Below are 126,686 nucleotides of genomic sequence, written 5' to 3' on the forward strand. Positions count from 1 at the left end.
TTCAAACTTGTTGGCGTATAGTTGTTTATAGTAGTCTCAAATGATTCCTTGTATTTCAGATGAATCAGTTGTAATATCACCTTTTTCATTTCTAATTTTTTTATTTGAATCTTCTCTCTTCTTTTTTTTGTTAGCCATGCTAATGGTTTGTCAATTTTATTTATCTTTTCAAAAAACCAACTTTTTGATTCATTGATCTTTTGTATTGTTTTTTGGGTTTCAATTTCATTCAGTTCTGCTCTGATCTTAATGATTTCTTTCCGTCTGCTAACTTTAGGTTTGGATTGTTCTTGTTTTTCTAGATCTTTAAGGTGAAGTGTTAGGTTGTTCACTTGCCATCTTTCCATTCTTCTGAGGTGAGCATTTAATGCTATATATTTCCCCCTTAGTACTGCTTTTGCAGTATCCCACAGGTTTTGGTATGATGTATCATTATTTTCATTAGTTTCAATAAATTTTTTGATTTCCTGCTTGATTTCTTCTTGGACCCATATGTCATTAAGTAGAATGCTGTTTAATTTCCATGTGTTTCTATAGTTTCCAGAATTTCGTTTGTTATTGATTTCTAGTTTTAATCCATTATGGTCTGAGAAAATACATGGGATAATTCCAATTTTTTTGAATTTGTTGAGACTTGATTTGTGACCTAATATGTGATCTATCCTGGAGAATGATCCATGTGCTGATGAGAAGAATGAATATTCTGAGGTTGTTGGATGGAATGTTCTGTAGATATCTGCCAAGTCCAATTGGTCTAGAGTATTGTTTAGATCTTGTGTTTCTCTGCTGATTCTTTGCCTAGATGATCTGTCCAATATTGACAGTGGGGTGTTCAGGTCCCCTGCTATTATGGTATTAGTGTCTATTTCCTTCTTTAGGTCTAATAGAGTTTGTTTTATAAATCTGGCTGCTCCAACATTGGGCGCGTACATATTTATGATTGTTATGTCTTCTTGATGGAGCAGTCCTTTTATCATTATGTAGTGTCCCTCGTTGTCTCTTTTTATGGTTTTTAGTTTAAAGTCTACTTTGTCAGATATAAGAATAGCTACTCCTGCTCATTTTCCTTTTTTGTTTGCATGGTAAATCTTTTTTCCATGCTTTCACTCTTAGTCTATGTGAGTCTTTATGGGTGAGGTGGGTCTCTTGAAGGCAGCATATAGTTGGGTCCTCCTTTTTAATCCAGTCAGCCAGTCTGTGTCTTTTGATTGGGGAATTTAAGCCTTTTACATTAAGAGTTGTTATTGAAAAGTGTTGATTTATTCCTAGCATTTTTTTGATTGTTGTTTGGTTGTCTTAGGTGTCTTTTGTTCCTTGCTTTCTGATTTACTGTTTGTTTTCTGTGTTTGTTGGTTCCTTAGGTTGTAGATAGCCTTTTTGTTTGTTTGTTTTCTCTTCATGAATGACATTTTTATTATACTAGTGGGTTTAGATTTTTCTTGGGTTTTTATGGCAGTGGTAGTTATTTTTCAGGAACCAAACCCAGTACTCCCTTGTCTAGCTCCCTACTTTTTGGCAAAGATGGTAAGGAGTCTAGAAGCCATGTGATATGTTAAAGAAGAGACTATAAAGAACTTGGGAGGGATTTTCTTCAAAAGGTTGGGATTAGAGCAGAACTCAAACCACTGAGAAGATGGGTAGATTTCAGTTCGATACAATGAGAATTTTAAAAACATCATCAGTGCTACCCCTAAATGGAATCAGCTGTCTGAACACAACATGGGTAAAGAAAAGCTGAACAAAAACCTGTAAGAAATGTTAAGGGAATTCCACATTGGATAGACGACTGGATTATATATTTGAGCTGTTTCCAACTCTAAAGATTCTATTACTTCATTATGTATTAGCATTTTTTGAGGATGGCAATAGGTATAAAGGTGACTTTTGTAATGAAAATAAGTGTGAAAATCTGAAGAAATTCCACGTTAATTTTTTTTTTTTTTTTAATTTGGGGGGTAAGAAGATAGAAATTTGCCTAGTTCCTTGCACACAGCATATGTAACTTAGGGGGGAAAAAAGGTTCCCTGGGGACTGGTGTGAGGGTCATGAATATGTAACATCCTTTATTAGGGGAGCTGAAGGAAGGGAGTCTACTATGAGAGCTCCACGCTTAGGAAGGTACAAACCCTCCTGGAAAGAGCTGGAGGTAAAGAGCCAAGGCAGAGGAGCCAGACTACAGAAGGACCTGAGTGGGTAGATAAGAAGATGATGGTCATGCGGAAGATAATGAATTTTAGGGGAAATAATTGACAAAATTAGGAGCTCTGAGCACTCAAACTCAAAAAGAGAACTTTCGAGTCATTAGTTATAGTTCTCTGGAAACAGTGGTCCACTGTACTGATGTGGGCCAAAATGACCGACCAAATCAAATGTTAGGTATCACTGAGAGGGTACAGAAACCTGGAACAAGACAAATAATTCAGAGGATGTTAGATAAGATGCTCAGGAGCAGAAAGAGTTATTGCTACATATGGAGAGAATAAAAGGGCAAACTGAAAAAGGGGCTATGACCAAAATCTATAGGTCCTCGAATAGCATAGACACGGACCTCTCACTGTAGGCCAAAAGCTAGGTATAATTATATTTCTGAGAAATACAAAGAAAACAAATTTAGGATCACAGAAATTACTCCGAAGACATTAGCCTGGGAGGTGATTGACCAGTACAGGAATCTGAACCTGTGACCTTGGTGCTATAAGGCTGCACTCCAACCAGTTGAGTTAACCAGCCAGCCCTGGGCCTTTTCTTAAGGCTGCGATTTGCACATAGTTGGGAGTTGCTCTCTATCCTGCTAGGATTCAGGATGGCTCACAGTTGGCTGATTGGAGCTAGCATTGAGCAGGATCACACAATTTTAGATATGGTACTTTTTTTTCCCCTAGAATTCACTCTCCATAAGCAAAACCAGGTATTTTTTTTCCTCTCTTTTTTAGGAAAGCTGAGTAGAGATAACGGTGGTGCCAGGCAGTGTAGGGGGAAAAATATTGGTATTGATAGATCATGGGATTGTAATCAGTCAGCTTAATTTAGCATGTAAGAGGGAAATGAAATGTTCAAAGGAATAAGGTATTCAAAGGGTTGAAAGGAGATTTTTCTTTGGTTCACGGGGACTTGTCCCTAGGCTCTCACTGTAAGGTTGCGTTCCAAAGCTATTCTTTTACACTTTCTGTGACACACAAGGAATCGCAAAAATTTAGACTCTGGTGCCAGCTGTGCACTCAGAGTGACTGGGTAACAATGTTGGAGTGAGCAGGATTGAAGCCATGTTGGGGCCTAAAACTGCATGGGTTAAAACCACATCTTTTAAAAAGATTTTAAAAGGACACAGTTTTTTTCTTGGCATGCATTTCTCTGAGTTCCCTCTTTTCCCATTGTTATTGCTATTTTGAACCTTTGTTATGGAGGAAGATATTATGTACATGAATGTAAAGTTTGTTCTCCAGCCAGCCTGAAGCTGCAGACTTGCAGATTCGCACTTAATATCCAGATCCTGGGAAACCAAAGAAGACCTCAATAAATCTATGCTGATTCCACCCCTCCAGGAGGACCCTGTGGTAACAGCAAGGATGGGAGCAGAAGCCAGATGGAGTCTTGGCGAGACCTTGCACCTGGCTCCTTGCACGGAGCCGCTGCAGCTCATGTCCTCCTCCCTCCTGCTTTTCATTTCCCATGTTCCATTCTCTTAATCCCCACTTTAAAAACCTCCCAGTAAATCTGAGTCTTGGAGATGGCTTCAGTCTGGCCACTCTCCTTCAGGTTTACCAGAGTGATGGGGGAGCCTAACATCTCTCCTCAGGTCACCAGTATTTCTGAATAAAAGCTGACTTCCATTTTCACCACAATTTGGCTTCTAAGTGGTTTGATTTTTGAAAGGGGACAGGCAACTGGACCTGCGCCCAGTAACAACAGTTCACATTAGATGTGTAAAGTTAATTAAGCCCAAATTTCTAGGCTTAAGGGCAAAACCCATCTAAAAGCCCCTTCCTCCTGTGGAAGCCAGCTGCTGGGCTTCAGTCCATAGTGTCCCCAGACTAGCTTGGAACTAAGTCCTCTCTCCTTCTCCCTTTAAAAAGATTGTTGGGGAACGCAGGCCTCAGAGGAAGTGCTCAGTCTCAGTGAGAGATGCCCAGAAACTGCAACAGGTAAAAGGTGGCCCCCAGGCCCAGCCCATCTCCACAGTGTGCACTTTCTTGACAGTGCTGTCTGCAAAGCCAAAGCCAAAGCTATCCTTTAACAAGGTTGTGATGTGCCTTTGAGGTGCATACTTCTTTGGTTTTTCTTTCAAAATCTTCAACTTTTGGCTTCCAGTCAAGATGGCAGTATAGGCGGTCTCCAGTGTCACTCTCTCCCACAAATCAACAAATTTACAACTACTAAAAAGTAATGACAGCCAAGCTGGGGCCGCTAAAGCTCAGGGGAAGAGGGGAGAGACTTACGGAGTGCATGAAGGTGGGAGAAGCCAACATGAGAGAAAGAAAGAACCGCTCCCATCATTTCGAGCCCCAGCCACTTCAAGGCTGGAGCTGGTGAGCACACGGAGCAAGAGCTGGCAAAAGCTGCAGCTGTGCCCTTTGGATGAAGTTGCTTGGAGACTGCAGGGGAGAAGAGGGCCTTGGTGGCCCTCGGGACAGCAGGACCACTAACAGGGTTCCTGTGTACCCACATAGGTGTGAGGGGCCACAGACAACTGAAAAAAGGAGCCACTCAGAAGCCGGTGAGTCACTTGCAAAGGACTGGCTCATGGACTATCCCATGGGAAGTGTTTGGAGTGTGGGGTTTGGGGGAGATGGGCCCACTGGGGGAACACTGGGGCACAGCATCGATGGCTCATCTGCCCTACTGTCAGTGCAGGACCACTCAGTAGAGACTAGTCAGGAATATAGAACAGCAGGGTGTGCAGTTTGCTGAAAAGACTCAGATCCAGACCAGAGTTTCCATACAACCCAGGTGTATCAGACCTCACAAGACCTGAAGTGCTTACAAGGTCAACAGTTAAAACCTGAGCTGCGCAAAAAAACCTTCCCCAGGGAATCAGCAGCAAAGCAGCAATTTAGCTCAACTACAGAGCTCAAATGCTGATCCCCCCAGGGAGTTCCACCACTTTAGAAGTTAGCAAAGGACAACAAATTAGTTCCAGTGCAGAGTTTAAGTGGTGGGAAAAGTGAATAATCCAAAACAGAACTGAAAAAAAAATCCCAAATACCCACAGATCAGAGACAAAGTTTGATATTAACCAGTAAAGGTCTGCCACCACCAAAGAACACCTGTAAAACCTAGAAGGACTGGAAGCCCCCTGGGCTCCCAAGCCAGGGAGCAGGAAGTGCCGTGGGCCTCAGTCATGCCCTCCGATGACCACACCCAGCCCATCAACAACCACCAGGCCACCACTGGAAGTGCCCCAGCCTCCCTAGCTGGGGCAGTGGGGTGCTGGGGGCTTCAGCCACACACCCTTGACATCTACATCCAGCCCAGCAATGACCCAGCGGCTGCTGGAAGCCTCCTGGTCTCCCCTGCTGGAACGAGGTGGGTGCCATGGGCCTCCACTACACCCTCCCCCCTTCATCCTCCTCCTCCCCTATTTCCCTCCCCTTTCCCTTTCTCCCACCCCCTCAACTGCTCCGCAACATCTTAGAATGTTAAAAAAAAATAATATCAGGGCTGGCCAGTTAGCTCAGTTGGTTAGAGCACAGCCTCGTGACACCAAGGTCACAGGTTAGGATCCCTGAACCAGCCAGCTGCCAAAAAAATTAATAATAATAATTATATTAATAAATGAATTTTTAAAAAATTCTTCAACTTTTAAAATACTCCTTCTCCCTTTTCATAATCAATCATGCCTGTGTCAGCAGCACAATCATAATAGTAAGGGAAAGCATAGGAGGAACTTCTCTGGACCTCATCTAGCTGGTGAAGTTTTCCTTGTACCACTCGGAACTTCAGTGTAGTAGGGCTCAAATCCATCTCCCCTTCTTCTTTCTTTTCTTTCTTTTTTTTGGCAGCTGGCCAGTAGAGGGATTTGAACCCTTGACCTTGGTTCATCTTCCCTCCTTGATTGCCACCATATTGCTATTCCACATCCCTAAGATCCACTCTGCTTCCAAGCATGTCAGTAGACAGGCACTTCAGAAAGTGTGTCCATCAATTCCTTCTGTCTCCAGGGCTCCTGGGATTGCTAGTCTTGCAGCTTTCAATCCAAATCCAAAGTAACTACTATATGTGTATACAGTTTATACGTGCTGTTAAACATCTCAAAGGAACTGCGGCAACCTCTACGGGTTTGTTTAAGAGTTTTCTCAAACAGAGGCAGGAATGTGATTTGGGTAGAGGTCTCCCCCCGACCAGGTCCAGGGTCCCCACAGTTTCTTGTCTGGGGCCATGCAGTCAACACATATAATGAAATATTATTCAGTCATAAAAAAGAATGAAGCAGTGATACATGGTATAACATAGATAAAGCTTTAAAATGTGCTAAGTGAAATAAGCCCAATGTTGGGGCCAGCCCGTGGCTCACTCGGGAGAGTGCGGTGCTGATAACACCAAGACCATGGGTTCAGAACCCATATAGGGATGGCTGGTTCACTCACTGGGTGAGCGTGGTGCTGACACCAAGTCAAGGGTTAAGATCCCCTTACCAGTCATCTTTAAAAACAAAGAAGAAAAAAAAAAATCCTAGTTTATAAAAATCTAGTTCCAGTTAATAACAACTTAATTTTAGTAAGATTGAAAAAACTTCCCCCATATGGTTCTGCCCCGCATATGCTGTTATTGTCACAAATTACATCTTTATACACTTCGCAGATCAGCATAGATTTATAATGATTGCTTTATGCTATTGTTTTTAAAATCAGATAGGAAAAAAGAGGAGTTACAAACAAAAAATACATTAATACTGTCTTTTACATTTACATTTACTTTACATTTTCTTTACTTCTTTGTGTGGACTTGAATTACTGTCTGGTATCTTTATGTTTTGGCTTGAAGCATTTCTTTAGCATTTCTTATAGGTCAGATCTGCTAGCAATACATTTTCAGTTTTTGTTCTTTTTTTAAAAAAGATTACTGGTAAGGGGATCTTAACCCTTGACTTGGTGTTGTCAGCACCACGCTCCCCCAGTGAGCAAACCGGCCATCCCTATATGGGATCCAAACCCGTGGCCTTGGTGTTATCAGCACCACAGTCTCCCGAGTGAGCCATGGGCCGGCCCCAAAGTTTTTGTTCATTTTGCAATGTCTTAATTTCTCCATTTTTGAAGGATGTTTTTTGCTGGTTATGGAACTCTTAGAGGTTGACAGTTTAAATTTTTCTTTTGGGCACTTTGAATATGTCACCACACTGCCATCTGACCACCATGGTTTGTGATGAGAAATCAGCACATAATGTTATTGAGGCTCCCTTGTGCTTGACAGATGCTTCTCTCTTGTTGCTTTCAAGGTCTTCTCTCTGTCTTTGGCTATATATACCAAAGATACATCTGTCTTGCAATCTTGTGATAGCTAATATCCAAAATGCCTGCCAGGATTTTGTAAATTAGGTTATCTTTCTGATAATGTGTGATTTTGACCATTTCTGATGCTTTTCCAAAAGAATGTTACTGTTTCCTAAAGGCAGGTGTTCCATTTTTAACTTATGTATTCAGAACAGAGAATGTAAACTTGGTTTCCTTCAGCTTTTTCTTTTTTCTCTTACTCTGTATTTTGAAAATATATGCAATGTATTTAATTTTGCAGTAGCATCTGTGAACATATAAATTAAATTTGAGACATATTTTTCATGTTTACTTCCCTTGAGATGTATTTTTCATGTTTGCTTCCAAAGGCTATTTTAAAAATAATATATCATTTTGTCATCTCTTACTAATGAAATAATTACTCATTAAGAATAACTTCCTGAAAATTTGTCCAACCAAATCTCCTTCAACCTTGGCCAGTATATTAGTTTTCTATGGCTGCTGTAACAAGTTACCATAAACTTAGTGTCTTAAAACAATATAAATTTATTCTCCTGCAGTTCTGGTGATTAAAATCCAAAATCGGTTTTACTGGTCTAAAGATGTTGCAGGCAAATTCCTTGTGGAGGTTCCTGGAGAGAATTCATTTCCTTGTCTTTTCCAGCTTCTAGAGGCTTCCTGCATTCCTTGGCTTGTGACCCCTTCTCCGAATCACTCCAATCTTGCTTCCATCATCACATCTCCTGATAGTCACTCTGATCCTTGCCTGTTTTTTATAAGGATGCTTGTGATTCCATCAGGCCCACTCAGATAACCCAGGATAATCTCCCCATCTCAAGATAAATCACATCTGTGAAGTCCCTTTTGCTATCTAAGATCTTGGAAATTAGTATGTGGTCATCTTTTTTTGGGGGGGGGGCATTATTCAGCCTACCACAGCCAGTTACTTTGGTATGGTGCTGTTGGTGACCCTGTCATTGAGTGTGACTGAAAACAGAGGCTCAACACAGGGCCTGTTGGTAAGCCCTCAAATCATATTAAAAGGTCCTGAGGTGTGTGTTGGGTTTTAAACAACTTCATTTAAAATAACTTTTCCCTCTAGAGGGTTAAAAATTTAATTCTCATTTGATTTTTATTTTATTTTTTATTTTTTTACTTTTTAATAGATGACTGGTAAGGGGATCTTAACCCTTGACTTGGTGTTGTCAGCACCACACTCAGCCAGTGAGCAAACCAGCCATCCCTATATGGGATCCGAACCCGGGGCCTTGGTGTTATCAGCACCACACTCTCCCGAGTGAGCCACGGGCCGGCATTTGATTTTTAGAATACGGTTTTTAGGTAATGCATGTATGGGACTAAAGTCCTCAGTTAAGGGACAAAAATCCACAGCTAGCAAGCAAAAGCCTATCTAATCAATTCTAATCACCGTTTAGGTGTGGTATTGTACATTTTAATGATTTTAGAGCTAACAGGTGGTTGCCATAAGAGATTTTAAAGAATGGCTGTAGGGAAAAATGTGAAAGAGTGTTTGCTATGGGCAAGCTGTTTATTGATGGAAACTTTAGAGATAATTATACTTAGATTTAAATGATGTTACTAGTTTCCATTGTTTAAGCTATACTTAGCCACAGATAACTTTTTGTCACACTGCCGGTGTCTTTGTGTCCTTTTGAAATGATTGAATCAACTGATTTTTCTTGTGAAACTTCCTTATCTTTACAATAAAAACAGAAGCTAACTTTGAATCGGGGCTGTACCCAGTTTTCTCCTTCTAACAGAGGAGTTGCTGAGGTGCAGTCCTTTCGGGCTTCTCATTGCATTCGTGTTGCTTTGTGTAATCTTTTTTCCATCTCCGTTACACAGCGAGAAGTGTAACATTTTCCATTGCCTGTTAATATTGTGGCTTTTTCTTTCTGTCTGTCTGAGATAGCTTATGTTTGTGCCTGGGCTCCCTGATAAGCCAACATAAGTACAGACCCTAGCTCGATGATTGCTTAGCTTTAACCACCTCCCCCGTTTGCTTCTTCTTTTGTGAAATGGGAACGTTTCTAGGTGGCACCAAGCAGTGTGTGTGAGAGGGGGAGAGGGCGCTGATCCCCAACCGGTGTGAGTGCAAGGGGGAAGGGCTGCAGAAGGACTGCGTGCTTGTCTGAGAGAGAAGGCTGATTCCCCAGATTTGGGGGGACCATGGTCAGGTGAGTCTGGGAGCCTCCTCCCTATCCTTCCCCAGCTAGAACATCTCAGGACACTGTCCTCAAGAGGGAGTCCGGGCCAGGGGGTGCCCTCTGGACTTCAACGGCTCTGTCTTCGGAAAGAAGTCATCCATGTTCCCTGAGGGTAATGTGTTTGTTGCCAAGCCTGGGGCATCTTTCTTTCCAGCTCATACCAGGACCCTGGACATCTAATGGAGGATAAAAGGCTGCCCGGAAAAATCTGTCTTGCCTGGTACTATTTCCCCTTTCCTCAGTCTCTTTCCTTCAGGTTCTTATTTTGGCAAATTCAATTAAGCCAGCTATGTTTTTAAACTGCCAGAACTGCTTTTATTTCTACTGCAGTAGGAAGATGACAAAGTAAACAGACATAAAATCATATCCTATCTTAGGACATTTACTACTGGATCTGAATGCACGGGACATTATGTGAATAATGTTTCAAAAAAGTTTGGTGACTAAAAGGGACTCTAATAGTCCTTTATTTTCTAAAGTAATCTATTATGTTTACTAACATTAAATTAGTTCTTATTTTTCCATTGGGTGTCTGAAGCTGAAAGAACAATTGTTGCCCTGTACTTTGATGTTCAGTTATTTTTGTGGTTGCAAAGCATCCTTCTCTCTCTCGTTTCAGATAGGATCACAGAGAGACCTTGTCCTTCTCTCACTTCATCCCATCACAAGAAATGATGTGCCAGGAGGGTGAGCTGCAAGTGGTTTTGGTAGTTCTAGAAGGAGGGCTAAGAGCTGGAACTTCTGAGCTAAGCAGGGTATAGATCCCAGGTTAAAGGTGAGGGGAGGCTCAATGCTAGGCTGGGGAGGTTGGCCTCTGTTCCTGAAGCGAGGGAAGACTATCGACGTGACATGCTTATGACTGGGTTTTAGACCCAGTTCTGTGCTAACAAGCAAGAGATGTGAGGGCTGAATTAAGGGAATAGTAAGAATCACAAATATGATAAAAAATAATGGTTGATTATACTACATAATAATTAGCACTTAGCAATTATATATAGTAATATGTTAATAATAAATTAATGAGACATTTATAAATTATTAATAAAATAATTATTAAATAACTTGGTAATGATGAATAATAAATACTACTAATAACCATAATTGCAATCTCCCCTCACATTCCCTATCTCCTTTACCCTGCCCTTTTCCACCTTAGTGCATACTGTGGACCTGAACCCCTTCCCCCACCCTTGAATATTAACTGACTAGCTTTTCTGCTTCTGTAATTAGCTTGCGCAAGGTTTTACAAGCCCCTGCGGGTGGGACTTTCCCAAACCGCCCAAAGTTCACCCAGTTCCGGGAAGGGCCTAACCACACAAGGGGTGGGCTATTGGGCAATTCCCCAGTTCGTCGTCTGTATACCACCCCACTGAAAGCCACCAGTGAATTTAAAAGTCACCTCAGGTGACCAATAAGCTGTGTACAACTCATCCTGTTGTCAAAGTCTGCCTACCAAACTGTATAAAGGGTGCTCGTGGTAAGAGCTCGGGGCCATTTCTGTCCTGAAGATGGAGTGACCCCAGCATGCTGGAAATAAAAAACCTCTTGCTTGATTGCAGCGATCTCTGTCTCCTGGTCTTTGTGAGATGAGCCTTCCCAACAAGTAAGATTTGCGCTTTCGGGCCAGTCTTACACATACCACCTTCTAACATACTACAAAATTTACTTACTGTGTTTGCTTCTCCTCCCTCATTGGAATATAGCCTCCATGAAGGTGGAGCTTTTTGTCTGTTTTGTTCATTGCTATATCCCAGCCCCTAGAACAGTGCCTCACATACAGTATGTACTCAAGAAATATCGTTGAACTCAATTTTTTTCTTTTTAGTTAATTATTATTATTATTTTACATTCTAAGATGCTGTTGCAGAGCAGGTGGTGGGGAGGGGGAGAGGGGAAAGGGAAGGAGGTAAGGTGGGAGGAGGAGGAAGGGGGGAGGGTGGGGCGTGGTCGAGGCTGGGGCACCCTGCTCATTCCCGCACAGGAGCCCAGGGGGCTTCCAGCAGCAGCCTGGTGGTTGTCACTGGGCGATCGGTTTTCATCAGACACTTCAGAAAGAAGCCAGTGCTGCTGAGGATGAACTCTGAATTATGTTTCTTCATTCCACTTTGGATTCAAAGTCTTTTTAATGGTTTTTATTTGTATACTAGTAAAAGCACCATTCATTGGGTCATACAATGTCACTCTCACATAAGGATCACTAGCTCCTAAGATATCCTTCTCGGCAAGGCCTGTTCCAGCTATAACTTTCACCCTCACAATTCGTGAATTTTCCTCCTCCTCTTCCTCCTGGAGCCTGCACCCCTCCTCCACACAAGTTGCCATTTCCGAATGGTTCCTGTAAACTGGGCGCCCCGGCCCAGGGCTGAGAACTGTAGTGAGGAGCAGGAGGAACAGGAGCAGTGGGAGGAGGCCTTGCTGAGCTAAACTGAAATAAAAGTAAATGTACTCACCTTTTACTGTGTTCCAGGCAGGTTCTCAGCATTTTGCATGTATTATTTATGTCCTTGCTACAATACTAGTGGGTAGATACAAGTTATGAAACTTATTCAGGGTCACACAGTAAGTAAAGTAATAACTTTGAACTCAGGAATTCTGGTTTCAGTGCCTACGACTCTAAAGTACTTCTCTTTGTGGTACTCAGGAAAGGGGCGTGTGTGTCTCAGAAATGTCCCAGCGGTAGAAACAAACTAGATTTCAAAATTATCAGGGAGAGAGAGGCCAAGGATGGCTCCTGGGTGTCTGGCTTGGGGATCAAGTGGGCAAGAGAACCGTTTGCTGAGAGGGAGGGGAGAATTGGAGGAATTTATCTGTGAGACTAGGAATGGCTCACTTAGGCATGCCTGCAATTGTTTAAATAACTTTGAATTGTTATGAAATGTCAAACTTTCCTTTCTGATCTTAAGCTTACTCTATGCTGGAAATTCTGCTAGGTATTTCACACTTAAGTTTTCATGATAACTTTGTGAGGTGACTACAATCAGCCCCAAACTGAAGCTTAGGGAGGCTGGGTTATTATTTAGCTATTGGTCGAGTCCAGACCAGATGCTAAAGCTAATACTCTAAATGTGAAAGATAGGGAATATAAGAAGTCTTAGCTAAGAGCCCGTTTATTTCTTGCTTGGGAGACCAGGCATACTGTGATATCATTAAATAAGACGCATTAGAAACATGGAAGGAAAAGAGGATTTTGGAGCTGTAAGGTAGGGAAAGTGGAATTCTTATTATTATTGAATCATAATTAATTGTACATATTTTTGGGATTCAATGTTGACATATGTTGATCACATCAATATTACTAGTATGTATATTGTTACAAATTGTACTTATTCTTTATGCCCCTCGTCCAATCTCTCCCCATCCCCCCCACCTCCCACCACTGATACCCCTAGATTTCTTCTCTCCCTCTGAAAGGGGAAAGTGGAATTATAAATCTGGTTTCAGTTATCACATTTGAGACGCATAAAGGATTTCTAGGTGGAATAGTATGGCAAGCTGTTGCATCATTCATCTAACAAACATGAAATGTCAAACTTTATTTCCAAAATTAACAAGTAAATTCTTTGGACTGATTTGTGAAATTCTCTTTTGCTAGAATTTAAGGCAGGGTAAATTCTAAGTGTGGAATTTATTCATGTATAATTTTTTTTTTCTTTCTTTCTTTTTTTTTTTTTTTTTTTTGTAAAAGGAAGTTTCCCCACCGACATCTTTTCCCCTTGAAGATATTCTCTCATTTGCTAAATTCATTAACTTAATCATTCAACAAATATCCAACTGCCTTCTAGGAGCAAAGAAGCAGATACAATTCTCAATAAATCAAGGATTTAGAATTATAGTAAGAATATTACCAATTCAGGGCCGAGCCCGTGGCGCACTTGGTAGAGTGCTGCGCTGGGAGCGCGGCAACGCTCCCGCCGCAGGTTCGGATCCTATATAGGACTCACCAGTGCACTCACTGGCTGAGTGCCGGTCACGAAAAAACGACAAAAAAAAAAAAAAAAAAAAAAAGAATATTACCAATTCAGTCCATTTCTTTTAACACAACAAAAAATTGTTCACTTTTCAAAATTACACATGAAAAATGTTGTTTTGAAAAGAGAGGACTTTGAGAAAGATAACAAAAAATGGTATTGCCAGGAAAGCCTTCTCCTAAATTCCTAATTCTCCTAATACATATGAAACAACTTTCTCCGCAATCACAATGAGAATCACGGTATCAGCTTAAACAAGATTTTGGTAGAAAACTTTTCTGTCCTCCCTGCTAATGATTTAGGGTTATACATTTTTTTACCGATATATTTTTTAAAGTCTCTGTCTTTTAGACATAATATCTGAAATATTTACATATGTTATCATATGACATCTGAGTTCTGCTTTCAAAAGAATCCAGTTACAGAGGAAGTGGGTGTGAGTATAGAAGAAACAAGACTGGCCATGGGTTGACAATTTTTGTAGCTGGGTGATGGGAATACGAGGGTTCATTGTACTGTACTTTTTACTTTTGTGCATGTTTTCCAAAATAAAGGTAAAGTATGAATTTTTAAAAACGTGGAAGCTAAAAGGAAATATGCAAAGACATTAACATTTATGTTTGAGTGAAGATACTTGTGATATAATGGGAAATTCATGAGGAGTCTTCAAAAAATTTATGCAAAGATTCATGTTACCATTAAATTCTATTTTTCCATGAACTTTTTGAAGTGCCTTCGTATATTTGGCCTTCGTCTCCAGTTCCTGGCACACAACCCCTAAAATCCTTTGAATCTCTGGAGTGGTGAATGTTTTTTATATCCTAGTGAGATGACGTGGCTGGGGGCCCCTAGATAGTTTCAGTACGGGGCTCGTCACCCAAAAGACCAAAGTATGATTAAAGGGTTGGAACTTTCAGCCCCATCTCCAGACTTCTGGAAAGGGAGAAGGGCTGGAGATCGAGTTAATCACCAATGGCCAATGATTTAATCAATTACGCCTGCATAATAAAATCTCCATAAGAACCCTAAAACAACAGGCTTTAGAGAGCTTCTGGGTTGGTGGACATTCGAGGTGGTGCTGGGAGGGTGCTGTGCTGACGGGGAGTGGAAGCTCCATCCCCTCAGTCCCCGCCCCCGCCCGCCGTGCTCCCATACTTTGCCCTATGCATCTCTTCTGTTTGGCTGTTCCTGAGTCGTATCCCTTGCAATAAACCAGTAAATGTAAGTGCCTTCCTGAGTTCTACGAGCCATTCTGGAAGATTATCAAACCTGAGGAAGGAGTCATGGGAGGCTGTGACTTACAGCTGTTTGGTCGGAAGTAAGGGTTGCTGAGGACGTGTGATTGGTGTTTGAAACAGGGGCGGTCTTGTGGAGCTGAGCTCTTTCACTTGTGGGATCTGAGGCCAGCTCCAGTTAGATACCGTCATCATAGAGCTGAATTGTCGGACACCCACCTGGTGTCAGAGTTGGAGAGATGGTGTTGGAAAAGACAACGTATTTGGTGTCAGGAGGCAAAAACTTCTCAGTACTAAAAATGTTTTTCCTTCCCATTTTTCTATATTTTCTGTATTTTTCTACTTGAACATTTTTACTTAAAAAAAATTTTTTTTAAACAAATTATAATTGTATATAACTATGGGGTACACAGTGACATTATGATATAGGTATACAGTGTGGAATGACCAAATCAAGCTGATTAACATACCCATCACCTTAAATACATATTATTTATTCCTCCTAACTGCAACTTTGTGTCCTCTGACCAATATTTCCCCATTCCCCTCAACCCCTAGGCTCTGGTACCCACCACTCTACTCTCTCCTTTTATGAGTTTGATTGTTTTAGATTCCACCTATGAGCGTGAACATGCAGTATTTATCTTTCTGTGCCTGGCTTATTTCACTTTGCGTAATATCCTCCAGGTTTATCCATGTTGTTGCAAATGACAGAATTTCCTTCTTTTTTAAAGGCTGAATAGTATTCCATCGTGTAAATACACATTTTTTTATCCATTCATCTGTTGATGGACACTCAGGTTGTTTCCACATCTTGGCTACTGTGAATAATGCTACAGTGAATATGGGACTGTAAATATCTTTTTGACATACAGTGGTTCCCCCCTTATCCACAGTTTCACTTTCTGTGGTTTCAGTTACCTGCTGTTAACCACAGTCCAAAAATAGATGAATGCAGTACAAAAAGACATTTTGGGTGAGGGACTACATTCATATAACCTTTATTATAATATATTGTTATAACTGTCCTATTTTATTAGTTATTGTTGGTAATCTTACTGTATCTAATTTATAAATTAAAATTTATCATAAGTATGCATGTATAGGAAAAAACATTATTATGGTACTATCCACAGTGTCAGGAATCCACTGGAGGTCTTGGAACGTATGCCCTGTGGATAAGGGGGCTATTGTACTGATTTCAAGTACTTAGGATATATACCCAAAAGTGGAATTGCTGGATGATATGGTTATTCTATTTTTAGTTTTTTGATGAACCTCCATACAGTTTTCCACATTGGCTATACCAATTTACTATTTTTATAAGGACAAAACAAACAAAAAATTTTTAAAGGATTCTTTTTAAGATCTTTCATATCTTTGTTCCTAGCATTGCCACTTTCTGGGTCAGGACCACAAATGAACTGCGTTTTATAGATCATCTATCTACTGAAAAACATCATTGGTTTTTTTCCTTTTCATAGTCACATATTCTGAAAGCTGTATACATGAAAACATGTATACAGCTTTCTCTACTATCTTTTGCTTAAATCAGGATTCTCCACTTGAGGTCTTGGACAAGCTATTTAATCTCTTGGAGTCTCAATTTCCTCATCCTTATCTCTTAAAGTAGAAAAAAACCACCCATCAGAGACATAAATGACAATATATGTAAATAACAAGCAAGGGAACTAACATTTGTTGGGTGTCAGGCATTGTGCTAGGAACTTTATACACATTTAACCCTCTCAAAGACTGCTCTTTTAAATTAGGAAAATATGACCACTCCAATATTAAATAAACACAGAATAAGGGCCGACCCTGTGGCGCACTCAGGAGAGTGCGGAGCTGGGAGCGCTGCAGCGCTCCTACCGCGGGTTCGGATCCTATACAGGGATGGCCGGTATGCTCAGTGTGGCCGGTCACAAAAAAAATTAAAAAATAAATAAATAAATAAAAAATAAACACAGAATATGAATGTAAAATTTATTCAATTATCAAATATTTATTGAGCACCTACTATGTTTTAAGCACCGTGCTAAAAGCAATACCAATGGCCAACAAATATTTGAACAAATGGTCATCTAGATTAATCATAATCAAAGGAATGCAAGTGCAAATGGAAGTGACTTTCCCATTTTTCACTTATTAAACCATCTGTGTTTAAAACAAATGTGTTCCCCAGGATTGGATGAGTGTGGTGCTTTGGGATCTCTCCTACTGTAGGTAGATGCATAGATGCATAATCTCCCTAAAGGCACTTGAGTAATGTCTGGCTAAAATGGCTTAAAATGTATATACATTTAAACATGGCCAACCAGGAGCATGAAGCACTCCTCCCAATCCGATTGTGATTTCCAAATACCACTTCGGAAAGTTCCAAAATACCAAAAGGAAAGAGGGCTCCTTAGAAAATGGCTACTTCAAGTGGGAGTAAGGAAATGAAGAAGATGAGCTGAGAACATCTTGTTCTGGCAGAGAGCGAGCAAAGGACCAAAGACTACTGGGGTCTTATCAAAAGAACACGGGAGCCAGCTGGAAGAGGCTCACCAAACATGGAACAATTTGAGCATCACGAGGGTGCAACTTAAATGGATTTAAACACATTAAATATGCAACACACACCCCTATGCCTACATTCATTGGCTACCATGGCTAAATCTTAGGGAAACAACACAATTTTGTGAAAACCAATGAAGAAGAAAGAAACATTTATCCTGCCTTTCCTTACTGTAACACTCGGTGACCAAATAGTAGCTGAAGGGAAGCTTTTCCTCATAAAGATATTTGTTTTAATAAGGGAAGAAAAAATAGGGTATCACCATTTTGCAACTTCTAATGAATTAACAGATTTATCAACTGAACATCAATGGCTGCTAACATCATAAAAAGAAAGACACCTAAATATTATGTCTCTGAAACACCTGTAAGTAATCTTAACCAAAAAATGAACCTTAACCTGATCCAGCTTCTAAATCTCAACTACCAACTTACATGAAATACCAGGGATAGAGGAGCATTTGAACTATGGCATGGGGCTGCAGCCAGCAAAAATCAGGTTCTGAGGAACTCTACAGGGCAAATAACCTAGTTTCTTCAAAAAACAAGAAATAGCAAGGGAAAAAAAAAAAAAAAAGGATGCAGGAAAATGCATTGATTGAGACCTAAGAGAGATAATAATGAGCTGCAATTTGTGAACATTATTTGAATCCTGATAACTTTTTAAAAATTGGCATTTATGAAACAAATAGAAATTTGAACACTATCGTATATGTGATGGCATTAAGGCAGTATTGTCAATTTTTTTAAGGAGTTAAATTCTTTTCTAAAGTGATATACTTTGGAGACACATACTAAAATATTTATGGATGAAATAATATATCTGGTATTTACTTCAAAAATAACATGGAAGTGAGGAAAATGGGTGAGAATACAGACAAACCAAGATTGGCCATGAACTGATAATTACTGAAGCTGGTGATGGGGCCCTTGGGATTCATTATAAAATACTGTGTATTTTTGTATATGTTTAAATTTTTTCATAATAGAAAGTAAAAGTATATACATTTTGATCTAGCATTTCCACTTCTAGGAATTCATTTAAACATACATCACACGTATACAAAATACTTATGTGCAAGGGAGATATTTATTATAGGATTGTTTGAAAAAGCAAAACATAACAAAACTAAATTGATAGAGTTAAATAAATTATGAAACACATATAATGAAATACTAAGCAGTTGTTAAAAAAGAATGAGACAGCTATTCATGTACAGATATGGTATGATCTTCAAAATGTACGGAAAAATGAAAATAGCCATGTACAGAAATTTGCTACCATTTGTGCAAAAATCTTTATGTGTATGTCTATGCTTATGCAAATTAAAAATCAGGAAGTATATACAAGAACTTGATATCACTGTTCCATAAAGGGTAGCTGGGTGGGAAAGGGGCAGAGATAATGTGAAGATTCACTCACATCTGTGTAACAGCGTAACTTTAAAATTTTTATCCTGTGCAAGGGCCAGCCCGTTGGCTCACTTGGGTGAGCGTGGTGCTGACAACACCAAGTCAAGGGTTAAGATCCCTTTACTGGTCATCTTTTAAAAAAATAAATAAGTAAAATAAAATAAAATTTTTATACTGTGCATGTGCTTTAACTATTCAAAGTGGCAATTTTTAATGTCATAGCTTTGAGCCCCTCCAATGGCACATATTAATCATTAAACCACTTAAAGAAAAATTACTACAGAACACTGCTTTCTAATCCTTTGTAGGCAATGGCACGTGCAGAAAATGCAGGTGTTTCTACCAAACACTCACGATGACTGATAAGATGGCTGGCATCAAAGGGCAACTAGTGCCTGGCCCCAGACACTGCCTGGCTATGCCAAGGGCTAGTGGGTATAATCTCTTGAGATTCCTAAGATTTATTCACAAACTCTGATCCAGATGTCACTGGGGTTGGATCAAAAAATGCTCATTTCTTCATCACTGTGATCTCCTGGAGATACAATATCAAAATTCTGAAAACATAATTAATCCAGAATAGGTGAAATTCCAGACATTCCATTTAAAATTCACTTCTTAATTTCAATAGATATTGGAATAAATAAGCAGGAATTACATTTACATTTGTCTTCATAAATGGCAATGATTTACAATTAGTTTTTTGGGGAGGTATTCTTGTATCGTTTGTTTTTAATCAGAATTTCATTTAGTCTTGAAAATGAACTGGTAAGCTTCCCTTAGGGATTATCTGTTCTTTACAGTCTTTGTAGGTTAAAATGTTTTCTTAAAGGGAAAGACCTTTGATGACTTTTTACATCTTTCTTTAATCACTGATTTATTCAGGCTTCCACATCTTCTTGAACCAATTTTGATATTTTTGTAAAAATCCATTCTCTCTAGAGTTTCAAATATATTAGAATAACATCATGCATAGTAGGCTATTTAAAAAAATCTTTTAACACCTTCCTTATTCATAATTTTTTTTTTCTAGATCACACTTGTAAATAGTCTATTGTATTGTTAATTAAACCACCTTCAAAGTCTACTGTTTTGTTTTCTATTTTACTTTTTTCTTTTATTTTTAATAATAATTCTTACTGCTGACTTGAGTTTATGTTGTAATTTTTTCCTAACTTTTAGAGTTGAGTATTCATTCACTATTCAATGTATTTAGTATGTGACTGGCAATGACAAGGTACTGGAGAGCTACATTTGGAGAACAAAGTCCCTACATTCAAATCCTAGCTTCTAACAGGAATACAGCTTTAGCTACACTGAACTGGTTGTGATAAGTAGAATTTACTGTCATTCATTTCTGGTTTGTAATTTTAATTATTTCTCTTTAAACTAAGTTATACTCGGATGTGGTTTTAGACTTTGAAATGGGCAGATTTCTTTTGGTTACTCTTCTGTTAATTTCTCATCTTCCAAATTTCTAACCTCTTGAATAAAGATTTCCTAATAATTATGCTTTACTACTGCTTTTCAAAACAAAATTATCATAACAAGTGGTTATGGAGTTTTTGATACTTGACACATTCATAAGGCCCTCCTCTCGCATAACTCCTTATCAGTGATACTGATGATAAAATTAATGACAATAGCTAATATTTACTGAGCACATGTATGTGCCAGATAGCCCTTTCAAGGCTTTATATAAAGTATCAGATTTAGTCCTCACAAAAACTGTATTAGGCAGGTATAATTTGTCACCACTTAAAAATAAGTAAAGTGAGGGAGAGAGACTGCATAATGTGCCCAGTGGTGGTATACAGTCAGTAATCGGTGGAAGTGGGACATTAAATAAGATATACACCATGGTGAAAGGCACATTCACAAAATAATAGGGTCACTTTTTATTTGGAATTCTCAGATATTTAACACATTTTGAGTGGTAACCAAAGGCTTTTCTACATTCACATTAATTTTTTTTTAGCACAGGTTCTCTGATGCATAGTGAACAGTGAGTGAGGCAAGAATTCCCACATTTATTGAATTTTCTTCTGGTATGAGTTCTCTGATGTTCCATAATGGAAGTGACAAATGAAGGTTTTCTAATATTAATTACATTAAATACGATCTAATATCGAACCAGGTGTGAACTCCACATAAAGGCTTTTCTATATCCCTAATACTGATGCTTCCTAACCAGTATGAATTCTGTAGTGTTCAATGAGCTGTGAGCCAAGAATAAAGGCCTGCCCACATTCTCTACATTCATAAGGTTTGATACCAGGATGAATTCTCTGATGTTCAGTAAGTTGTGAACTACGAATAAAGGCCATTCCACACTCCCTGCATTCATAGGGCTTCTCACAAGTATGAATTCGCTGATGATGAGTCAGTTGTGACACACGAATAAAGGCTTTTCCACATTCCTTACATTCGTAGGGTTTGTCTCCTGTATGAATTCTTTGATGCTGAATAAGGTATGAACTACGACTAAAGGCCTTCCCACAGTCCTTACATTCATAGGGTCTGTCACCAGTATGAACTCTCTGATGTCGAGTGAGCTGTGCATGCTGTCTAAAGGCCTTCCCGCATTCCTTACATTCATAGGGTTTCTCCCCAGAATGAATTCTTTGATGTCGAGTAACTTCTGAGCTATGAATAAAGCCCTTTCCACATTCTTTACATTCATAGGGTTTCTCACCTGTATGAATTCGCTGATGCACAGTAAGTTGTGAATGCTGTCTAAAAGCTTTCCCACATTCTTTACACTGATAGGGTCTAGCACCCGTATGAATTCTCCGATGAACAGTAAGTTGTGAGCCGCGAATAAAAGCCTTCCCACAGTCTTTACATACATAGGGTTTCTCACCTGTATGAGTTCTTTGATGCAGAATAAGTTGTGAATGTTGCCTAAAGGTCTTTCCACATTCTTTACATTCATAGGGTTTGATACCAGTATGAAGTCTTTGATGCAGAATAAGTTCCGAAGTACGACCAAAGGCCTTCCCACATTCCTTACAGTCATAAGGTCTCTCACCTGTATGAATTCTCTGATGTTGAACAAGGTGTGAGGCACGACTAAAGGCCTTCCCACATTCCTTACATTCAAAGGGTTTTTCACCAGTATGAATTTTCTGATGTTGAATAAGGTGTGAGCCACGGCTAAATGCTTTCCCACATTCATTACATTCAATCAGTTTCTCACTAGTCTCAATGCTCTGATGTAGAGTGAGAGATGTATGACGCTCAAAAATAGGCATATTTTCATAAGGGATTTTCACTTGCTTAAAACAGCACTCCTGATTTACTTGTCTCTCAAACTGTCCTCTGCATTCCCAGTCATCTCTAAAATTGGAGCCCTCAAGATCACAGCATTTAAGGCTTTCCATTATCTCCCAATTGAATGACTCTATTTCAAAGAAATTTTTTTGTAGAAATTTCTCACACCTGGATTCCAAGTCTGAAAAACAAGAAGAAAGTAAATACAAGCTGTTCCTCTTCTATGAGAAATAAAAAATTCTATAGCAGAATAGGGCAAAATGAAAATAACCATAAAAAGTGAATGGCTTAACTAGGTCTGAAATACTATGTAATTTCTAAAAAGCACATGAAAGCACAAATATAAGCTCATATGGTGCCAGAAGGAAGCAAGAAAACACATTAAGCCAGGAGTTCTCAATTTTGATATGGATCAGAATTATTAAGGAAGCCTGTTAACAATACAAATGTCCAAGCATTGCCCCAAACCGAATCAAAATCTATAGGAGTAGGGCAAAGGTGTGCGTGTGTGTGTATCTGTCTATATTTAAAGTACTTAAATATGTGTGCATATATTTAAATTGAGGTAAAATTAATATAACATAAAATTCCCACTTAGACCATTTTAAAATGCATAATTCAGTAGTCCGTAGTACATTCCCAATGTCGTGTAACCATTACCACTATCGTGTAACCATTACCACTATCTAGTTTGAGAATACTTTCATCACCCAAATAGAAACCCCATGCCTATTAAGCAGTCACTCCCCACCCCTATTGCCTCTAGCCCCTGGTAATTCCTAATGGTAGAGAACCACTAATTCTGTCTCTATGAATTTGCCTATTCTGGGCATCTCATATAAATGAAGAATCTATATTTTTAACACTTCCTACCACATGATGTTGATGCCAATCAAAATAAAAATCTCTGCTTAAACTTTTCATGCCTTCCCAGTGCACTTAGAATAAATTCCAAACTCATCGCCATGGCTCTCAAGGGTCTTGGCAAAGCAGGTCTCTGCTTGTCTTTGTTGCCACTCTGTGTCAACCAAGGGCAAAGTGCTTTCACATTGAGCACTCTCCCCTTTCCTCCCTATGTACCAAACTAGAGCATCTAAAATAAACCTAGGGCCTTTTTCCATCTTAGACCTCTCATCAGGTCCTTCCACCTGTCAGGAATCCTGTCCTGGGCTCTTTGGATGCTGCTTTTCTCATCCTTCAGGACTCAGGTGAAAACTCACACTTTCAAAAAAGCTCTCAGCCCGGTAACACTAATCATACACCTTTATTCTCTCTCCCACACCTTGTACGCCGTCTTCACAACACTTTTATCAGCTGTAATTAGATTTTCATTTACATACTCATTTATTGATCTGTTTGTTTTCTTGTTCCTGAATCTCCCCAAAGGCAGAAATAATGCCTTTCTCACTAACCACTGAAACCAACCTCTAGCATAAAGTTAGCTTTTGGTAATGGACTGTTAGATTAATAAATATTGGATTCTAGAGAAACAAACCAAAACGGAACACAATAGATAAGACAGAAATAGAATGAAGTTTACATGAAATTACTATAAGTTTACATGGACTATACTATACAGGTGGTATCTCAAAGGGTAAAAGGATAATTTTTGTAATAAATAATATTGGGGCAGTTGGACAGTCACTGGGAAAAGGTAAAACTGGATTCAATTATGCTACCATATACCAGAATAAACTCCAACTGAAGTTTTAATGTTAAAAGAAAATAGAATGGTCAAGTGCTAGAAGGAAACGTGGTGGATTATGATCTAGGTATGAGGAAAGCTTTCTAACTATGAAACAGTGAGCCAAAATCCAAAACAACAAAAGGCCCATAAATTCTACTAAGTGAAGGTGAAAAGAAACCACCTTCGAAAAACAAAACCACGCACGAGCAACAAAAAACAAAAGCAAAGTCAAAAGACAGAGGACAGAGAAATATGTGAAACTTTTTTTTTTTTTTTTTTTTTTTTTTTTTTTTTTGGTCTTTTTTGTGACCGGCACTCAGCCAGTGAGTGCACCGGCCATTCCTATATAGGATCCGAACCCGTGGCGGGAGCGTCGCTGCGCTCCCAAGCGCTGCACTCTCCCGAGTGCGCCACGGGCTCGGCCCAAAATATGTGAAACTTATAGCCAATAAGAATAATCTTCCTGACTTATAAGAAGTTCTTAAAATTTGAGAAATATCTTCAAAAAGTTAAACAGAATTACCACGTGATAAAAACAATTCCACTCCCGGGTATATACCCAAAAGAACTGAAAGCAGGGACTCAAACAGATATTGTACACCAATGCTCACAGCAACATTATTCACAATAGCAAAAGGAGGAAACAACTCAAATGTCCATCAACAGATGAATGGACAAACAAAATGTGGTAGTTACATACAGTGGAATGTTATTCAGCCCTAAAAAAGAAAGAATTCTGATATATGCTATGACTTGGATAAACCTTAAAAACATTATGCTAAGTGAAATAAGCCAGATCCCGAAGACCAAATATTGTATGATTCCACTTATATGAGGTACCTAGAACATAAAAATTCATAGCAACAGAGAGTAGAATAGAGGTTACCAAGGCTAGAGGGAGGGAGGAATTGGGAATTAATGTGTAATGGTTAACAGAGTTTCTGCTCGGGATGATGAATAAGTTCTGGAAATGAATAGTGGTAACAGTTGTACAACACTGTGAATGTACTTAATGCCAATGAATAAAATAAAATAAAAAGTCATTTTTCAGCTATCAAAAAACCTGCCAAGACAATTCATTAGTAAGACTGTGGGAAACTATCACATACTGCTGGTACAAAATGGTCTAACCATTTTGTTACAGTGCTCAGGAGATCAGGTTTTTTTTTCTCTTTTTTTTAAAGTATGTGTATGGTATTACTGGATAGAGGATATAGAAGATGCTGGGAAAGAACACAAAGACACAAAACAACTGTCATCAGTAGGTTGGATAAGTAACAATACAGACTCAAGTGAAAATAAAAGCACTTCAGTACAGCAGTTGAAAGAAGAAAACAAAGAAATATGAGGAAGAATGAATGGTTTTAGCAGCCCCCACTCCCATAAATAATTTTCCTGTCTTACTCAGACTTTCATGTCAGTATTTTAAAAATTCTGTATTTCCCTAGAAAAACCTCCCTAGACTCCAGTTACCAACTCAATAGTCTGCGTCCTGCATGATAAACTGTTCCAGAGTTGTCTACACTCACTGTTATCAGGACTTCACCTACCACTTTTCCATTAAGACTCTCTCATGTTCATAGTAGCTAAAGGTGGAAGCACCCAAGTTATCTATCAATGGATGAATGGATAAACAAATTGTGGTGTGTGTCTACGTGTGTATGTATATGAAGTCAGCCCTCCAGTATCTGTGGGTTCCACGTCTGTGGATTAAACCAACCTCAGATTGTAAAAACTGCATTGGTATTGAACATGAATATTTCGTTTTCTTGTCATTTTCTAAACAATACAGTATAACAACTATTTACATAGCACTTACATTGTATTAGGTACTATAAGTAATCTAGAGATGACTTAACATATATGGGAGGATGTGCATAAATTATATGCAAAGACTATGCCATTTTATATCAGGGACTTGAGCATCTGAAGATTTTGGTATCCATGGGAAGTCCTGGAACCAATCCCCCATGGATGCTCAGAGACAACTGTATATACATATATAAGTGTGTGTATATATATATACACACACACACGTGCATATATACATACAGTAATATGGCACTTAACTACAGGGATATTTTCTGAGAAATGTGTCATTAGGCGATTTCGTTGTGCAAACATCATAGAGTGTACTTAAACAAACCTAGATGGTATAGCCTACAACACACCTAGGCTACATGGTATTCTATGACCACCATAGTATATGCAGTCCATTATTCACCAAAACATCATTATGTAGCACATGACTGTATGTATGTATGTGCGTGTATGTATACACATACACACAACATGCAATGGAATATTATTCAATCATAAAAAGAAATAAAATTCTAATACATTCTACAACATGAATGAACCTTACAAACATTATGCTTAGTGAAATAAGCCAGACACAAATGTCCACATATTGTATGACTTACACGAGGGACCTAGAATAGACAAATTCATAGAGACATAAAGAGGTTATCAGGGGCTGAGGGAGGGGAAAATGGAGAGCTACTGTTTAATGGATACAGAGTTTCTGTTTGGGATGATGAATAAATTCTGGAACTGAACAGTGGTGATGGTTGCACAATGCTGTGAATGTACTTAATCCCACTGAACTGTATATTTAAAGTGACTAAAATAATAAATTTTATGTAATGTATATTTTATCACAATTAAAAAAAATCTAATTGAAAAAAGATTTTTGTTTTTCAGAACTGCAAAAACCAAATATTCCATGAAACATAAGAATACTTTTATAGAGTAAATAACAATGGGCTTACCATTTTATTTTATTTTATTTATTCTTATTTTTTATTTTTTTAAAAGATGGCCAATAAGGGGATCTTAACCCCTGATCTGGTGTTGTCAGCACCACACTCTCCGAAGTGAGCTAACCGGCCATCCCTACATAGGGATCCAAACCCTTGGCCTTGGTGCTATCAGCACCACACTCTCCCAAGTGAGACACGGGCCTGCCCTGGGCTTACCATTTTAATATAGAATTACAGTGAATACATACCATGTACACTCTTAATTTAGGCGCATTCAATGATCTGTGGTCCAGAAAAAATACACAGAGTGTAATAGGTGGAATAATGGCCCCCCAGAGACATCCATGTCATGTCCTAATCCCTGAATGTTATGTTACATAGCAAAGGGGAGTTGGAATTAAGGTTACTCATTTGACCAGGATGAGATGGATTTACCCTGATTTTTCTGGGTGGGCATGATATATTCACAAGGGTCCTTATAAGAAAAAGAGGGAGACAGGAGAGTCAGAGTGAAAGAGTGATTTGAAGATGCTACACTGCTGGCTTTGAAGAGGGAAGGAAGCTAGAAGCCAAGGAGAGCATGTGGCCTCTAGGAGCAGGAAAAGGCATGAAAACTTATTTTCCCCTAAAGTCTCCAGAAAGGGACTCAGCCCTGCAGACAACTTGATTTTAGCCCAGTGAGATGCACTTTGGACTTCTAACCTCCATAACTGTCAGTTAATAAATTTGCATTGTTTTAAATCACTAAGTTTGTGGTAATCTGTCACAGCAACCATAGGAAATTAACATATCCTGAGAGAAAACTGAGGAATTCATCAATGTATCAACCTGTTCAATCTTAACCTAGGTGTCCACTCTCCCAAGGAAATGTAAGTCAGAGCCCAAATGCTAAGAGATATCAGGAAATTGTTTTTTTGGTTTTTGAGCTTTGAAGTACAGATATCTTGGTGATTTAAGGATGGTTTAGGTACGTGGCAAGTATAATTTCGATTATATACAATATTCTCCTCAAACATTGGCTTGCAACTGTATGTCGAAATCAGGGGTTGGCAAACTTTTTCTTTAAAGGGCTAGATAGTAATATGTTAGGCTTTGTAGTCCAAGTGGCAAAAATGAGGATCTTATGTAGGTACTTAAATAAGAGAGAAACAAACTGCAACTTTCTTATTGATGAAATTCAAACTATAATAATTGAGTATAATTATTTTGTAATACAGATCTACAAATGAGAAGAATGGAATTATTTTCAGGGTAGAAGTTGAAAGCTCACTTAATTGGGGTTCAGAGTTAATGTCTTCTAGCATCAAAATAGTTTATAAATGTCTGTGTTAGTGCTAATTTGTAATATGATTTTATATATTTTATCTTTGAAAATGTTGTTTCAGGGCCAGCCCGTGGCTCACTTGGGAGAGTGTGGTGCTGATAACACCAAGGCCAAGGGTTCGGATCCCTATATAGGGATGGCTGTTTAGCTCCCTGAGAGCATGGTGCTGACAGCACCAAGTCAAGGGTTAAGATCCCCTTACCGGTCATCTTTAAAAAAAAAAAAAAAGAAAATGTTGTTTCAGTTATAAACCTAGGTCAAGGGTTCAGCTCCTTATACTGGCCAGCCGCCCCCTACCCCCAAAAAAGACAATGTTTCACATACATATAGTACTGCCATAAACTATATCAAACCATGAGCATATGGTTTTAACTAAGAATATGCAACCTTAGAAGGCATTTGTAGAATTCATTAGTTTTCATGTCATATAAAAAAAGGCGGTAGGTTGGATTTGGCCCACAGGTCACAGTGTGCAGATAACTGATTTAAATCATTACTGTTGGTGAAGGATATCACAAATAAGATTTTTGATGTATTATAAAAATATGAAATACCACATCCTCACTCATAAGTTGGAGCTAAAAAAATAAACAAAAAAAAAAAAAGAAAGAAAGAAAGAAAGATATAACAATCACAATAATTCATTGAACTTTCAAAAGGAGAGAACAGAACTGAGGCCACCCAAGGTGGAAAAGGGGGAGGGGGAGGGGATTTAGCAAGAAATTGGTAAAGGGCCACAAAAGAAATTACATTGTGTAATGATAAATATAGTCATTATCCTGATTTGAGGATCACATATTGCACACAGGTATTAATATTCAATGCTGTACCCCACAGACATGTACAATCAATTATGTTTCAATTATAAATAAATAAATAAAAATACAACTTAATACAAAAACAATAAACAAGATTTTTTTAAAAATATAAAAAATAAAAAATGATAGTATGAAATTAAAATTCCAGACCATTAAAACAAAATTGGAGTGGAGTGAGAGTGGAGGCGAATCTCGGCAGGGGTCAACAAACTTTTTTTGTGAAGGGCCAGATAGTAAGTGTTTTAGGCTTTGTGGTTACATAAGGTCTCCACAGCATATTCTTTTTATAAAAAAAATCCTTCCAAATGTAAAAACTGTTCTTATCTTGAGGACTATACAAAAAACTGGTTATAGACTAAATCTGACCCATAGATATTAGTTTGCCAACCTCTGGTCTAGGGCACAGGTAAGTAAAAGATGGGTAAAGGTCTTAAGGTCTTACCTTTCTCAGAAAAAGAAATTCAAAGATACTATTTCATACCACTCTCCAGTAAAAGGAACCAGGCGCCCTTTGAAAAATGGCTAATTTCAGGGATGAGGTAGGAAAAATACAAGATAAGCCTGGAACATCTTATGGTACCACAAAATATGAAACTACTCAACAAAGAATGAGGGATGTAGCCTTACAACACTGAGGTCACAGGTGCGGATCCCCATACCAGCCAGCCACCAAAAAAAAAGAATGAGGGCCACTGAGAGTCAATCTGAAGGAGTCAACCAGAAGCAGTTCCCAATGGCCAATGTTTGAACAATTTGAGCAATGAAATAAACAATGCAAGTACTGAGTATAGTCCATACAATGAAATACCTGAGTCCACAGTGATACAAAGCACTGAATAAATAAATGAATGGGAGGAAGACAGAGACAGCTCTTCCTGACAGAAGAATTTCAGTTATTGATGTAGAAGAAATAAGGGACACAGAAAATAAGGGAGCATCCATCAGTGGATCTTGTCTGTAACAGTTATTATTGTGGTGTTTACCTAGTGTTGATTTGGTGTGTGAGAAATGAGGAAAAACAGCACATTTGCATAGTGTCAAAGTATCTCCCCCTAAGATATTTTTCAATTACAGAGGGAAAAATAGTAACTTTACAGAGGAGAAACCTGAGAGGCAATACCTTAACCAAATTATCAAAGTTAACATCACCAGTAGTAGTAAGCCATATCAACATCTGGTATGATGCAGAGAAGGACACAACATTGCTTCTGTGCTACTCTTGCCAAAAATGCATAATCTCAATCTAATTGTGAGAAAATCAGACAAACACAAAGTGAGAGACATTCTACAAAATAGTACTCATCAAAAGTGTCAAGGTCATGAAAGACAAGGAAACATTAAGGAACAGTTTGGCAGAGGCCAAGGAGACACAAAAACTAAATGTAATGTGGGATCTTAGATTGGATCCTGGAACAGAAAAAGGATATTAGGGGAAAACCTGACAAAATTCAAATTAAGATCTATGGGTTAGTTAGTATTGTACTAATGTTAATTTTCTGGTTTTGATAACTGTATCATGGTTATGCAAAATGTTAACTTAGTGGAAGCTGAGTGTAGGGTATATATGGGAATTCTCTATAATAATTTTGCAAATTTTCTCTAAGTTTAAAATTACTTCAAAATAAAAAAGTTGGGCTCGCCAGTTAGCTCAATTGGTTAGAGCACAGTGTTATAACACTAAGGTCAAGGGTTCAAATCCCTCTACTGGCCAGCCACAAAAATAAATAAATAAATAAATAAATAAATAAAATAAAATTAAAAAGTTAACGAACAAGGCTTTACCAAAAAGAAAAAAAAGTTCTACTTTTCAGTCTTGAGGTGGGTAGAAAAAGCACATTTTTAAATTAAAATTTCAAATTAAAGACCATCTTATTACAAAGCAACAGAAAATACAACTTCGAAATTATTTGAGGGAAGAAAGAGTGGTAATAAAATATAGTCGGAAATGAGAACAAGGAATAGAAAATATAAAATTAAACAGCAAGAATAAGAACAGACACATTAAGTATAACAAGTGAGAATGAATTCCCTTGTTCAAGTAAAAAAAAAAATCTCAGATTGATTAAAAAAGTGAACTCTAACAGAATCCTGGTTACAATGGACATATTTAAAGTGGCAATAATTATTTTTTAAAAAAAGGATAAACAAAAATAGGACATGATTTTTCAAGCCAACAAAAAGAGGACATTTGATATTAATATCAGAAAAATAAAATTCAAGGTTAAAAGCAATAAGTGGGAAAATAAAGGATAGGTTGTACTGATAAAGATATAATTTGCAATGAAGTATATTTCATCTTTACAAAAATATGAACTGTAGTAGCAAAATATGTATATAAATAAGAAACAGCTCTCAGAATTTGATAGCACAAGTACAGAGAAAGTTAAAAGGATATGCAGATTTATAGTTAAACAAAGAGGCACTAGTTTCAAATATGTGTGGAATATTTTCCAAAATTGGAACAATCTGATTTATTGACAACAATAGGAAAGAGAAGGCAGTGGAATGATTTCTTCTTTGGGCTGAGAGAAAATATCTGTCAATATAGAATTCTGTACCCAGTGAAAATATCCTACTCTGTAAGAAAGAAGTTCATGAAATAAGACATTTTCAGGTGGCCAAAAACTGAGAGAATTTGTCAAGAGCAGATGTGCACAAAAAGGAAATTTTAAGGGTATTCTTCAGATAGAGAGAAAATGACCCCATATGAAAATAAATATGATAACAATAGCAGAGAAGTCAGGAGAGGGGTAAATGATGATTAAGTATTCAAAGGTTCCAATATAGTCCAGCAAGTGCCAATTAATAATACTCACTAATATTTAGTGGTCACTATTGTCTGGCATTGTTCTGGGCACTTTCACATTATGAATTCATATAACAGCCATGATAACCACATGGCATTTGCAGAGGAGAAAACTGAAGCACAGAGAACTGTAATTTACCTAAATTCACAGAGCTAATAAGTGGCAAAGCCAGGATTTGAACTAAGTTAGGCAGACTGACCCCAGAAGTCTGTGCCCTCAACCATGACACAACCCTACTTCTCCAAAGTTAAGAGAATAAATGAATAAATTAACTTCTGAGTTAGATAAAATGAGAAGCCATTTCAAGAAAATACGTTTTCTTATGGTATGAAGATATCTGCAGGTAAAAAGGCGGCCATTGGGAAGGAAAGGGACACATCTCTTTTTGAAATGGGAGGAAAATATGAAAGAAGAAAGAACAGAGAGGAATTAATGCAGGTAGGGAAACGTTCTCCTGGGAGCTGATGCTGACAAGGTCTTTCCTCTTCACATATTCATGTGTCAGGCCTTTATCCCACAGTAGGGCTGTCGGGGAGCTTCGTGACAATAACTTGATACTGGTATCAGTTGACTCAGTCACTGGGCTATTATCCCCAATGACCTTCCCCATCAGATCAGCCCTCACTCACCTGGGCACCACGGTCCTGTCATATCATTTGCAATCATCCAGGGCTCTTTTCCTTGCTCCAATAAGGAAATGACATCAGGCTTAGAAATGGAAAGCCCTGTTTACAGGAAGAGAAATGGGGCACGATCGTACTGTTTCAAAATTCAAACCCAGTCCCTTGGCCATCAAGGAAGAGAGGCAATTATAAGGAAGAATGTGTGAGGTTTTCCAAAGGATGGGAAAATGGAGGTGCCCAATGGAACTACTCATTTCTAATTCCACAAAGCACAAAATAATTCTCTTGCGAACAGAGAGCAGATACACAGTCAGACACTTGTAAGTTGCCTGAGAAAGTCATAATGAAAAAACCAGGAATTTCAGAAGGCTAGTCCTGAATCATTTGGAGTAGGTAAGTATGGTGATTATTCTCCATTAACCCTCTCCTTCCCCTCCAGTCCATTCCTCAATGTTGCTGGCCCTGCTCTGTGCCCCACTCTGCTCCAGACAGCTTACTTGTAAGGATATATTTACCCCTGCCCTATGCTTTCCCATTGAGTTTGGCAGATGGAAACCATCAGCAGAAAGTCAGTGAGAAGGAGGAAGGAGAGTGCAGGACATTTCTTAACCCTCTCCCTCTCTCCGTCCTTAGACCCAGAAGTTCTTGAGGTAGGTACAGTTGCTGCTAGCTGGGCCCTTTTCTGTGGCTCTAGTTCTCAGTGTCTCTGGTGGCACTGTTTCCTCTCTTCATCCCTTCAGGCCAGAGGTGGAAACAGCCTCCCACTGTTGTAGTCTCTGGGTGCCTTGTTTCCTGTCTGGCCCCTTGTGATACAGTATCCTTACCTACTGAGACCAAGTTACCAAAGTTCTCTAAAGTCACATCCCTGTACAAGTCCCTCTGGGCAGGTTCCAGGCACTTCCATTCTTCCTGAGAGAACTCTATGGCCACATCCCTGAATGTCAGCAATCTCTGAAACAATAAACCCATGCATTAGTAGTAATTAAATGACTTTTGTATTTTTTCACCTTTAATTATGAAAATTTTCAAAATACACAAAAGTACAAAGAATAGCACAAGGGGTCTTCAAAAAGTTCATGGAAAGATTCATATTATCTTTCAATGCTATTTTTCCACTATCTTTTGAAGTACCCTTTTGTAATGACCCCTATGAATCCATCACTCTGCTTCAATAATTAACAAAATTTTGTATATCTCTTTTTATCCCTTTCCTTCCATCTTTTATACCTGGTGTATTTTGAGGCAAATCCCACATATCAAATATCATAATACCTCATTCATAAATACTTTGGTATCTAACAGATTACAGACTTTTTTAAAAAAGCACATAAGCAGAATGTCATTATCATACTTAATATAACAATAATTTCCTAATAACTAGATAAGTTCAAATTGCCCCAATTTTCTCAAAAGTGATTTTTTTAACAGCTGATTTATTCAAATCAGGATTCAAACAAGATCCACACATTGCATTTAGTTGATAGGTTTGCTAAAGTCTCTCAAATCTCTAACGGCCCTTAAAAATTTTATTGCCATTTATTTATTAAAGAAACACTTGAATCAGTAGAATTTCCCCATACTCTAGATTTGGCTGAGTGCATCTTCACAGTATAGTTTAACATGTTGCTCTACTTCCATATTTTCTGTGAAATGATAGATCTGGAGGCCTGATTTCCATTTTTTTTTTTTTGGAGCGGCATGAATATGTCAGAGGTGCGCTGTGTACTTCCCATAGCATCCCATTAGGAGGCACAAGATGACTGGTTGTCCCATTTTTAATGAAGTTAAAATTGATGACTAGACTTCCGGTCAAGATGGCAGAATAGATGAACCCCAGTGTCACTCTCCCCGACAAATCAACTAATTTACAACTATTAAAAAGGAACGACAGCCAAGCTGGGGCCGCTAAGCTCAGGGGAAGAGCAGGAGAGACCTACAGAGTGCATGAAGGTGGGAGAAGCCATGATGAGAGAAAGAAACTGCTCCAATTGTTTCGAACCCCAGCTGCTTCCAGGCTGGAGCTGCTGAATGCATGGAGCAGAAACCGGCAAAAAGCCACAGCTGTGCCCTTTGGATGGTGTTGCTTGGAGGCGGCAGGGGAGAAGACGGCCTTGGTGGCCCCCAGGCCAGCAAGACCACTAACAGGGTTCCTGTGGACCCACATAGGACCAAGGAGCCACAATAGCTGAAAAAAAGGAGCCACTCAGAGACTGGTGAGTCATCGCAAGGGACTGGAGCATGGCCCATCCCACGGGAAGTGTCTGGAGCATGGGCAGTGGGAGAGACGGGCCCACCGGGGTAACACTGGGGCACAGCAAGGACAGCTGATCTGACCCCCAATCAGCGTAGGACCACTCAGAGGAGATATAGAATCGCATGGGGTGCGATTTGATGAAAAGATTCAGGCCCAGATCAGTGTTTCTACAACCCAAGTGCACCAGATTTCACTAGACCCGGAAGACCTATAAAATCAACCATTAAAACCTGAGCTGCCAAAAAGCCTTCCCTAGGGAATCAGCAGCAAAGCAGCAATTTAGCTCAACCACAGAGCTCAAGTACTGGTCCCCACAGGAAATTCCCCCACTTTAGAAGTAAGTAAAGGACAACAAATTAGTTCCAGTGCAGAGTTTAAATGGTGGGAATAGCAAATAATCCAACACAGAACTAAAAAAAAAAAAAAGTACCCACAACCAGAGACAAAGTTTGATATTAACTAGTAAAGGTCTCATTTCACCAAAGAAAACCTATAACACCTAGGACTGGAAGTCCCCTGGGGTACCAATCCAGAAAGGGGGGAGGGCTGGGGACCTCAGTCATGCCACCTGACACTTGCAACCACCCCGAGAGAGTGGGGGCCTTGGGCCTCAGTCACGCCCCCCAACACGAGCAACCAGCCCAGCAATGACCACTGAGCCACTGCAGGAAGTGCTCTGGGCTCCCTGAGCCAGGGTGGTTGCGACTGAGGGCCTTGGCCATGCCCCCCCCCCCACCTGCAACCAGCCCAATGATGACCACCAAGCTGCACAGAAAGCGCCCTGGGCTCTCCCGAGCCAGAGCGGTGGGGGGCCAAGGGTCTCAGCCATGCCCCCCTGACACACACAACCAGCCCAGCAATGACCACCAAGCCATGGCAAGAAGGGCCCCAGGTTCTCATGCAGGGGTGGTGGGAAGCGAGGGCTTTTGCCACACCTCCTGACATCTACACCCAACTCACCAATGACCAAGTCACTGCTGGAAGCCCCCTGGTCTCCCCTGTGGGTATGTGGGGGGTGCCACAGGCCTCAATCTCACCCCTCTTCCTTCCTCCTTCTTCCATCACATTTCCTTCCCCTTTCCCCTCTCCCTCTCCCTCCCAACTGCTCTGCAACATCATAGAATGTAAAATAATAATATCAATAAAACAAAATAAATTGATGACTAGGTTCAGGTTTTGACAAATTGATCCATCCAGGAAAATATCTTTAAAATGAGGAGATGAAGAAGGGCATTGTAGGAAGGAGGTGACAAGGCAAGCAAGCAAATTAGGACCGATTCCAATGTCAGGAAGGAAGATACTTCAAAAAGTTTGTAGAAAAATAGACTTAAAAAATAATATGAATCTTTCCATGAACTTTTAAAAGTACCCTCGTATAATAAGCACATTTATGTGACTAAATGCCTATATGTTCTTGAACATTCTGTGGCTATAGATAAAACATTTACACAGCAGGTATTGTATTTCCCACACAGGTCTGGGACTGAGCACAATCTAGCTAAGAGGGATCTCATAAATAATCAAAACAGCACACACAAAACTCACAGCAAACATGGGCCTGGTAAATAATGTCTTAAAAACGAGTCCCTTTTGCCCCTTCTTCCTTGAGATAATAAAAAAGGTAGAATCCAAAATATCCGTATCTTAAAATATAGGATTTGTAGAAGTTTTAAAACTATCCTGAAGAGTCAGAGTTATAATTAGTTTATGGATCTCAACTCAGGTTAAACTTTCCCCTTTAGGACACATTTAGGATCATGCAGGGGATGGTCTAGTTGTCACAATGTTGGGGAGATGGGCAGGCTGTGGGGGAGCAGTATGCTACTGGCATGTAGTGCCTGGCATCAAGAACACTAAATATCCTGAATTATCTGGACCGTTATCAGGGCAGTTCCATACAACAAAAACTGTACTGCTGAAAATGACAACAGTGCCTCCACTGAGAAACAGTCTGTTAGGTATCAAGAGCATATTTTTTGTTATGGCAAATTTTATAATAAACAGGGATTTTTCTTGGCTAATATTTCACCTTATGTCTTGTAAGATATAATCATTCCATTATTTTAGAGCATTTAGCTTAAGATGTATAAAGTCTTCACAGCTTATTATATACTTGTTAATATTCACATTCCTTCACTGTCCACTTCTCCTTGTTCCTAAAATAAGAAAGCTGATGGAGGGTATAACTGTGTCACATGAATGTGGTCCACAACCAACACATATTGTTCACCCTCAAAAGGAACCATTTTATGGTTATTCATCTCTCATAAATTCCCTTGCAAGACCAAAGAACTTTCTGAAACTAAAGTTCCCAATCACAGTCCTCATCCTAAAGACCTCACAAAACAGGAGATATTATCATATGTTGAGACCAAGGCCAACCAATACAGCTCCTACCACATCTATGTGAAAGAGATAAGACTGAGGCTTCTAACGTAAACACCCTGATGTTGGTGAATGAAAAAATGAATGACATACTGACACATGGTACAACATGGATAAAGCTTGAAAAAATTACGCTAAGTGAAAGAAGCCAGACGCAAAAGTCCAAATGTTGTAAAATCCCATTTTTATGAAAAATCCAGAATAGACAAATCTATAGAGATAGAATGTAAATTACTGGCTGCCAGTATATGAGAAGGAGGGATTGAGAATGACCAGTAATTCAATTGGGATTTCTTTTTGGGGGTGATGAAAATGTTCTAAAATCCATTGTGCTGATGGTTTTACAACTCTACAAATCTACTAAAAACCACTGAACTGTACACTTATATGGGTGAATTTCATTGCATATGAATTACATATACAGTAAATAAAGCTGTTAAAAATGTTATTGAGTACCCCAGAGAACTTATTAATGCTGGTTCTATCTATCAATATTCACCACATCAGAAATTAAAACTGAGAGGGGCCAGCCCATGGCTCACTTGGGAGAGTGTGGTGCTGATAACACCAAGGCCACAGTTCGGATCCCTACATAGGGATGGCCGGTTAGCTCACTTGGGAGAGCGTGGTGCTGACAACACCCAAGTCAAGGATTAAGATCCCCTTACCAGTTATCTTTAAAAAAAAAAAAAAATTAAAACTGAGAAATCTAAAAAATATTTATTTAAAGAAATAGTAAACCTGTTACATGCTAACATATATAACATATTTTTTATAAGAAATAACTCTACTGTCAAAATCCAAAAATTTAGCGGCATTGTTTTACATTTTTGTAAATCTCTTTAATTACTGGCTAAATAAAATACAGTTAAATTTTCATATCTGCTTTTGCATTCAATCTGTTGGGATAACACAGATCATGTATCCTCTGGGAAACTCCACTGTATACCCATTAGAGAATGTGAGTGAAAAAGGCAAATAATGTGTTAGTATTATAATAAAAATAATTTTTACCCTGCAGACCTCCTGAAAGGGTCTCAAGGTCTTCCTGGACCACACTTTGAGAACTGCTGATCTAGTGCTACATAATTTAATATGAATGATTTAAAAATATATTGTAGAGAGCACTAACATTAATAAAGCAAATGTATTTCACAGGGCCTAGCCTCCAAAGCCCTGTGGTTTCAGGTTTAACCTAACTTTTTAAAATTACATATAGAAATGTTAAGCTTGCAAAAGACAGGAAACTTTCCCCAGGCTACAGTCTCTGTTGTAGATAAAGAATTGTCACACAGCAAAATTGCTGGCTCAAGGACAGATGCCCTTGGTACAAGTTAACCTACTGATAGATATGTTAAGAAAGTTACTTGATTGTTATGTAAACATACTAAAGAAATTGCTGTAGGGAAAGAAAGTGTTTGCTAAGAACAAGCTTTTGTTGGTGGACTGACTTAACTTTTTACTAATTGCATTACGGAATGTCACTTTGTTATTTCACTGATGTTAGCATCTTCTATTGTTAAACTATACTTAGCCATAATTCCACCTATGTTCCTTTTCTGTAACTTTCTGGCCTGGAGAATAAATACCAAGAAAGAACCCCAGTTCGGTGTTAATTTCCAGAGGAGGAATGCCTCTCTCTTGAGGGTTCCTGGAAATTAACCCTTTCAGGGTTTCTCACCGTTCAGAAGAAATGGGCTTTGAGTAATCCTTTGCATCTCCATCACCCAGGAGGAGAGAGGTGACAAAGGAGAGGTAACAATATATTATGTTGAGGGCCGGCCCATGGCTCAGTTGAGAGAGTGTGGTGCTGATAACACTAAGGCCATGGGTTCGGTTTCCTATATAGGGATAGCCGGTTAGCTCACTTGGGAGAGTGTGGTGCTGACAACACCAAGTCAAGGGATAAGATCCCCTTACCCGTCATCTTTTAAAAAACATATGTATATATATTATGTTGAGTAAAAAAATCTAGTCACAAACATAGAGTGTGGCAACTTCACATCAAATTTAAAAACAGAAAACCCAACAGTATATTGCTTAGTATACAGTCATACATGGTAATATTATTATAAAAATAAAAGGACTGATAAGCACAAAATTAAAAATAGTCACTACCATTGATGGGAATGGTAATGGGATATAGGAAGGGATATGATCAGGGAAAGGAATGCAGCATGCTAGATGGTATATTAATCTGGGTGATGAATATATCAGTACTCATTTTATTATTCTTTATGTCACACATATGTTATAGATACGTTTTTGCATATAATTCTTTGATAGTATAAAATGTTTAATGATTTTCTAAAAGAGAGTAAAATTTAAAAATAGAAGAAAGAAAGGAAACCACCCCAGTTAACGGAAAACATTAAACTGTCTCTCCTTTGGCCCTATTAACCATGATTATGATAAGGGAGGCTCCTGTACTTCTCTCAAGAGAATATATTTCTGCTCCACTGGTGCTCTGGTGAGAGCATTACACACATATGTGAACAATGTTGGAGAAGAAAGGGCCATTAAGGGAAGTGGGCACCACCACTCACTCCCTGGGATGGAGAAACTGTGAGCAGGCTACAGAGAAGTTTCTGGATAAAAAACACAAATATTCATATGATCTAGAAGAAAGAAAGATTATTCCAAGAATATAAGAAGTTTCAATTTACCTGGGCCATGGCTTTTATAACTACCTGACCTGCTCTGATTTCTTGATTCTTCTCTTGGACAAGTGCAGAGTCCTGAAAAAGCAGAATAGGGGGAGAAGGAGTAAATCTCTGATAAACCAAGCTTGCCTCAGCACTCCCAAATACACAAGCTTAAAACAATGGTACTTCCATTGACCCTGCTCTGCTTCCCCCACCCTCCCTTTGTCCCATCACACAAACATTAATATTAAGAACTATACAGTTAACAAAACCCAGTCCCTTCCTAAACACTAGGGAATCCAAAAGCAGCAAGATGATTTCAAGGCAGATGTACTCTAGCACTGACATTCCGAGCACCTCAGTGGAAGGGATTCCAGCTGAGACAATCCTCCATCTTGCTGATGCTAATCTAAAACCTAGATGGCTCCCACTTGCTCTAAATAGCAATAAGGAAGATCATTAACTCAAACTCACCCACTTTACCTCTAAAGATGAGGACAGCACCATCAGGCTAGGAGCATAGAACACCTGTTCAGGCCAAATCTTGAGTAAAAACATGCCTAAACAAAGTCTTCTAGCTGCTCTGGGCTCAACAGGCAAAACTTCTACAGTGCCAGTATGTCACTGGCTCTATTTCCTCCTTCCAATTCCAAAGTGGGGCTATACCACCCCTACCACATGCTCTGTCAAAGCCTCCAGCCCCAGCTGGACTAACCAGACAGGAAAACCACAGTAAAAACAGGCATCTTACATGCATACCTGCACATCTAGAGTTTTGACCTCAGTGTGAACTTAATTTCTAGAAAATTCCTGGCCCACCACTCCTTATTTCCCATCTAAGCCCTCCCTATAGCTTTCTTGCACAACACCAGTTTCTCACTGTGAGGGCTGGAAGTTGCTGAGTCTGGAGTCCTGTGAATGTTTTGTATCTCAAGATAATGAGAATTCAGGGTTTTAAGGAGGGTATTAAGGCTAAATCTACTTAGAGGTGCAAGGAGCTTCCCATGGTGGGGAGTGGTCACAAGAAAGACTAATTTATTCTTCTATCAGATCTTGGAAAAATGAAAGGAGGGGACAAAAAGGCTAATCAGTGGATGGTGGTGTCAAGGAAAATCTCCTGTAAGATGTAGAATATGAACTGAGTTTCAAAAAATCAGAAACATTTAATAGGCAGAAGAGGTACAGAGAACATTGTGAGCAGAATGAAGTGCAGTAGCAAAAACAGTGGACCAAAAGTATATGGTGTGTTTGGGGAGCAGAGAATAATTCGGATGACTTTTGTAGTCTGGGAAAAGGTCTAGACCAGTGCTGTCCAACAGAACTGAAACTGAAAACAGAACTGAAAGCTACTGAAACTTTTTAAGCCAAGGGAATGGCATAATTTGATTTACATTTAAGAGGATCACTCATGAAAAATGGATTTCAGGGGATAAGGGGTGGGAAAGCATGGAGACCAATGAGGTTAATGCAGTAATACAGGCAAGGGGTGAGGGTGGTCTGCATTAGGTAGTGGTGGAGGAGGTGACGAGAACTCATCAGCTTCTAAGTATACTGTAAAGTCATTCCTTGGCTTTAAAAGTTTTAGTGGCTTCCTGTCTTACTCAAGAATATGTACAGTACATATACACAGATATATTCTTAACACAGTAGGGAGGACAATTACAATCCTTGTTTCTGTAACTGGTCACATGGTCGAAGCCGGTATTTATAACCACTTTCTTCTACTACCCATTCTGTATTCCCTTTGCCTTCAGCAAGTACCTCAGCTGGTTGTGCTTCTTCATCTGGTGGAGTAATCCAATCCTTCATCCCTAAAGAGTCTAGGCCATTCGTAGTCTTGCTGGATTTGGTTGTTGTAATTTTCCATTGACCTTAATCACAGGGCATGGTAGTACTAAGAGACACCCTAAGGGATCTCCTGCATTCTAACATCATCTTCCTTACCTCCATCGTGAAGTAGTAGTCCAACTCCCCCTTGGTAGTCTGGGTCAATCTCCCCAGCCAACAACATAGCTTCTTTCTTATCCTGTTAACTCAGAGGCATGAAGAGCCCAAAGTGGTGGGGTGGCAGCCTTAATGTCCAGTTCAAAGGGACCATTTTTGTGTCTCCTAATGGAAGCATTCCTCCCTCTGCAACCAAGACTTCTAGCCCAGAAGAGCATAAAGTTGCGGGCATGGAAAGCAAAAATTTTGCCAGTGGGTCACCAGGGGTAATAGTGAGTGGTGCCACTTTCATTTCCACCCCTTGATTCCTGGACCGGTGAATCCTGGCTATGCGAGAAACAGTATCATATCTTGGGTGCTGATTTACAGCATATGCAGACTTCTGGAGAACATTGCCCCAGCCCTGCAGGGTACTGTCACCTAGCTGGTGCTATAACTGTGACTTCAAAAGGCCATTCCACCACTGTTCTATCAGACTGGCTGTGTTCTATCGGGATGATGGGGAACATGGTAAAACAAGTGAATTCCAAGAGCATGAGCCCACTGCTGCACTACTTTGGCTGTGAAGAATTCTTTGGTCCAAGCAATGCTTTGTGGAATACCATTATGGTGAACAAGGCATTCCATGAGTCCACAGATGGTAGTTTTGGCAGAAGCATTTTGTGCCAGAAGACAAATCCATATCAAGAGTCTATTCCAGTAAGAGCAGAATGCTGCCCCTTACATGATGATCTGATGTAATCAGCTTGTCACCATGCAGCTGGCTGATCACCCTGAGGAATGGTGCCATATCGAGGGCTCAGTGTTGGTCTCTGATGCTGGCAAATTGGGCACTCAGCTGTTGCCATAGCCAGATCAGCCTTGGTGAGTGGAAGTCCATGTTGCTGAGCCCATGCATAACCTCCATCCCTCCACTATGGCCACTTTGCTCATGGCCCCACTGTGCAATGACAGGGGTGGCTGGAGAAAGAGGCTAACAAGTGTCCACAGAACGGGTCATCCTATCCACCTGATTATTAAAGTCCTCTGCTGAGGTCACCTTTTGACGGGCATTCACATGGGAAACAAATATATTCACATCCTTTACCCACTCAGAGAGGTCTATACACATACCTCTTCCCTAAATTTGCTTCTCACCAATTTTCCAATTATGTTCCTTCCAAATCCCTGACCATCCAGCCAAACCATTGGCTACAACCCATGAATTGATATATAATCGCATTTCTGGCCATTTCTCCTTCCAAGCAAAGTACACAACCAGGTGCAGTGCCCGAAGTTCGGCCCATTGAGATTTCCCCTCATCACTGTCCTTCAGGGATGTCCCAGAAAGGGGCTGTAGTGCCACAGCTGTTCACTTTCAGATGGTGCCTGTATATCGTGCAGAACCATCTGTAAACCATGCCCTAGTCTTCTCTTCCTCTATCAACTGATCATAGGGGACTCCCCAGGAGGCCATAGGTGCAGCCTGGGGGAGAGAAGGCAGTGTAGCAGGAGTAGGAACCACGGGCATTTGGGCTACGTCTCCATGTAACTTACTTGTGCCTTCAAAGTCTTTTTTCCATTCTCTTGATAATTCCTTTCTTCTGTACTAATCTCCTTAGCAAATGGTCTCTGGGCTACACCCTTGCTTTCATAGCCAGGCTGAAAGATTTCCAATTTTTTGACCTCTGTTTTCTTTTGAATTCTAAATTTTGGCTTTATGTTATGTCTTTTCTGCCATAACTCAGTGTAGGCTGTTGCAAGTAGCCATGTGGCTTCCTGAATGCTTTGCTGTTTAGAAATTTCTTCTGCCAAACACCCTGGTTCAGCATCTTTAAGTTCCACATCCCATAAAACTTTGGGGCATAAAAAGAACATGGCTAGTTCACAGCAAGGGTGATCTTTGCCACAGGTTCCAATGTCCCTTCTCATTTACATCTGAGTTCTTCTCAGAATGGACTTTTTTTTTTTTTGTCTTTTTCGTGACCGGCACTCAGCCAGTGAGTGCACCGGCCATTCCTATATAGGATCCGAACCCGCGGCGGGAGCGTCGCCGCGCTCCCAGCGCCGCACTCTCCCGAGTGCGCCACGGGCTCGGTCCTCAGAATGGCCTTTATTGTCCATATTTCTATTAGCATTTTTCTCACCACCATTTAACCAGTCTCTAAGAAGTTTCAAACTTTCCCTCGCCTTTTTGTCTTCTTCTGAGTCCTCCAAACACTTTCAACCTTTTTCCAACACCCAGTTCCAAAGCAGCTTCCAAAACATTTTCAAGTATTTGTTATAAGCAACACCCCACTTCTCTGTACTAATTCTTTTATTAGTACATATCTGTTGTTTATAACAAAATACCCAGAACTTGGTAACTTTTTTTTTTTTTTTAAAGGTGACTGGTAAGGGGATCTTAACCCTTGGCTTAGCGTTGTCAGCACCACGTTCTCCCAAGTGAGCTAACCGGCCATCCCTAAATAGGATCCGAACCCATGGCTTTGGTGTTATCAGCACCGCATTCTCCCGAGTGAGCCACGGGCTGGCCCCAGAACTTGATAACATATAAAACAACAATATTTATTGCTTACAGTTTCAGAGGCTGGGAAGTCCAAAGTACTGGGAATACATCTGGTGAGGGCTCTGTCCTGGTGGTGACTACAGTGACTCAGGGTATCATGTGAATATGGCAAAGCAGAGAGAGAGACATTTGCCTTTTTTTCTGTACTTTTTTTTCTCTCTGGGTCCCCAGTAGATTGGATGGTTCCTGCCCATATTGAGGGTGGATCTTTCCCACCCAGTACAATCAGGCTCTCATGCTAATCTCTTCTGGAAACACCCTCATGGACACACCTAAAAAGACAGCTTTACTAGGTTTCTTCATATTCCTTAATCGATCAAGTTGACACCTAAAATTAACCTTCACAATTTGGTTCAAGAGAATGAAAGGAAAGGTGGAAATAGAAGAGCCAACTCTTTCAAGGAGTTTTGCTGAAAAGAACTGAAAAATGGAGCTGGGGTGGATACTGGGTGAAGGTAGCGTTGTTAGTTTGTTTTGAATGTGGGAGAAATTGCAGCATGACAGGAATAAATCAGTAAAGAAAAATTTTAAAGGCAGGGACACAAGGGACAAGTGCTAGAGCAATGAATGATGTTGAGTAGAAGAGGGATAAGAAGCAGCACCCAAATGTTGGGGGAAGAATTACAGAGACTCACAGATAGTTCATCCCTAGGGAAGGCAGAGTACATGGGTACAGGAATAACCCCAAGGATTCTAGGGTGAGGTGATGTGGTGCCACTCACACACACTTTTCATTTAATTTTATCTTTACAACTACCCTTTGGGTTAAATAAAGTTATGAGATTCACCCAAGGCCACACTGCTGGTAAAATCAGAGATAGGATAAGAACACAGATATTCTGTTCCCCTGCTCATGAAAGTTTCCATCAAAGTAAACTGCCTCCCTGTGGTTACTACCATTAATGAGGGAATGAACAATAAATCAATTCCAGGGTAAAAAGGGGACAAACTGAAGAGAGTCAGGGGTTAACGGGAGAAGGAAACTGGAGTCTTTTGCAAGTACTTTGTCATTAGAGACAGTTCAGATAAGTAATAGTTTCTTCTAAAAGTTATTAACCAAGAAGGTACCAGATGTGTTGGAAGTCAGGGGGAAAAAGCCTGAGAGACACTTCAGAATTCTGAGGAAAAAGACAGAAGAAATGAATTCTGAAAATAAAGATCAGAGAAATGGAAGAGAGATCCATATAACACAATATATATACAAAAGTGGAGAATAAAACAGAGTAGTTGGAGGAAAATAAATGAATAGAAGAACATTAACTGGATGAAAGGAAATACTTAAATCTTTAAGTTTAAAAGAATCCTTGAGAGTTTACAAAAAGTCACAAAGAGCCACACCTGGATGCATCCTGATAACAATTCTAAAATTTTTACTTACAAGTAGGATAATCATTATTTTTAAATGAATATGGACTATTTAAAACTCACCATATAATACAAGGCATATTCCTATCTGGAAACTTTACATGACATACCTGGAATATTCCTCCCCAGATAGTCATAGAGCTCGCTTTCTCCCTTTGTTAAGGTTTCTGCTTAAACTTCACCTCAGTGACCAAACTATCTAAAATATCACCCTTTGTATATACAATTATTGTCAATTAAATTTTTAAAAAATTTAAAAATTAGATTTCACCCCTTGCCACTCTCTCTACCCTTCCCTGCTTTATTTTTCTTTATAGCTCACCGCTATTAAACATTATATTACAAGGGCTGGCCTGTGGCTCACTTGGGAGAGAGCAGTGCTGATAACACCAAGGCCACAGGTTCAGATCCTATATAGGGATGGCTGGTTTGCTCACTGGCTGAGCGTGGTGCTGACAACACCAAGCCAAGGGTTAAGATCCCCTTACCAGTCATCTTTAAAAAAAATAAAAATAAAAATAAAACATTATATTATACATTCTTGTCAAGTTATTGACTCTTCACACTAAACTCAAAAGCAGGGACCTTGTTGGTTTTATTAATTCTTCAGGACATGAAATACTACATGGGAGGCACTGAAATACTTATTGAATAAATCAATAAATGTATAAGATCACAATGGAAACCTTATGAATTTATCAAAGTAGAAATTCCTCAGCCTATTTTTTTGTGGTCATATAAGCCAAAAAGAAATACCAACTGGAAAAAAGGTTATTATAAAATATTAAATAACTGCAAAAGTATTTCTATTTTGTAGACACATGACATAAAAGGCAGAAAAATACAAAGAAAAAACATATATTTGAGATTAAAAAATTCTACCCCAAACTACCAAAATCAAAATGAAAAGGCAAATGATAAAATAGAAAAAAATACCTTTAATTCATAAGTCAGACAAACAACAAAAATCCTTAATGAATAGTACTTTTAAAAATAAATTTTCAGAAAAAAGCAATAATTTTAAATAAATGAGCAAAGGATATACATGGGCAATTCACTAAATAATATGACCCCGCTAACCTATCAAAAGTTTTAAAACCTCACTAGTAATGAAGGGGATGAATGTTAAAGCAGTAAGGAAATACCATTTCACAGATACTAATTTGGTAAAGATTTTAAAGATTGATGAGATTCCACAATAGCATGATGTGAAGAAATGCACACACACAGCTGTAGCTGGTGTAAATTTCCAACAAGGCAATGTTAGCAGAAATTCCATATCTGAGACTCTATCCAAAAGATGTGTGTGGGGTATATGAGGGAGACACTGTTAACAATGGAAACAATTTAGAGAAAACTTCAATATCCTATAAAAGAGGATTGATTGAATAAACTACAGTGTATCCATACAATGGAAACATTCACCATAAAAAGAATGATACATATCTTTATTTGTTGATGTAAAGATGTTGAATAATGTTGGGTCCCTTACAAGGTAGCTTACAAAACAACATGTATAGTGTAATCTTATTCTTATGGGACAAATATACATATGTACACATATATGCATGTGTGAATGTACAGAAGATGGACTAAAAGGATTTTCAATTAAATTTTTACCTTTGTCTCTAAGTGGTATAATTATGGGGGAATTTGTTTTTCCTGTGTTTTCAAGTTTTCCCCTTAAACATATATTTCATTATAATAAATAATACAATCAATCTCTTCTTCCTTGATGGGGGTAAATTATAAAATATATGAATGGAATGATTCAATAGTGATAGTGAGGTCCATTTGCGAATTTGTGTAATGAAGGAACTTGATGTGGTCTTAAAGCCTTCAAGGGGCATGTCCTGACTTCCCAAGGAGTAGGTGATCTTTCATATGAAGGGCTTCTTGCTTCCTTAGTCCCCTCACTCACCTGTGCACTGGCTTCTTGTCAACCCTCTCTCCAAAGTTCAGAGATGTCCTTCTTGTTCCAAAAAGCATTTACAGAAGTAACTTTCTACACACAGAAAAAAAAAATGGGTCTTAGCCATTGTGGTTGACATTACAATTTCATTATCCAGTTTTCATCTCCTTTTAGACAGATAACAGATGACATTTTCCAGCCACTTGCAGTTAGGGAGGGCCGTGAACTGGTTTTGGCCAATGAAATACAAGGTGACGTGTCACTTCAGTCTGAGGGACTGGAAAGACTTGGACAATTCTACAATCTTTCTATTCCCAGATGTTGTGGCCAGGGAGGCTGTGTGTTTCAGATGGTACAGCTATAGGATGGTGGAGTTCCTCTGGTCCAGAACCCCGCCTATGCTGACCCACAGAGACATGTAGCATGAGCAGAAATAAAAAGTTATTTTGTAAGCCATTGAGATTCAGGGGTCCTTTGTTACCACACCGTAACTTAGCCTGTCCTAACTAAAATACTAATTCAGCTATACTTGACTATCTAAAAATTCAGACTCAGGGACTTGGTCAACATGTGTAGTGGGTTAGAAATCTTGATTCTCCTTTGATCTTAGAATAGGATCTTTAGGTAAATACATGCATGGGGCTAAAGCCCTCGAATAGGGGACAATACTCCACAGATAAGTTTGGCAAAAGCCGTCTAATAAATTCTAATCACTGATTAGGGATGGGATTGTATACTTTGACTATTTTAGGTCGCTGATTTGATTCCAGCTCGAAGGACTATTAACTATCTAACCTACTGATTGTTCTTAAGATATGTTAAGAAACCTGCTAATTGTTGTTAAGATATGCTAAGGAAATTTCTGTAGGGAGGTATGTGGAAAAGAAAATGTTTACTACGGGCAAGCTGTTTGTTGGTGGATTGACTTTGCTTTTTGCAAATTGCATTCTGGAATGTCACATTGTTAATTTGCTGCTGTTACTAGTTTTACACTGCCTGTTTTTCTGTCCTTCTTTGATGATTAACTCAACTGACTTTTCTTGTAAAACTTCCTTGTCTTGTCAATAAAAAGAGAGGCTAATTTTAAATCGCAACGGCTGCTCTCCTGATGGGCTGCAGTTCCTCCAAGCCTCATTCATGGTACTCTGAGTGATTCCTTCTTTTTTCATCTCGGTTACACAGAGGAAAGTGTAACAAACATGAGAAAGAACAACCAAAACAAAAAAATCAGAAGCAGCTTCAGAAAAAACAAGCAGAGCTGTCCATTTCCAACTCTGTATGTCTCAAAGGGATATTTTACAAATCTACAATGTGAAGCAAAAGGCAGATTATAAGTTATAGGACAAGTTGATCTAGGCCCAGCAAAGCCATGCTCTTTTAAATCTCCAACATCAAAATTCTGTACAAATCCTTCTGAGCAAAGTTTAGCCACCTATACACCACCTAGGAAAACCTGAAGCTACATCCCTAAATTTTCCCTACCTCTGAATTCACAACCATTCTTTACAGGCCATGGATCCTACATCACACAGGGCCCAAGCTGGGGGGCTGGGAGAAGTTGGCCAAGAGCATTTTTCCCAGTATTTAAAATGTGATAAATATAACGCACCATATTTCAACACAAGGCCTCCAAATAATTTCCTAACACATAATTAGACACAACAAAAATCCCTCATAGAAGTAATAAACTATCCTATTAGAATAAAGATTTTTTAAAATATCACTTACTGATCAACAAAGAATTATTATGGTTATTAACAAATAGTTGCTTTGTGTGCAGTAACATGGCCTCTTTTAGAGTCATCAACGTCTGTACATCCCTTTTGTTACACTCCAATCTGTGCACTTGTCAAAATATTTACATTATTCTGATATTCAACTAATTGTATTTAGGATGTAACTTGAAACTTTTCCTATACATTACTTTTTTTTTTTTGGCAGCTGGCCAGTATGAGGATCTGAACGCTTGACCTTGGTGTTATAATATCAAACTCTAACCAACTAAGTTAACCAGCCAGCCTTGCCATTTTTAATGTTGTGTTGAATTTTGTGGATGTTAAATTTTTCCTGTATAAACATCAGCAAAAAATCAATACATTGAGAAATATGTACATTCTCAGGCAATGTTCAACATTCTGAGTCAGAGAACAGCAGATTAGTATAATAAACTAAATATTTCTATATAACAGCAATATTGACTACTCACAAAGTAGTAATGTAAAAGTTAATAACGTAGAAAATGTTCAAAATATGGTTAATGAAAACAGAGCAGGTTACAAAACAGCTGGGTATCATGTGGTCCTATTTCTAAAATACATGTATATTATCATACAGACAATACAGACAGATAAAATCAGATGGAAAATGTCTGGGAGGTTTCACCCTTAAAGATTACTTTGATTATTTATGAGTTGTGATCTTAAATTTTCTTATTTTTACTTATGTACTTTTTTTCAATAACCATGCATTGATTTTTAGTATATTTCTAAATTCTGTTAATTGTTAAGGCTCTCCCAAATAGCAGAAAATAGTAGAAAAACTAAATACTTGCTTTTTTAAAAAAAATCTTCCTTTGAACATGAAATAATAGCTCAGGATATTCTAAAAGCAGTTGTATTTTCACAGAATGGGTTTTGTTTTTGTTCCTTCGGCTCCCAATAGCTGCAAACTACCTGAATTGATAACTATATTCATATGTGCTGTAATCCTGCCTGGAAAAAAACTAAGAGTCATTTGAGTGACATCATGTGTACAGGTGATGCTTTAATCTCTTCTTGCCAAATGGGTTTATGATGTTTCTGCACCTGCCCTATTTGCCCCACTGTTCTCCACACAGCTACAGAATGATCTTGCTCCACTGGTCATACTTTGGGATTCTGATGATTAGAATAAAACTGCAGGGGATATAAGTAGCCCAAGGAAACTAATTTACCTCCACAGAGTTCTTATAGGACCAGACACGACATGACACTGACTGCTCTGGTCATATAAACATTTCTCTTTTATGAATTCTTATGGCATACCATCAAGGTAACTAATGCCCTTTATTACTCTTTATATTGGAGCTTTGTATACAGTAGTCCCCTTATCCATAGTTTTTCTTTCTGCAGGTTCACTTATCCACAGGTCAACCGCAGTCTGAAGATATTAAATGGCAAATTCCATAAATAAACAATTCATAAGTTTTAGATTGTGCACAGTTCTTACTGGTGTGATGAAATCTCACACAGTCATGCTCTGTTCTGCCCAGGATATGAATCATCCCTTTGTCCAGCATATACACACTGTATACACTACCCATCTGTTAGTCACTTAGTATAGGTTATCAGACTGAAAAAACAGTATATATAAGGGCCAGCCCGTGGCTCACTTGGGAGAGTGTGGTGCTGATAACACCAAGGCCGCGGGTTCGGATCCTATATAGGGATGGCTGGTTAGCTCATTGGCTGAGCGTGGTGCTGACAACACCAAGTCAAGGGTTAAGATCCCCTTACCGGTCATCTTTAAAAAAAACAAAACAAAACAGTATATATAGGGTTCAGTACTATCTGCAGTTTCAGGCATCCAATGGAGGTTTTGGAACATATTCCCTGCAGATAAGGGGAGACTACTGTACAAGTTTTATCTCCCTTATAACACTATTTGTAATTAAAAATAGCGACTAACTTTTTAAAAGTATGTTGTTCTTCCCAGTTCTAGGTTAGGATTTTACACATTTGCAAATTCTGAATAAATGTCTAACAACTGAGTCAAAGATTCATTTTCTGGATATTTATCCTAAGGACTTCATTATAAAAATACACAAAGTTGTATGCATAAGAATACTTTGGGGACAATTTCACAACTAAAATACAGAAATATAAAATAAAATATAGATACTCTTTACTAGGCAATAAAATGAATAAATTACGATACATCATGATGATGGAATACTATACAGTGATTCAAAAATATAATAGTATCATAGTCAATGCATTATTGAATGAGGTTACAGAATTTTTATAAATGTGATACCACTCTATAAAATCCTACAGAAAAATATATGAAATAAATCCATCAAAATTTATTTCAAATATTTGAAATAAATCCATCAAAATATTAAGAATATTTACCTCTGGATGGAGGAGTTACATTTTTAGCAAGTTTTTAAGATTTTTGCATTAAGCATAAATACTTCATAATAAAATTCATAACAGAACTGTCCATTTAAACAAAAATAAATAAGCAGAGTTGTAGCTGGTATTTATTTTCCTGTCAGTAGAGAAATTATGAGCAAGTGAGCCAATGTCTATGACATGAATGGGGGCAAAAAAGGAAATTAGTGTGGTTGAAATAAACAACACTAAAAGTTCTTAAGCCATCCTTTAAATGTTGACTCACATTCTCTGGTACATTGAGATAGCTTCATTTTCAAAAACATTCTGTGAATGACTAATTTTCAAGTATGTGAGATTTCCAGATGAAATAAGATAGTGTATGCAATGCAGAAAGTATAATGTCAGATACACAGTGGGTGTCTTTTCCATTTAATCACTAATTAAAAAAATTTTAGATGGGATCTTTGCAAAATTATAAGCTATTTTTGTTCATCATTTTTTTTTTTTTTTTTTTTTAAAAAGATGACCGGTAAGGGGATCTCAACCCTTGGCTTGGTGTTGTCAGCACCACGCTCAGCCAGTGAGCAAACCGGCCATCCCTATATAGGATCCGAACCCGTGGCCTTGGTGTTATCAGCACCGCACTCTACCGAGTGAGCCACGGGCCGGCCTATGGTCAGCAATTCTTAAACTATTTTCTAAATAGGACTGAGCAAATAAATTAAAATAAACATACTGTGGTTAACGACAGCCAAGTTTTTCACTGTCAGAGAAAGGAGTTACAAAAAAGGAAATGGAGAAGTCTAGAATGAACACTGTGGTGTTGAACTGAAACAAGATATTGTATGAACTCAAGGTGCTCTGGACTGATTGAATTGTGTCCTCAAAGTTCATAATAAGTAGCTTTATTCCCACTGTAACTCTTGAGGGTAGGAAATCCTATTATGATAACTGAAAGGCAGGGCCTTGAAGAGCTGATTAGTTTGTAGAACCATTCCATAGTGAATGGATTAATAATGGTGGTCAGGGGCATGGTTCTGAGGGCTTTAATAGAGTATTTGAGAGGTTAGTCTTTCTCTCTGCTCCACCATTTCTGCCATGTGAGACCTCTGGGTCACTGTCGCCACCACCAAGACCCTCATCAGATGTGTTCCCTGCACTGTGGACTTCCCATCCCCTGAAACTGTAAGCAATAAATTTCGTTTTCTTATAAATTACCCAGTTCCAGGCATTTTGTTACAAGCAACAGAAACGGACTGATACACAAAGATTATCTGTATATGCACACATACAGATAAAGGTATGTATATATACACATACATATTTCATAGCTGAAAGGACCCAGAAGCAATGAAATCTCAGAAGCAATAAGCATACCTAATCTTGGTTTCAAAATATAATTTTCTAATAAAAGGAATCAGCGCTTCCTGGAAAATGGGTTGATTCCAGGACTGGGGCAGGGAAAGTACAGTATCACCCTGGAAAATCTTGTGGTACCAGAAAATAAGGAAGTACTAAAAATAATAAAGGGGCCACATTAAAAAGACACAGTAATCAACTTGAAGGGGCTCCCAATGGCCAAATATGTGACAATTTGAGCAACAAAATAATGATGGTAATGGATTATAATCTACAGAATAAAAAAAATTCCAGTCCATATGTATATAAATAACTGAGTAAATAAATGGGGAAGGAAGGAAATCTGTTGTCTCTAACAGTAAGATTCTAATTAATTAATGTATAAGGAATGATGGAAACAAACAAAAAAACCACCATTTGGAAAATACCTGGTAACTTTTTCAGGCAAGTGTCATCAATGGATATAGGTGAACGAAGGAAGGAAAAACAGTATATTTACATAGGCTTAGAGTATTTCTCCACAAGATATATTAATTATGATGGGGAAAATAGTGACTTTGCAGTGGAGAAACCTGGCAGACATCACCTTAACTAAGAAATTAAAGTTAACACTACTCATAATGAGACAAATTGACTGCATGGGTCCCCTGATATGATGCACTGAGAAGGGCATATCACTTTTAGTGTATTCGTGCCCTAAATGCATAACCTGAATTTAATCATGAGGAAGCATCAGACATCTCCAAATTGACCATTCTGCATTGCAGAATCCACAAAGTAAATGATCAGTACTTTTCAAAAGTGCCAGATCAAAGAAGAAGAAGGAGACTTACCAACTAACTGCAACATGTAATCCTGGATTGGATCCTACTCCAGAAGAACATTAAGGGACACTGATGAAATTTGAATGAGATTTAAAGTTTAGTTAATAGTAGTGTATCAATGTTAATCTCCTGGTTTTGATTATTGTATTGTGATTGTAAAAAATTGTAACATATGGAGAAGTTAGGTTAAGAATATATGAGAATTCTATTTTTGTAACATTTTAAAGACTAAAAGTAATTCAAAATAAAAAGTTAACATTTTTTTAATGAACATTAGGTGTGTAGGGAGCAGGAAAGATATATGTCTTCCAGGGCACCTAGTAAATTATCCCTATGGCAAATACTGAAGACCAGGTCACTTTGGCAGAAGGGGGGATGGGGTGGAGAAGGGAGTTCTGATACAAGAAGTTCCAGAAGGAAAGAAAAGCACGACCTGAAAAACAAGGTTTCAGAGAAAGAAGAATAAAACTTGATGCACCTTGAACTCGGCATTTGGATGTTCAACAGCAATTCTTTCCTTCTCCCAGCACCTTTCTTGGAGAAAGAGTTAGGACTAAAATATCATGAGCGACCCGTACATTTTTGAAGGGCCATCCTCACCCTACCACACAGGGGAAGGTCAGAGAAAATTGGGCACACTGGGTAATCCCAGCGTCACCGGAAAAGCTAAAGCCACTGCTGTCCAGAGCCAGAATCTGTCCTAACCTCACAGGTTCTGCAGGGGTACTGGAGTCAAAGACACCTCAAGCTGGCACACTTGATGCTGCACAAATGGCCAGAGTGTAACAAAAATATAACCACACATCCATTCTTGAAACACACAAAGACACAAGCACACAATCAGACACCTCCACACCCTTATACACGTCAAAATAACACACCCACTAAGACACAAGCAGTCACACAATCTACTCACCACTATGACACACAAAGTTATGTAGTCACAGGCTCTCTACACCAACACCCACAAATGCTCCACACAGTCACACTCACACTCATTCGGGGGACACACCCAACCATTGGCACTCTATCTCATCCAGTCATAATTGAACATTCACTCTGGAGACACACACCGTTACACTCACACAAGCAAAGACACCTCACACCCACATACATAGCACCGCATGCTGTCACACAGTCACCATTTCTAACACACACACACACACACACACACACACACACACACACACACACCAAGGGACACCACTGGGATGCATATGCAGTGGCACTGCACAGTAGTAGGCGCAAAGCAATTGCACACAGTACCACCACAGCCAGTGTCACACAACCAAAACCATACACCCCCCTAATAGACATTCAATTGTAACCATAAAGACACTGCACCGGTCACAGATTAACAACTATACTCACACCCTCGGGAACAAGGCGTACAGGCACACAGAAACAACAGGGACACACGCAGTATCATTCCCACAGTCACAAGGACCGCACACCCCAATATACAGCATCACACAACATGCACAAAAACAACCTGACACACACCCTGGAGACAGGCGGTCACAACTACACACTCCCAGGCACACACACAGCCACAAAGACATTCTGGATCGCGCATCCTCGGCCTGCTCCCGCCTGCGCGCACAGACCCAAGCTCCGGACACGCCCCGTCCCCGCCCCAGACTCCCAGACCCCTCACCTTCTGCCTCCCCTGGTCGCGTCCGGGTCCTTGCGGAGCTAAAGATCTCTACACTACGTTGAGAGATGTAACGTCGGGTCGCTGGGGACTCTGGGACACGTAGTCCACAGCCACACCAGCCACGGACAAGATGGCGTCTTCTTACCTCTGAGTCTGCGCTCGGCTCGTTTTGACACGCACTCGGGAGGCTTAAAAGGCTGTCAGACCTCCCAGCAGGCTCGAGCTCATGTGACTCCAAGGAAGGTCTACTCAGAACAGCCCTGTAATCAGAGGAGGAGAAAGCCAAGTTCAGCGTGAGGGAGACAGATACAGAGAGACAGAGACAGACAGAGTCGACCAGCAAAGCCTTAAGGGAAATGTAGTTCAAGGCCAGGACAGCGAAGTTGCTGGTAATAGAAGGTAATCACGTACCAGCCGGGGCCTGGCTGCAGTGGCCACGCCGGGCTGCGCCGCGGAGACTTCTGGGAGCGCTCGCCCGCCCTCGGAGTGCGCAGGCGCAGTGTACCGAGTGGACATTTTGGTCTTTGTCCGCGGGTCAGTACTGCCCAAGGGTCCACGTGGCGCGAAAGTAGGAGGTGGGATTTGGGCATTTTGGGTCGGTCGGGCCGGGGAGGTTGAAGGGAAGGATTCCTGATCTCTAGGGGTGCGGCGCAGGGGTGGGGAGTGGGTTTAGGAGTTTCTGGCCTACGTGTGAGGCGGAGGTGGGGGCCTCTGAAGAGGGTTTGAGCGTGCGTGACCCTGACTTTGACTGCAGAGTTTGACCCGATGTTTGGAATTGTTGAGTGAATATGAAACTGTGCAGGATTGTGTGTGGTTGCGCCTAAGGAGATGTCAGAGATCAGCATAGAGGTATAACGTTTGAGCCGCACTTCCCTTGTCGAAAGTGCTGATAATGTTAACGGTGCCATCTTCCTGTAGCATCTACCGTATTTGAAAATTTGAAGAAGGGAAAAAAAAAGCTCGGTAGTGAATAATGTAAAGACGGATTTTTCTATAAAAACGCATTTCTTTTAAATTGGGATAGAATGCAAATAATCGTGACTTCTTTCTTTCTTTTTAATACAAAAATATTTCTAAGGTACTTTTTGTTATGGGGTGTCTGCTTCAGACTGTCTCAGATACCCTCATCTTTGAGGTACTTTAATAGGGCCGTTAGGCGAAGCCCTAGACTATATAGCGTTACGCTTTGGAAAGCAGCGTTATACAACGCAGAAAACCCAGGATTAGGGAATCAAGGGTTATAGGTTAGGCACAGATAAACCTCATTTTTTGAAGAAAACTTAATTGTTGCAATGTTTATCCATGAAACTGGACGAAATCCTAGGTGTCCTAATTCCTTAACGAGTCAAGGAATTCTCGGTTGTAAGAATTTTGTGAAGTAACGGAGAAAACTACTTCTGTTTGCTAAAATGCTATTTCTAAGGAAATCACCCTCAGTTGTCTTTCACATTGTTTAAAATAATAAAAAGAGTTAAATAAAGCGATTGAATACCAAAGTATGGACAGGTTTGGGAATTAGGTAAGCTGATTCTACACTAAATAGGGAAAAATGGACAAGCTACAATAGCCAGTAAAAGTCTGAAAGAGAAAATCGGTGGGGACCCAGCTGTAACACATTTTAAAATATAAAGCCTCCGATATTAAGATAGTATTGGTATTGGCAATATCTATAATAACTACAAACTTATTTTCTTTTTGACCTAACTATTTCATATCTGGAAATTAATCCCAGAAATGTATCTTCATTTGCATGAAACAATACAGGTATGCCGTTGTTCATTGCAGAAATGTTTGACCTAGAAAAAGAAACAGTTCATACCCAGCAGTAGGAGATTGGTTTAATAAAACTATGGTACATTTGTACAACAGAATAATATGCAACTCTACAAAAGTATGAGGAGGAAGCTTTCTGTATACGACACTGAAGTAACTCCAGAATGTATTGTTAAGTAAAACAAAGCAAGGTGTGGAATGTAGAGTTTTTTTCATTTGGAGTAAGAAAGAAGGTAATAAGAATATATATTTGTAATTGTATTTCCATTAAAAAACTCAAAAGATACGTAAGAAACTGATAAAAGTGGCTATCTGTGTTGGGGATGGGGGAGGCACCTGGGATAGGGCGAAGGCAAATAACTTTTTTCTAACTCTGTGAATGTAGTTTATATTCTAAAATTATTATTATTTTTTAAAAGGAGAACATAGGCTGTGGAGCCAGACATCCTGTGTTAACTCCTTACTCTGCCACTTTGTAGCTTGGTGACCTTAGGCAGGTACCTAAATCTTGTGCCTCATTTGGTCATCTAGTAAGACAGAGATAATAATATTATTTGGTTCACAGGGTGGTTGTGCAGATCAAGAAGTTAATACATGTAAAGTTCTAAGAATGGTGCCTGGTATGTAGTAAGTACTTGATAAATGTTAAGTAGTAGAAGTATTACTATCTGCAAAAAAAATACTTCCTCAGAAATAATACAGCCATTTGTACTATTTCTGATAGAAATTTCTGAAGGAGTGGACTGTGTAGACGCACTTTTCTTATTTCCATATGTTAAAACTTATTTTTTAAATTCTTTTGGACACTTTTTTAACTGGAATGAGCAAGTTAGATCTATTGTGCTCAAGTTATATTCATCTTTAGACTAAAAACTCATTGCTACATCCACCATCAGACTTGTCCTTTGATTTCTATGATGGTTACTTCCACATGGTTCTAATTGAGAATCTCATAATATATATATATTTTTTTTCAATTTCAGTTGTGACTCATTTTTGGCCAGCATGCATCTTATCGAATATACTTCAAATTACATCACAACAGGAGAGACATACTATGTGGCTGGCCTACCATTAGTGATTTCTCTTTAGACCAAAATGTAATCTGTGTGGTTTTACTTTGGTCCATTGCTTATCCATCACTTAATGGATTGTTTTAACAACAATAAATAATTCTTGGCTGAATCAATAATATTTATGAAGCTTGTAAAGTTATGCTTTTCCAGTCTTTTCATTCCTTTTACATTTATTTGATTATTATCTCAAATTGTATCAAATTTTTCTTTGCTTTTTCTTTTTTAAGCATCATTTTAAAGTTGTAGATTTAGGGCTGGCCAGTGGCTCACTTGGGAGAGTGTGGTGCTGATAACGCCAAGGCCACGGGCTCGGATCCCTATATAGGAATGGCCGGTTAGCTCACTTCAGAGAGCGTGGTGCTGACAAGCTGACAAAACCAAGTCAAGGGTTAAGATCCCTTACTGGTCATCTTTAAAAAAAAAAAAGAAAAGTTGTATAGATTTAGTGTGTTATAATTAACCACTCTAGTTTTCTCTCTGATGGCAGAGGATGCTTTTTCAAGCCAACTCTTGTCTCATTTTGACTTGACATCATTTATCTTTGAAAGCTTTTTTGTATTCAAGGCTCACCTCATACCTTCCCTCCCAGATCTGGAATTGACCATTTATCCAAGGAGCTCTGGTTCCTTTTATTGGTGAATGGTATTGGAGAACAAGATTTAGGGTATGTTCATTGCCTAGGGATAACATTGTTTCAAGGCCATTTTAAATGGCAGAGCTAGAAATTCATATTTTAAAAAAGCATGAATCTATATTAGCATTCCTAATTTAGTTTAAATGGTATAATATTTTTGCCTAATTTCTTATCTCCTAATTGTATTTTATAGTAAAAAATTTGAAACAAAGTAGCATAAGTACTTTTTCTTCGCTTTATCTCGCAATATAAAGAAAATGGTCTCAAAATAACAATACTGATAGTAGTAACCATAAACGTGGTGTAACATTAAAATTTTCTTCAGTATATTTAATATGTGTAGCTATTTTTATTCTTAGAATGCATCTCACTAAGGATGAGTACTCAAAGTTTTCTGTTCTAAAGTCATTTGAAATCCTTTCTCTGAGGAATTACTAAGTTAATATACAGTTGGGTTCATTTGTTCCAATTTGTTTTCAGGGTAAGGGACTACTTTTTAAAAAATGAATTTGATTACTTCAAAAAAGTTAGTGATGCATTTCTGTGATTCAACAAAAATACATCTCACAGAGATGTCTCATCTCATTCTTCTCCCCTCCCCAATTACAATCTTCTTCCAGTGTAGGTATAGTTCCTTGTTTCTTTGTTTCTTGTTTATCCTTTAAGTGGGCTATTTTTGTTTGGTCACTAGTGTATATTTCTTCTTCAGTTCTATTCCTCATCTTTCTTATATAAAAGATAGCATACTGTGTACACTTTCTATACCTCACTTTCTTCATTAACAGTATGTCCTGGAGATGGCCCTTCTTAATTCTTTTTTTTTTTTTCTTTTTAACTGCTGTATTAATAAGATCCATTGTGTAGATGTACCATAATTGATTCAGTTAATCCCCTGTTGTTGGATATTTGGATTATTTCCAATCTTTTGCTGTTACTAACAGTGCGATTGTGATATTGTGAAAATATGTATTTGGTCTTTATCCCTGTCTTCTGGCATACAACTCCTTAAAATCTCCAGAGTGCTATCTTTTCATATGCTAATGAGTTAACTCATTCGGCTGTTCACCTGAAAGACTAAGGCATAACTTTCAACCCCATCCCCCTACCTCCAACCAGGGGACGTGGGGCAAAGGTTAAGTTGATCTCCAGTGGCCAGTGACTTAATCAATCATGCCTATAGTGAAACCTCCATAAAAACTAAAGAGGCCTGGGTTCAAAAAGCTTCAAGGTTGGGCCGAGCCCGTGGCGCCCTTGGTAGAGTGCGGCGTTGGGAGCGCTGCAACGCTCCCGCCGCGGGTTCGGATCCTATATAGGACTGGCTGGTGCACTCACTGGCTGAGTGCCCGTCACGAAAAGGACAAAAAAAAACAAAACAAAAAAAACCAAAAAAGCTTCAAGGTAACTGAACACCTGGAGGTTCCTGGAGGGTGGTGCGACCCTTTTCCCATACCTCACCCTTTGCATCTCTTCATCTGTATCTGTTATAATATTCTTTATAATAAATGGGTAAATGTAAGTAAGTCTTTCCCTATTCTCTGAGCTGCTCAGCAAATTAATCGAGCCCAAGGAGTGGGTGGTGAGAACCCTAGTTGATAGCCAGTAGGTCAGAAACCCAAGTACAACAACCTGGAGCTTGCGATTGACATCAGAAGTGGGGGCAGTCTTGTGGGACTGAGCCCTACTGTGGAAGCTGACACTATTTCCAGGAAGATAGTGTTGAAATTGAGTCAGAGGACACTCAGATGCCGTCTGCCGCAGAATCGCTTGCTGGTGGGGAGAAATCACACATTTGGTCACAGAAGCCTGTCTTGTGCATTGATTGTCACAGAGTAAGAGTAGAGGAAAAACGCGCTTTGGCTGTTTGTTTTTTTTCCCATTCACAGCAGTAATGAGTAATTTTTAATCTGTGTCATTTTGTATTTACACAGGAGAATCTACAAAGTAGATTGCTACAAGTGGAATTGCCCAGTGGGTAAGTACTTACACTCCCACTAACAATGTGCTAGGTACCTTTCTCCTTTGAATCTCACCATCAGAGTGTAGTATTGAATATTTGATTTTTTGCCAAAGGCATAAGTGAGAATTGGCGTCTCATTGTAGGGTGTTTTTTTTGTTTTTTTAAAAGATGACCAGTAAGGGGATCTTAATCCTTGACTTGGTGTTGTCAGCACCACACTCTCCCAAGTGAGCTAACCAGCCATTCCTATATAGGGATCCAAACTCCTGGCCTTGGTGTTATCAGCACCACACTCTCCCTAATGAGCCACGGGCCTGGCCGTACTGTAGGTTTAATTTACATTCCTTGTTATGAGTGATGGTGAGTATCTTTTTACATGTTTATTTATTTATTTTTTTTGTCTTTTTCGTGACCGGCACTCAGCCAGTGAGTGCACCGGCCATTCCTATATAGGATCCGAACCCGCGGCAGGAGCGTCGCTGCGCTCCCAGCGCCGCAGAGCTCGGCCCTCTTTTTACATGTTTAAAGGGCCATATGTATTAATCTAGGAACTGTTCATATTCTTTTCCCCATTTTTCTATGGGGTGTCTTTTCCTTCTAGGAGCTAATGATACATTAGAAAGGTTAATGTTCAGGTCACGGGTTCAAGCCCCTATATAGGAATGGCTGGTTGGCTCACATGGGAGAGCATGGTGCTGACAACACCAAGTCGGGGGTTAGGATCCCCTTACTGGTCATCTTTTTTAAAAAAGAAAAAATAAATAAATAAAAATAAAACCATGCAGAATCAGGGTTTTTGAAATTTTTATTAAAATGAAATTATATAGTTAATTTTAATACAAATTAAAAAATTATATAGTTAGAGTCATTGATCTTTTCATTTATGGTCATAGTCAGAAAGCCTTTTCCACTCCTAAGTTTCCACTCATGTTTTCAGATTCTTACAAGGTTGTAGTTTTTATATGGTCTCATTTTTATAATTATATTTTTAATCCATTTAGAGCATATCCTGGTGTATGCTATCAGGTATATCTTTTTCCAGTTGGCTATCCAGTTCTTCCAACACCATTTATTAAAAGGTCTTATCATTAGTATTTTGAGATGCCACTTTGACCATATGCTAAGTTCTCACATATATTTGGTGTGTTTCTGGATTTTATATTCTCATCCATCTTCCAGTCTGCATTTACATACCAATATTCATCTTTTTATTATTGAGGCTTTATAATTGTGTTTTAATGTCTGGTATAGCTTGTCTCCTCTTATCATCCTTTTTAGTTTTCTGACTATTTTTGCTTGTTTATTTTTCTGTGTAAACTTTAAGATCAGCTTGTCTAGTTCCAGAGGGGAAAAAAAGAACTTGTTATTTTGGGGGGACTGCATTAAAATTTAAATTTATAACTTAGAGGATAGGGACTTTTTTTGTTGTTAAATATTCCTACCTGTGTACATGATATGTGTTTTATTTGTTCTGATTTCTTTTTGGGTCGTCTGGGGGTGCTTTAAAATTTTCTTCATGTAGGTTTTAATTACTTCTTACTAAATATATTTCTAGATATTTTCTTTTACGTTGCTATTATGAATAGAGTCATTGTTGGTATATGTGAAGCTTATTGATTTCTCTATATTAATTTTATTCCCTGCTTAACTTACTGAATTATTTATAATTATATTAACTAATAATTGTGGGCTGGCCAATTATCTCAGTTGGTTAGAGCATGGTGTTATAACACCAAGGTCAAGGGTTTGGATCTCCATACAGGTCAGCCATCAAAACAAAAATAATAATTGAGGCAAGGGCATTCTTATCTATTTAGACTTTAATAGAAATTTCTCCAGTGTTTTTATATTAGATAAGATACGGGTTTTTGTAGTCAAATACAGATTATTATTACCTATATATTAGCCATGCTGCCTGGGTCTCTGGGGAAGTGAGTAGAAACAAAAAGTTTTAAGGCTGTGGCCACTACTATACCCCGGATATAACAACCAGTAAAGACCATTTTAATTAAGGAAGTAAAAATCCCCCAAACTGTGTGTTACTGCAGTCCTAAACAAAAAAATCAAATGGAACAAAAAATAAGATGTCCATTTCTATTCTGTTTTTTTGTCCATTTCCTCTTTTTGGGTGACCCTTTCTTTACTCATTTTCTCTTTTTATCTTTTGCGTTCTTTTTATATCTTTGCTTGCTTCTTAAAGTTTTTATGTCTTAAGTTCATTTTATGTTGTGTTTCAATTTTCATCTACTTTGTGACAATAATAGTCTTCAGATGAATTTATTTAACTATTGGAAAATTATGCTGTTCATTTTCACCATTTCTCTTATAGTATCCTTATGTAGACAGAGAAATTATTTTGTGTTATTCATGTTTGTGTGAGATAGATTTTCCTAGACAAGTACCAGGTAAAAGCAGACAATCTGTGACTAAAAAAAAAATGTACTCTGTGTCTCAGAGCTCACTCACGTGCCTGTTCTGCTCTTTCTCTAGCTCATTGGCCCTAACTTTGTTGACACTGACTTCTATCTCCAGCCCTGTTTCTCATAATTCTTCACAGTACTTGTCTTTCAGGATGATGCAATCTCTGAAAATTGCTAAATCTGGCATTTCTGGACACCCCACTCCCAAGTACTTTTCAAGCCCACTCTTTTTGTTTTCCCTGTAGTCCTTTTTTGTTTAATCTAGGTCCTACTTTCATCAGTTTCCTCTTAGAAATGAGGGCGCCTCATTCTGTAAGAAAATATTAGCTACATATTTCTGGACTTTTCAAGTCCTTACAGTCCCCTTAGCGTTCTTCCTGAAGCTTCTTTGCAACTTCCTGTTTAGACCTCTTCTTTGGATCTGGACTAGATTTTTGTCTCTCCCTAGTTTTATTGTTCATTAGTAGGCTCGGTTACGACAGTTCCCTGAGAATGGATATTTGCTTGTTATTTAGTGAGTTCTGTTACTTCAAGGACTTCTCCTTCTTGTTAAACTTACCACACTATTGTGGTTCCAACACTGCTTCTGCTATTTTGGAAGTTTAGGGCGACACTTACACATAATTTAGAATTAATATTATTTTCTCTCTACTACGTTCTAAGGGTGTTGTGTATGGATTCACTGGTTTCCCCTCACTCCCCTGGTCATTTTTGATGTTGTGTTGTATGGTTTTCAGTAGAAATACTTGAAAAATTCAAAACCAAGCAGCCGTCATGCTCCTTTGAAACCTTTCCTTGCATCTTTGACTGTTGGCGTTCCTTGACCATCTTCACATACTTTATATATATTCTCTATAATCAGTCACAGTAGTATTCTACCTGTATCTTCATCAGCAATGATATTCTGACAACTAGCAAATTCCTATTTCCATTCTAGGCCTATTCCGAGCTCCTGATATATATATCCAACTACCTAATGGATATATATATCTGTCTGCATGTTACTCAGAAACCTGACACTCTGAATGTACAGAATATTGATCTTGATTTTCCTTCTTCAGATTGCTTCCAGCCAACTCACCCTGTCATGTTTCTCTCTGTAAGTCTTCTATCTCTGCTATGCCTCATTACTGATTGATGACCAAGCTTTTTAAACACACAGAGTAGAAGGGTGTGTATGTGTGTGTGTGTGTGTGTGTGTGTGTGTGTGTGTGTGTGTGTGTGTCCGTGTGTGTGTGTGTCCGTGTGTGTCCCGTAAGGGGGACCGGCCATCCCTACATAGGATCCAAACCTGCGGCCTCTGCGCTCTCAGCGCCACTGCGCTCCCAGCGCCGCACTTTCCCGAGTGAGCCACAGGGCTGGCCCTGCATTCCTCTCTTCCTTCCTCCCTCCTTCCCTCCCTTGCCAGTACAAGGATTGAACCCTGGACCTTGGTGTTATCAGCATTATCCCAAACCAAGCTAACCAGTGAGCCCTCCTAGTAATGTTCTTTATTGATTTTTTCAGAAATGTTTTTCGAATGAATGGATGAACCTACATTTACGGGACATTTCTAATGTGACATAGTTTCACTCAGAGTGAAACAAGGTAAATATTAGGACTCCAGAAAACTTTTGAGTTTTTAATTCCTGAATGCTGTCAGAACAACTTCCTACACGTTAGTCCCATGTGGTTTAGTTCCGATAGGCATATGTTGCTATAATCTAAGATAAGAATATTGAATTCATCCAGGAATAAGGGCCATAGTTAAAATCCTCTCAAGAACTTGTGTAGGAGTGTGGTGCTAGAGAACAATAGCAATTAGTCATGCAAGGCATGAACAGCTTCCTACGTAAGTCAGGTTCTGAAAGTTAATTCTCCCTTTCTTCCTCCATTTCTGGTTGTGTGGAGACTTGAAATGGTTTAATGAGTATGGCTTTGAAATTCAGTTTGAGATTCAAGTAGTCCTTGTTCCTTTGCCCACTCGATTGTGTGTGCTTTCATCCCTAAGGCAAAGGGGTCACTATTTTGTTCTATTTCACAGGGCTGCTTCCATGTGCGTCCTTGGAAACTGTGTCTTCCTCATCCTTCAGAAGGTCTGAAGGCCCCAGGGCTCAGTCCGGGTTCTAGAACAGCACTTTAGCCCCAACATTAACATTGTAGTGCGTGTCATTTCCCCAGTAGCAGGTTACAAAGTGACCAAACTGTATATGATTCTCCATTGAAGCAAGAAGACAAACTGGGTGGTGGAGAAAGAAGTGGAAAAGGAAGTCTGTCCAGGTGAGTGAATGACAGGCAGGTCACAGTTGGTCAGTCAACATTGACACCTCTAAAATGCTTTTAAGGATGTTTGCTTACAGGCCCTAATCTTAGAGAATCACTTGGCGTGAATGTCTTAAGATACCTGAATGACATTTCCAATCATCATTTTTTTCTGTTTCAGTACTCCTTTCATCAGATTCTATAGTGGCAGTTGCCCCTCCTATCTTTGTTCTGATGTCAGCACTCGGTACTTCATTTGTATGCCTCTGGTGTGATCTCCTTCAGTCTCGTATCGTTTCATATCCCCCTATGTGTACAGATTCCTTTCCTCATGTATTGTCCTTTATAAGTCTTAGTCTTTACATATCATTTGATAATTAGGTTCCTTTTTATTACTTATCATTTTCTCTCATTCTTTCAGTGATTAAATGCCTTAGAATTATATTTTACTTCTGTGGTCATACTTCCCTTATTACCCACCTCCCCCATCACGGATCAACAAACCCCTCTGCCCCCATATACCTCTTTTATCATAAGTTGCTGCCTTTCTGCTACTTTTGTGTGTGTATGTATGTATGTATGAGTATATATTTGTTTTTTAATATAGCATGTGAACTTGTAAAAAAATTTTGAACATCAAAATGAACAAAAAGTCTCTTCTCACCTCTGACCCTTAGATCTACAGTTTCTTTTCAAAGATGCAGTCACTTTTAAGAGTTTCACAAGTATCCTTCTCGAGGTAGTCTGTGAACAAACCAGCGTATGTTATGTATCTATGCTGCAGATATGTGTACATAAGCCCTCATTTTTCCTTTTCATATAAATTGTTGTATATTATATATTCTCTTGTGTACATAGTTTTTTTCTTAGTGTGAATTTTTTGTCAACACATAATTTATTTAACCTGTCTCCTACTAATGGACATTTAGGTTTCCAGACTTGTGCTATTGAAGACACAAGTATGTATACTTGTTTATATTTGCTTTGCAAAGATGTGCAGATACAACCATATAATAATTTACTCTTAAGTGGAAATGCTGGGTCAAAGTTAGGTTTATAAATTTGATTGAAATAGGCACATTACCTTTAGAAGAAGTAAACCAATTTACTCTTCCACCAACATGTATATTCATATATTCAACAAGTACTTATTGAACAATATGTATTAGGTACCATTTCAGGTACTAGGGAAATGTCAACCATCAAAATGGTCAAAAATTCCTCCCTCTGAGGGATTATGTTGTAATTGGGAAAGACAGACTATGTGTAACAAGTAAAAAAATATATTCCATCACATGGTGATAAGTGTTATGGAGAAAATAAAGCAAGGAAAACTTTTCTAGGTAGGGCCAGCTGGGAGTTGTAATTTTAAATAAGTTGGTTAGGGAAAAGTCTCACTGAGTGACATTTGAAAAAAGATCTGAAGAGTTGTGAGAGTGGGACATGCAGTATGTGGTGGCAGAACATTCAACCAGAAGTAACAAAATGTGTTAAAAGCCCTAAGGCAGTGGTTGGCTGGTTGCTCAGATGGTTAGAGCATGGTGTTGGTAACACCAAGGTCAAGGGTTCAGATCCCCTGCTGCCAAAAAAAAAAAAAAAAAACCTAAGGCGGGAACTTGCAGTCCTGTTCAAGGAATAGTGATTAGGGCAGTAGGCTGGAACAAAATGAGCCAAAGGGAATAAGAGTTTGGTTAGGTAACAGGTTAAATCACAGGTGTTGGCCTTTATCGTGAGTGACTTGGGAGACCATCAGAGGGTTTTGAGCTAAGTATTGATAAGATCAGAATTAAATTTGGAAAGGAATAATTGGTCTGCTGTAGAGAAAAAAAGGAATAAGGGCCTAAGACTTGGACATTAATTGGAGGCTATTGCAGTAATTCAGGTGAGAAAGTTATGGTGCTTTAGTGACAAGTAGTCAGATTCTTAAGGAATAGCTGATAGATTGAATGTGGGTTATGAGAGAAAAATGAGTCATTGATGACTCCAAGGTTTAGAATAACTGGAATAAAATGGGTTACCATTTACTGAGATAGGATGACTAAAGGTATTTTGGGAGATTAAGAGTTTTCTTTGGGGCCGGCCCGTGGCTCACTCGGGAGAGTGCGGTGCTGAGAACACCAAGGCCCCGGGTTCGGATCCCATATACGGATGGCCGGTGTGCTCACTGGCTGAGCGTGGTGCTCACAACACCAAGTCAAGGGTTAAGATCCCCTTACCGGTCATCTTTAAAAAAAAAAAAAAAAAAAAAAAAAGAGTTTTCTTTGGGGCTTGTTCATTATGACATGTCTGTTGATTATGTGAGTGCATATTCAAGTGGATGGTTAGATATACAAGTCAGGAATTTAGGGACATAGAAAAGTGTGACCTCATCTGTCAGCTATACTTTTTTTTTTTTTTTAAAGTAACTCCTTTATTTTTTTTTTTATTTTTTATTTTTTTATTTTTTTGTCTTTTTCGTGACCGGCACTCAGCCAGTGAATGCACCGGCCATTCCTATAGAGGATCCGAACCCGCGGCGGGAGCATCGCTGCGCTCCCAGCGCCGCACTCTCCCTAGTGCGCCACAGGCTCGGCCCTGTCTGCTATACTAATAGGCTGCTTTATTCAAGGATGAGGTCTCTGCATTTCCTTGCTCAGCCCTATATTCCTTTCCATTCAGGGATGCCAGTGGATTCATCAAGTCTCTTTCAGCCAGCCTACGTTCCTGGGTTCTGTTGTTGCAAACAAGGAGCTGTGATTTGGCCCTTGAGGCTATGCCTTATGTTTTGGAGAGCACTGAACAGCTGTGGCAGTTGCCTACTCACATCCTTTCTCATATGATTTTAGAATTATGGCTACTTCCTACTCTTATCAACTGTTTTTGGGTTTGTTGTTTTGTTTGTTTGTTTATTTTTTTCTCCTTCACAAGACATAAAAAGTGGGCAGAGATGTCTTCTGCCATCTTAGAAGAAAGGATCTATTTGTTATGTTTGAATCATCTGTCTGGGAATTCTCTCTTTACTTCTGCTTGCTTGGTACTTTGATGACTTGCGATGTTGCTTTATCTAAGTTGTTTCCTCATCTTTCGCTTTTATCTTTTTTCACCTTAATCCCTCCTCTTACTGTAGGTGGCTTCTAGAACCCCACATTCTGCCTTTCCTCCTTCCCTTTATAAATTCATTCCTGGAAAGTTCTCAACTCTTCTGAAGTTTAGAAGTAACTTTTTCTATAATGTCAGTTCCTACTTTGGCACCTCCAGCCTTTCTGTCTCTTGCACCAGAATTTTACCTGTTTACAGGACAGGTAGCTGTTTGACTAATTTCACTCTCATTGTGTCAGACAGTGAAATCATTAATATCCTACCCAACTTAGAAATTTCATTCCATTATTTTGAGGTCATGAAATCACCTCAAACAAGTTTCTAATGTCTGGATTATTTCTTTTCTCATGATCCTTGTGATAATGGTCAGTCATGCCTTTAAAAAGATACACTTCAGTCTACTCGAGAGAACATATGAATCATATGATTATGAATCATATGATTATGAATATGAACATATTTCTTTCCCTCTAAAATTTTTTGAACCTTGGCCTTTGATTATGAAATGTTGTTTATCCAGGTTCTATTTATCATTTAAATTTGAATTCAGTTTTCATTACAATGTTTCTGTTACTTCTACCTTTTTTGATCTCCCCTCTGATTTCTCATTCTACTTCACATTTTCTAGAGAAACACAAAAGTCCTGAGTAAATCATATCTTACTTGTTTTTATATTTTGGTGTTTGCAGTCTATATTATAAACCTGTTCACAGGAAGGCCCATGTTTTATTCCTGTAAGCAGTTTTGAGTACACTTGAGGTGCTGTTAAATAATCTGTGAATTATTGTTGTGGAAGGATTGTTATTAATCAATTTTTCTTAAGTTTTTTTTCTTTGTGAACATTTTCAGACATTAAAAACATTGAAAGAATAGTACAACGATCTCTTATATACCCACCATGTAGATTCAGTAATTAATATTTTGCCATGTTTTTGTGTGTCTATCCATGTGTGTATTTTGTATGCTGAAACATGACACTTCATTCTAAAAATTAAGTATGCCTTTTCTAAAAATAATGAGACCCGTCCCCACAAACCAAAATACTGTTACCACATCTTAGAAGATTAACCATATTGCCCTAATATTATAAACTATACAGTTCATATTCATATTTTTCCAGTCATCCCCAAAATACTTTTTATGGTATTTTTTAATTTCAGGATTCAATCAAAGTTCAAGCTTTGCATTAGTAATTGTTTTTTTAGTCACTGTAAAATTTAAACTTTCTACCCCTCATCTTGTACCGTTTTTCCCCCAGTAATGTTGGGGGAGTGATATTGCCCCCAGTATTTAAAAAATATATAGTGTTGGCCATTCAAAGAAAAGATTAGAGCCATTAATGCAGTCCAGCACCTCAGGTTATAGACAGGATATTAAGACTTAGCTACATGCAGGTTTGGGTTTAAAAATATTTTGTGTGAAACACTTATTTTACGAAAAGTGAATCTGATTGTGATAGAAGTCCAGTGAAAGAGGTTTATAAAAGACAAAATTGGAGAAGTCTTTTAAGAGTATGTTCCTGGAGCTGCTTCCAGGAGAATCTATAGATTCTAAAAAGGTTAAAAGATAGGAAGGGTTAGGCTAAGCCAAAGAAGGACATGCGGAACATGATATGCATAATTGTGACTCACTGATTACACATTTAACATGCTTGGCCTGCTCTTCTTCAGGGCCTGTGTACTCAACCTGAGCTTAGAATGCTCTTCTTCCTCATATCTCTAAGGATCGTTCTCTTCCTTCCTTCCTGTCTTGAACATGATTCACCCCGTCTAAATTTAAACTCTTAAAAAAAAAAAATTTTAACTCTACTCCTTCCCTCGTTTTTTTCTTAGCACTTAAAACTTAAACCATCTCCTTGTGTATCTCTTGTCCACTAGAATGTAAACGTTATCAGGGCAGGGAATTTTGCTAATTTTCTTCAATAGTATATATCCCTGGAGCCTAGAACTATGTCATGCACGTAGTAAGGAGACAAAAAAGTATTTCTTGAATAAATAATGAGAAATATTTTGAGCAGCTCTTCTCAAACTTTTAGTCTCAGAAACCCTTTAGTCTTTTTTTTATAATAGCTTTATTGAGATATAATTGACATAACATAAAATCCATCCTTTTAAAGTGTACAACTCAGGGGCTTTTAGTATATTCACAGAGTTATGCAGCCATCACCACTATCTAATTCTAGAATATTTTCAGCACCACAAAAAAAAACCCTGTTCTCATTAGCAGTCACCTTTACATTTTTAAAAATTGAGTACCCTCCAAATTTTTTATTTATATGGGTTATAGTGATATTTACTTATTTAGAAGTAAAATTGAGAACTCTTAAAAACCATTAATTTGTTTAAAAATAATAAACCCATTACATGTAAACTTAAATAACATTTTTGTAATAAAAGAAACAATTTTTCAAAATAAAAAAAATCAGAAGAGTAACATTGTTTTACATATTTGTAAATATCTTTACTGTCTCGCTTAATAGAAGACAGCTTGATCCACATATTTACTGTTGTAATGTGTTTTAATTGAAGTATAATCATGCGCTGCATAATGACATTTTGGCCCATGACAGACTGTATATACAATTGTGGTCCTATAAGCTTATAATAGAGCTGAAAAGTTCTTATTCCTTACCTGGTGAAGTAGTAGCTGTTGTAATATTGAAGTACAATGCATTACTCATGTAGGAGCAATAAGCTGTACCATACAGCACCATCTAGGTTTGTGCAAGTACTCTCTCTGATGTTCATACAAGGACAAAGTCACCTAATGATGCATAGAGAACTTGTATATCCCTCTTGTTAAGTGACATATGACTATATATGAATAAAAGTCTGGTCTCACAGAGATATGTAGTTAGAAAAGGGAGAAGTATTTTAATAGCCTTTTCAGATAATTGTGAGTAGTCTTCTTTGGTACCACAACAACACTTGACAAGTGGTAGTTTTTCAAGATAGCTGCAATGTGGAATTTGAAACTATCAAAACATTTTTTGTACTGTACTATATAAAATCCATTGGTCTGTCTTAAACTTTGAATAAATCTTAACCTATGCATGATTTTGTAACATACAGTTGTCATTTGGAAAATGTTGGGTCATTGAGTTATATAGATATTTCAAAAGTTTGCACATTTTATTATGCAATATCAAAACATCCTATTTGTTACCATCACCACCAATCTCATTAGAAAATTTTTTAAGTATTGAGAAGCAAGCTATCAATCTCATGGTGGAGGATACAGGTTTTCCAAAATTATAGCATTTGCTTGAAGACTCAAATTTTAACATTGGCAGCATATATTGTCAGTTGTTTTCCTTGAAATGATTGGCTAACTTCATTCTGTTTGAAGAAAGTACCTGCCAAATAGTACCCAAGTCTGAGTAACCAAGGTTTATAAGTCGGCTATTCTTGCAAGTAAAAATGATGGTCCATGAAAAATGGCTAGTTTAGCTCACAACTTGAATGATTGTCCGTGTTCTCTTTCTTGAGACAACCCAAGAAAGAATTGCTTATGTGCAAAATTATATTTATTTTTCATACTTTTTTCCCTTGGCTTTTCATTGAGTTCATATTAGTCACTTTTTTGCTTGTTTGCTTGCTTGGTTTTCTATATTTTACATGGATTTCCTTTGTAATTTCCTCAGAATGGTAAAAGACCTCTCAATACTAGTTTCCTTACTGTCGAATGCAATGGGTAATCTCTTCCATTCCCTCCACCCCCCCACCCCCTGCCAGAGTTACTATTGGAATTTTTGTCCTGTTCCAATCTGGACTGGACCTGGTAGTCACCTCTGATGTAGCTTTTCATCACCATTATAATGGAAATTATCTTTACTATCTTCCTAAGTTGCGTCTCTTTATGGGATCTTGTGTCTGTTGCTTTTCCTGTCTACTATTTTTGGTGGATTACATCTTCAGGTAGCATCCTGAGAGAAAGGTGCATTTTGAGATAAACTTTTGGAATATTTGCATATCTGAAAAATGCTTTTATTTGACTGTCCCACTAGATTTATAGGCTGAGTTTAGAATTTTTCTCTCAGAATTTTGTCTTCTAATTTCCCATGTTTCTTTTGAGAAAGTTGATATCATTCTGAGTCCTGTTTCATTCAGTGATACCTATTTTTTCTTTCTGAAAACATTTATAACCTCCTTATTTTCTCTTTTGTAATGTCACAGTAATGTGCCCAGGTATGGGTCTTACTCATTGTGCAGATACCAAGTGGATCCTTTTAGTTTGAAGATTCACGACTTAAATGGAGGTAGAGGGGTTTTTTTTTTGTTCTTTGAATATTTTCTCTAATCAGTTTTCTCCTTTTTCTGGAACTAATTTTACTCAGCTGTTATGTTTCCTTGTTTTATCCTCTGAATTTGTCATAAAAGCTTCAACCAGGAAATGACACTTTTTGCTTATGATCATACTTCATTGGCTAAACAAGGTATCTGGCTCTGCCTGAGTTTGCTAGGGTGAGGCAATATAATGCTTCTGGAGTAAGGAACCCCTGTTACTGGTGAATGGTAATACAGTCTACCTCATTTTCCTTTCCCCTCTTCTCACAGTCTTTCTTTCATTTAAAAATTAGGGCCACAGGGCCAGCCCATGGCTCACTTAGGAGAGTGTGGTGCTGACAACACCAAGTCAAGGGTTAAGATCCCCTTACCAGTCATCTTTAAAAAAAAAAACAACAAAAAAACGATAATAATAAAAAAAAAATTATAGGAGTTTAGGTTTACAGAAAAATTGAGCAGAAAGTACAGACAGTTCACATGGCCCTTTTTTACCTTACCCCCCCCCCCGTATCTCCTATTATTAACATCTTACATTAATGAGTGTGGTGTATTTGTAACAATTATGAACTGATATTGATATATTATTATTAACTAAAGTTTACATTAGGGTTCACTCTTTGTGCTGTCCAGATCTATAGGTTTTCCCAAAGGCATAATGTCATGTATTCACCATTATGGTATCATACAGCATAGCTTTACTGCTCTAAAAATCCTGTCTCCCAGTCTTGTCTTTTTTTTTTTCCAAATTAAAAGATCAAGATTATGTTAGTTACATGTTGCCTTTTCACAGTCTTTTCTAATTAAACTTTATTTTTGTTTCTTGCTTACAAAACCCTGTTACTGTTTTGCTTGTGAAATATCTCATAACTGTGATTGGTTTTAGGTCTTTGCTGTTGTTTGATGTGCCTTGGTTTTATTTCCTCAGAGGAGAGCTTCTTTTTTCTCTTTATTTTGATCTGTCTTTCTTGTTGGTTGGGTTCCTCGAATGTGTGGAGAATATTTGCCACCAAATCAGTATTTAACAGCGACTCTCTTAAAAGGTGTCTTTTTGTACCTGGGTACTTCTAGTTATCCATTAGGCTTCAGTGAAAAGTAAAATGCATCATCAGGGCTCCTCCCTGCAGAAGGATTACACTGCCTTAGTGTAATGAACTCAGTCATGGCCAGTTCCTTTGTTTTGGCTAATGAGCTGTGAGTACAGGTGACATTTATCATCTTGGAGGGGGCATCCTAATGAGATTTATCATGGGCCTTTCAGTTTCTCCAGAGAAGGATCCTCTTGTATCCTGCTTATCTGGTTGCAAGGTTTTAAATCCAGCTGCAGAATGGTGCTGGAGTTCTCACCATTTTATAGATAGATTTAATCTCATTGATTTCAGTATAGCACCATTCCCCTGTCATCTCATTTGCTGGAGTGTCTTTGAATATGCAGTGTCTTTGATTAAATTTCTGCAAAGAATGAACTTGCATTTCATACAAAGGAGTAGTTGATCCTTTGTCATCCTTACTGGAAGGGTATGGGTCCAACTGCATATATCTTTTTTTTAGCCACCGTCCTTCATTTCTTCTTTTGAAATACTTGATTCCCTTCCATTTCCTGAGTCTTTTTGTGATTTTGGCACAAATAACTTGCTTAACATTGGCATCCTCTTCTGTGGTACGTTTACATTATTTGACCTTCCTCAAATAATGCTCTGCTATGCATTGAAAATCTTCCATGTGCTATCTGTTATTGAAAAATTTGCTGATGTCTGTTGTGTACCAGTGTCTCCTGTATATCCTTTTTTCTTGTGAGTTTGTACCATTTTCCCTTTTCTTGTCTTTTCATGGAGTTTTGGGAGGAAGCAGTTGTTGGTTGATCTTTTTCCCTTTCTTAGGCTTCCTAGGTAGACTTTCTCATTTTTATGTGTCATCTGTTTATCCTATTGGGAAAATCTTTGTTGCTTGTTATGTAATATGCTGAATTCTTGAATGGGAAATGTTATTCTTCAAGAGTAATCCAAGCTTTGTGGACCCGTGAATGTTAATTTTCTACCCAGATATCCTCCACAAGGGTTCTCTTCTCACAATTTAGTTGGAAACATTGGTCATATAGATTCTTTCATGCTGGAAGAGGGACTACCAATGTTAATCCCAAAAACGCAGTCTGAAATTTTATTGCTCGTAATGGGAAAATTCACAAATAATAGTGATGATAGTATAAAGGTGGTATTTATTGAGTGTTTACCATGGTTCTGAGCACTTCATACACTAATTTCTTTAAATGATGGTTTTTTATACTCCATTTTAGAAGAAGCCTGAGAAAATGATGAGCAGATAGAGAGTCAACAAGACTTGGGAGGCAAGTTACATCCATCTCCAATAAAGTACAAACTGGAGAAAAAAGCAGTGAATATAAGAAAATTGGAAATATACTTCCTCTGATCTCAGACATTTCTTTTAAGGCAACACCTGTTTGAAGTTTTGAGTTTGGAGCACAATTTAGACTTACTTAATCTTAAGAGAAGTTGTGTAAGAAAGAATAATCAATTTAATAAGTGGAAATCCTTTGCCACAGCTTACTCCTTATGGTAATAACCCCCTATAAGTATAAATCAGCATGGAAATGCCTCCAGTTTAAAAAGTGTTTGTACCCCATCTGATGATCAGAGCATTTGCACTGGAGAGAAACCCTATGAATTTACTGAATGTGGGGAAACTTTTTCTCACATGTCACATCTCATTGAACATAGAAGCCATGCTGAAGAAAAACCCTATCCTTCTAAGGAATACTGAAAAGCCTTTAGCTAGATGACAAATTCCATTCAGCAGCAGAAAATTCATGCAAGAGAGAAACCAGTGAATGTAGCAACATTTCATTGAATATTAGAAAATTTATACTGGAGCTTCGAATGTACTGAGTATGATAAAATTTCCTCTCTAACCTTCATCGTTTATTCTGCACTTGCATGGTTGTACACAGAGAAGCCTTATAAATGTAAGAAATGTGTAAATATCTACAGCCAAAAGCAAATCGTCATTCATCAAAAAATTCATATTGGAGTAAAACCTTGTGAATGTGGAAAAGCTTCCATTCAGATGTCACACCTCAGTCAGCAGAGAATTTATAGTGGGGGAAACCCCTTTGCCTGTAAGGTATGTGGGAAAGTCTTCAGCCACAAATCAAATCTCACTGAGCATGAGAATTTTCATACTAGAGAGAAACCTTTTGAATGTAACGAATGTGGAAAAGCCTTTAGCCAAAAGCAGTATGTCATTAAACATCAGAACACCCATACTGGAGAGAAGCTTTTTGAATGTAATGAATGTGGGAAATCCTTTAGCCAGAAAGAAAACCTCCTCACCCATCAGAAAATTCACACTGGAGAGAAACCTTTTCAGTGTAAAGATTGTGGGAAAGCTTTCATTCAGAAGTCAAACCTCATAAGACACCAGAGAACTCACACAGGAGAGAAGCCCTTTGTGTGTAAGGAGTGTGGGAAAACCTTTAGTGGCAAATCAAACCTTACTGAGCATGAGAAAATTCACATTGGAGAGAAACCCTTTAAATGTAGTGAATGTGGAACAGCTTTTGGCCAGAAGAAGTACCTTATAAAACATCAAAACATTCACACTGGAGAGAAACCCTATGAATGTAATGAATGTGGAAAAGCCTTCTCTCAACGAACATCACTTATTGTACATGTGAGAATTCATTCAGGTGATAAACCTTATGAATGCAATGTCTGTGGAAAAGCCTTCTCCCAGAGTTCATCTCTTACGGTGCATGTGAGAAGCCATACAGGTGAGAAACCCTATGGTTGTAATGAATGTGGGAAAGCTTTCTCTCAATTCTCAACCCTTGCTTTGCATTTGAGAATACATACAGGTAAGAAGCCTTATCAATGTAGCGAATGTGGAAAAGCTTTCAGCCAAAAGTCACACCACATTAGACACCAGAAAATTCATACTCATTAAAAATCTGGAAAATGGGAAATCTTTCATCAGAAATTTACACCTCATAGTACATGAGAAAAAAATCATTCTGTAGCAAAGATCATGAATGAGGTAAACTTTAACAAATGCTAAAAAAAAAAAAAAAACCTATGGGACATCAAGAGAATTCATACTGAAGAGAAAGACATTTGTATGATAAAAAGCCTGTGCCCAACAAAAACTACAGAAAAGAGCAAAGGTAATGCTGAAACTTTAAGACACATTTCCACTAAAATTGGAAACAAAACAGATGCTTGTTATTATTGCTATCAGCATAGATCTGGAGATCTTCACCAGTATAAAAAGAAAAATAAGTTTTAAGTATTCGAAAGGAAGAGACAAAAATAGATGATCTGATCATCTACAAATAATATAAAACTCTTGTGGTATTGACTCAGCAGAGCAGAAGAGATTCCAGAAAGAGAACTATGCACTTATTAGAATTTGGAATATGATAGAAGCAGCTTCGGGAGGTGAGGAAGTAATGGCACTATGTTTTAAAGTTATTTGGAGGTAATTTGTTCTCCAAGGGAAAACAAAAAATAGACCATGAACTATACACAAAAGTAAAATCCACTGGGATTAAAAACAGGAATATGAAAAAGCTATATAAAATGATTATGACCCTGTGAGTAGGAAGACATTCCATTTAGCCAATTAAAAAATACTTTAGGACTTTTATTCATGAGTGTGTATACTTGGGAAATATGTACCAGGATATTTAGTATGGCTTGATTTGTAGTAGCCAGAAATTGGAGACAACTTAAATATCCATCAGGAACAAAATGGAAAAGTATTATGGTGGAATACTGTATATCTGTAAAATACAACAAATGAGATCCACATGTATTAACAGATTTCAGAAATAATGTCGAAGGGGAAAAATCAAGTTGCAAAATGACATAGTACAATGACATTGTAAATTTGAATTAAAACTTTGCTCACAAAATTTAGTACTATGTATTGGTAATGGATATATATATATATATGTATGTAAATGTTTTTGAAAATGGTTAGAAGGATACAGGCCAAATTCTTGACAGTGGTCGCCTGTGAAGAGTGGAGAGGGAAGGGAATGTATGGGAGGTGGGGTGGGGGTTAAAGGGGGCTCAACTTTTTATATAAACATCAATTTCTTTTAAATAAAAAAGACTGCAAGTAAAAGTTACTTATATGAAGTTACTGGTTAATTCTGGGTTGTGACATATGGATATCTTGTCTTATTTTTTGTACTTTTCTGTATTTTTAAAATTTCTCAAAACTAGTAAGAATGGGGGTGAGAATGGAAAGGAGGTTATCTGTAGAAATCATGTTATAATGGATTCATTCCCAATTAAATACTAAACTTTTTATAGAAAATATTTCTAAAATTTTATCAACAATACGTGGATGGACTTGTTCTCTATGTAATATGAAATTATCTATTTTATTAAAATTAAAAATTACAGAATACTCCAAATCCGTTTGTTTATTTTAACATGTTATGGGTATACACTATGATCTCTGTCTATACATTTCTAGCATTTTGGAGCATACCATTTGAGCTCAGAAACTTAAGAACTTCCCATTAAGTACGGATACATGCTCAGGTTTCATATAATTTGTCTTTTTAGATAAACTGAAGTTTAGGATGTCAGTTCTCCTGTCCTGCAAATTTCCATGGGAAGCAAATGCATTAAAAATTAAGTTTATGATAATTTCATTTTAAAAAGAGAGCCATTCAACTTCCTGGAGGTTCCACAATTAAGTGAGCTACATATCAGTCTTAACCTGCAGACTATTTTATTTCTCCCACTCCTTTGACGGACACACTTTTTTGTTGTTTCTTTTTCAGAGGTAGAAAAAGGATGGGATGAGGATGACAAAAGTGGCTCATACCTTGGACAGGATTCTGTTTTGTAAACCAGTCCTTCCTGAAGATATTTATTTCATACCTCATCACAGTGTAACATCGCGTAAAGCGTTGTTAAAGGTTTTCTTGAATAATAGTGAATGTCAACAATATACACCATTTGAGCATGATTTCAAAACTCTCTTTTAAAAAAATCTTAAACTCAGTTAAATGCCACTGCATCACTGTATCTTTTACTAGCCTTTTTGGAGAAATGATCGTGAATTATATACTTAAATATCTAAATGAATCCTTGTCCTTTCTAATGTTAAGTCCCCCATCACCTTTTTCTCTGCTTTCCCTGCTTGACTGCATATACATATATATACATATTTTAAAGGTGTTCTCTATTTAAAGTACTATGAAACAACACAAGTTATTTATGAAAAACTTGGCTTTGGCATTTTGCTGTTTACCAGTGATGAGTAACAAATGTTAAACATTATGTCATACAGGGCAATAAACTTGGCATTTATTTAGCTCAACTCTTCCCCTATAGTGTTTTCATCTAAATTAGTGGTTCTTAGACTTCAGTGCACATTAGAATCACCAAGAGGGCTTGGTGGTGGGCCCTACCTTCTGAGATTCTGATTCAGTAAGATGGGTGGGGGCTGAGAATTTGCATGTCTAACAAGTTCCTGGATGATGCTGGTGCTGCTATATCAGGGGCCACTGAAAACTGCTGATCTCACAGGACAGCTTTATTGGATAGTATGCATCTGGTTATATCCCTATTTTACAACTAGAAAAACAGGTAAGTAACAAACTCCACATCTACTTAGTGGAAGAAACTAGCAAGTTATGACTTCTTAAGATATTCTCTGTAATAGAGGGGAGAGCAAACTCTTGCAAACTTTTTTGACAAATATTTGCCTACTGACTGTACGCCAGACATTACATATATAATGGATACCAAAACAGGTAATGCTGCTTCCCTCCTGAAATTTCACTAGGACTCTAGTGTGTAGTGGAGGGAGGTTAAATTTTTCATTTTGTGATAAATATGAAAGAAAACACTAGTAAGAAAGGGATAAGTGTTATGGGATGTGGGTGAAGATACAGGCATGAACCGTATGATATACAGATCATAGGCCATTGGGACAAAGGACTTTGATTTTATTCTTAAGTGCTATTAGAATCCATCAAAGGGGGCTTAAGCATGGCAGGGAAATGATTGACATGTTGAGAAGATCGCTTGATGCTTTGTGAAGAGTATTGAAGTGGGAGCAGGAGTAGAGGCAGTGATGATTTAAGAGGGTGAATCACTGAAGCAAGGTGATACCAGTTAGGACAGAGATGCTGTACTGAAGACAGGTAGAAATGGATAGTTTGCAAATTTATTTTGGAGGTGAGCTGATGGGACTTGCTTAGGTGTATGATTACAGTAAAGGAGGCATCCAGGATGATGTCAGCCTTTTTAACTTCTACAGCTGGCACAATGCCATTCAGTAAGATGTTGGAGGCTATCAAGCAGTTTGGGAGGGAGCAGAATGAAGAATTGGTTTTGGATATATTGGATTTGAAAAGCTTGTTTGACTCCAAGTGGAAACAAGAGGAGATGTCTCAGTAACTTTGGAATCCTAAGCTTTCAGATGATAGGATGAGTTCACTTAGGGAAAGTATATAAAGAAAACAAGAAAGCTTAGGTTTGAGCCTTGGCACTCTCCATGCAATGTTTAGAAGTCTTGCTGAGAAAGGAGAAGCAGCCAATCTCCTATGTTAATGAGGTAGGAGGATATCTAGTCTAGAGTGGTGGCTTAGAGACGAGCAAAATGTATGAGGATAGAGACTCACCTCTTGATTGCTACTACAAAATTGAATAAAATGAGTATAAATTATGCTTTAGGTTTGGGAACATATAGGCCATTGTAGATCTTTTCAAAAGACTTTTTGGTGGACCGCCAGGGCTGTGAACCAGATTGGAGCCACATAGGGTAAACTGATGAGAGCGTAGGCTCTGATGCCATCATGTCTGGTTTTGAATTCTGGTCCTGCCACTTTTTTTGAGGCTTTCTGCAAGTTTTGTAACATCTGTTCTTCAGTTTTCTTATCTTCAGGTAAGTCATCTTTTCATAGACTTGTTTGTGAGGATTTACTAATAATTCACATAAATCTTAGAGCAGTTCTCAGCACATAATAAGTGCTCAGTAAATGCTTATCATTGTTATTAGAGCAAGTTAAAGAGCGAACATGAAGATAGGAAGAGGTGACAACTGTAGACTATTCTTGAGATATTTTGCTGGAAGCCCAGAGGTGAGTTAGTAGCTTGAGGCAGATGCGAGATTAAAAGTAGGGTTTTTGGCTCTTTGGTTTTTGTTTGTTACTAATTGAGGATGGAGCATATAGAGGATGTATTAGTCTGTTTGTGTTGCTTATAACAAAATACTTGGAACTGGGTGATTTATAAGAAAATGAAATTTATTGCTTACAGTTTTGAGGCTGGGAAGTCCAGTGTCCATCTGGTGGTGGTGACAGTGGCCCACGGGTCTCACATTGCAAGATGGTGGAAACAGAGAGAGCTGGACTCTCTTCTTTTAAAGCCCTCAGAACCACACCCCTGACCACCATTTTTAATCCATTCACTACTGCATGGTCCTACAATCCAATCACCTCTTCAGGGCTCCACCTTTCAATTACCATAATAGGATTTCCCACCCTCTTAACAGTCACAGTGGGGGGCCAAGTTTCTAATACATAAAACTTGGGAGACAAGTCAAGCTTCAATGAGTTTTGGGGGGACATAACTCAGTCCACTGCAGAGGATGTTTGTAAACTGATGGTAATGACCCAATAAAATAACTGCAGGACAAAAATATTTGAGAGGCTGTTGGCCCAGTTTGATAGGAACTGGAATACTTTCTCTGAACAGGAGGGAAGAGAGAATACAGGTGCCATTGCAAACAGATTGAAAATTTCACAGTGGGAGGACTAAAAGTAGTTCCAATCTGATTAATTGTATTTTCTCAATAGAATAAATGAAATCACTTGCTTAGAAAGAAAGGGGAGGAGAAGATGTGCAAGATTTGAAGAGATATGGGCCGAGCCCGTGGCGCACTCGGGAGAGTGCAGCGCTGGGAGCGCGGCGACGCTCCTGCCGCGGGTTCGGATCCTATATAGGAATGCCCGGTGCACTCACTGGCTGAGTGCCAGTCACGAAAAAGACAAAAAAAAAAAAAAAAAAAAAAGATTTGAAGAGATAAAAGGTATGTTAGGTATGTTATTCTTAAAAGTTGAAGCATGCTCGTAGGTCCCCAATAAAATATGTTTTGATGAAGGCTCTGACATTTTTCAGGAAAAGGTTCTTTTTCCTTATCAGGCAACCCTCATTTCAGACATCCCTAAAATGTGGCTAAGTGAACTGCATGCCCTGGGTGTTTTGTGGCGCTGACCTAGAACATACTAATGGTGGCTTTTCCTCAGTGATCATTTTTCTACACTAAGTTGAATATCAGATCTGAGAGACTTATTCAGATATCTTGCCATGTGAAAGGGAATTTTGAGAGTGTTATTGATGGCTGGAGGAGTAGTGAACTTTAGGGCAAGTCTGCATTAGTTGGTATAATTAATTACCATATGGGGCAAGGGAATTCCTGGTAGTGCTACATCAGGAATCTTTTAGAAAATAGGTTGATATGTAAAATAGGAGAAAATACTGGAAACCAGACTCAAATATACCAAGGATTAATTATTTATGCAAAAGAATTTTTTAATATAAATGTTTTGATTAAAGGTGGCCATAAAACAATAATAATGTCTACTTGTGACATTAACAAAAGAACTAAAGTTTCAAGAAGAAAACTTTTGTGAGAGTTATTAAGCATTCTAAGATCCTTCTATATTAGGAGGATGGCAAATATGTTAAGTGTGCATGTTAAAATAACCAAGGTAGTCACTAAGAAAAAGAGGGAGGGAAGGGAAGCAGGAAGAAAGAACTGTTAAAATACAAAAAAAAAAAAATAATGGAGTGAGGGGGAAAAAAAAACCCACCAAGGAAAGGTAGGAAAGTGAGGAGGAAACAAAAACAAACAGAAAAAAGTGAGATAAATAGAAATCACTTAATAGAAACCACTTAATTAATAGTAGAAATTTAAATAGATCATTAATCCCTACAAATATAAATGGGCTCAATTTTTCAGTTAAAATTAAAGATTGTGTGATAGGTTGTTTTTGTTTGTTTTGTTTTAGCAGCTATGGGCTATTTGCAAGGGACACATTTAAAAAGATAAGGGTGGGCTGGCCAGTTAGCTCAGTTGGTTAGAGCCGTCAAGTGTTTGGGTCCCCATGCTGGCGAGCCGCCAAAAAAAAAGCTAAAAGATAAGAGCACAGAAAAGTTAAAAAATTCAGAAGTTATAGCAAGCAAATAGTATCCAAGAAAGCTGTTGTATTTAAATACCAGACAAAATAGACTTTAAGGCAAACATATTACTGGAGATAAAGTTAGTTGGAGAATGGTAAAATTTTCAATTCACCAGGAACACGTAATGATTCTGATCTTTTATGTTTCTAAATAATGTAGCCTGAGAATATTCATAAAGCAAAAATTAAAAGAACCACGAAGATAAATTAATAAATTCACCAGGTATTTTTAAACCTGGAGCAAAGCCAATTCAAAATAAACTCATGGTCACTAAGGTGTGGTAGGGAAGCCAACGAACAAGATGTCAAATAAATTACCATTTCCATACAAGATACTCTTTCTGTACACATTCAGAATAAAATATGAGGAAGGCTGTTTAGCAAATATTAAGAGTAGATCCTGAATAACTGAAATTATGGATGATTTTTTTTAATGCTTCTGCATTTTTTACATTAAAAAAAGTTACACGTATTATTTGATAAAAGCAAGCAACAAAAGGCCTTTTATTGCATTGCTTGTTGAAATCCTGCTTAGCCAACCTGAATTTCCTTTTGAGTCCTACTGGAATAAATTTGATGATATTTAATCTTCCAAATCTGATTGCATAAGTGAACATGATATATACTTTTCCTTTTTAACTTTACAATACAGATCATATGTTCTCATTCATAACTTCTCTCTATCATTGCGAAAGTATATGTGAGAAGAAGAGTTTCAGCCAATTGGGAAAATTTTCCATGTGGATAACAATGAAGGAACTAGAGATAGAGAAAACTCACAAATAAGGAGTATATTCATTTCTTGTTATGGGTTGCCATAACAGATAACCACAACCACAAAGTTGGTGGCTTGAAAAGTAGGGCTGAAGAGGCTTCACAGTTCTGCTTAACTATGTGGTATAAGGTTTCTGGACCACTGCAGACAGTCACATCCAACTTTTTCACCTGCATTAAAAACCGGATTTTATTTTTCCTAACTTAATTTAGTGGAAATGTTTAAGTGTCCAGCTGTCTGAGCTGCTGAGAAAATTGAAGAATTTGAGTCTGGTACATAATCCAGGAAGGAAATCGCAGCAGAAATAAAATATTTGAGATAATAGAGCCATACAGAATGTGATCATTGGGTAAACAGACAATTTCCATTTATCTCCCAGAGAAATCTAAAACATGACTTTGGTTATCTCATTGCCATACTAAAAATAGATATGTATTATTCTCCAATTCTTATAAAGAACGCTCTAAACTCCTTATACCAATATTTAAGGTCTTTCATATTTTGTTCACTTTCTGCTTTTCTAGTTTTATCTATTGCTAATTTAGAGCATGTACTTTTTGTATCAACTAAAAATCGATTGTATGATGGTCCTAGAACTTGCTTTGTGCTTTTCCACATTAGCAACTTTCTTTATGCCTTTTCCTCTACCCGGACTGTCTGTTCACTATAATTCTCAATTACCAGCCATCAAAATGTATTCATTATCAAAGACAAAGATCGACTGTTATTCTTTCATTGAAACTTTCATATTCCTCTCTGCTTTTGTCCACTTAGGAGTCAGATTTTTAATAATAGCTACCAATAACTGAGTATTTATTATTTGTCAAACACTGTTCTAAAAACTTTATAATGTGTCCATATTCACATCAAATCTATGAAGTACACTCATTTCCATTTTATAGGTGAGGAAATAGTAATCATCCATTAGTTCTCAAGCCATTATTGTAATAGTGCATCTTTTAAGACTAATCAGAAACTAAAGACCATCTATTTCAATCTCTTTATTTTATAAATGAACAAACTGAGGCCAATAAAATGAAACAAATTTACTTAGGAATCATAATTAGCAGAATAGATATGGCAGGGGACCAAATCAGTCAATCTTAAGAACAGCTCAATATATTTTCACAGGACTGAGATAAAAGACAGATTGAAGTTATGAAAGGGAAAAATATGAAAAGAGATCCAGAATATCCTCTATGTATACAATAGACATTTAAAAGGGCAAGAAAAGAATAGATGTACAAGATAGAAGTAATAGTTTAAAAATAAAGACTGGCTGGTTAGGTTAGCTCAGTTGGTTAAAGCACAGCCTTATATCATTGGTTTAGATCCCGGCCAGCTGTCAATAATAATAATAATGATGATATGATGATGATGATAAGCTGTCAATAATAATAATGATAATGATGATGATGATAATAATATAATAATAATAATAATAGAAGAGGGACTTCACTCAGGGAAAATTGAACATATGTACTTTTCTCCATTTCTCCTTTTAAGTGCAAATAAAAACTCTGTATGTTTATAGAAAACAAACATAAGATTTGAATGTGGCGAAAAGAAGGAAGACAAGGTAGGGACCATGGGACCTAAGGAATAACACAGCGGTGTGTGACCTGGGCTTTCTTTTTGCCTCATATATCCCAGGCTTGGATCTGGAGAAGCTGGCACCCCTGAAATGCCAGTGGATGCAGACAAAAACAAAAAACCAGCAAAAGCATTCTCTCTTTAGCTAAAGAACAAGGAAAGGGGCAGCCTAGTAACACAACACATTTAGACAATAATTGTTCTACTCCAGCCAAACACCACAGAAAAAAACTGGCCCCACCCACACCCACACCAGCAAAGACTGAGTGAAGAGTCTAGACTTACACCCTTGCCAGGCTGTAAAGAGGTGCTCAGCCCTGCCTTCCTCCCCCCTCACTCACCTGTACTCCCCTCCCCCTCAAACACACACTGGTGGTGTTAGAAAATGCCAAGTAGAGAGCTGGGACTTTCATTCCCACTAGGTGGTAATGAGGCAGCATCCTCCCTGCATGGTGTCAGTTTAGACCATTTGAGAAGCTGGGACTTTCACCCCCGGCTAGCAATAGTGAGGCACCTGCACCTGAATGGTGGTATCAAATGGAGGCCTAGTGGAGAGTCAGATCTTTCACCACTGCCCATCACTAATGAAGCCACACACACGCTTGTGGTGTCAGTGGAGACCACCTGGGGAGTGGTAATAATATAGTCTTCTCCATCTTAGCCAGGGTGGTATCAGCAGATGCCTAGTGGTGAGCTGGAACTTCCATCCCTGTTCAGCAATTACCAGGAGGCCTTCCCTCCTTAGATGGCAAAGGAGGCTGAGTGGGGAACCTTGACCTCTACCCACACCTGGCCAAAAACAGGTTCTGTCCTCCCTCTCCTAGCCATAACAGTGTTAGAGAAAGCCAGCTAAAACAGAACATTTAAACAAGATCTAGAATCTCATAACATAATACCCCAAATGTCCATGTTTCAACTGAAAATCGCTCATGATACTAAAACCAGGAAAATCTGAACTTGAATAAACATCACTAGATGTCAATGCACAGATGACAGACGTTAGAATTATCAGGCAAATATTTTAAAGCAGCCATTATAAATATGCTTCAATGAGCAATTACAAACATTTGAAATCTATGAAAAATAGAAAGTTTCAGCAAAGAAATAGAAGACAATAAGGAAGAACCAAACAAATTTTAGAATTGAAAAATACAATAACAGAAATTTAAAAACTCAATGGATGGGCTCAACAGAAGTATGGAAGGTACAAAAAAAAAGAATCAGTGAGCTCTAAGACAGAACAATAGAAATTATCCAGTCTGACAACAGGGAGAAAATAGACTGAAAGCAAAAACAGAGACTCAGAGATTTGTGAAATTGTAAGAAAGAATCTAATATTTGTGTCATAGGAGTCCTGAAGAGAAGGGAAAAAGGAGGACAGCGCTAAATAAGTCAGCACTTGTAGAAATAATGGCTGAACACTTCCCAAATATGGTGAAAGACATAAATCCATAGATTCAAGAAACTGAGCAAAATCCAAACAGGATAAAAACCAAAGATATCTAAACCAAGACACATTATAGTCAAATTTCTGAAAATTAAAGACAAACAAGAAATATCAAAAGTAGTGAGAGAGAAAGGACACCTTACCAATAGGGGGGAAACAATTTGAAATGGCAGCAGATTTCTCATCATACCCATGGAGGCCAGAAGGGAAGCAGTATGACATTTTTCAAGTGGTGAAAGAAAAACTGTTCAACCCAGAATTCTACATCTAAAAATAACAACAAAAAGAAACAAAAACCAAAAAAACCCCCATAATTCTATAGTGAAAATGTACTTCTGGAATGTCTGTTCAAATATAGCAATCCTATACATGTATGCAACAGACATAGCTGTAAAATATGTGAAGCAAAACTGATAGAAATGGGTGTAACATCACTGAGGATGGTGAAGTAGGGTGTTTTGCAGAACTACCCCTCCAATGATGCAATGATTAAGCTGGAAAAAATTGTCAGAATCAACTTTTTTGGAACTCTGGGATCTAATTTGAAAATTCTGAAAACCATGAGAATGCTTATTGAAGAAAGAAGCTGCTAAATTTTGGTAAAGAGCATAGTGGCATTTTTGCTTACCCACCTACCGTTACCCAGCTCATTGGCTTCTGTGGGTATGGTGGCTGTGCTCTTGGTGCAGCTTGTTGGTGCCAAAGTGGGCAATACAGATCTTGTTCTCAAAAGGTTGTGCTTGGGGGATGACTGGTTAGTTGAATTGGTTAGAGCATAGCCTTATAACACCAAGGTCACAGGTTCGGATCCCAGTACGGCCAGCTGCCAAAAAAAAAGTTCTTATTTTGATCTTTCTCAAGGCTCCCTGAAGGATCAGCACGGGGGTGTGCCTTTGTTTCACCTCCCCTGAACTCAGAACTCTCTCGGAGCTGGAATAGACTCCTGGGAGGCTTTTGTCAAAAACATTTAAAGGCAAAGCATGTATTACTCGTGGCAACCTGTGACAAGCAACAACAGATACAGCAAACAGCAGACAGACTGAAAAGCCTAGGAAAGAAGAGGCTGAGGAAGGAGATACATTTGAACAGTTATAGTAATGAAAATAGTGTGCTACTAGAATAAGGACAGATACAAATCAGTGGAATAAAATTCAGAGTCCACAAATGCTAAACTCAGGTTGAGATTTAATTGGTATTGTAACAGAATTAAGAGGTGGGACCCTTAAGAAGTGATTAGGCCATGAGGGCCATGGACAGTATTGGTGCCATTATAAGGGGGCGAGTTTGACCCCTTTCTGCTTCTGTCTCCCACCATGGGATGATGCAGCAAGAAGGTCCTCTCCAGATGCCAGCCCCTCAGTCTTTGCCTTCCCAGCCTCCAGAACTGTGTGCCAATAAATTTCTGTTCATAGTTAATTACCTAGTCTTTTTTCTGGCACGCAGAGCCCTCTTTTTCCAGTCCTCTGGCTAGAAAGAATGGGTTTCTCTCATAACTTTTGCTGCCTGCACCCACTGCACAGTTCTGGGACTTGTTCTGGGACAGTTCTCCTTCCAGTCAAACCCATATAAATATGGATTTATATGGGTTTTATATGAAAGAAAGCAGGAAAATACCCCAGTAAACATGTTACCATATTGTTTGTTCATTCTTCACGTTTTTACCTCTCTTCACATCTGCCTGCTATTATTTATATCTCTGAGTCCTCAGGTAGTTGCTTTTTGTATTCGATCCAGGATGTTAGGTAATAATGGGTGAGAGACATGCTGTAACGGGCTTATTCCATCTTGATTGGTAATGAGTCTGCTATCCCTGATGATTTGAAATTGTTCAATTATATGCCTTAGAATTATATGCCTTTTTCATCCATTGCGCTTGGTACTCGATTGACTTTTATCTTGTTGACTAGTGTCTGTCAGTTTTGGAAAATTCTTGTATTCTTTGGTTATATTTTCTCTGTTCTCTCTTCTTGGATCCCTATAAATCTGTAGCTAGAAAACTTTTAAAGCTCTCATCATTTGACTTTTTATTTCTTTTGATTTTATGACCCACAGTCTCAGATACGGAACCCCCCTCACTGCCCCCTACAGGAATAATGTATTAATATTTACACAGTGTCACTATGTGTGGGGTCTGTCACTAAGGATCCTACACTATGCTTTGACTCTGGCAGCTGCCTCCCTCCACTCCCGGTGACTGCAGCCTCGGTTTAGAGCTACAGGGTATTTTTTCCCCGTCCCCTGGGACTCCCACACATCTTAGGGGATTACCGACTCGCGCCTAGAGGGCGTGGATCGACCCCAGTTATGAAAGGGGCTGAGTTCCAGCAGGAGGGGTTTCGGCCGCGCATTCTAGTATCAGGCCCACGGGCTCTAAGCTGGACAGCAGCAGCAACACCGAGTCTTTCGTGGACGAGTCCCGCGCAGACTCGGGACTACATTTCTCAGGACCCACCTGGGCTACATTCCCCTGGACCCTCCCCGCCTTGAGGCTGCTACGTTTCCGAATTCGCGCTTTGGCGAATTTCTGGTGCCCGAGGTGCGTGAGCTCAGGGTCGCCTAGGGACCCTCAGTTGAGGACTCCTCGAGATGCCTGGTCTGGATCTAAGGCCCGCCTTGGCGCTGCCCGCGGCTGTCTGGGCTCTGGGCCACACTTCTTTTTTTTTTTTTTTTTTTTTAAAGATGACCGGTAAGGGGATCTCAACCCTTGGCTTGGTGTTGTCAGCACCACGCTCAGCCAGTGAGCAAACCGGCCATCCCTATATAGGATCCGAACCCGTGGCCTTGGTGTTATCAGCACCGCACTCTACCGAGTGAGCCACGGGCCGGCCTCACACTTCTAGAGGCCTCTATGCTCAGTCTCAGTTCCTTTCCTAGGAGCGCAGGCTGTGTGTGTGCGTGTGTGAGTGTGTGCATGTGTGTGCGCGCGCGCGGAGCTAGCTGGCTAACACTGCAAGATTGTGACAGCAGGGTTGTGTGTGTGGCCATTTGCGACTACGTGAATGGGTTTACGTAGCTACGTGTGATTTTTGCCTATGTTACTGACTCTGTGTATGTGCAGGTGGCTGTGAGAGTGAGATAGTACAGCTGCGTGAATGTGATTGTATGTGATGTGACTGTGTGACTACGTGAGACCTTTTTTGTGGGGGGAGGGCTGGCCAGTACGGGGATCCAAACCCGTGACATCGGTCGTGTGACCATTTGTGCTACTGAGTCTGATAAGAGTTTGGTGCTGAAAGGAGCTGGATATGGGGAGAGCATATCTTCTCTTTTGCGTGTCTGGGATTTATATTGGTTGGATTGTGACAGTGTGATATTGCTTTTGTGGATCTTTGAGAATATTACCATAAGTGTTACTAACTGGGTAAGAATTTATGAGTGGGGTGGGAGTGGGGGAGAGGGTATAGTCATTTCAGTGTTTTTAGAGGCTCTAATGGTGGGTTTGTGACTGTGTGGTGCTGCTGTTGTGCCTTTGTGAGGAAGATTGTGAATGTGGTTGTTACCGTTTGTGTTGATCGATGTAGGAGTTTGGCTATGAAGTGGGTGGGTGTGGGAGGATCCTGTTTTCATTTCAGTGTTTCTGGGATCTCACTCTGTGATGGTGTTTTTGTGGATACTTGTTTTTGTTTTTGGTGGCTGGCCCGTTTGGGTGTTTCTGTGTATCTTTTAGTGAAACTGTGAAGGAAGTTGTGTGCATGTGGTCATTGGTCAATGTTGCCTGTAGTTGGGTAACTGGCAGGGGATGCTACAGAATCTTATTTCTGTTTCTGGGTAACAGCATTCTCCTCTGTTTTTCTCTCAGGGCCTGTCCCTTGTTTTCACAACAGTGCCTCTAAACCCTCATGGGAGCAGGTCCTGTACAGTTTTCTCTTGGTATCTCCTTCTCCTGTACTGTTAGGAGCTGACATAGATTGGGCTTAACTGGGAGTAAGTGCACCCTGAGACTAATTGTGTTCTAGGGTTTCTAGGAGCTTGTGACTATCAGTTCTCTGTTGCTCCTCTATCCTCTTGCCTTATTGTGACAGAGGCCTCAGTACCATAGTAATGACCCTCAAATAGGAACAAAAGCCCCGAGAAAAGATTTCAGGTGAAAGTCTCCACGCCCTTTACCAGGTCTTAGTATGAAAATTACAGATTTGGAAGCTGCCCCCAGTTTAGCTGCTGGGATAGGAGGACGAGATCCTCTGCATTCTCTGAATTGCCCTACCTTGGCCCCCCTGTAGAAGAAGTTGGCCCATCTCTGATCCCAGGAAGGGCTGCTTGCCCAGACTCCCTCTGTCTTTCCTCTGTAGGTCTGTGACAAGTAGTGGGAAGGAGGATTGAGGCTGTAATTTTTCTTGGTCAGTCTGGGCTACAAGAAGGGGTCTATGTTTCGTGATTTCTTCCTCCACCCTTACTTCTGCCCATCTGAAAGAAAGGTGCCAGAGGATGAGGAAAGCAGCAGTGATGTATAAACTGTGAGGTGAGTGGCTGTTTGCTTTCTTCCCTGAAAGAGCTTTCTTGTTTTTCAGAGCATGAGCATATTTGGTTTTCCTTCTGAGAATTCTTTGTCAAGACCTATCCAGTGATCTTTTCTTTAGGTGTTCTTGTCTGAGTGAATGATGGGAGCCATGGCACTGGGCATGGCTGAGTAATATGGTTGCTTTGGGTCACTTTAGTGGCTACTTGAAATGCAGCTGGTCAGAACTGAGATGTGCTGTTAAGTGTAAAATACACTCAGATTTCAAAGGCTTAGAGGGAAAAAGAGAATGCAAACTATCCCATGAATAGTTCCTTTATGTTGATTGCATGATAAAACAATATTTGGGAATATTGGACTAAATAAACTATATTATTAAAATTAATTTTTACCTGTTTCTTTATACTTTTAAAATTGTGGCTACAAGAAAATTCAAAGTTGTATGTATGGCTTGCATTATATTTTTACTGGATAGTGTTAGGGTGGACCCAAAAAACTCAGTTCCATCCTCTGAGGAAAGAATCTATCTTTTTATAATTTCCTCCAAAGGAGTCTAACCCAAAAAGATTTAAAATGATTTGTCTAGAATCAGATAAAATCATGTTATCTGTAATACTAAGGAATGACCTTTAGTTTTTAGTGGTTCTCCTTCTGGATATTTATTTCATGGATATACTTGGAGATATGCAGAATTGTGTGCAAAGAATTAGTTCAGAGTTCACATTCAACAATAGATAAATTGTCAGGTAAATCATTCTGTAGCCACATGATGGAATATCATGCATCTAATAAAAATTACTATTATAAAGTTTTTCATAATGACAAGTGTTTATGACATTAGAAATGAGAAAGAAAACTACTCAAGAAATATTTACAGTTGCATTAAATCCCATTTTCTGAAGTAAATATTTGTAAGATTTTATTTATAAGACATTTTATGAAGATTCTATCCAAAGTAAAGATTTGTAAGATATTTTATTAAGACTCAATCTATAAGATTTTTTTTTTTTTTTTGTCTTTTCCATGACCGGCACTCAGCCAGTGAGCACACCGGCCAGTCCTATATAGGATCCGAACCCGTGGCGGGAGCGTCACTGCGCTCCCAGCGCCGCACTCTCCCGAGTGCGCCATGGGGTTGGCCCTTGTTTTCTTTTTTTAAAGATGACCGGTAAGGGGATCTTAACCCTTGGCTTGGTGTTGTCAGCACCACGCTCAGCCAGTGAGCAAACCGGCCATCCCTATACAGGATCCGAACCTGTGGCCTTGGTGTTATCAGCACCACACTCTCCCAAGTGAGCCATGGGCTGGCCCCTATAAGAATTTTAAAATGAGTGACTCAGTAGAGGAGAGAATGGAACTTACATTTATATTTATAAATATAAATATACCAGATCCTGTAGCAGGTCCTTTGCTGTTTATTTTATGTACACCGTGTTGCTAATTCTGTAAATTGCATGCACCTGAATTTTGTTTGTTTACAGAACAGTTCTAATGTGAAAATGTTCCTATGTTCAAGGAGGATTTGTCTCCAAATCAAGGGATATTCAAGAATATGGAGGTGTTACTCGCTTCAGGCACACTAATTATCTTGCTAGTCAACTCCTGGGTCATAAACATTATCCTATTTTCTCATAACTTTCCTTTGTTTAGAATACCTTCCCCCCTGGATATTGCCCACCTTCATTCCTCTGCAGTGATGATAACTTAACCATTCTTTTCTGATGCTGAAAATAATATAGGCACATTACAAAAAATTCAGAAGCTTGGGTCATTTTTCTTAAAAAGTGTTGCCTTTTCCTGTATTATTTTATGGAACACTTTATACATTAAAGATATTTTCTTTTGTCTATTATGTGTGTTACAAAAAAATTTTTTTTCCATTCGTTTTCTTTCTCTGACTTAATTGCCAAGAAGAACATTTTTAAAGTTATGGTTTTAGGGATATTACTATCTCCCTTTATTTTCTACCTTTCTTGTTCTGATCAGAGAGCTTTTCTCTATTCTTAAAATTAGAAAAGTATTCACCTGTATTTTTCTATGGTATTTTATAATTTTTAATTAAATATTTAAATCTTAGTCCACTTGAAATTTTCTTCTATTTACAGCTCTCTGCGGTTTTTCCCTCCCTCTGAATTCTGTGAATATTTCTTAGCTTGTTCCTCTAGCCTTATCACAACTGGAGTCTTCTATGTAGGACTTCTTAGAAGAGGATTATCACTCTATTAATCCTTTTTGTTTTTCTAAGGCACACGTAGATTTCAGATTCCCTTTCTTATCAATCTCTGACTGGATTCATCCTCCCTCAATTTCCTGATGTCCACAATAAATGTTAATGTGAGTAGCAGTGGGCATACAAGTCCTGAAGGGGAAAGTGCGCTGGACCAAGGTTCAAAAGTCTGGGATTCTAAACCCATCTCTCCCAGCATCTGGCTTTGATCAAGTCTTTTAATTACTTAGTTGATATGTTTCCTTCTTCCTATAAAGTGGAAAGTGAAACCTACTTCATTTACTCTTCAGGCATGTTGGGAAAATAAAAAGAAGGAGTAAATTTACTGAATACTGAATAATACCTTCATCCACCAACTCTGGAAACTTGAAGTCATCTCTGATTTTTCACTTCCCCCATCGCTTCTCATGGAACTAGTGGCCAAATCCATTTGATTATATCTGAGCCATCATTTCCCCCCAGCATTCAACCATGAAGATTTTCAAGCATATAAAAAGGTGAAAGAATACTTACATACCTTCTACCTCATTCAACAATCATTAATTTTACTATATCATTTCTCTCTCTCTAAACATATATGTATGTATTATTCTACTCAAATACACATACACATGTACATACATATATTTAATCACACTTTTTTTTTGGGGGGGGGCAGCTGGCCATTACAGGGATTGACACCTGTGACCTTGGTGTTATAACACCATATTCTAACCAACTTAGCTAACCAGCCAGCCGTCACACACTTTTTTGGTTTTTTGGAGAACTATTGGAAAGTAAGCTGAGGACATCATGCCATTTGACCCTTAAATACTTCAGCACGTATCTCCTAAGAGTGAAGATGTTCTTCTACATAATCACAATCCTGAAATCATACCTAAGAAAATTAATAGTAATTTCCTAATATTATCTAATATCTAATCAATGACCAGATTTCCCAAGAATGTCTTTTATAGCTTTTTTTTTAAAAACAGGATCCACTTAATCTTCCTATTTCATATGTAGTGATTATGTCTCTTGAGTCTCTTTGAAATTAGAAGAGTTCTATCACGTTTTATTTCTTTCCATGACATTGAGTTCTTGTAGAGTCCAAATCCATTGTCACATAGTGTTCTTCATCCTGGATTTGTATGATTGTTTCCTCATGGTGTCATTTAACTTATTTCTTTCTATCCTTCCTATTTCCTACAGGCTTGAAGTTAGGTCTAGAGGCTGAATTAGGTCCAGGTCAAACATTTTTGATAAGACTGTATTAGAGGTAATTTTGTGTATTTATGTTGCATCACATCAGGAGGCACCTAATATCAGGTTATCCCATTCTTGGTGATGCTAAGTTTGATCACTTGGTTAAGATAACAATCACTAGATCACTCTTTCAAAGGCACATTTTTTCCCTTTGTAATTAATGAATAATCTGTAGGGTGGTATTAGGTTAGTTTCTGATCAGGAAAGAGTTAACTTTTTAAGTCTTTTAAAGAGTAATTCAGGCCTGAGTTGCTCAAACCTTACACATTTCCAGAAGGGTATGTTTTGGGGACTGATCTTTTTTGGCCAACTCCTGGGAACTGATCTCTTGGGATGTCCTAACTGACAGTGTTTTTCCAAGAGCTATTTTTAATTATGATGAAGTCTAAATTATTAATATTTTCTTTTAAAATGATCATGACTTTGGTGTCAGATCTAAGAAATTTTTGCCTAGACAAGGTCATACAGGTTTTCTTCTATGTTTTTAGCTTTTATATTTAGGTCTGTGATCCATTTTAGTTAATATTTATATATGGTATTAGGTATGGATCAAAGTTTATTATTTTGCATGTGGTTATCCAATTGTTCCAGCACCATTTGTAGAAGAGGCTATCCTTTCTCCATTGAATTGCCTTTGTACTTTCCTAAAAAAAATCAATTATTTAAAATGTGTGGGTCTACTGGACTCTCTATTTTGTTTCATTGATCTGTTTGTCTATCTTGACATAAGTAGTAAACTGTCTTGATTACTGTAGCTTTATAATAAGTCTCAAGACCATGTAGTGTGAGCCCTTCAACTCTTGTGGTTTTTCTTGTTTGTTTTTTTGTTTTTAGTGGCTGGCCTGTATGGGGATCTGAACCCTTCATCCTGGTGTCTGAAAACCTTTTACTTTTCTGGTATTTAGGACCTTTGCATTTGGTATGAATTTTAGAATCAGCTTATCAATTTCTAGGAAAAAATAAACCTGCTGTGATTTTGACTGGGACTACCTGTAGATCATTTTGGAGAAAACCGATGCCTTATCAATATTGAGTGATGGGTTTTGAACATAACCAGCACCATTTTAGGCAAGGCCAAGCACAAAATGGCCACCAGCCTCCGCCCCCTGTTCCTTATGAGAAGCCTGGTGACTTCTGCAAAATAGAAACCCTTTTGGCTTCTGCATAGGTGCAATTTTCCACCCCAGTTGCATCAGCCAGGTGGAGCTTCTGCACTAGTGTAATGCTCCTCCTCGATTGCATCAGTTAGCCCTGGCACCCTACAGCCTATATAAGCTCTCCCACCCTGACGCCTGGTGCTGTTCTCCACTTTGAGGGCAGCCCCTGCTGCTGCTCTCCATTTTGAGTGCAGCCTGGCAGATTCCTTGTCTTTAATAAAACTTGATCAGTACCCAGCGTTTCGGCTCACTTTCTTTCATTGAGTTTTCTGACCAATTAACACTGTTTCCTCTCTGCTTATGTAGGTTTTCTTTAATATTTCTCAGTAATGTTTTGTTGTTTTCATCCTATAGATCTTGCATATCTCTTGTCAGATTTATCTGTAAGTATTTCCTATTTTTTGATGTTATTGTAAATGGCATTTAAATATTTTTCAATCTGTAATTGTCTGTTGCTAGTATAGAAATACAATTGATTTTTGCATATTGATCTCGTATCTTACAACCTTCCTAAACTCACTTATTAGCAGTCACGTTTTTGTAGGTTTGATTTTATTTTCTACATAGACATTCAAGTTGCTGCGAATAAGGATGGTTTTACTTCTTTCACCATCTAGATGATGTCCATTTATTTATTTATTTATTGAAAGAAAGTGAGCCGAGGTGCTGGGTACCGTTCAAGCTTTATTAAAGAAAGAAATCTGCCAGGCTGTGCTCAGAGTGGCAGGCAGCCCAGGGCTGCCCTGAAAATGGTGGACAGCACCAGGTGAGGGGGTGGTAGAGCTTATATAGTGCACCAAGGGCTGGCTGACACCATCAAGGAGGGTCATTATGCTAATGTGGATCTGGGTGGAGAACTGCATCCTTGCTGAAGCAAAAGGGGTTTCTGTTTAAGTCAGGAGGCTCCTTGTAAAGGGAAGCAGGGAGGGGAGGGGAGGAGGTGGGCAGCACCATTTTGTTCTTAGGCTTGTCTAAAGTGGCGCTGGTTATTTTGCAGATCTATTATTTATTTTCTCGACTTATTGTGTTGCCTTGAACCTCCAATGCAGTGATGAATAGAACTGGTAAGAGCAGATATCCTTGCCTTGTTTCTGATCTTAGGGGTATCAAAGAACAAAATTACAGCAAATTTAGTTTAAGATCTCAGTTGGTTTTATTGTCATTCTAGAATCACAGGCAACAAGTTATTCCATAAAACAGATTGTTTCCAATGAGTCAAGCAGATGAGGTTGGTTTTATAGATAGAAAAAGACTACAGAAAGCAGAAACAAAGAACAATGAGCAAATTGGTCATTTCAAAGTTACTTTCCTTGTAAGGTGGGGACAGGAAAAAAGAACAAAGAAAAATAACATCAGGTTACTTCAGGCTATCTCTTTTGTGAAAGGATTAAAGCAGAGGGAACTTCATTAGCATATCTATTGATGATAGGGGAAATTGGCTGTTATCTTTCTCCTGACTTCTTAGAAGGTCAGACCACAGGCTAAAGTGACATGCACATTAGCAGGGGTGACTCCCTTTTGATTTTTAGTCTGGTCTTTTGGGACCTAATGCAGGAACTTAGTCCAAAACAATAGTTTCCTATAATTTTTATTTAAAAGGAGAGCATCCTGTCTTTCACCATTAAGAACAGTGTTAGTTGTAGTGAGATGGAATAGGGCTAGGCCTATCAACAAAACTGACTCCATTTTCCCTGCAGAGGACACTTTGTTACTTTTCCACTCCTCAGTTATGAGATTCCCCAGGGTGCATGATTACCAACTGTTAGCTTTGTTTAAAACTTATTATTAGCTATCCAATCTTTCTTTTCCCTTAATTGTAAAATTAAGTTACAGATTAACCTTAAGACTCCTTCAGGAGTTCCCCAATGCACATAAAGCTTTAAGGTAACCACTACAGTGACTCTCCTAGGATGATGATAATAATGAACACGACCATCATCTTGGACCTACTGAGCAGACAGGAGGACCAAAGCCCTAACTGAGCATATGCTCATGATGCTGTAAGACTTGTGCAATGTGCACAAATCCCACAAATTGGGATGGTTCACCTCACAAAGACCACGAGACAGAGACCGTTGCAATCAAGCAAGAGGAGTTTATTCCAGCATGCTGGGGTTGCTCAGTCTTCAAGACAGAAGCGGCCCCAAGCTCTTAACACAAGCACTTTTTATACAGTTTTTTAGACAGACTTTGGCAACAGGATGAGTTGTATACTGCTTACAGGTTATCAGAGGTGACCTTTAGATTTATTGGTGGGCTTTAGTGGGCTGGCACACCAATAAGGAATAGTGTATTTCCCAGTCATTTATCTTCCTTGTGGCCAGGTGGCCTCTAGATAAGGAACTGGTCAGTTCCTGCAACCGGGTGGTGATTACTCCCTTCATGGAATTTTGCATGCCTGGGTCTGCCTTGACTTGCCTGGCCTCTGCATATCCCCTTAGAAGCTGCCTTACTTAAAATGGCATTAGTTATGTTTTCTCATTTTTAGCAAGCATTAGCACAGAAGCAAATTGCGCATGTTAAAGTTATATTTTTCTTTACAATGCAACCAGGAAGAACAGAATGAAACACCTCCAGAGGCAGAATGATGACACTGGCCTGCACTCCTCCCCACCTTCCCTTTAAAGGACCTGCCTCTTTCCCCTTTAAAGCTTCTCTGTAGCTACCTCCCTTATGCATAAGTCTATTTCCTCTTTTAATAAAACATTGGTTGCTTTATTGCTTGGTGCATTGTTCATGTCTATGACTTTGGGACCCAAGAGCCTATTTCGGTAACAGTAGATTTTTCATAGATGTTCTTTATCAGGTTGAGGAAATTCCTTTCTATTCCCAGTTTGAGTTTTTATCACAGGTTAGATGAAGAACAATATGTGAAGCCTGAGAGATCAGCAAGCACAAAAACAGCATATGCCATATGGCTTGAATTTTTTTGAAACTTAGTAAAGTACCACTTCAACTTGAAGGGATTTTAATTATTGTAAAAGACTGAAAATGCATATTAACATGTATCACAGTAAAACTGGAATTATTTATTTATTTATTTTTTATGTTTTAGTGAATTGTCAAGCTCTTTTACTTGCCTGTAATCCTTCCAATTGGGCCAATTGTCAAGCTAGGGCTGGGTCTGGAGCTCACATACCCCTCAAGCCCATTCACAGACTGGGTCACAAACTCTTCACATGCCAGGCTGGGTCCCCAGACCCCTCACATGCCAGGCTGGGTCACCAGACCCGTCACACAGGTCTATGAACTAGGTAACTGGCAAAAAGGTCCTTGGAGCCATAGGTTTGAGAGCATGGCCGAGCATAGTGCAGATGCCCTGGGGAGATGCCAGCCAAGTGGTGGGGCTGCCCATGTGCACTAACTTCACCCCCCCACACACAATTTGCTTACAAAGAATGTGCCGCACCACCCCCAACTGTACCTAAGGCAAGAAGGCCTAATTAAATTATTCTGTTTTCCCAACATGAATAAAAATTGATTATACATATTTTGGGGGTTCAACATTGAGATATGTTCATCAAATCAATATTACTAGCATATATATTGTTACAAATCATAATTATTCTTTATGCACCTTGTCCAATCTCTCCCTATTCCCCTCTATCTCCCCCTGACCCCCCTCTAATTACCCTAGATTTTTTCTCTTCTTCTGAAAGAATAATGGTTACTCTGTTGATTTGTTGCCTAGATGATCTGTCCAATGCTGAGAGGTGTGATCAGGTCCCCCAATATTATCACAGAGCAGATGCTTCTTCTGCCACTCTGGAATGGGCTTTGTGGAGAGAGACATCCTCTTCTTTTCTTTATCTCTGCTTGTGACTCTCCTTGTGTCAATGCACTCCAGTGGTTGGTGGACCATCTGCGTGGTGGTTGTGGCATCTAGCCACTTTTGTAGCAGCCATGGTTATTGTGGTGGCTGTGGTGGGCCACCCACATGGAGGTGATGTTTTTGGCATGTTCCCTTGTGCTGGCAGTGTGCCTGGTTATGGAGAGTGTCTGGTCCCCAGCTTCAGACCTCAGGTTCCCGGGTGGGCCCTGAGGCACTGGCGCGGTGTGCCTGGATGTGGGAAGGGGGGTCCGGTTCCGTTCTCCATGCCTTGGGTCCCTGGGCGGGCCCCAAGGTGCAAAACTGGAAATATTTAAAAGCAATTTAATGAGAAAATTTAATGTGAGAGAGAGTGAAAGTCAGTAACTCATTTACAGAGAATGATTTTACACATTATTCAAATCAGTGCACAGTGAGGCCTGGAGCCTGTGTGCCCTAGGCAGGCATGCCCACCTCTGCCCCACCCCCACCATAGCCAAAAGGGAGCACTGAGGTGGTGCTGGCACCCACTCCCCTTCTGCAGCTGGTCACCCACATCTTTGATGTGCATGTCCTCCTTCTGGACACTGAACGGCTACATTCAGTAGTGTTTCAAGAAATATGTGATCTCTATGAAAAGAAATACACCTGAGGTGTAAGGTCCCTGGTTATGGGTAGAATGGCATTAGAGGCGGCTCAGGTTATGATAGACATCTTCCAGCTCCTGATCTCCAAAGAGGAGCTTGTGGGAAAAAGCCAAGTGAAATTAAAGGAGGTGTTCCCCGTGGCTGCTCTCATTCCAGGGGCCAAAGAGCTCATCTGCCACCTGCAAAAACACAACATATCCTTATGCTATTGCCACCAGCTTGGGGTTTGTATTGTTTGAAATGAAGACAAATGGACACAAGAAATTCTTCATTTTATCAGTGTTTTGGAAGATGATCCCAAAGTGAAGAATGGTAAACCATACTCCAACATATTTCTAGCTTGTGCCAAGAGGTTTTCTCCTCCTCCTCCTGTGGAAGTGTCTCATCTTTCAAGATACTCCCACTGGGGTGGATGTGGCCCTGGCAGCCGGGATGCAAGTGGTCATGGCTCCAGATGGAAACCCGAGCCAAGTCTTAACCAGAAAAGCCACCCTGGCGCTGAATTCCCTGCTGGACTTTCAGCTCGAGCTTTTCAGTCTGCCCTCCTATGAGCATGGGAGCAGTCCCTAATGCAGCTCTGGGCATCATGGCATCCTGAGCTCACTTTCATAATCCAAATTGCTGAGGGAAAGGGGAATGGAAATTGACAACTCTTATCGCAACCTGCATAGTGATTTTTAGCCTTGAAAAATTTGCCTTTTCATTCTGGGTTTTGCTTGGGTCACTATTTCTACAGTGTTGGTAAACTAAAACTTGACATCTGAAGACACAAAAAGTAGAGACAGCCCAGACCAAAGATCAAATGTTAATTACTGGTGAGGGTCTTGGTAGTGACGACAGTGACCTACACATGGCAGAAATGGTGGAGCAGAGAGAGAGAGGCTCTCACGTGCTATCCATCTGAAAAATCAAGCTGATATAGTACACGACCAAGTGAATATACACAATATATATACATACCAGTATGTGAATATCCATGCATGTTATATGTATATATATATATATGCATTCATATATATATGTAAAATATATACTTTTCCAAGACAAAATGAAATTATATTTCTGTTCATCACTTTTTCATTTTAGTTTTTCTGAACATTGGCTGGAAAATGTAAACTATATATGCATATATGTATGTAAACATATTTATATGTATTATATATTGCTTCACTCTCCTCAGTGTTAACATGCAGTAGCAACTGATAAAGTGAGGTGATAAATATTTCTGGTTTGTAATCTGAGTTGGGAAAGCCATGTTTTGGTGAGTCCTAGGAGATAATACTCCTATTAGCTAGCATTAAAATTCCTTTTGTGATCTCAAAATATCTCTTTGGACCTTTACTCAATGACTACCTCTGAGCTGTATCATCAACAGTTTTAGTGTGAACACAGCTATAGCATATATCTTGTATCTGTATTCTTCTCTACATTGAAGAATGTTTTCTACCTGAGAAAAATCATTTCCCTCCTTTAAGAATGCTGATTTTCTACATTTATTTGACAGAAGTAGAATTTGATTTCAGAATGTGTACTTGATACAACCAAAAACCACAGTACACATTTGGAATAATTTATAGGACATTACGCTTTTATGATTAACTCCTCTTATAGATTTACTCAGCCTTTGGAATTTGTCTACAATTTATCAGAGAAAATTTGTGAAAGCCATGGAAATGGGGAATAAAAGAGTACTACTCAGTTCTGGCTTACACACCTTTTCAGGTGGTCTCTGTCCTTTATTGTCATTCAACTATTTTTCAACTCTGTAAGTTGCAGAAAAACCATAGTAATGCATGTGCTTGTCTGGTGGAATGATTATCTGTTGATGATGGCCCTTGGCTACTGACCAATTTAGCATCAGTTTAGCAAATTCATTTCAGCATTTCTTACTGCCTATATACTGTCTGCTCTCCTTCAAACCAGTTTTAACATCTTACTGTTTCCCTCACATATTAAATAAAATCATTTCACACGTTTGTATGGAAAAAAAAGAATGAATCAAATCATTTGTCTTCATTTAAAAGGTGAAATGAAAACTACATTTTCAGATTTATTTTCTTTTTAAGTGAAGACATGGATTTTAGATCCAATTAGATGCAATGCTGAGTCTGCTAATGATAACTCAATGAATTTCAGTGTAAGAAAGAATGCAAATATAAATTTGAAAACATGGAATGGCTGAGCTGTGGGGATCAAGAACAACTAAACTTTAATCCATCAGTGGTCTAAAATAGCAAAAGTATTTGTTTCTCAACATCTTATCTCTAGCTCTTAGACTTATCTCCAGAATCTTATACATAACTGTGGGATACTGAATAAGCAAGCTGACAAAGTCCTTGCTATTCTAGGGAAGCCAGCAAGGCTGGCATCCCTTTTGCCTACTTCCCCCTTCTCCCTCCCTTTGAGGTCTGACCTTTGATTGAACCCAGGACCCTGGAAGTTTTGTAAATGAGAAGCTTATGTTTTTATTTTGTTAAGTAGTTAGCTATGAATCTTCAAGCGCTGTGGCAGCTGAAAATGTTCTATAAATAGTTTGGTACCAGACATAACTTATTTAATCATCATGATTTGTAATTTTCACTGGCTTATAAAAGAAACCAAAAAATAAACTGAGATGCCTTGCAGGTCAGCAGCCTACAAGGTCCTCCTAATCCCATAAAATAAATCGTGTCTTTCTTCATTTCCCACCTGTCTCCCCTCAGGGTACTGGTAGACAACACATAATTAATCTTTCTGCTTCATCTCTCTACTCCCCACCAGAGACATCTCAAAATTAATGTATCCAAAGTGAATTCTTGATTTCATACCTCTCCCCAAATGCTTCTAAATGGCACAACCAACTACCCAGTGGCTCAAGCAAAAAGTCTAGGATTCATATTTGATAACTCCTTTTTTCTCATCACCTACATCAGCAAATCCTATTTTTAACCCAAAATATATCTCAAGCCTGACTATTTCTCTTCATCCCTCCTATAATGTTGCTAGTGTAAGCCACGATTATTATTTTGGATTACTGCAATAGCCTAATTGGTTTATCTGATTTCACTCACACTACACCCCAATCTATTTTCTACAAATTAAAATCTTTTCAAAATGTAACTCATGCATAAGACCCTTCAGTGGATTTCCGCTATATGAAGAGTAAAATCCAAATCCTTTGCCTCTGTGGCCTATGAACCTTATGATATGGGAAATGCCTACTTCTGCATCCTAAATCCAAACCAATTTCTCCCTCACTTACTAAGCTCCAGTCACACCATGCTCCTTTCTGTTCCTGGAACACTCCATGCTTTATCTTATTTCAAGGTCTTTTCTGTAACTATCCCTCTGCTTAGAATACTCTTCCACACTGCTGGCTTCTTACCATCCAAGCTCTAATGTTATTATCTCTCAGACACCTTCCCTAAAAATTCTACCTAAAGTATCCCCCAAGTTAGTGTTTATTATATCTATTTATTTCTTTCATAGTATTTATCACAATATGAAATTACCTAATTTTTCCCTTTTTACTTTTTTGATTTTTTTTTTCTTCCTGAGTAGAATTGTAAACCTCAGGTACACAACAGCCATGTCTACTTACTTGCTCATAAATACTTTTAAACAGGTGCAAAGAGAGGCAGTATGCTTCAGACAACTTCCAACTGTTAGTATCAGCATTCTGCGTCTGAGGGATTCTTTCATAGTTGTGAAATACTGCTCTGGCTATGATGGAGCAGCAGGTAAGAAGGGAAGGGAAATTAACTTCCTCTGGCATGGTATATAAATATCCCAGCTCCCTCACCTCTCAGAGGGATGAGGATAATTCTGAGGCATGTGCTATCTCAGAAAACCTTATCAGTCAGAATTATGCGGGGGGGGGGGGGGGGGGGAAATAGTCTGCAAGGTAAGACTGAAGTTGAGATAAATGTGTCAGTATTTTACTCAGTGGCTTAATGGAAGACCTAGAAAGTAGAATGATTTCTTCATTTAAAATATTGTAATGAAAATCTAAATTTCTAAAGCCTTTACTATTCAAATTAAAGTCAACAAATCAGGAAATGAACACCTTAAAGTTAGTCTCTCTGAAAAACTGAATTCTCTCCACACTGCATGTATCATTATTTAATGAAAGGATAATTACAAATGTGAGTCTAAATGATCTCTTGCAAAACAATGCTAGAAACAATCAGAAAATAGACTATGCATAATATACCATGTGTAGTGGATTGAATTATGTCCCCCCAAACTCACTGAAGTTTGAATTGTGCCCCCAAGTTTTGTGTACTGGAAACTTGGTCCCCACTGTGACTGTTAAGAGGGTGGGAAATCCTATTATGGTAATTGAAAGGTGGAGCCTTGAAGAGGTGATTAGATTGTAGGATCATGCCTTAGGGAATGGATTAAAAATGGTGGTCAGGGGCGTGGTCCTGAGGGCTTTAAAGAGAGGGTCAATGAGAAGCACTCTCTTGCTCTCTCTGTTCTCTCTGCTTTCACCATCTTGCAATGTGAGACCCCTGGGTCACTGTCACCACCTTCAGATGGACTTTGGACTTCCCAGCCTCAGAAAATGTAAGCAATAAATTTTGCTTTTCTTTATAAATAACCCAGTGTCAGGTATTTCTCTTATAGCAACACAAAAAGGACTAATACAGAAAATTGGTACCAGAGAAGAGGGGTGTTGCTTATAACAGATACTTGAAAATGTGGAAACAGCTTTGGAACTAGGTGTTGAGGAAAAGTTAGAGGAGTTTGGAGGACTCAGAAGAAGAAAAAAAGACAGGGGAAAGTTTGGAATGTCTTAGAGACTGGTTACGTGGTGGTGAGCAGAATGATGATAGAAATATGGATTGTAAAGACCATTCTTAGGAGGTCTCAGAAATAAGAAAGAATTTATTGGAAACTGGGACAAAGATCACCCTTGCTGTGAACTGGCAAGGAATTTGGCTGCATTCCATCCATGCCCTAGGACTTTGTAGAAGTTGGAACTTAACAGTTGTAAACCAGAGTATATAGTGGAAGAAATTTCTAAGCAGCAAAGCACTAAGGAAGCTGCATGGCTACTTGCAACAGCCTACTCTGGGTTATGGTGGCAAAGGCATGACATAAAGCCAGAATTTAAAAGGGAAGTGTAGCATAAAGATTTGGAATATTTGCAATCTGGCCGGGTGGTAGAGAAGCAGAGAGCATGCAGTGGTGCAGACCAAAGACCATTAGCTAAGATTAGTACAAAAGAAAGGGATTATCAAGACAAGGAGAAAAAGGACCTGAAGGCATTGCAGAAGCCTCTGGGACCAACCCTTCCATTTCAGGACCAAGGACCTAGGGAGACAAAATAGTCTTGGGGAACAGGCCTGAGGTGCCCTCCTTGGGCTCGATGCCCAGGGCCACCTCAAGAAGCTGCTTCCAGCACCCCAGCTGCTTTGGCTGCTCCAGCCATGGCTAACTTGGCCCCAGGTGTGGCTGGACATACAGCTTTGGAATATACAAGCTGGAAGCTTTGGTAGAGTCCACATGGTGTTAGGTCTGCAGGCTCAAAGAATGTCAGAGCTGGGAAGGCTTGGGAGCCTCAACTCCCAATTTCAAAGGCTGTATGGAAAAGTCTCGGGGCCTAGGAAGAGATCTGTCGCAGGGGCAGAGTTACTGCAGACAACCTTTGCTAGAGCAATGCTGAGTGGAAACGTGGGGTCAGAGTTGCAGCAGAGAAACCCCATCACTGCCATGTCTAGTGGAGCCATGAGAGCAGGACCACCACAGAGACATCAGGCCTGTGTATCTACCAGTGTGTAATGCCACCCTGGGAGAGCTAAAGCACCACCTGAGACCAGGAAAGCCATAGGAGCAGAGCACCAGAGGACTTGGGGATCCAACCCCCACACCAGCGTGCAGAGGATGTTGAACATGGAGTCAAGTTACAAGATTCACCAGCTTTGAGATTTAATGCCTGCCCTGAAGGGTTTCAGACTTGTTTGGGTTTCAGACTGTTTCTCCTTTCTTCTGGCTTATTTCTCCCTTTTGGAATGGGAATATATACCCATTGTCTGTTCCACCATTGTATCTTGGCAGTAGGTAAATTTGGTTTTGATTTTTACAGGTTCACAGCTGGAAGGAGTTTTGCCTTTGGTCTCAGATGAAACTTTGGACTTTGGACTTTTAAGTTGGTGCTGGAACAAGCTAAGACTTTTGGGATTGTTGGGATGGAATAATTGTATTTTGTGTGTGAGAGTGACATGAGTTTTGGGGGGCCAGGAGTGGAATGATAGAGTTTGGATTTGTTGTCTCCTCCAAAACCCATGTGGAAATTTGATCCCCAATGTGGCAGTGTTGGAAACTGACTGAGTCATGGGGGCAGATCCCTCATAAATGTATTAATGCTCTCTCTCGGGGAGGGGGAATTAATGAGTGAGTTCTTGCTCTTTTAGTTACCCATGAGAGCTGGTTGTTTAAAAGACCCTGGCACCTCCTCTCTCTCTCTTAATTCTTCTTGCCATGTGATCTGACTGTACCCACTGGCTGCCTGCTGCTTTCTGCCATGAGTAAAAGGAGACTGAGACCCGTGCCAGATGCAGCTGTCCCAGAATCGTAAGCCAAATAAATCTCTGTTCTTTATAAATTACCCAGTTCCAAGTATTTTGTTATAAGCTACAAAAATGGACTAATACAGGGACTTTGTATATCCACTTTGTGTGTTTCTGGGATTTTGAATAACCAGGTGACCTGGCACAGCTCTATATATGTACATAGTAGAGTGTGTGCGCGCTACGATTGTACAGGTGTGACTTCACCACTTTGTTCCAGGAGACATCTGTGAGCTCATAATAGATTCTGGCCCTTTCCTGTAAACCCTGACCTTCCCCTGCATGTGTTTGTTGTGTGGGAGTGGCAGGCCTGGAGGAGGGAATGTTCCAACCAGGTCAGTTGGGGTTCCAAGAAAAGTCAAGTGTGTCATTAATTTCTTCTCCTTTTAACAGTTCTGTCACAAAGAAGAAGAGGAAAGAATGATTATTGAACATCCGAAGACCAGGATCAAGGTGTTTTGAGGTTTTTTCTTCCTTCCTGATGTGGGGGCCAAGGAAAAGCTTTCCCTTTGTTCCTTGAAGGTTTGCTGAAAATCAACTGACAAAAAACAGATTAATAGATGAAAAGGCATTCCTTTATTAATGTGCATGCATGGGGGAATTGCAAGAGAATGTTTGCCCAGTAACTAATGGGGTACATAGGGAAGGGGGAGATGTGGGGAATGTAAGACAGTTCTTTTGAGGGATAGTAAATGATTATTAGGGAGAGTAAATGGACCCAGGAAGACAGAAATTAACTTGTAAATGATTCTCTTTGGAATTTGGATGAGCCTGAGAGGCAGATATTATCTTGTGAAAAAGTCTGTCCATGTGTAGTGACTTCCCAGTTTGTTTTCTCTGGTGGGTTATTTGATGAAATTCCTAAGGAGTAGTTCCTAAGACAATTGCATTTCTTTGGGAAAGAAGCTTTCCTAGTCAGATATGGAAATTCTAGAGAGAATCCTTCCCTGCACTTGGTGGAGATGGTGGGGACAGGACAGTTAGAGGGACCTTGATTCTAAGACTTATTTCTGAGGTCTTTCAATTTTCAAAGCACTCAGCATGCCCAAATACCACATTTTGGGGAGTAGTTTTCTGTGCCCCAACATTGGAAATCATTTTTGTTTTTCAGGGCATATTTTTTTTTCCCTCTTCTGACAATTCCAACCTACCAAAAGCCCATTCGGAACACCTGGTCCTTTGTACTTCCCATTTGAATATATAATAGAGGCCAAGGGGTTAGACCCAAAGACCAAGTTTCCTATATATCCTCTCTACATTAGTATTAATTTGGCAGTTTATCCTCAGTACCGAGTCTTCTCTAAAATCTTGCTGGCCTAGTGAGGCAAATACAAGAGCTTTTATCATAACAACTGAATTGTTGAAGATAAGATTAGTGCATATGCAGCATCACATGCCATAGCCCTAGGGATGAAAGCCACACAATTTGTGGGATGGTTTTGATTAATCTCAGTCCAAGTAGGTGATAAGATCTTTCACTTTGTCAGAATTATTGGAGTAGGAATGAGATTGGAGGCTTGATCCAAAGAGTCCTGTACCAATAGGATCAGGAATTTGCCAAGTAATCTGTGAGTAAACACTTGGACCAGTTTCCAGGTCTGTTTTGAATTAAATTCTCAAATGGTACACATTGGGGGTTCTGAACCTGGAATCCATGGATTATATCATTGGATTTCTAAAGGGAAGGAGGACTGTAATAAGATTCACTAAGGGTTACAAAAAGAATCCTGAATAGACCTAAAAGCAGAGTCTATACATTGGGGCAACCCTTGAGATAATATCCAAAGTTAGTTTTCATAAATAGGGAAATTTTAAGTAAATCACTATACATTATATGCAGTTAATTAAAACTATGCTTGAAAGAGCATGTGCATTTTCATTATTATGACTAACATTAACAATTAAATAGAAATACTCAAGAAATTGTTATATTTAAATCCCCCCCCCTTTTTAGGAAGAGAAATATATGATATTTTTGAAAGATTCCAGTCAAAACTCCTCTTTTTTAAAAAATTAATGATTCAGTGGAGATAGGGAAGGAGTAACCCATGTTTATTGAACATCTAATGATCCATCTGAATATCATTTATTCTATGTTAGCATTAAAAAACAGAGTGTGTGAATATAGAAGAATAAGCAAACTCAGTTTCTCTCACTATACTCTCACAGAACTGTGGTAATTTCTCCCTACCAGCAAGCAAGCAATCAATTCTGCAGCAGACACCAGCTGGGTATCCTCTAATTCAGTTCAATTCTGACACTATCCATCTGGACATAGCATCAGGTCACATAGGGTGAGGACTTGACCCACAAGACTAAGCCTGACTTCTGATGCTGATCGTAAGCCCCAGGTTATTTTGCCTGTGCTTCTGACTAACAGGCTATAAATTGGAGTTCCCACAGCCCCCTTCTTGGTTCAGTTATTTTACTAGGCTGCCTCACAGAACTCAGGGAAACACTTACTTAAAATTATCAGTGCAGTATCTTAAAGGATGCAAATATACAGCCAGATTAAGAAATACATAGTGATAGGTCTAGAAGGGTCCTGGGCACAGGAGCTTCTGTCCCCTTGGAGTTGGGGTGCACCACCCTCTTGGCACTTAGATGTGTTCCTTTTTACCTTCCTGGAAGCCTCCATGTGTTCAACTATCCTCAAACTGCCCAAATCCTGTCCTTTGGGTTTTTATGGAGGCTTCATTATGTAGGTATGATTGATTAAATCATTGGCCATTTGTGATCAACTTAACCTTCAGCCCCTGTATTAGTTCATTTCCATTGCTATAACAGAATACCTGAGACTGGGTGATTTATAAAGACAAACAAAATTTATTGCTTACAGTTTCTGAGGTGGGGAAGTCCAAAGTCCTTCTGGTGGTGGCGACAGTGACCCAGGGGTCTCACATTGCAAGATGGTGGAAGCAGAGTAAGCAAGACAAACTCTTCTATTCTTTTAAAGCCCTCAGAACCACACCCCTGACCACCATTTTTAATCCATTCATTACTGCAAGGTCCTACAATCCAATCACCTCTTCAAGGCTCCACTTTTCAGTTACTATAATGGGATTTCCCACCCTCTTAACAGTCACAGTGTGGGCCAAGTTTCTAATATATAATACTTGGGGGACACAATTCAAGCTTCAGGGAGTTTTGGGGGGACATTATTCAATCCACTACAGCCCATCTACCCTCTCTGGAGGTTGGGGAGTGAGGCTAAAAGTCCCAGCCTCTAATCCTGCCTTGTTCTTTCTGGTAACCATTCCCATCCTGAAACTGCCTAGGGTCTACCAGCCATCGGTCAACTCATTAGCATACAGAAAGACACTTTGGAGATTCCAAGGATTTTGGGAGTTGTATGCCAGGGGATAAAGACCAAATATATATGTCACAATATCACACAGGGTTCCTATCCTTAACTTACAAATAAAGTGTAGGTAATATGCTATAAAGTCCCCTTGACAAATGCTGATGACATTAGATGGCCAGTTAAGAATGATACTTCATTCTGACCACCGCAATCACTGTCATGTCATGTCTAAATGATACTGATCCCATGGGAATGCTGTGGATGGGAATCCATTTCCTCAAGTTAGCTAAAATCTGCCCTACAGATCTTAATCTAATGGTGGGATATCCCAAGTGAAACTAATGAAGTGAAATGATTCTGCTTCTGTTGGGACACTGAGGTGACTAGACAGGTGGACAAGTGTAGACATGTAATGAACCCATCTGTCCTAAGAGCTGAAACAAGCAGTAGTTGGGCTACTGGACATTTGTACATGTGGCTCAAATGGCTCTTACCTGTTCTTTTCCCAGTAGGACCCTAATACATGGGAAGAGTTAGAAATGAGAGCTTGGTAGCCACTTGCAGCTAAGGGAACAAAACACATATAAATTATTCAGTAAAAACAAAATATTTTTGGAGTATCTTGAGATTTTATTTTATATCCAAAGGAAGGGACTATATCTTTTATCTTTGAACCACACTGTTTGGAGAAGGACTCCTATATAACAAATGTATTTTTCTTCTAACTTGCTCTTAAGGTCTTTACCTGGAGTATGGCTATGAACTCCAGCCCTTCCCTGACCGGGCTGCAGGGGATTTGGTTGCAGATGTTTACAGTCTGCCTTTCACGGGGTACTTCTTTATCTTGATGGACAGCCTAACGCCCAAGTATCTGACCCACAACCAGGCGTCCCTCTCACAGGAAACTTGTGTACACTGGCAGATGCCCTTGTGGCTCTTGTCTGACCTGTGTCCAGTTTATTCCTACCAAGATGGCTACTGTCTAGGAGGACCCTGACCAAGAGATTGGTTAGGTTCTGGTGTGTTTGTCAAGTGACATATAGAGAAAGTCACTCAACAGAAACATGAAATAACCAAGCGGTGTATTCCTTAGATCCCAGAGAAAAGAGGGCGACATGCCTTACAGGGCCAACAGGAAAAGGAGCCGTCTGAGACATACATGCTCAACCAGCAGGTAGGGAGCAAGAGAGAGGAAGTAAGGGACCTGTGGGCCAAAGCCTTTACTGGGGTCCGGGGCATTACCCAAGCAGGTTTCCTTGGTGGGTAGTGGTCTGCCTGAATCCCTCCTGCTGAGGTGTCTGGGCCTCTCACAGTGCTGGAGTGTATCTGCCCTGAATCTATCTTGCTGTTCTTGGGTTCCCAGGTGCTTAGGGAAGGGCTGAGATTTGAAGACACTCCTTTTATTTCCCATCAGTGTGTGTGTGTTTGTGTGTGTAGGAGTGGGGAACAGTGGGGGTAGATAGCGCAGCTAGGATATTAGAAGGGGAGTGTGGAGTCATTTGGGGTATATCTGGGAACTTCCCCAACTCCCCTTCCCCACAGCTGCTTTCTTGGGATGCTGTACTTTTCCAGGAGAGGGATTCAGAAAAATGCAACCCAGATTTACAGTTTTAAAAGCCGTGGTCCAGGTGAGTTGATATTTCTTCTCCTTTGAAATATAGTAGGGTTTTTGCTCTCCTTTGCATGAGCATTTGTTTTCTTTACCTAGAAACTTCCTTGCCCAACTGAGCTCCATCCACAAACCCCTCCCAGATCCTCTCGTTCTGTCAGGCAGTGAGTGATGGTGCCCAACAGCACAGTCCTGTCTGTTAGTGTCCTGCTCTTCTCTGACAGTGTTCACATTTGTGTGCAGTGCTCTGTGGTGGGGCCTACATACATTCCCTTCAGGGAAATATTAAAACCTCCTCTATCGGAATTGCGGTTTAATGAAGTAGAATTTTTGTTTTTTAATTGAAACATAATTGATTGTACCTATCTGTGGGGTACAGTGTTGAAAATCAATACCTGTGTGCAATATGTCATGCTCATATCAGGATAATTATTCAACATTAAAAAATGTAATAATTTTTTATGGCCCGTTACCAATTTCTCACTAAACCCCCTCCCCCTCCCCCTTTCCCATCTCTGGTGGCCTTAGTTCTGTTCTCTCCTTTTGAAAGTTCAATGAATTATTTTGATTGTTGTGTCTTTCTTTGTTTTATTTATTTATTTATTTATTTAGCTCCCATGTATGAGTGAAGATGTGGTATTTCTCTTTCTGTGTCAGTACAAGTAATTTTTGAGTGGGATAACTGGTCTCCACAAACCTGTTTATTTTTCTTATTTCTGAGTTTTCCCTTTTAAAGAAAGTATGAAATATTTTATACTATAAAAGAATGTTAGAATGCTCATATACCTAACACCTAGAATAGGAAGGCCTATTGAAGACCCTCTTGTGCTCTGCCTTCCCTTTCAGAGGATAATCTCTAAAGAAAATTGTATATTCATCATTTTCTTGCTTTTATAATTGTTTTACTACATATCTCTAGAGAGGATATTATTAATTTTTCTATAGGTTTGAGCTTTTTAACAAGTAAGATTGGCCAAATGCATAAATTTTTGAGCATTGTATACTCTGAAAGTTATAAAGGAACTCAGAGATCTTGTTCAATTTAAATATCTAATGGAATGGTTATGTCTTGCCTTCCTAAAAGGAAATATACAATCAGCTTTAAAAAGTTTTGTTAAAGAACTTGCATTATGAGGAAGATGCCTACAGTTTATCTAAAAATGAAGATTCTTAGTATTCAGTATACATTTTTTTTTTTTTTTGACCGGTAAGGGGATTGCAGCCCTTGGCACGGTGCCGTCTGCACCTGAGCTCACCGGCCATCCCTATATAGGATCCGAACCTGAGGCCTAAGTGCTACTAGCGCCGCTACCAGCACCGCACTCTCCCGAGTGAGCCACGAGGCCGGCCCTTCAGTATACATTTTAGTTATCTCAAAGTTTTATGGTGTGCACTAGAGTTTTTAAAAAAATTTTTGTAGATATATTTGAAAGATTCTGTCTTTCTTTAAGAAACAAGAAAAAAAGAGAATGGAGAAGCACATATTTATTAAGAGCTTATTGTAAGTAGTAATTTGTATATCAGATATTCACTGTAAAATTTTTAGACATTTCTCAAAAGAAGGTGTAAAAATGCCAACATGTATATGAAGAAATGCTCAACATTACTAATCATCAGGGAAGTGCAAATCAAAATCACGATGAGATATCATCTAACCCCACTTAGAATGGCTATTATCAAAAAGTCAAAATATAACAAATGCTGGGTAGGATGCAGAGAAAAGCAAACTCTTACACACTGTTGGTGGGAAAGTAAATTAGTACAGCCGTTATGAAAAGCAGAATGGAGGGTCCTCAGAAATCTAAAAATAGAACTACTGTGCGGTCCAGAAATCCCACTGCTGGATATTTATCCAAAGGAAAGGAAATTAGTATACTGACAAGATCTGCACCCCCATGTTTATTGCAGCACTATTCACAATAGCCAAGATAGAGAATCGACCTAGGTGTCCCTCGACAGATGAATGGACAAAGAAAATGTGGTGTAGATACACAATGTAATACTACTCAGCCATAAAAAAAAAAAAGAAATCCAGCCTTGTAACACCAAGGTCAAGGGTTCAGATCCCCATACTGGTCAGCCGCCAAAAAAAAAAAGAAATCCTGTCAGTTGCAGCTACGTGGATGAGCCTGGAAGTCATTACATTAAGTGAAATAGGTCAGACACAAAAAGATAAACACTACATGCTCTCAATCATATGTGGAAGCTAATAAAGTTGAACTTCTAGAAATAGGGAGTAGAATTGTGGATACTAGAGGCTGGGAAGAGTAGGAACAATGGGAAGAGTAGGGAGAGGTTGGTTAATGGATACAACCTTACAGCTAGATAGGAGAATAACTCCTAGAGTTCTATAGTAGTGGTAGGTGTCTATAATTAATGATAATTTATTGTATAATTTTGAATGGCTGAAAGAAAGGAGTTTAAATGTTCTCAACACAAAGAAATGATAAATGTTTGAGATGATGGGTATGATAATTATGCCTATTTGAACATTACACATTTTATGTATGTATCAAAATATCACTCTGTACCCCATAAATATGTACAATAAAAAAAATTTTTTTTAAATCACAAAAAAATATTGATAAGTCATGGATAATTATTTGAAGAAAAAAAAAGTTTACCAGGCCTACAGCTTGCTGTGTGTTTTTCTGCCCTATTTCATTTATTTGGGAAATAAATAGATATGTATTTTATTCATTCCTAGACTTAGCCATGGGATAATGGGAATGTCCCATTGAATGAAGGAGGTTTGCCTACAGCAACAGTAATGTTCATGAACATGGAGGTACTTTGTTCTAGTTAAACTAATTTTTTTTTTTTGAACAGAGGTAAATAAATTGGCTAGTTAGGTGTCTAATGCAGTGCTGGTCAGTACAGTAGCCACTAGTCACATGTATCTGTTTACATTTAAAATAATTTAAAAATTCAGTTTCTTAGTCACAGTAGCCATATTTTAAGGGCTTAATAGTCAGATAATAAAATATTTCTATTACTGTGGAAAGATCCGTTGGACAGCACTGGTCTAAAGCAGGGGATCATTTGTTTAAATGTTGTCCATTTGTTTATATATTGTCTACAGCTGCTTTCATGTTACTCGGAGGGAGTTGAGTAGTTCTGTCAGGAACAATCTTGTCCACAAAGCCTAAAATATTTGCTATCTGGTCCTTTACATAAGAAGTTTGTTGGCCTGATCTAACGGGATAGCACAGAGAACAAAAGTTTAACTGTTCTGGTCCTGTTTTACAAATATGGTATTTAAAAAGTATCTCCCTCATTTGTCATGTGGCCTGCCATGTGTGCGAGGGACAGTGCCGCGTGCTGCAAAGTTCACGAGGGTGTAAAAGACGCGGCCCTGCTCTTCCATACCCAGTGATGTGCTGTTCACCTTTGTAGAGTTTCTTGGTTCCGTGCAAATATGAAATTGGAACTAGAGCTAAGCCAACTCAGTAGTGAGCAGGTTGCTGCAGATTCTAGGATTTCAAAGTTCAATGGAGATTTAATTTTCAAACTTTAGTATGTATCTGTAATTATCAAACTAGGTTATGTGATATTGTAGTGTTCCCTCAAATATGTTAGCATCTTAAAATCCATAAAAAGAATTTAAACTTTGATTTAGATGGATATGAAGCTATTTCTAAATTAACTTACAATTTATTGTATGTATGTACACATATTCATATATGTACTCATATATACTTACATGTAGAAAACTTTTCTAAAAAAATCAGCTTCATTGAGATAATTCACATACCATAAAATTCACCCTTTTTAAAGTCAAAAAAAAAAAAAAAAAAGAACCAACTTTCAATCTACTTAGTGACTGCTGAAGTCTCTCCACAACCATTGGTCAACCCGGGGCCCCGCAGGAGACCTCTTAGAACCCTTGGGCGCGAGCCGTGTGTGCGCATGCTCACTTGTGTTTAGCACTGCTCCTTGGTTAGCGTTCGATCGGGAGGCTTTTGAGTGGTGCTGTTGTGGCAGAGATGTTGTCTTCGAGAAAATAGTACTGAGTAATATTCGCTCATATCGGCTTCACGAGTGGGTATGAGCCGAGGGGCCAGGTGAGGGGACGGGCCTCTGAAGCTGCTGTCTTCTCCCATGAAGAAGCTTTTTGACTTTTGACGGTAGATGAAAGAGTCACTCTCAGGCACCGCCACCAGGTTGCAGGAGGCGAGCTCGGATGAGCTTTGTTTCAGACAGAGAATCAGCTTTTGGCCTAGCTCCCAGATCCACTCAGACATCTGGGAAAGATCAATCACGCTGCCTAAAGGGGCCATGTTGAAAGAGTACACCGGATCCTTTGTGTGGAGTAGGGGACGGGGATGACAGAGCGGAACGAGAAGTAGGGGGCGGAGCTAGGCCCAATCTTAGAAAAGAACTGATCTGTGGCCACGTCAAGAAATAGCCCATTAGGGCCGAGCCGTGGCGCACTCGGTAGAGTGCTGCGCTGGGAGTGCGGCGACGCTCCCGCCGCGGGTTCGGATCCTATATAGGAATGACCGGTGCGCTCACTGGCTGAGTGCCGGTCACGAAAAAAACGACAAAAAAAAAAAAAAAAAAAAAGAAATAGCCCATTAGAACCACCTTTCAATATCCTTAGTGACTGCTGACGTCACTCAGCAACCATTGGTCAACCCGGGGCCCCGAAGGAGACCTCTTAGAACCCTTGGGCGCGAGCGGTGTGTGCGCGTGCTCACTTTCCCTCACTCTGGGAAAGATCAATCATACTGCCAAAAAGGGTGATGTCGAAAGAGGACAGCTGATCTTTCCGTGTGGAGCAGTGGTCGGGCGCCTCCACTAGGCTGCAGGAGGCGAGCTCGGACATGGTTTTTTTGCGAAAGAGAATCGGCTTTCAGCTGAGCTCGTAGATCTGAGTCAGACATCTGGAAAAGTTCCATCTGGCTGCCGAAAAGGGTGATGTGGAAAGAGGACAGCTGATCCTTCCACTTGGAGTAGTGGTCGGGCACCTCCACCAGGCCGCAGGAGGCGAGCTCGGACACGGTTTGTTTGCGAAAGAGAATCGGCTTTTGGCTGAGCTCGCAGATCCGACTCAGACATCTGGAAAAGTTCCATCAGGCTGCCGAAAAGGGTGATGTGGAAAGAGTGCAGCACTTGCTGTCCTATGGAGTAGGGGACGCGGATGACAGAGTGGAACAAGAAATAGGGGGCGGAGCCAAGCCCAAGCTTTGGAAAGAACTGATGTGTAGCCATGGCAGAAAATCCCGGGAGAAACAACTTTCAATTTCCCAAGTGACTGCTGACGTCACTCAGCAACCCCTGGTCAACAAGATGCCCCGCACAGCCCTCTTAGAACTCTTGGGTGCCAGGGCTGTGTGCGCATGCTCACTTGTGTTTAGCCCTGCTCCTTGGTTACCGTTAGAACGGGAGTCTATTGAGAGGTGCTGCTGTGGCACTGATGTTTGCTTCTACAAAATATTACCAAGTAATATTCGCTCATTTCAGCTTCAGAAGCGGGTAAGAGCCGATGGGCCAAGTGAGGGGACCGGCCTCTGACGCTGCTGTCTTCTCACATGAAGAAGCTTTTTCACTTTTGAGGGTATCAAAAGAGCCACTCTCGGGAACCTCCACTAGGGTGCAGGAGGCGAGCTCGGACGCAGTTTGTTTGAGAAAGAGAAGCAGGTTTCGGCTGAGCTACCAGATCTGACTCAGACATCCGGTAAAGATCCATCACGCTGCCAAAAGGGTGATGTCGAAAGAGTAAAGCATATCCATTCGTGTGTAGTAGGGTACCGGGAAGACAGAATGGAATGAGAAGTAGGGGGCGGAGCTAGGCCCAATCTTAGGGAAGTACTGATCTATAGCCACGTCAAGAAATAGCCCTTTAACCAACTTCCAATCTTCTTAGTGACGGCTGACGTCACTCAGCAACCGTTTGTCAACCCGGGGCCCCACAGGAGATGTTTTAGAACCCTTGGGCACCAGTGCTGTTTGCGCATGCTCACTTGTGTTTAGAGGTGTTGCTTGATTACCGTTTCGTACCGGAGGCTTTTGAGTGCTGCTGTTGTGGCAGAGAGTGTGGCTTCAAGGTAAAAGTGTGGAGGAATATTCGCTCTTACCGGTTTCAGAAGTGGGTAAGAGCCTAGGGGCCACGTGAGGTGACGGGTCTCGGAAGCGGCTGTCTTCTCCCATGAACAAGCTTTTTGACCGGTAATGGGATCTTAACCCTTGATTTGGTGTTGTCAGCACCACGCTCACCCAGTGAGTAAGCCAGCCATCCCTATATGCAATCCGAATACGTGACCTTGGGGTAATCAGCACCACACTCTCCCGAGTGAGTCACAGGCCGGCCCGAAGCTTTTTCTCTTTTGAGGGTACAAGAAAGAGTCACTCTCGGGCACCTCCACCAGGGTGCAGGAAGGGAGCGTGGACACCGTTTGGTTGAGAAAGTGAATCGGCTTTCGGCTGAGCTACCCGATCCGACTCAGACATCTGGGTGAGATCCATGACCCTGCCAAAAACGGTGTTGCCGAAAGAGTAGGGCATATCCTTTCCTGTGGAGTAGGGGACGGGGATTACAGAGTGGAATGGGAAGTAGGGGCGGAGCTAGGCCCTGTCTTAAGAAAGAACTGATCTGTAGCCAAGTCATGAAATAGCCCGTGAGAACCAACTTTCAATCTCCTTCGTGACTGCTGACGTCACTCAGCAACCAGTGGTCAACCCGGGGCCCCTCAGAGACATCTTAGACCTCTTGGGCACCAGGACTGTGTGCGCATGCTCACTCGTGTTTAGAGCTGATGCTTGGTTACCTTTCGGAACGGGAGGAATTCGAGTGGTGCTGTTGTGACAGAGAGGGTGGCTTCTACGTTAAATTATCGAGGAATATTCGCTGAAATCGTTTTCAGACGTGGGTAAGGGCCGAGGGTCCAGGGGAGGGAACGGGCTCCTGAAGCTGCTGTGTTCTCCCATGAAGAAGCTTTTAGTCCTTTGAGGGTACAAGAAAGAGTCACTCTCGGGCACCTCCACCGAGTTGCAGGAAGCGAGTGCGGACTCGGTTTGTTTGAGAAAGTGAATCGACTTTCGGCTGAGGTACCAGATCCGAGTCAGACATCTGGAAAATATCCAACACGCTGCCAAAAAGTGTGATGTGGAAAGAGGACAGCTGATCCTTCCGTGTGGTGTAGGGGTGTGGAACTTCTACCAGGCTGCAGGAGTCAAGCCCGGACGCGGTTTGGTTGAGAAAGAGAATCGGCTTTCAGCGGAGCTACTGGATCCGACTCAGACATCTGGGAAACATCCATCATGCTGCCAAAAATGGTGATGTGGAAAGAGGACAGCATATCCTTCCGTGTGGAGTCACGGACGTGGATGACAGGGTTTCATGAGAAGTAGAGGGCGGAGCCAGGCAGTGATGTCCGGTGTGGAGGAGGCGAGGTGGATGAGGGAGAAAGCACACTTTTCTGGGCTCTCCATGGTTGGGCCTGAATTCTCCTGCTACCGATGATGCTAGGCTTTCGTCCCTCCATAAATTCCTTAGGAGGTGGGACGGTGAAATGTTGCAGGGTTCAAGTCCCCAAACCGTGTATTGGAGCAGCAAAACAGAAACAAAACTTTCGCTGTTCTTTGATGCCTTGAGAATTCTCCTTAGAAAGCACTTTATTGAAGACCGTGAAGTGACTTAACTAACAAAATGAAGTCCATACAGCGTATTATTTGTCAAGTACATGTTTTCAAACACCATTAAACAATGTAAGTTAAAAGAAAGTGCATGGGGTGTACATTTCCCACGATACATCAATTTCCGGGGGCTGAAAATTCTTTGAATCAACTCCAATATGCACTGTAATTCAGTCTCCATCTATTCTTATGTGTTTCTTACTGAAGGATGGGAGAAGGAAACCCTCAACTAGGAAGATAGCTCCACATTGTTGTATAGGGAAACTCGTGTATTTGAAAATGCGAGCTCTTTTAAAATGTATCCTTTTTGCTTCAGGCCAATAAAAATATGGAGATTTAAAAATTTTTGAGTAACGCATGCTATCTTTTACTGTTGGGGTGACTTTAAGACAACCTTTGTATTGTGATGAGCAAAGACTTGTCGTTTTAGAGATCAAAAAGTGTTCTAATTGTCCGCAAAAGAGTAGTTCACTAACAGCTGAAAAGACAGGTAAATGAACAAAATGGCATGGAAAATCCAGAAACGCCCACATATGGGCAAGAATTTAGAAATGGTGTCCCCTCTGCAAGGATTTGATGATGAAGAGCAGTGGTACCTATGCCGTTGCTTAAAATTTAAGCTGTTTATGAGTATACCAGTAGGAACTTTGGTGGGAGTACTACATTTCACAAACGTTTATGCCTTTTACCCATCAATTACGTTCTACTAAAATATCTATATGTAATGATGAGAGATGCATGTGAGTTGCTTTTCTCATGACTGCTTCAAACAGCAATGCATTAGGAAGAATCCGTATAATAGGTTCTATAAAAAAATGTGGTCACACACCATTCCATCCGACGTATACAGTTTATTTATTTACATTTTTGAAGTAGATACAGCTGTATGTAGACAGGTGAAGACGTACTTTGGTATATTAAATGAGAACAAAGATTGCTTAAACACATGCACAAACAGATTATGGTCTTAAGTTAGCCGAAAATATGTACCAAAGTGCTAAGGGAATGCATAGTTTTTTCTGGACATTTGAATTCAAAGTGAAATTCCCTTTTCCTTTTTCGTATCTGTGATTTCTACAAGGAACATGGATAACGGTCTCAGTAAGTCATTCCTTGGAAGGAAATAATCGTGGGGAAATGTAGGAATGTGAATCTTGCACAAATCAAAACAATTTCCCACTTTCGATCATTGTTATTTTCTGTGGATCTGTATGTTCTGCCAATTTGCAGCCACATCAGAAGTAAAGGGAAACGTTATCTCCGTGCATGTAGACTTTATTATGTACACATTTGGTTCTACACGTATGTTTGTGTTGTGTACAGCTGTATCCTATTTAAGCAGACCACAATAGGTTAATCATTTTGTTTGTATAGTTTTGGAAACAAAAAGCAAACATACATAGGATTACCAGTCATCCAAAAGTATTGCTTAACTTTACGAAATTTTCATTAAAATTATTGAACCCGTCAACTCTATTTATTTATTCAGTCAATGCACCTATTTTTCATGCATAACCTGAATACCTGTTATGTCGCAGACACTTTCTGTTGTCTCTCAGAACACTTTTATCCTTAAAAATGTCCTCTTAATCTGCCAGTGTGAGCAAGAGGACAGGTTTCAATTTGAAATCCTAGACTTAATGTCGATGAAAGCTTTCCTTCCCTCCTTTAAAACAGATGCAACTGTGAAGGAAGGAATTCGTACAATAGAACACTTAACGGCTCATGGGAAACATATACCAGTATGAAATGCTAGTATTAATCCTTGGAAATATCTGTCTTGCATTCAATTCTGTAAATCTCTATATTGAGTAAGTGGAGGCATTTCTATGCATTTCAATGTTGTATTCCCCTTTAGCTTAAAATTTCCTGAAACTCAAAAGTAAGCCTGAATATTTTCAGCGGAAAACGTATGGTTAAGGTTGCCTCAAGCTTAGGAAAGAACTGATCTGTAGCCATGGCAACATATCGCCCATGACAAGCAACTTTCAATCTCCCTAGTGACTTCTGACATCACTCAGCAACCATTGGTTAACCCGGGGCCCTGCACGAGTCCTCTTAGAACTCTTGGGCGCCAGTGCTCTGTGCACATGCTCACTTGTGCTTAGACCTGCTGCTTGGTTACCGTTCTGAATGGGAGGCTTTTGAGTGGTGCTGTTGTGGCAGAGAGGTTGGCTTCTACATAAGAGTATTGAGTAATATTCACTCATATCAGCTTCAGAAGTGGGTAAGAGCCGAGGGGCCAGGTGAGGGGACGGGCTTCTGAAGCTGCTGTCTTCTACCATGAAGAAGCTTTTTGACTTTTGAGGGCAGAAGAAAGAGTCACCCTGGGGCACCTCCACCAGGCTGCAGAAGGAGAGCGGGGACGCGGTTTGGTTGAGAAAGAGAATCGGCTTTCGGCTGAGCTACCAGATCTGACTCAAACATCTGGGAAAAATCCATGAAGCTGCCAAAAGTGGGTGATGTGGGAAGAGTACAGCAGATCCTTCCGTGTGCAGTAGGGTAGATGGATGACAGATACAGTAATTAGAAGTAGTGGAGAAAGCTATTTGTGGCTACTTGGAAGAATTGAACACTCCCCAGGCTCTCACTCCTTCATTCATTCATCCATCCACTTGTTTTGGTCCAGGAACTGTGCTGGGCACAGTGGCCACCAAGGTGAGGCTGACCTGGTCCTGCCTAAGAGTCTCAAAATCAGGGCAGAGAGACAGACAATTATCATGAGAGCAGAAATATACACAACCGCTTTGGGAAGGAGAGAGGGTTGGTGGTATAGTCTGAATGTCCCCGAAAATTTGTGTGTTGAAACTTAATCTCCATTGTGGTGGTAATTAGAGTTGGGGACTTTTGGGAAGTATATTAGTCCCTTTCTGTTACTTATAACAGAAATACCTGTAACTGTGTAATTTATGAAGAAAAACTATTTATTGATCACAGTTTGGAGGCTGGGAAATCCAAATCCCAAGGCACACATCTGGTGAGAGCCTTTTTGGTGGGTAGTGACCCTTAACATCAAAGGAGGATATCACATGGCAGATGGCAGAAGCAGAGAGAAGGCTAACTATTCATTCCTTTTCTTTTAAAGCCCTCAGATCCATGCCCATGACCACCACTGATGTGGATTAAGCCATTTACCTGGACATGGTCCTCACAATCTAATCACCTCTTCAAGGCCCCCCCTTTCGATTATTGTAATAGGATTTCCCACTCTCTTAACACTGTTTCAGTGGGGATTAAGTTTTGGCGGGACATTCAATCCACTGCAGGAAGTGATTATGTTATAAGGGCTCTGCCCTCATGAATGGATTATTGCCTTGTAAAAAGGCTGGTGGGAAGTAGCTTAGGCCCTTTTTGCCCTGCCCCCTTTTGCCGTGTGAGGACACAGTAAGAAGGCCCTCAGAACATACCAAATGCTATTGCCCTGATTTTGAGCTCCGCAGCCTCCAGAACTGTGAGATATAAATTTCTATTGTTTATCAATTATGCAGTCTGTGGTATTTTGTTATAGCAGCACAAATGAGCTAAGACAGATGGGCAGGGAAGTCTTCTTAGAGGAGATCTTTGTGGTTTGACTTGGGGATGAGTTGGGCAAGTGAGGAAGCTGGGATGGTCACTCTTTACAGAGAGAATAGCATGTGCAAAGTCCCAGGGGTCACTGTTTATTATATTTATTAATTCAACAGATGTGTATTGGATGCCAGTTATGTGTCTGTGCTATGCACAGAGATTACAAAGTGAACAATTATGGTACTTATAATCCAAGTGTTTCAGTCAGCTTAGGCTAAGTTATGCTGTGGTAACAAACAAGTCCTGAATATCAGTGGCTTATGACAATGAAGGTTTATTTTTAATTCACGTTATATGTTCATTGCTGGTGGCAGAGAGAAGAGAGATGGTGGAACCATGTGTTAATTCTTAAATTTCTGCTCTGAAATGGCATGCCTCTCTTCCACTCACACTTTATTTGACAAGGTGAGTCACAAGGCCAAACTTGACATTAGTGGGTCAGAAACATATAATCCTTCCACGGAAAAGGGCAGTGAATATTTTGACCAAGAGTGCAACCTACCATATATTTGAGGAAACACTAATAGCTTAATACTAGAGTTTATGGCATGAGGGTGGATAGAACAGTAAAGAGATTAAAATGTGAAGGAGAAGTTAGATCATGTAGGGCCTTGGGTACCAGGCTAAAGAGTTTGGGCACATTCACAACAACATGGATGAGCTTGGAGAAACTTATGTTGAGTGAAATAAGCCAAACACAGAAGGAAAAATCCTGCATATCCTCACTCATAAGTGGGAGCTAAAAGAGAGAGAGGGAAGGACAGAAAGAACACAGTGGTAAATTGGACTTGCAGAGGGAGAGAACACACCCAGTGTTGAAGAGCAGGGTGCGGGAAGTGGGGAGGAGGAGGGAGGTTGGGGATTAGTTCTGTGGGGGACACGGGGAATAATCGCAATTTGTGATAATGGGCATACTGGTGGTATTGATCTAGCCATCACATCTTGGGCACAAGTGGTGACAGTCAGCTTTGTACCTCATGAATATTCATAACCAATGATAAAGAAGAGTTTGGGTGCTATCATTAGGCAGTGAAGAGCCACTGAAGGTTTGAAAAATTCTCTTGAGGAGTTTTAAGCCAGGAGATCTTACTTGCTCTTTAGAAAAAATCATTTCAGTGGCATCAGGAGAATGCCTAGGGGTGCTGATGCTACAGATAGGGAGTCCAGTTGGGAAGTTTTGGGAATATTATAGGAGAGAGAATGAAGAGGGCCCAAAGTAAGGCTGGAACAGTAGAGAAGAAGAGGAGAGGGCTTTCAGGTATGTCAGGAATAGTATCAAGGGAATTTGATTGACACATTGTTCAACAGATATTTTGTAAAGAATGAATGAATGAATAAGTGAAAGGGTGCATCTCAACCTTGTGCACCAATGAAGTGACCAATAAATCGATCATTTATAAAGTTAGACAGACCCTGGTCAAATATATCCCTATCCTTTTAAAATTTTTCAGTGACTTTTAAAAACTTACTTTTAATTTACATACATTACCATTCACTTATTCTGGAGTACAGTTCTATGATTTTGACAAGTGTATGTTATTGTGTAACCAATACGAAAATTAAAATGTTGAACAGTTCCATCACCTCAAAACTCTCTCTCACACAGCCTCTCTTTGTTAGTGAAATCCTCCCTCCTCCCCAACTTCAAGAAACCCTGATCTGTTCTCTGTTGTTATAGTTTTACCTTTTCAGAATACTGTATAAAAGGAATCAACAATACATAGTCTGTTGAATCTGTCTTCTTCCACATAGCATAATGCATTGGAAATTCACCCAAGTTGTTGCATGTATGAGTGTTTCCTTTCTTTTTATTGCTCAGTGGTATTCTATTTATTTATTCATTGTATGGCTGTGCCAGAGTTGGTTTATCCAGTTGTCTTCTTCTGTTTGGGCTTATAACAAAATACCATAGATTGAGTGGCTTATAAACAACAGAAAGTTATTTTTCACAGTTCTGGGGACTGTGAAGTCCAAGATCAAGGTGCCGCAGATTCAGTATCTTGTGAGGGCCCACTTCCTGGTTCATAGGCAGCACCTTCTACCTGTGTCCTCACATGGTGGAAAGGAATCCTCTGGGGTCCATTTGTAAAGGCACTAATCCCATTCAATCATCCCATTTACTAATCCATTCATGCTCTGCCCTCGTGCCCTAATCACCTCCCAAAGTCCCCACCTCCAAATACCCTCACATTGGGGATTAAGTTTCAACATATTAATGTGGTGGTGTTGGTGGTGAGAGGGCGTGGAAAGAAGCATTCAGACCATAGCACCATTCCCCAGCTGAGGAACATTTGGGTTGTTTCCAGTTTTCAGTATTATGAATAAAGCTGTTGTACATGTATGAATTCAGGTTTCCATGTAAAGGAGGTTATTATGTGGGTATTTGGTGGGATTGCTGGGCCATGTGTAAGTGTATGTCTAACTTTATAGGAAACTGCCAAACTCTTTTCTAAAGGGGCTGTACATTCTGCATTTTCATCAGCAGTGTGTGAGGGCTTCAGTTGCTCTGCATACTTAGCACTTGGTATGGTCAGTTGTTTTTTCCCCTTATAATAGGTCTGCAGTGGTATCTCAATGTGGTTTTTCTACACATTTCCCTAATGACTAATGATGCTGAGCATCTTCTCATGTGCTTATTTGCCATGTCTGTATCTTCTCTGATGAAGTGTCTATTTAAATGTTTTGCCAATTATTATACTGGGTTGTTTGTTTTCTTATTGTTGAGTTTTAAGAGTGCTTTATATACTCTGGATATCCCTTGTCAGATACGTGAGTCTGTGGCTTGTCTTAATTTCTTAGTACCGTTTTTCATAGAGCAAAAGTTTTTAGTTTTAATGAAATCAACTTATCAGTTTTTTCTTTTTATGGATTAAGCTCTTGGTGTCATATCTGAGAACTCTGCCTAACCTCAGGTCATGAAGATTTCACTTATGGTTTCTTCTGCAAGTTTTATGGTTCTTATGTTTTGCATTTAGGTTTTATAATTCTTTTAGAATTGGTTTTTGTGTAAAATGTAACATATAGGTTAAAGACTATTTTTTCCTGCTTATGGATGTCCAATTGTACCGGCATTGTTTATTGAAAATACTATCCTATCTCCATTAAATTGCTTTTTTACCTTTGTGAAAATTTAATGACCAAATTTGTCTGGATCTATTTCTGAACTCTAAAGTTCCACATAGGTGTGTAGATAGGCAGATACATTGAATGTGTCTATCCTTTTCCCAGTACCATACTGACTTGATGATTATAGCTTTATAATAAATCTTGGAATAAGATAGTATAAGTCCTTCAAGTTTGTTCCTCTTTTTTCAAAGTTGTTTGGCTCTTTTCTAGGTTCTTTGGATTTCCTTATGAGTGTTAGAATCAGCTTGTTAATTTTTATAAAAAAGCAATTAGGATTTTGATTGTAATTAGGTTGAATCTGTAGATCAACTTGGAGAGAACTTACATTTTAATAATTTTGAGCCTTCCAATTCATGAATGTGGCATATCTTTCCATTTATTTGTGTGTTCTTTGATGTATTTCATCAGTGCTTGGTAGTTTTTAGCATACAGATCCTGCACATGTTTTGTTAGATTGTAACTAAGAATTTCCCTGTTAAAAATTGCACCCTTCTATTCTTAACAGTTCATCTCTCTTGACCCTTTACCCATGTGTCTTTGCTGGTGAGTCTTTTGCGGAGGGAAATTGTAATCTTATGAAAGATGAAGGATTTCATGAAGTTGATAAGAGTATTGTTGGAGAATTATTCTAATCCACAAAGCCAGTCACAAAGGAAGGTCCAGATGAGTTGGGAAAATTAACAAAGAGAAAATTAACAAGTAAAATAACAA

At 39.2% G+C, this 126,686-nt stretch overlaps 2 protein-coding genes, 1 long non-coding RNA gene and 2 pseudogenes across 13 annotated transcripts; 3 read left to right on the forward strand and 2 right to left on the reverse strand.

Annotated features, from left to right (window-relative positions):
* Nucleotides 1-4,112: 4,112 nt before the first annotated feature.
* LOC134387484 (ectonucleoside triphosphate diphosphohydrolase 5-like) lies at nt 4,113-6,378 on the reverse strand (annotated as a pseudogene).
* A 12,257-nt stretch (nt 6,379-18,635) lies between these two features.
* ZNF565 (zinc finger protein 565) lies at nt 18,636-55,523 on the reverse strand. Of its 4 annotated transcripts, XM_063109497.1 has the most exons (7): nt 55,136-55,523; nt 53,488-53,547; nt 47,208-47,291; nt 39,451-39,522; nt 32,970-33,096; nt 32,152-32,247; nt 18,636-22,305 (listed from the first exon to the last, which is right to left on the reverse strand). In XM_063109497.1, the coding sequence occupies exons 4-7, from the start codon at nt 39,457-39,459 to the stop codon at nt 21,038-21,040; spliced, it is 1,500 nt and encodes a 499-aa protein (XP_062965567.1). In that variant the 5' UTR covers nt 39,460-39,522; nt 47,208-47,291; nt 53,488-53,547; nt 55,136-55,523; the 3' UTR covers nt 18,636-21,037. The 4 variants fall into 4 exon arrangements, with proteins under 4 accessions (XP_062965567.1, XP_062965568.1, XP_062965566.1 ...); XM_063109498.1 differs by lacking the exon at nt 53,488-53,547 and having other exon boundaries at nt 55,281-55,523; XM_063109496.1 differs by lacking the exon at nt 53,488-53,547.
* Nucleotides 55,249-78,027, forward strand: ZNF146 (zinc finger protein 146). 8 transcript variants are annotated; one of them, XM_063109502.1, is made up of 5 exons: nt 55,249-55,710; nt 60,547-60,590; nt 64,502-64,582; nt 65,019-65,254; nt 74,891-78,027. In XM_063109502.1, exon 5 carries the CDS (start codon nt 75,679-75,681, stop codon nt 76,555-76,557), a length of 879 nt encoding a protein of 292 aa, XP_062965572.1. In that variant the 5' UTR covers nt 55,249-55,710; nt 60,547-60,590; nt 64,502-64,582; nt 65,019-65,254; nt 74,891-75,678; the 3' UTR covers nt 76,558-78,027. The 8 variants fall into 8 exon arrangements, with proteins under 8 accessions (XP_062965572.1, XP_062965575.1, XP_062965571.1 ...); XM_063109505.1 differs by having other exon boundaries at nt 55,249-55,669; XM_063109501.1 differs by lacking the exon at nt 64,502-64,582.
* Nucleotides 78,028-99,017: 20,990 nt separating this feature from the next.
* LOC134387485 (pseudouridine-5'-phosphatase-like) lies at nt 99,018-100,747 on the forward strand (annotated as a pseudogene).
* A 10,379-nt stretch (nt 100,748-111,126) lies between these two features.
* Nucleotides 111,127-113,028, forward strand: LOC134387161 (uncharacterized). Its single transcript, XR_010024577.1, has 3 exons — nt 111,127-111,209; nt 111,578-111,663; nt 112,857-113,028. It is a non-coding gene; the product is annotated as an uncharacterized LOC134387161 (long non-coding RNA).
* The last annotated feature ends 13,658 nt before the right edge of the window (nt 113,029-126,686 follow it).

This window comes from Cynocephalus volans, chromosome 10, assembly GCF_027409185.1.
Source record: "Cynocephalus volans isolate mCynVol1 chromosome 10, mCynVol1.pri, whole genome shotgun sequence".
NCBI classification, from domain to species: Eukaryota; Metazoa; Chordata; class Mammalia; order Dermoptera; family Cynocephalidae; genus Cynocephalus; species Cynocephalus volans.

Bases quoted from the DNA above. Each gene is read 5' to 3' on its own strand.
- ZNF565 (XM_063109498.1), bottom strand. The intron at 32,248-32,969 runs GTAAGGATACTG...TCCTGTAAACAG, and splicing joins TGGTAACTTGGTCTCAGTAG to GGCTTTCCATTTCTAAGCCT. The intron at 22,306-32,151 runs GTGAGTGAGGGC...CTTGTTTTTCAG, and splicing joins GACAGGACCGTGGTGCCCAG to ACTTGGAATCCAGGTGTGAG.
- ZNF146 (XM_063109502.1), top strand. From the start codon at position 75,679: ATGTCACACCTCAGTCAGCAGAGAATTTATAGTGGGGGAAACCCCTTT.